The sequence below is a fragment of the Euwallacea similis genome, chromosome 3 (assembly GCF_039881205.1).
Source record: "Euwallacea similis isolate ESF13 chromosome 3, ESF131.1, whole genome shotgun sequence".
In the NCBI taxonomy this organism is placed as follows: domain Eukaryota; kingdom Metazoa; phylum Arthropoda; class Insecta; order Coleoptera; family Curculionidae; genus Euwallacea; species Euwallacea similis.
Genome location: NC_089611.1, coordinates 120,360 through 264,538, shown reverse-complemented (window position 1 = coordinate 264,538; position 144,179 = coordinate 120,360). Strand labels below are relative to the sequence as shown.

Here is a 144,179-nt window from a genome sequence, read left to right as displayed (position 1 = left end):
AAATTGTTTCTCATTTTTGCCTAGATATTCAAGTCGCTGATCCTCGAATTAATTATACAGTGTGTCTCAGCCAAATAGTTCGTATTTTATGCTTTCAGTACAATTTTTTTATGAAGATTTCCATCATGACCAACGAAACAAAAACTAATAGTGAAAATAGTTTAATAATTTTTTAATATAAATATCGAATTTAACTAAATTGCTGGAACTTCGAAAAGAAAAATTAAATTTAAATGATTTTTATACATGTGGCATCACTGTTTTTCTAAAAACGTTGAAGTATAAAACGGCAATCGTTATCTTATAGTCATTATTGTCATATTCCTAATAACATCGTAAAAAAACTGACGTATGAGAAAGTTTACATGGGTACCTTCTGATTAACTTCAAATCATTGAACAAGTTACTTCAAGATTTTGAAAAAGTCACCCTACGAAAAACATCGAACAATTTGATGTATTCATAACTGATGCAAAGTTCAAAACTCGAACTTTTGAAAATTCTGTATTATTCTTTAATCAACAAAAAAATTTTGGGGGAGAGGGGGTCTGAGACAAGATCACCGACATCTTCCACATTGGTATAATGGTGTGAGCTGCTGCCTGTCATGCGGAAGGAGCTAAATCGCGATAAATACCGATTTTTGTATTTCCATAGAACAATTACAAATCATAAAAGTATCCATCGTAATTTAAAAAAAAAATCAATTTCAACACGTTTCATGCCCTCATCACAAATACTTATGTGAGCGAGATTAGAAATATTGCTCAAAGTGCTTATTGAACTAAAGTGATGAAAAATAGTCTATATTCTTAATGACACGATATTTCTATTTAATCAAATATTATCATTTTCTATTGTGTAGTCCTCCATAAAAAATATGACCTTGCAATTGTTGGTATCCACGTTAACAAATAAATAATATATCGACTCTATCCAAGTAGCTGGTTGAAGGAAAAATGGGAAAATTGGACGAAGTATTTGCAAAAATGATATCGGAAATCACGTGCAAGATATCATTTTTGATTGTTCACTTCAGTAATCAAAATAATTATACAATTTACAGCTTTATAAGGTTTTTATTTTGACACTAGATAAATATAAATTTTTTAACTCTTTCATAAACTTAATTAACTACAATAATAGTCGTAATCACAACAATATTACTTGCCATATAACATATAACTTTAAATGGACACATGATACCAGGGGTTCCAAAAATATATGACGCAAATTTATGGGGATATCCTTTGATTTTTAAACATTACTTTTATTAGTTTTTTTACGTATATTAAGTTTCTTCAGAAGCGTGCAAGAGTTCGGATTTTAATTTTTATCTCGATAACGAAATGAGATACAAAAACATATCAAGGGACCAGAGAGTTGCATTTTTAGTTACTCTATTCAAAATAATTAGGAAATAGGCGTTACTATTTTTGAGTAAAATTCTGATACACCAGTCTCGTAAGCAAGCCACTGAAACTCTTGGAAACACCGTGCATAAAATAATATATTTTAAATATGTATTTAAAAATTTCAACATTTAAAACAAATAATACAATTTATAATAATAAACTTAACAAAATGTAAACTAACTTAGGAATTCCCTATTTTCATGGGGGACCCAAAATTGATGCCTTCATCTATCATTTGTCCGACAGTCGTGGCGAATTTTCCGCAGATTTCGTCTTGGGTGCAGCCAACATCAATAAATGTATAATAGTTGATTTTCAACCGTAGCATTAAAGGATTGGATTGAAAATTATTAAGTTGATGGTGCCAGCCTTGCTTTTTGATTAATCCCAATAATTCTTCCCAGGTCGAAACAATTGATTTCTCAAATTATTATTGCCATTAATATAAAAGTTACTGTGGAATAAAATTCTTAAAACTAGATTCAAATAAGTCCCACACAATTAAACGAATTTTGCTTTTTCTTTACATATTCAACTTAGGAATGTATTACTGTATGCCTCTAAATGCTGGACTTACGATAAAATATAATTCATATATAGGGTGTTGAAAATTTATAGAGTTTTTGCGACGATATGTTGAATTATTGCTGAACGATATGAAAAATATCCAATATAATCCGTTCATAATCCACAAAGGGCAAAATGTCAAAAATCCATGGACAAGATTGATCCAAAAATAGCATGTTTATTATCTTATTAATAAATAGACCAAAAAAAGAATCAAATTTTCTAAAGAATTCGGATATTTGTCGAATTTACTTGATAACTTAAATTAATGGAATTTTTTTAATTTCAAAGACGTCAATTTATTAAAATCCAATTTACGGAACTTAGCCTTAAATTAATTGACTAAGGAAAGTCTTAGCAAATAACAAAGTTGAAATGATTAACTTAAAATCAGCCACCCTGTATATTGCCTTAAGAAGGTAGAATATACTTACAGATTTGCCTGAGCACTTGCTATTGCTATTGCCAATATTATTATTATTGTTTTTATCAGAATCTGGTATAGGCATATTGCTCATCATCTGGGAATACTTGTCGACTACTTCCTCAAAGTTTGGTACATTTACATACTGAATTGATTTAATTGGTAGGGTAGCGTTAGATAAACTCACGTTTTTCACTCTAAAATTTTACGCAGGTATAAACTTAAGTCTAACCTTATATTGTTAGGTAAAACTAGATAGATAACAAGAATTTATACTTGCAAAAAATGGAGTAAAGCACTCCCCCAACCACTACCACAAAATTAATTGGAATTAAGTAACTGAAATTTAAATAAGAGTGTATGCAATTGAAGGACATACAGAGTATGCCAGGTGAGAACACCAAGTGGAGCCATCTGTTAACTTTTTTGCTCCAGTTTACTCGAAATTGACCCTAACTTTAGATTTTTAAGTAGAGTATCCTACATTTTTTCCATTCAATACTTACAACTGCATCATTTGCCTAGCAGCGTCCTGTTTGGCCTCTTTTTTCGTTTGGCCCTTGCCTTCAGTCTTGTATTCTTGAAATCTACATTCAATAATAAAGTATGGGCTCATAACAGTGTGGCCATCTGAATAAGTAGGATGGGCATATTTGCCTGCACAAAATTCATTAAGTTTCCCTATGAAGTTAATTTTAGGGCTCATGTTTATGTTGGAAGTAATTGTTGGTAGGAGGCAAATAGTGGAGGTCTGAAATCAAGGAGGCAAGCTTTAGAACCCAATTTATTTACAGTGAAAAAACATAAAGACAGATAATTTCTTCCAGATTCAATAACATTACTATTTTTTAATATTATACTGTGTTGTTACGATTAAAGTTTAATAATAAAATATCAAATAAGTTGTAAAAAACAAAAGTATGTGTCAATTAGGGGTAGGAAGGATGTAATGCAAAAAAGGACTTTACAAAGCAAAAAAATAAAGCTAAACCATTGATTTTTTAATTTTTTCTGTAAATAATAAAAATGCTTAGGTCCCTAAGAACTTGGAGAAGAATAAATTACTAATGTTATAATTGTGTTAAAATTAAGACTATTACAAACTTGGCACAAAAAATTGGAATAGGGCAACCCATAGCTACGTAAATTTGAAACCAAAGAATTCTAAAAGATATTCTCATTTTTTAATCTTGAAACCATATTAGGTTGGGCTAATTATATTATTCTTTTTAAAACAAAATATCTTTCCAGTTTTAAGTTTCATAGTTTTCTCAAACAATTTTAAGAAAAAATGAACAAGTAATGTCCATAATTTTCACCCCTTCCTTAAGTCACCATTTTGAAAACAAGAATTATTTCAGTCATTTTCAGATCATTTGGAACTGATACCTGTGTTGAAAAGAAACACAAGAAGGGAACTACAAGTTTCCAAATTTTTCCAAAAACAATAATAGAGACATCATTTAAAAATGAGCAAGCTGGTTTGTACCTTAGAGATGGTGTATGATATAGATTGTGATAATAGGAAACAAAAAAAATACTACATAGAATTCAGAAGAGAAGTAATTACTGCACACTGAATGATCTACAATTTATTGACACTGCCAGAAAAAAGGAACAGAATTCTTTAGCAATCAATTCAATGTTGACAGCAATGTAATAATAATGATACATATATATAGATTTAAATGAAAATTAAAGATAATTTTACTCTGTGAATAGAAATGTGGCCTATTTGCCATTTTTATTTTCATTTTGGAACAAACCTAAAGGCTTATATTATCTTGCACTACTAGTTGCCAACATACCTTTCTGCTGTATACCTACTTCTGGAGAAATTCAGGTTTTCAATTATTGATTATAAAATTTTTCAAAAATTTTACCTCAATATTGCTTGGGCCGGCAATCATTATAATATTAAAATTCTCTAAAATTTTAGAAGCAGCATTATGCTTGGCCTCTTTCTTGGTAGACCCAATTGCACTAGCCATATTATCGCCAACAGCCACACTACATTGAAATGTGGGAATATTGGAAAATTCTCCTTCCAATACCTGATAATGGTAATATGGAAATGGCAGGTTTTTTTTTACTGTATATTCTTGTAACACTGAGACTGGGCTTTTTAACATGTTGTACTTCAAAGTTTTAACACTGAAAAAAAAAACACATTCTGATATAGTATCAATTTGCGGGGTTAAGCAATAAATAAAAAATTGATTACAGAGATTATTTATTTACCTATTTGTAAAGAGTTGAAGTCGTGGCAAATATTGACAAAAGCTCTGAAAAGCTTAAAAAAGTTAGAGGCCAAATAGAATTGAGGGATCTGTGGGAATCGCCAAGTTACCTAAATTACTCTACGGGTCAATGAACATAGGAGAACGGAGCAGTGGGACACAGTTACCATCTATATAGTATATTTCACGATACTAGTGAGATGAAGGAATGTATACTTCCACGCATCTCAATTTACGGTACACAAAAAACGAAGTAAACATGGTGGAGATAAGTTGTTGTACAGCATGAGCTCTACCACGTTGCCGGCTTGCTTTTAAACAACCAAGTTGCTGGAATTGTTATTTAAAATTTGCTATAAAAATTATATCAAATAATCTTTAGAGTTATATTTATTTTCTTATTTAATTTTGAAAAGAAAAATTATTTGGAATAATTTTGATAGCAAACTTTAAATAACAGTCAAGCAATCTGGTTTTGCCGCAATCAAAACACGCCGGCAATATTGCGAAGTTCATGCAATGCGACAACTGATCTCTATTATGTTTACTTTGTTTTTTGTATATTATAAATGGAGATGCGCGAAAGCATACACTTCCTCATATTGCTAGTATCGTGAAATATACTATATAAATAGCAACTGCGTCCCACTGCTCCCTTCTCTTATGTTCATTGACCTGTAAAGTAATTTGCTACTCTCGTGAAATATAATGTGTGAGATTAGCAAGGGCGATAACAGACACGTTACCCGTTACTTGATGTGTTGTTAAGCTGTTCTGAATTATCTGTTACTGGCATTTGGACAATTCATAGAAACCTGTTACCTCAAATTGGGATGTTTTTTTCTGATTCCATTCCAATAGCTTCATCTTCCACTGAGCTATGAATATCGCTGCAGTAATCAATTTGCTATTCTTTCGTGTTATAAATTAAGGGTTATTAACTAACAGCGAAATGTTTGATTTTCACAATTCATGAGATGTATTTCAGGAAGTAAATAAAGTTCCATTAAAACGATGGTGTAAGGTACACGACAGGATTAAAATAGACGTGTAAGAAGCTTTTGAAGAAATGCTCACAAATGAACGTGAAAGTATAGCTGTGGCGAAGGTAATTTATGTGCTTCCTAAATCTTTTACTGCAGTAATATATATCATTTCATTCACGATTACTCATTGTTATACGAAAGCGCTTTAGGTGAAATATCCCCTATATCAAACATCAAAATCATCTATCGGCAACTGTCACTGTCAGTCTGCAAAACCGGGAAGCTTTTGTTTTCATTTTTAATCCTACACGAATGTTAATTTTAATTTATTACCTTTTATTTACAATAAAAACGTATAAGGAACTTCTCCACATCTTAAATTGAAACGATCTTCATATATTTATCTTTATACATAGTATAAATCTTTCACAATGGGCGTAAGTTTAATTCATTTCCAACAAAAAATCGACATGCACACTTCCCTTTATACAAATTGCCTTAATTTGCAGCGAAAAACTGCCGCTAGCACCGCAAAAAGCAAGGAAAAGAGATTGCTACGTAAAGAGGAACAACAACGAATACGTGATGCCATGGCTGTTGTTGCCGAGGCCAATAAAATAGAAAACCCATTAATTGAATTTCCAGTATTCCAAAAATTTAACAAAAATGGAGTTGTTGCAGATCTTATTTATCGGACGAGCACAGGGTTGAGTGAAATGGAGAAAAAGTGGGCCTTTGCTTTATTGAAAAAGAATATGCAACTTAAGTAAGTTTTATTTTAAATTTCCTGCAAGGTCCTTTAAGTGCCATGCTTACTATCTAGTTATAAGGAACATCTACTTTGCACATAAAATAGGTCCCCATAGCAAAGAGCCACTATAGACAAATAATTATTATACCTTATAAAATACTTACCCTTTTCTACTGGCTGAAGGGACATACAACATTGATTACGATAAGTTTGTAATTTAGTAAATTTAGTAATTTAGTTAAATTTAGTTTATTTGTGTTTGTATACTACTTTGGATTTTGTTGATTGGAATTATTGAAGCTGTATTATAGTGTCCTCAAACAAGTGCCACATTTTTGTAATCAGTATAATTTACTTATTAATATTAGGTATGAGCAGAGCTCTTGGGGCTGGAGTGAAAACAAGAAGCGGGACGAGTTATTTGATGAAGCTGCTAAGTTTTTAATTGCTAAAAGTGCCCATGATGGTGCTTACTTAGGATATTCTCATTTTCGCTTTGATGTTGATGAAGGGATTGAGGTGCTGTATTGGTTAGTACGGTAAATATAATTGTTATAAAATTCATTTCGTAATATTTAATACTTTTAGCTATGAACTGCAGCTTGATAACCACCTTCAAAGAAAGGGTTTAGGGAAGTTCATGATGCAAATATTAGAGCTTATGGCTTGGAAGAATAACATGAAAAAAGTTGTATTGACAGTCTTGAAAAATAATAGTAACTCTAAATTTTTTAAAGCTATTGGGTAAGTGGGTGTTACAAATTTCAGTTATTAGTATGTATGTTTCTCTCTATTAGTATTGTCTTAATTTTACTTTATATTCACATGGAGTAAATTCCATAATGTTACAAATTGCCATCTTTTCCTATTAAAGTAGTTTCAGATATTTTCCAAAAATAAATATTAAAATAGGAAATATATGTATATTTATATACAGGGTGTCTCAGAATTATGGTGACAAATCAATAGAGGTAACAGATTATCAAAAAATAAATATAGTTTACTTAATAAAAGATTGTCTTAAGACCCGTCATTTCTGAGATACAGGGTATTAAAATTCTACTTTTTTTTCTTTTTTTTAAATTTATTGTAAAACTACTGGAACTATTGAAATTAAAATTGGTGTATCTTTGTTTTATAATCCGATAAATTTGATGGGCATAATTAAAATTTTGTACATAATAGAGGGCGCTAGTTACACGTATATCATTACATATTTTCATCCAAAACTTTTTTAAATTTTGATTTATCGGTAAAAGAGTTCAAGAATATTAAAGAACAGTCAATTCTGCATAAAAAAGTCACTCTTAGTAAAATACTCTAACCTGAACGTTTGTCCAGAAAAATGACAATTATTGTCATATCGATTTTAAACGCTTTTTTTTTAAGGAAAGTCTGAGGTTTTTCTATCATTGCTTTTAATACTATTTAATTACAATGAAATAAACACTAATATTACAATAAATGTTCAAAGTGATGACCGCGTTGATCAATACATAAATTGCACCGTCGTAACAAGTTTTGTTGTACCCTTTGGAAAATTCCTGGAGTATTCCGAATCACATCAAAAGCGTTGAAAATTCTTTCAGTTAATTCTTCAACATTTATTACTGGTGTTGTGTACACTAAACCATTCACATGACCCCAAAGAAAATAAATTCATGACATGATTATAAACTGTTAATTCACTGACAGTTAACTTACTAATGGTTTGCAATACGCATAAAATTTATTGTGTAATAATAGAGTTGAATATCAGTTTTGAAAAAGTCAAATTCAATTTAAATGTCTTAAGACAATATTTTATTAAGTAAACTATATTTATTTTTCGATAATCTGTTACCTCTATCGATTTGTCCCCATAATTCTGAAACACCCTGTATATATATATATATATATATATATATATAAAAGTACTTTTATTACAGCTACGAATTGGATGAATCATCCCCTGTCGACGACGAGGACGAAAGTTTTCCTTATGAAATTTTGAGCAAAGTAAATAAGAGATTCGCTGCGATGTTGCCAAGCAGCGCTACTAACAAAAATCATGTCCACTCTCACAACAGTCATAGTCATAATCATGCACATACTCACTGCTGTCCTGGCCACCACCATTAAATAAGCTAATGTTTGTTAAATTTGGTTCCCTTTCCTTATATGTTTTTCAGGAAATTTCTAATTGTAATTTATAGTTTGAATCGGGAATGTGTCATGTCTTAGATTTTTCATTATCACACATTCTGTTGGTGTATGTTCTATAGAATATAAGTAAATTGCCGACTTAAATATTTAAGAAAAACTAAGGAATTCGTAAGTAAATGAAGTCAATATTTATGAAATATTCAATTTATGAGTATGCGTTCATTTTTTAAATATATTAAATACCTATCATGAAATAGAATATTTTTCCTACTACTGGCTTTAAGACACCATTATTAATTATATTGAATGACTGTAAAGTATGCTTTCTCATCTTTTTTTTTTTAAACGATAGCTTAACAGGTTAGTTTGGGTTACTATGACAACGAATATCAAATGAAACGTTACCGTTGATATTATGGAAGTTATTTTTTTGTGTTTTAAATTTAATTTAGAAAAGTCCGTTTGAATTTAGTCTTATTAAATATAGCAGTAAAAAAATCGTATATACACTGCCGTTGTGAAGTCCATACACAAGACCCTCACATTTTAAGATTCCTCAGCGCTACGCGTTTCAAAGATTATTAACTTAACATTTGGCTTATAATGATATACTTTCCCACCTTGCTTTATAATATATTATTATATACATATGATCATTAATAGGTAAGTAATAGCAAATAAGTTGATTACTGTACAAAAGTAGGATGCATGAAAGACTGATAATATGCGTTAGAAGAGATAAAATTGAAAAATCATATTAGACTCCATTTCAAAATTTCTGTAGAAATTAGCCTGCAGTTAAATTAACAGAAATTAATATTCTGTTGTTGCGTTTTCACAATCAAAAACATCAAAAATGATTTTAGAAAGGAATTTTCCTTAAACAATTTTGAAACTTGTAAAAAAATACCCAAATGGCCCAAATTTTAAAATCTGCATATGGAAAAATAAAAAAAGGTTCGGCGTGGTCCACGTTCTAATATCCGGTATTATACTATCACAGTATTCTGATCAGATTTTAGCAATGTAAAAGAAACATATGTCAATTTTGATTTTTTATTTATAAAAAGTATATATTCTTGTTGGAAACGAGACTTAACACCTATTCGAGGAATCAATGGAACAAAGAACACTTTTGAATTGATAATAAAACTTTCCCTTGCAACTCTTGAGTAACTGGTAACCATATATTATGAGTTTGCATTAAAATAATACGAATTATTATACTGATATCCTGAGAAGCAAGAAAACTGTTGCAGATGAAAAAAACAAGTATTAATATCTATTTAATATAACTAAATAACAAGGAAACTTCAAAATAACACATATTCATTAATAAAAACACGGGCTAGAGAACGAGGTAGGTAATGGCTATCTTGAATATGTCGATAATATCCCTGTTCGAGTTTTTAAAAGATTTCATTAATTTTTCAAAAAAAGCAGTAAAGTAATATCAGGATTTCAAAGCAAATTTTCAACGAATTTGCATGAAGGAAAGTATTAATATATTCCACTAAATGATAGCGGAGTTGGCTTAATGCTGACTCCATTCTGCTGATTTGGCTTGTTACGTATACAATTACTTTTGATAACTTTATATTTATACAAACTTCTCAAAAATTATCGACAATTTTCGAACCACCTATTATGTTATCCCTGATTTTACTTCCAATTAAGTTCATGAATAAAATTGGTTTGCTCCACGTATAAGCATTTCCATAATTCTCCATAATTATTCCATCAGTTAGGATATAACCTTTGAATAGAATGGCCCGAGATAAATAAAAAAAATTATATCCTATAAGGAAAATCCCACATAGGAGTCGTAGCAGGATATCATACGGAAGTTAGTTGAAATACTTTTCCTTGCAACTCATAACCTAATTGGTATAATTCGGCAATTTCAAAAAAATGAATAAAACTTGTAGGTACAGTGAGAAACAAGTTCGCTGCCGGAATTAACAAAACCACTTATTAAATATTTAAATACTAATAAACTAATGTAAAACTTATTAAACACTAATAAAAACGGAAATGGGACAATGATCTGAACCAAATACGTCATTTTTGATAATACTATCACACACTTTCGGCATAAGCCTTTGCGATACGATGAAATAATCCAACCGCCATCCGATGTTCTTTGAGCGCGCCTGACTCATGTACGACCAAAATGTATAAGCATCAGTAACATCTGGATACAGCTCCCTAAAGGTATCGGTGAAACCATTTCGTAAAAAGTCGGTCATACCATCCCGTTCTTCTTGTGTGAAACCTGCATTCTTTTTATTCGTCTTGGGATTTTTTAAATCAATTTCATTATGGGCTACATTCATGTCTCCACATAAAATCACAGGTTTTTTTTTATCCAATTTTGTGATGAAATCTTTAAAGCTCTTGTTCCAGTCTAACCTCTTCGGCAAAGTTACCAAACCACGACCAGCGTTGGGAACGTAAACGTTTACTACGTAGAAGCTGTCATATTCCAAAGTTATACAACGACCCTCACTATTATGCTCTTGAGAGTCAATGCCGTAGACCACATCTATCGGCTCTATCTTGGAGTAGACTCCAACACCTGCATATCCCTCCTTTTGACTGCTGCACCAATAGTCTTTATACCCTTCAATATCAACCACTTCTGGTGGAAGTTTTTGTGTACTGCACTTCGATTCTTGAAGACAAAAGATGTCTGGTTTATCATATTTCAAAATTGAAAGACCGCCTTTTTTCAACCACGCCCTAATCCCATCTACATTCCATGATGTTATTTTGAGGTTGTAATGTTTTCCTTGGGAGCTTTTTTTTAAGCAGTCAAAATTAATAGTATCCCACTTCGATTCGGCTGTATTTAATAATGGAGCAGCTTTAGATTTCGTTGTAGCTTCCTGAGCACCATTTGCTTCTTTTACTTTATTTCCAGGCTTTTTAACTTTATCTGCTTTCGCGGCTTTTTTTGAGGTGGCCTTTGATGTAATAGGTTCTTCTTGTTCCTCAGGTGATGGTTCAACAGCAGTCGTTTTTGCAGCGCTTTCCAATTTCTCTCTGGGTGCAGTTTCTTTTTTTTCATTTTTAGGTTTGGCTTCAGTTTTCTTTTTATTTACTGTGGAAGGTTCACCTGCATTATCTTTGGCTTTTTTCTCTTTTTTTTTAGGAGCACTTTTTTCGTTTACTAACTGTTCCACTTCTGACTCAACTTTTTTTGTGACTCTTTTAGTAGATGTTGATGTTGTTAGTGAAGGTTCTCCAGTTTCTTCTACTGTTTTTGACGCCTTCTTTGGACCTCGCTTCGCTTTTTTCACTGGTAATTCTTCAGTTTCGATTATCTGCAACAAAATAAGAACAATTGAAAATATATTCAGGTTCAGATTCACACGTCTAATTTGACATATTATACGACAAATTTCTAGTTTTACGCCAAGTATAACATCTGAGTTTGGCTACAATAGTTTGTCAAAGTATCTGAGATTTTATGCAATTTATCTAATATCACATCACAAGTCCCACTCTGAATTTAAAAAATTGTAAAAGATTTATTCCCTGAAAGCTAAATGGACAAATAGTAGAAGGTTTAAAAATATAATATGCATTTTAATATATATTATATTTATATTTTTATATAACAATTTAGGATGTTCTTTAGGTTGTATAGCACAAGTCAATTCAAAATATGTAAATAGTTTTTCACCATCATAACTGTATTCTTGACTGAGAGAAAACCCAAATAGGGTTGAATTCTGGAATATTCAAAATGAACTGTGTGTTGCTAAAAAAAATGAGTTAAAGTTACAGCTTTTTAAAATATCTCCATAATTATTTAGTAATGAAAGTTAGATTCAACATAATGCTTCAGGAAAATATGGTCTCCTCTTTGACTCCATACAGAGGTGAATGGACCTACAATATACAGTTTTTTCCAAAAGTTACTCGGATTCACTTGATCAAAATTGATTTCTTGAATCTTAAATTACTCCTAATTTAAAGTATATGTATGTAGTTGAGTAACCTGAAGGTACTAACATGAGCACCATTCATATTATCAGTCATGTTAGTCTGGTCACAATCAGATTAAATATTGCTCAGAAAAAATTCTAGCCAAGTGAATTAATTAGATTCTTCTTTGAACAGGCACTTCTAAAGAATGAGACTTCTTTTGAGGAACAGTGACTTCAGTCTGTACAGTTCAGCTTGAAATCAATAGATTTAAATGAAAAGTATTTTATATATACTTGACTAGTTTATGACCTATCCTGATAAAATCAATCATCCTTTACTGGGGTAAATAATCTGAGGAACATTTTCAAAAAGCCTGTTAATATAGTGCACTTACTGGTTCAGCTTTAGCAGTTGCTTTTCGCTTAGGAGCCATTATGCAAAGTAACGGAAGAAATTTTCTTCTCTGAAAGCTTTTGAGGTTTAGGAGATGCTTGGCTTCAGATGGAAATCTGGAAAGCCAAAAGCGAGTTGTAAGGCGAGTATTTATATTCGTCAAGGCACATGAATTACTTTAAATACTTACGCAGTTATAAATCGTGGCCAGAGAGTATTTGATGCTGGTGAACATGCAGATTTAATAATCACAGATACAATATTACAGAACTTAGAAAATACTGGAAATTTCATAAAATATTTCAGAAAACAATAACTTTAAACAGTTCAAACAACAATACAACTCCCAACCGCCAACAACAGATCAGAGATCGAATCAGAATAGGCAGAACTGTGTTTACTGTGCGGAAAAAATCGATTTACAGAAAAAAGAGAAAAGGCTTTTACTTTGAGAGTAAGATAAATTTCGATCATTAATAGAAACACGAAGGACATTCGGATTTCACTGAAATATCGATACTTCGTTTTCGGCACTATCGATATTTCTCATCGATACTTGGTTAGCGACATTTTTGTAGTATCGATATTTTCAACGTAATATTTAATTTTTTACCTAGATTGCGATGGACTTTTGTCACAAAGATAACGGTTAGCGACGTTTATATAAAAACTTATCGTCTTATTATGAATTCCTCCTTTTTTCGATGTGTTTATTAAGATAGTCTTCTCTGATTGCTTTAAATAATTATCAAAAGTTTCTTCTCCCTTGTTGCTTTTTCAGATTTAAAATTTAAGACTATTTTTCTTTATGTAACTGATCAAAATGCTGCTGATTTGCTTACCTGTAATGTAGCTAATCTCTAGTTGCTATGTAATATAAAATGGATGTTAGTTTTGGAGTTAGTTGGGGAGGTATCTCAATGCATTATGACATGATTAATCTCATCTACCTATCTACATTTACACAGTTCACTGTATTTGATGCCTATTTAGCGAGGTGTTTGAAAGTTAAACAACACTAATAATTCAAGAATCACGGTTAGACGAAACTTAATGAGGATTTTTGGCATTACTTATTGGCATTGTATTTAAATCCATTTGTCTCAAGTCAAAAAATACCCTGCATATTTACACATGCGTTTGCTTTTGAGAAAGAAATTCGGTCTTTATTTGGTGGAATCAGTTTAACATTATTGTTAGAAAATTAGAGGACATAGGTAAGGTGTACTTTTCATAATAAGTAACTAATAGACATTTGGTAGGTGTAAAAAATATAATTTTATTAAATTTTAGTCACTAATGACAGTACTTCATCAAATTTTGAAGTTCAAGGTACTCAATTTAGGGACAAATGAGACTTCGAAATTCCATGCCACCAGTAGCTATAATAATTATTACTGTAGTTAGCAGAAATTTCTATCATAAAAATGAAGTCAAATTACTACTAAGTGAAACAGACGAATGTTAGAATAATATTACACAGAATAAATGTTTGCCCTTTTCCGCAGCAAAGCCATTTCATTTCATTTGAATGAGGAACGTGGATTTTTTCGAGTTCTCGATGTTTACATGTCAGTAAGAAAATTAAAAAAAAATGAGCAAATCTTTAAAAACTAAATTAACTAATGAGTAATATAAGGTGCGTCTTTTCGTTGTACATATTCTTATGCGCCTCTTTTCTGTCAGGTTTACATTAACTGAACGTGACCTTTATCTTTAAGCCCTATAATTTAAGCCAGAAAGGTTTGTCAACTGAAAACTGTAAATGGAATTCATGAGCAATACATTCTGTATCTTAAAAGTAACTTAAAAATAGTACGGCCACAAATTCCAGATTTAAAAGCAAATATGTAACTTTAAAATAAGTTTAATTCACTACAACATAAAGACTGAACACACCCTAAACATATATCAACATCAATTGCATATTGGTTCTATAATATGAGTATGTAAAATTTGCAATAAATTGACTATATCATATGATTAGGTCTTCATAGAATATAGTCATTCTCATAAAAGAGAATATACTCGTCCTTATAGAAGCAATAACAAGGTTCTTCTATTGTTGAAGTTCATATTGGAAATATTTGGAATCCAATGGACAATAAATACGATATTTTAAGAGTTTGAAAACTGTCAAATATTCCGGAAACGGATTAAAAAATGATCATAATCATTTAGTTTTCCTAAATTTCTATATTTTTTTTTAAATTAGCAATTTTTAAAAATTGTACGCAGCACCTAATCTAGCCATTATAGAACAGTGTGCAAAAAACCTTTCTTTGCGCTTTTTGGACTCCTTAACCTTAAACAGTAAAAACAACACATTACGACAACCTTAGTTGCAAGAAACTAATATTAATATACAATCATTTTTTCCGTTTGGCACCATAATAAATCTTTAAAAATTTATTTATATAAGTTCCTTGCAACATACAACTGAAAAAAGTTGTATTTGCATGATATAAACATTATCACTCGATTTCTATAGAAACAGGGAATATGTAGGAACAACCTACATTTCATCACATGCTGAGTAAAGCATAAATTCCAATACTCGGTTATTATAGTGCTTGAAAAAAAAATCTAAGATATGTCTAAAAGCTAGTAAGCGTAATTTAAAGTTTCAATATTTTTCTTGGTTGTACTTTAACAATGCCTTTAGGTAAGTATGTCTAAACGTATAAACTAGATCTATTTAAATTACATAAGTACGAAGGCAATTCTTAAGATCTAATTTTCTAATAGTATAAACAGATCGGTAATATGTTTGTATAAATGTAATTTTAACCTTCAATTTCAAGCAATGTAATTTAAAGGATGACGGATGTTAATACGTTTGTTAGTAATAGAAATATTACTTTCTTGCTACATGTTCGAAAATATGGAAACCCGTATTATGTACTGGGTGGAAAAACAAATAACAAAACATTGTAAATCATTGCTGCTGACAATTAAGATATCAAAATAGATTGACAGCAACTAAACCTGATTCAGCATTGCAAAGCTTCCCATCATATTTCCACATATATTTTCCAATTATTTGATGTTCTTTAGCAATGGAGATTTTCTATTTTTCCAGGTTTAGTAAAGTTTTTACACACACTCATTTTTAAAAAATGTGTGTTAAACAGGTGTATAGTTTTCAACTATGTCTGTTACAGTGTTTACAACCTTGTTTTTCAATCTTTTTAATCTAAGTAATATTAGTCTGAATTTGTGATATTTCTAAATTATCATCAGCGAGCTTTCTACTTCTACATCGTTCTTTATTTACTCTGTAACTGCCCGTAAATTTTTGTGATTTCAAAGTTACTTTTAAAATTATAATTTGGAAGTAATCGAGCCGAGTAAAATCCATTGATGTCAATGTGTCAATTATTGTTTAAATTACAGTGCTCGAACGTTAAGATAAAAATATATATTTGACGAACTTTCTGACGAAAAGTTTCATTTGATTTTAGTACATATCTATTACATTGCATAATATTATTTTTAAGGAAACAAAAGGTAATAATTTTCGTAGGTACTAAAAACAATTAGAACCGTAGTAAAAATAGTTACGATGAATGAAAAATTATGAAATGCAATTAAAATTGATTTTGCTTTTATATTGTCGTCATCTCGATTAAATTAGGATTATTTATTAACAGCCAATTGTCCAACGGTCGGTTACAATTTTCTTACATTTCTTAAAGGTTTTTTTCCTTAAATAGGGCTACTTTACTATTGACTTTAGAAACAGGTAAAGCTTATGGTACGTATAAACATTGACCATCTCGGTGCACTGCAAAATTTATAAGTAAAACTTTTTATATACATATTTAAATTAATCAAATAAAGTAACAATGAATAATTTCATTTCAGTTAACTGTATTATGTGCCAATTCACCATGAATTTTTCTGCCAAAAATAGGTACTACGAAAAGTAACTACTGTTGAAGACTTTTTTTTGCAATTAACGATAATTTCAATAAAATTAAAATATTCTATAACTATATCTTTAAACGTAATAATAGAAAGAACTACGATAAATTTTCCAAATCGGCTTCAATCACAATTATCATATATCACAATCAATGAAACTAATTGTAAGTACTTAAAATGGACTGCTCTAAAAGGTTCTCACACTTTCTCGTCTTTTTAAAATTCGATGGCGCTTCTTTCCTAAATGATATCTGTCAAATTAATAAATAATTATGAAATAAAATATAAGCCTCATCAATAATAGTTGAGATTCAAAAATAAGTTTTTTCTTTAATTATAACCAATTCTCTTTCTTATCTGATTAATATGAATTCACAAAATATTAGTATGTATTTCCTTTTATTTTCAGTAATCGCAATTGTTTCCATTGGTTTTTTATTGAAAGAATTACAATATATTATATAACTGATTAAAAAGTGAGGCACGATCACAACATGGTTCTTTTTTGCACTTAAAAAATGACGAAATAGGTTATGACATTTGTAGCAAATATGTGCCACTTTGTCTCAAAATAGTTTTTGTCGCTATACTATCCAAAAAAAAGTTTATCAAAATCGGACGATAAATACAAATTGATGACCCCATATAATATAAGCTGTTAGCTAATTGCTTGCGACACTCTCGATTTCTGTATTGCATTCAAAACGGATTAACGGATTTCTTTAACGAAATTCGAGTAGACCCATCCTTAAATTAGCTTACAGAGGTTTGTAGAGTACGATAACCAATGAAGGTGAAAAAAAAAAAAATACTTTTCACAAAAACTGGATGTAATTATTCTTTTCATTTTATTTTGTAGCTGTTTATGCTCAATTTTGTTCTTTATCTATTGGTAATAATAAATTGCAAGAAACCGATTTCCTTGTAGTTTTCAATTTTGTAATTTTAATACTTACTTCATGATTATTGTACCTACTTATTCTTAAACGCTAAAAATTACAAACTTAAACTATTTTTTGCTGAAAATAAATCTTCTTTTCAATGCGCAACTTATTTTAAATCTGATAAACAGAAGGTTATTATTAAAAATGGTATTGATCTTAGCTTAAAATTGGTAATACATCCGGCGATGAAATTCTTAACTCTCTTTGTTCATTCGACACGATGGAATGCTAATAAATAAAAAAACATTGCGTATTCACAATAGTGATTAATAACTTGATCTCATTCGACATCGGTGTAGGAGTTTGAACAAAATGGAACATAATCAGGAAAACAATCTAATAATCGAGATAAGATGACCAGTCACTCATAGATGTTAGGAATCACTTGTATCTCAAGACTACTCTGGACCTTGCCAATCAAATGGTTAATCGAAATAAATTAATAGAACATTAACTAGATTCAAACAATAGAGAAGCCATATCCAAAATATTGAAAAATCAAAATAATAGTAATAGGAAAATAACAAATTAAAAAAAAAATCCGATAAAGTATTCCAATTTATAAATACAACTCAATGTGGAAAAATAAATTATATGAGTAAATACATGTTCACACGGCAAATAACGAAATCTTCCAGAATTCGCATCATTCCAATAGGTTTGTTTTAGAGTTGCGCTATCTCAAACTTGGTTCACAAAATAAAGTATTGCAAAGCAATTAGCTATCACTTTTAGTATAAAAATAGACTATCTCTAGTACGTTACTAAAAGAAAATAAAATACAAGAGAAAAGATTACTCACCACAGCATCAATCATTATGGACAATGTTTTCTTCTTGTCTTGCTAATCGTAAAAACGTTCTCCATTAACCACTTGTGAACCAAAAACGTGCCGTCTTCAGTTTGACACCGTTTGTCAACTTGTCGATCTTGCGAGGCGTCAAAGTCTTTTTGAATACTCTCTGGGTCTTGATAGTGAATAGTGATAAGTTGCCTAAAGAGGCAATAGTTGCGTTTTAGGTCGTGGAATGTGAAGCGAGCGTTATGCGTGAGGTTAAGTGCGATTTTCTTTGCGCATATCCCTGAAAATATCAATTTAATAAACAACTTAACAAATATAGGTTTACGTTTCAGTAGTGCTAATGTGACAAAAAAGTATGACATATTCTTTGAATACTTTTAAGAACAATCTACAAGTAATTTGATGTCGGTGTGTTGTATATTAAAGAAAATGTTGAGGAAAGTTACAAAAAAACACAAAAACGAAAAGTAGGAGATGCTATTTTTTTGCTCGCATCTGTATATATATATATATATATATACCAATATAATATATCAAGCTAATAGATTCCAGAATATAACGATTATAGTTATAGTATTCATAAATTTTAACTAATCTAAAAAACTAATATAATTAGCAAAAAAATCTAGTGCTCAAATTGTGGTAAAAGTAGCATTATAAATATGTATACCATACGACAAGCTCATCGATACTAAAATGAAGAGAGAAGCACATCATTTCCAGTGATTAGATAAATGTATTCATCAATACTGCCATATTACTCTCTGATCAAATTTAATGAGAAGTTAAAATATTTTATCCCTATCACATCAGCCTTTGATTGTCACAAATAATATGATAGAATAGGATTGCATGTTATTTGCAACGGTGATTACGTCGAAAAATAGTTTCATATATATGTGAAATACCCTGTTTTTTTTTTTTTTAATAAAACACAGTTTAATTTTTAAAAATATGGAAACCTTATTTTCTGGAAGTCCCTCGCACATGAAACGTACCTGTTAAATATACATCTTCAAGGTGGAAAATTGGCGTTGTCAGAGCTGCTTGAAGTAGCTTATGTGTCACATCTCCAGACATACAGTAAGTGGTTCCTGAGATGTAACTGGGGTATACGTCAAATGGAAATAAATAGCTCGGACCTGCGTACCTAAACAAAAACACATTTTTAATATTTTGTTACAATTTTTCTTGCGGTAAGAACTGAGATGATTGAAGGTTAAAATTTAAGGTCAAATTTAAAACTAGATTAGATAGAGTTTGTAGGAATATATGGCTTGCAATTGAAAGATAAAAGGATAATTTGAAACAAAATGATTTCATAGTGTCATACTGTACATATAATGATTTCATTTTATTAATTTATTCAATTGTAATATGCTTATGATTTAAATAAAATATAAAGAGCGAAGGTTAGTTGTTGACTATTCTGCAAATGAGTATCTGATTTAGATATTAGCAATGTCAATGTCATTTTGTAAAATAATACTTTCAAATTTATAATATAATATGCCAAAAAAGGTAAATATCTATCATTTAAAATAATGAAGAAGCTATATTTCTTGTTTCATAAATGCTATTGTCAATACTATCAAAATACCTTAAGTCATGTATTTTACATATTAATTTGTCTTTACAGGGATAAATAACTAAATTAAGAATAAGATTATAGAAACAAAATTCTATAGAATACAGTTCTAACCAACGATGTAGTTAATCAATAATAATAAAGTTAACTTCAAAACACTAGTTGTTGAATCCAAATTATGAACTTTTGATCTGTGATTCATTCGAAGAAACGCATCGCTCAGCCGTTGTTGTTTCACAAACTCTTGCTATCTTAATATGCTATCAACATACCATTTATCGCCGTATGTCCGTATAGGCCTCGATCTACAAATGACGGAGCCCATCAATAAATTTTCAGTCTGATTTCTCATCAAGAGATCATCCACAAGTTTCGGCAGATTCAAGTATATGTCGTCGTCTATTTTTAATAAATAATTCACCTTACTTTGACATCTAAGCGTAAACAGTTTCAACATCATTGCGGATTTTAACGTTAAATTATTGTAACTATCATAGAAATTCTCTTGCACTATGTCTTTGTTCTCAAAAGATTCTTTAGTTATATTTTTCTAAAAAAAAAATAAATAATAATATTACCCTAACAGTTCATTATGGAATAAGTATATAATGTAACGTAACATCATGCCGGGTCCGGGATTTGCAACTATATATTAAGTTTTTGAAAAAATTTTAAATTCGACTCAAGACAAGAAGGGAAAAGCATTGAAAGCTATTAAAATTGTAGCAAATAATGTAAATTTAATGCTGTAATTTGCAAAATTGTTTTATTTATGTTCATTAGCAGGAATTATTTCAAACTGACAAAAAGAGAGATACTGACTCATAAATCGTATTTGTGTTTTTCATTATGCTTTCATTACACTTCCTATATGGGAAACAGGGGTTACTAAACAACAGTTTTTCTCAAGAATGGGAACGAAGCGAGCTTTTGATTGTAGAAAGTATGGAGAAATTTTTGTCAGTCTTTGTTGTTGAACCGTTCTATTTGACGAATATTTTAGACGAACGAAATCAAATTTAGTTTCTTACCTGTACATCTAAATCAGTCGTTTGCCCTAGTAAAAAATAGAGGGACACACTGTGACTCATGATCCTCTTATCTCGGCCCCATGTATTTCTAATCACGCGCCGGGCCTTAAACCCCGCAGGACTTGAAATGCAAATTATCAGTAAAAACGACGGCTTATCACAGAAATCTTTAGGCATTATTGTTGCAGTCTCCTTATCCTTATGAATGTAATCGTTAAGGTCGCGGCTAACATTGAACTCCCAGCCAGAAACTTCAGCTGCAAAAAATACGAAATTTACGACTACGATTTACATAATTCATAAATTTCAATTACCAACTTAAGGCCTGATTGTACAGCCAACGTTTAAATGCGACCTGAAGCTTAAATGCTCCAAATATGATGTAAATCTCATTGATTATCTGTCATAAACTTAAGATTAATTGAAGTTTAAACTAAAGGTGTACAACCGAGCCTTAATTCTCTTAAATAAACGCACAAATCTTTGATGCCACGTAACGGCATCTTTCCCAATGGCATAATTCTTAAATTCAAAATAATTAATGAAAATAAATATATTATTTTATTTAAAAAAATATCTTTTTTAATGTTTTGACAATCATAGGTAACAATTTAATTTTGCAGTAGAACTGCAAATGAAAACAAATTGTAAAGATGTAACTTGTATATTTAAACAGGCATTTGTTTGTTTTTTCCAAAACTCTCAATAAATTAATTCTTTTCTGTTATATCCAATATTCTTATCTAGTTTTTGATAATAAACAATATTTCGTAAATAATGATTAATTATTTTGTATAAATAAGTTAAGTTGTATTGAGATATTCTTTATAACTTTGTATTTATCTACATTATTATTTATTTTGTGATGTATAGTTATAGGGAACTCTAGGTCCCTATTAATGAAACATCTTTGTTTTGTGGACAATGACAGGATTTGTTGGGGACATCAAAAAATAGGTTACAATTTTTTTCAACTCTAAATAAAATTGATCCTGTGATAAATAAGTATAATACACAAATAAAAAAATAACACAATTTCAGTACTTTCTAGAAAGTGAGGATTTTTAAGCAAGTTTTTACAGCTGGCTATCTATTAAGCTTTGCCCTCAGATGACTTTTCAGACTGTGAAAGATGGGGACTATATGTTTTATAAAAAGTTTAAAATTGCTTAAATTTTAATGGTGATTTTCAGTATCCTTAAGTTTTTCTTTCTACGTATTTTGCAGCAGTGCCACTTTAGTTATTTCTTTTTCCCGAAGGCAGGATTTCTTTCCTAATAGCCCACCACCTAGATTCCTCATTTAAAAACCATCAATATATCATTCTTTATATTTGAATGACATATCTAAATAGCTATAAATACTTATCTTTCAAATATGAAAGATAGGGACTGTAGACATAAATAGATAAGTATAGCAGGGTATTTAAAAAATACTGCATTTGAATGAATGTAATAAAACTGAAATCGCAGGGCCTCAAGTTTGAAAATGAAAAAGTATCTTTCAAATGGGAAAATAAACTTACCCTCTTCAAAAGTTAACATTTTAAAAAATAATATTACTAAGAACAGAATAACACACATCAAGTAAAACATTTTGGGTAGTGTCCTTCCTTTCATAACTGAGTTGGCAAATTTAGACTTCGATCAGTTAAACCTTAGAGTTGCACTTTCGATTAAAAATAGTTCATAGAAAATTTGGCTTAATAGGTTATTTATGTTCTAAAATTAACAATTCATTGCAAAAATAACTTCAAACGAAAATCTCAACGAAACGCTTACTTCTAAATCCGAAAACCTCATAACCTTATATTTCATTTGACAGATTGAACAACCCGGAGCATTTTCTGCTCGCAAGTAGTTTTGATTTGTGCGCACCAGTGCGCATTCGATGCAGTTATAGGGCCAATTTTTTCATCTAACTTTGTTTTATAGTTAGATTTATTTGTAACATCATTTTGGGTAATCTGAAAACTCCGATTATACATCCCGATATATATTATCAAATATCGTACTTTACCGTATCGATATAGTAATTTACCGTATCGACACCTGTACAGACACCAGAATTCAAAAGTCACACTAATCAAATTTTGCGCGGGCTTCTGAATTTGAGGTTAAAGCGTTGTATATTCCAGTTCTATTTAAATTCAAATCAAGTTTCTATTTTATTTAAATATGATGTGAATATTACTCATTACGTTATTTTATGTTTAAAGCTTATAGAGAACGTATCAATTCATATTTCCGGCTTGTTCTGTTTACAGTATTGAGTATAGTGATGGTAAGTATCAGTAATTTAAGATAGTCGAAACTAAAAGTATTTCATCGTTCCTTTGATTTTAAATATGTATATCCATATATCAATGTCCTGGTAAGTTATCAAAGAAAATAATTTTTATGGAAGTGGCTAATGCTCAATATGAAAAAAAGGTCTCTTGAATATTTTTCATAGCGTTAATCGTTTTCATGAAAACAAAATTTGAAAACATTATTTTTTAACTAGTATTAAAACTATGAAACTGAATTAGTTACATTATGCTACTTATAAAAAAACAATTAAATAAAGTGTTGAATATGTTCTCTACCTGCTAGAATGCAGTTCTTGGCGCTTTTTTGTATATTATCATGAACTCTTTAAAAAATCCCTGGTGTATTTTTTATTGTGTTAAATGAATGAATTATGCGATTTCGCAGTTGCAGATTATTGCGTTTTGCTTTTTTCCATGAAAATAATTACGTTACAAAAATATTCAAAAGACTTTTTTACATAAATATGAAGCATTCATAAAAAATATTTTTATTTAAAAACATTGGCATATTATATTTTTCATTTAAAATGTTTAGAATCACATCAATGGGGTCGTCACTGGTGAAATTAAAAATATTGTTTTCCCCTTAAAAGATGTGTCTTTACACCTATTTTACACTTCTCAATTTTTATAAAAATATTTAATTCCAAAATGGACTTATTAGGACAAAAAAAACGCCCATGTCCATACGCACTTTTTTGTAAATCATTCATAAATTCATCCCTTGAATTTTTTACATACTATCATGAAACACCTTGTAGGGTGTAGTGATGGGATAATCGGTTTGTTTCAAGAATTTAATCCCTTGATCTTGAACATTCAATAATCGAATAATTATTTGAATGCAAAATAAAGCAATTGGTTATTTAATTATTATTAGGTAATATACAATTCGTCTGTTAGCACTGAATAGTTGTATCCAAAAGTGTGTAAGTATTTGAATTCTAGCATTAAATAGCTTGAATTCGAATGTCGAATTTTAGTTTGAATCTCATTGTTAAAGACACATTGTTTTTTTAAATAAATGTTTCTACAAATTCATGATCCATCTATGCGTGTAATGACTGATTCTGATTTCAGTAAGTATTTTTAATAATATCCTAATTGTTACTAAATTGGAATATTACTTTAAATATTTTATTGTTATTGTTAACTATACTATATGTTACATATCGTGTTCAGTGCTGGTGTGATATAACTAAAAGATTCTTTAAAGAGATTCAATTAGACTGACATCAATTAACGGAGAAAGTTTTGTCTTCTTCTATTTTTGGCTTCTGAGCAGTAGCTTAAGTCGTGGCTAAAAAACTGGACTGGCACCGATAGGTACTTAATACCTAATATATCAGTCCATAGGTGTTGAAGCGGTTATCTCAAGCATTACTATTTTCTTTATCCAAAAAAGGAGAATAGATCTGATACGTATCGTCTAAAATTGTTACCGTGTTTCACTGACGTGGCTGAATCTTGAGTACTCCATTTGTGTCAAGTACTTTGGGATCTATTTTGCCACTTAATTTTACTGAATTCGACGTGGCAAAATAAAAGTAACTTTATCGTACTTAGTGCGACATACATGTAGAATATTTTTGTCTATTTTTTTAACACTGAAGCAAAGAAAGAGACCAATGCCGTACGAAAATAAACGGTTTAAGAGGTTCCTATAAACTGCATTCTACCCCTGCAACGTACCAAACTTGAAAGACCAATGATAGATGCTTAGCAAGGCACCTAGTCATTAATTTACCTTATGAAGTTGAAAGGTCCTCTTTAATTTTACTGTTTACGTCCCTTCTTAATGAGAATTGCGAAACGAATGACCGGTAAATAAAACACCTCCAAAGGGTCGACAATAAAAAAAAGGAATTTAATTAAAATTCCCGCTCGCCGGGATCGTATTTTAAAGCAAAAATAAAACAAAAGAATGCCTAATGCTGCGATACAATTTCTTTAAGCTGGATACTTTAATCAAATAGGCCTGAAATGAATTAGAGTAAATTGCTTTCTTTTAGGTGTTTTTTGAGACAAGCGACGCATACAAATTAGTTCGATTGTCACCAGTCACGTTTCAGTAATTTAATTAAACGCAAAGTTAATCGTTTGTTTATGACGTACTCCGCTTTGTCTCTTTTTGTATTGGAATAATTCTATTCAATTGTATAGCAATAACTTTATAGGCGCATTTTTATTAAATATTTTTTCTATTGTGATTGAATAACTGTAGTGTAAAATTCTTAGTAGTGTTAGGATTATGAAAAGTTACATTAATCACACTACAAATAATTCATTTTCTTGTAGCTCAAAGAGCCACTTTTTTCAATGGGGACCTAGTATTTTTATTACATTTTTGGTAAGCACTTTTGGCTCTCAAAATTCAATTTACATATAATTTTTTAGTTGTCCACCTAGTTCTTTCGCTTGAAATTTTTTTTGAGAGCTAGGAGAACTATGAAAGAGCTAACTTCTAAAACAACTAAAAAATACTGATAATAATATTGATATAATGATAATTACAAAAAAAAAACCGCATATAATATATTGATCTTTCAGAATCAATATATCAGAATCTTTCTGAAAAGCTGTAGAAATATTGTAGAAAGGAAGAAACTAACAGAAAATACAGCGTGTTAGGGAAATAATTTTCGTAAATTTAACCAATGATTAAGAACATCATTTTTGAACAAAAATATTTTTTACAATAGGGGTCGTAAATACAACTATTTCTTCGGAAAATAAAAATACATTTTTTAAGAATTGGTAACAACGCGTCATATTTATTTCATTTCGATACCTATCTAAATACTCACAAAAACCAGGTGCATTCATACACGGATCTTTTGGATCTGATAATTTTTCAGTACATCATTAACAAAATGCACTAAATTTATAAAATTTAAACGTGTAATTTTTATTTTATTATTTTGAAAAACCATTTACCTTTAAATTGTTGCTGTCATCTCTAATTAATATAATATGTTACGTTACATATTTTACACCACTCATATCACAATCAAAAACACAATTTTATTATTGTTTTTGCTTCGTTAAATGCCCGATTCAATTAACGATTAAATGTCGAATTCTAAATGTCTACCATTTGAGTCCATGCATGTTCTACCTCGGGCATTCCTTGTTGAATCCTCTTTAATAAGGTTTAAAATTTGTTCTTAAACTTCAGGATTGACTTTTCGTTGTCGATCTCGTCCTTGATATGTAGGAATTACGTTATCTGTATCCAGAAGCTTTTGAGAAAGTTGTACAAATGTTTCTCGAGAGATACACTAATGGACAAAACTAAGGAAACTTTTCAAATATATAAAAATAAATTTAATTTCACCCTGTACATCATTTCTGTGTATCTTATTTACTTCTGAGGAAATATTTATTTAATACGTACCATATACATTTTTTTAATTCTCAGTGATAAGAATAATTTTTCATTATTTGTTTATTTATTGGGACAAATCTAAAGAAACTTTTTGGCAAAACGCATTATCAGTTGAATTCTATTTTGCAAAATATATTCATATTCACCACAGTGTTTGAGTGCTACAGTGTTTGCTATAATATTTCGAGAATGCCTGCTGGAAGGTATTTATATCAAGATTTACAATAAAAAATTATTGAAGCTTTTCAAAATGGAACAAAGCAAATTGATATTGCAAAACATTTTTCTATTCATAAATCTGTGCTATCCAAAGTTTTAAGTAGATACAAGACTCGAGGAAACGTGGTTATTTGTAGACGTGGTGGTGGTAGGCCAAGAAAAACCAACAAAAATCTAGACAGACGGATAAAACGTATAGCCATGAAACAACCGAATTTGTCTGCAAGAGGAATTTTAAACGAATTGGGTGTAGACAATCTAAGTTATAAGACTGTACAAAGGCGATGTAATGAAGTTGGCATAGTAAGCAGACGACCAGCTAAAACCCCCTTTATTTCTTCAAAAAACAGAAAGGCCCGACTTGCATTTGCACAGAAGTATTTACATTGTGATCAGACATTTTGGAAAAAAGTTTTATTTAGCGATGAGACAAAAGTCAATTTATTTGGATCCGATGGGATTTCATGGATAAGGCGACCAGTCGGCAAAAGATATGACCCAAAGTATACACTACCTACCATAAAACATGGTGGAGGTTCAGTTCTTCTCTGGGGATGTTTTTCGGGTTTTAAAATGGGTCCAATTTATTTTATTGATGAAAGAATGGACAGATTTCTTTATCTAAACATTCTTAAAAATACAATGGAACCATTTTGTGACGAAAATCTGCCCGTTTCTTGGATATTCCAGCATGACAACGACCCGAAACATAAAGCGGCAATAGCTACTTCCTGGCTTAAAGAAGCAAAGATTGCTGCTTTGGACTGGCCAGCGCAAAATCCGGATCTGAATCCAATTGAAAATTTATGGAGTCAATTAAAAGTTCAGGTTCGGAAAAAAAATATCTCAAATAAAGCAGATTTAAAGCAAGCCATTCAAGAAGCATGGAGGGACATGGATATGTTGAAAATCAACACCCTTCTTGAATCAATGCCAAAAAGATGCGCAGAAGTCATTGCAAATAAGGGACATTCTACCCATTATTAATTTATTTTGTTTTTTTATTGTGATATGTTCAAATATTTGTTGTTTTGAAATAGTTTCTTTAGTTTTGTCCAACCTATTTTCGCTTTTTTTTTGTTCCTTTCTTCTTGGAGATATTCAACACATTATTATGTTAAAAACTTTTGTTATTTGCTAATTAAATACTTTTATAAAAATATATGATTTGTTTCAAAGGTACTAAAAATATATGTGCATATTGAAAAGTTTCCTTAGTTTTGTCCATTAGTGTATATTTTCTTTTTGGATAAAGATTAGCGTAAATGCGCTTAACTTTTTCGGAATTGTGTAACCATTGTTGTGTCTCCATAAATCAAAAGCATGTCATGATATTTGCGTAAAAAATATATTTTTACATAGGTACTGTAAATTAATTGGAATAACTTCACGTACTAATAAAAGATCAGATTTTATCAGTTATCAGGTATAAAGGAATTGCAAAAAATCATTACCAAAATGAACTTTTTTTCTCGGTCACGTTCAGTGCGGCATTGCCGTTTAATTTTTCCTGATATTAGTTATTAAATGAATTTTAAAATGCTTTTAGCAACATTATTGTTGAGTAATTTTAACTTTTTTTGTTACACATCAAACAATTAACATCTGTCAAGTATGTTTTTCAATATTCTATTAAAATTTAAAACTTATAGCTTTTCGGTTACCAATTTTGACATTTTTTTTTTTTTTCGGAAAAAGCTATTAGATTTTCGACCCTTGTTATAAGGAACTTTTTTGTTCAAAATGATATTCTTAATCATTGGTTAAATTTACAAAAATTATTTATCTAACACCCTGCATATTAAATTTTTTTGATCAGATCGAGAGTTTTTGAAACCTTTTCAATTGAAAGTTTTGACCAATTTAAAATTTTTCGAAAAATCTTAGAAACCAAACGGCAGATTAAAATACTCAAATGTGGTAAACTCTACTATTTACTACATTGTCATAGATAAAAACTTGTAATAGATAGAAAGCGCAAGAAGAGTATCGTGTACATTGTGTGAACTATTTACAGTTTTAATGGAACAAATCCCACACCAAATGACTAACTTACATTTCATTCATGGCTCATCGACTTAAAAATGAGAATGTTTCTTACTCTGACATTGTTCACGGAGCGAAATCACAAATTTAATCAAGTAAGGTTTTTGACATTAAAGTGAATACTTAACATCAGTTTGTTATCCACGTCTGGAAACCAGGAACGTCATTCTTAATTATTTATTTTTATAGTTTCAGTTGGAAAATAATAGGAGTATGTTTTTATATTTCTCCGAGTGCTCTTAGGGAATAATACTAGGTGGATATTGTTGAATCAAAATTTTGATATTATTTATGGGTTTAAAATTTGTCAGAGTTAGTTTATTTTTCGAAAGCCTCTCTGATGGGCCTTAAAGTATTTTCCTTAAAAGTTTAAGTAAGTTAATAAATTATTTATTTATGCGGATACTTGATGCTTCATCTCGCGCAACCGCCTATTTGGAAATAAACATGGGTGAAATGTTATTAAAAGTGTTTTCGCGAAGGGGATTCATTTGAGATCCTGCAACTCAGTGACCTTGTAAATCTCGAGTATTGGAGATTACTCTCACGATAGTGAAGAGAGGTGAGTAATAGGTAAGTAAGGGATCTTAGATCTCCCCTTAGATTGTATGCATTAGTTTTAAATGAAAGTTTAATGATGTGTACATGTTTAATGTTTAATAAGCTGAGGCCAGGGAATACCTTAAATTGCTGGCAGGACAAACTGGGGCTAAAGTAGGTACAGATTATATATTTGCAGACAGAAAGACACTTCTTAAAAGTAAGGTAACAAGACTGCGCTAACTGGGAAGATGTTAAGGGAAGAGATAACATGTGGAGATGAAAACAGTCATAGTTGAAGTCAACAATTGGGGTGCTGAAGACTGAAGATACACAAAGCATTTAAATTCGTTTTTAACCGCGACATGCCTAAAATGGATATTACAACTTGTAATATACATATAATCAAACGTTTTAGTATAGCAACTTTAAAAACACGGACTTGTAACTACCTGAATTTATTCTTAGTTATTTCCAAATCAAACTGGATATAATTTTAATGTGAAATTATAATTAAGATTATGTATATCGTATATAGATTATGAGGTCTTTGACTATTTGTACACAAATGTGGAAAATTATACTTATCACACATTACTTTCCAAATTCTTTTAATGCATTAGTTTAGTGGTGTTAGTGCATTTTACGATATGCTCTAGAAGGACTGAGTGTTGCACGTTGAGCTGGACAATTGCAGCTATTTCACTAAAATAGATTCTATTTTTTAAACGGAGGTTGCCATGCATTAGCACCCTTATAACTTATTTTATCGCCAGAGATATGTCAGGAACCGGTGCAATTGACGCATAAGATGTTATGATAACTTCTTTCAATTGTACAGCTATATTGTCCAATTTACCAAAAAGGGCAGAAAAAACTTTAAAAAAATTGCTACATCCTTTTTTCCTATATTATTGAAAACAACACATTGTTTTGTGGAATTAGCGACAAATTGCAAATCGCTTTGAAGTGTTCTTGTTACAGATTTTTTGAAGAATGAAGTTTTTTGTCATTTTTGACTAGTCTGATGTTCAAAAAACGTTGCAATAAGTAAACTACATATTTAGTTTAGCTTGATATGATTAAAAATATTTCATATCAAACGTTCTTCACGACCATCTACATATCTGGCTGAATTGGGAACGTGCCATCCCATGGGATTTTGCAACTATATTGTTTGTGTATATTTTATTCTTGAGTTACAGTTTATTTTATCTGTATATGTGTGAGCTGAGGTCCGTTTACCAACTCTCAGTTCTCCCGTAATTATTGCTCGTTCTTTAGTGACTCTCAAGACGTAGTGATGAACTAAGCAATATTAGTCTCCAAGGGGTTTTTCGTTATGGGTTGGCACATGAGGAGTAAACTTCTATAAAAATCTTCGAGTACGATGGTCGGTTAACTGTATGACTTCTCTTAACAGTATCACGTTCCAGAGGCGGTATGCAATGAGGAGAAATGCGTCATAGCACCGTTCTTGTTGTCGAAAATATAGCTTTTCCTCTTGAACAAAAAATCTTTTGGTTACTCGGGCGGCAATTTCCAGTTGGCGCTTGCTCAAGGGGCTCTATATGAAATCCAGCAGTTCTAAAGACTCCGGGGAAGGTTGATATTCTCCACTTCTCCCATTAATCTTCCTTTTGAAGATATAAATAGGGTAGGACCTTTCAAACCAGTTCAGCAGGAGTATCCTACGTTGCCGTCGAGCATTGGTCCTCCAGATTCCCTTTCAATGACTAAAAGCATATAATAAAGTTCGTGAATTCAATATTGCCACCATAAAAAAGGATATCCCTTGGAAGAAATTCACATTTAGTTTATTCAATGCTATTGCTTAGATGGATCTCGATCCAAGAATGAAGTATATTCTGAAATATTACAGTGGGCGTAGATAAGTTAAAATTCTAGCAAAGGTTTATTCAATCATTCGTATAAATCTCTTATGTCAAACCAAACATGGTAGATACTAACTTTAATTCACCAGTACCATACATCATTTGGAGGCAATTAGTTGATTTGCACACAGTTCTAAACAAATGTGGCTACAATCTATCAAATTAATCATAAAAATCGCCTGTTCAAATTCTCATAACGCCCACGTGGTTTATTACATCACATTACTAAAAACAAAAGGAAATTAAATGGATAAACGCCATACGCGCTCAATAACCCAGCCCCGATATCAAACAAAATAAATCATATGTACCGAAACCCATACCACCTCATAATCGCCCATAAAACACTCGTCGATTATGATCCTATTTAACCATTGCGATCCCTTTTTATCTCCGTCTCATCCTCCGTCTCATACACATTTAATTCCCGATTTCCCCTTAAAATCGACATCGGGACCCCACTATCATCCGATTATCATCGGAGGGGCTCATCCCCACTACCTTAGTACCTCCTTGATAACGCCTGAATTACCAAAGAAGGGGATATGCCCCGCCTATTAAAGGGAGGGGCTTTCGACCAATCAGTGCAACGACGTGTGTGGTCGTAGTAAAGGATCTTTATTATTCCACGTTGCCAATTTAGAGATTTGAAACGCCGCCGAGTCGTTGAGAAGCTCAGCAGGAGCTAATCGAAGAGTTGCGATGGGAATGCGGGGGTTGGAAGGAGATAGAAATGAGCAAGAAGCGAGGTAGATATATTGGATTGTGTGCTGATGGGATTAATAAGTCAGAGATGGAATTGTGGTTTTGTGTTTTGGGTTTTTATCGGAATGAGGATTTTGATACGTAGTTTCTATGCCTATGCTTCATGAGGAATTCACTTTAAGAGCAAGATCTATACCCATGTTCCAGGAGATATCGTTTAAATTTAAATCTTCTACAAGATCACCAAATTGTTTTGTGGAAGTACAAGTGTATTTGAACCAAGTCAATAAGAGTGATGAAGTTAATAAGTTAATTAACAACACATCAACACCTAGTTAACTCCTAACAAAACAGACCATATTCTCTTCGTAATCGGTTAGGTAGGTATTAAAAGAGAAAAAAACGGCATTTTTGCATCAAACGTTACGCCAAGTAAATCAGAATCTAGAGAGTCTCCATTGAATGATATTGTTTACCTTGTTTTTATTGCTTTTAAGTAAGTTAAGGTGTGATAAAGCAAAAGTAACTGACATTAGAATGCTATTAAGATTTGGAGCGGCAATAATAAACTGAACGATTAGTTATTAAGTAATAGTTTAAACTATTTTACCGTTAACTAATATTTTTGTACTGGTCACGATACCTTTAATAAACTTTTGGTCACTCAAATGCGAGTTAATATTCCTGCTTCACACATTGATAAAAAGTATTATTTGAGTAAAATGAAAATGACATTTTTTATTTATATCTTTATATGTGCGAAATGATTAAAATTTTCTAAACAAATATGTATCTCATATCACTGCAACCATTTTCAGATAGTACATTAAATTAAAGGTATACGGTGTTATATTAAATGGTTTTGAAATGTGTAGGTTAAGTACCTATCGGTATACAAAAATACATGTTTACGTAATACGTATATGTTCTTCCAGGAAATTTAAAAATTGTCTTGAATCAATATTAGTCTCTATAACAAATACAAATTTATTTAAGACAAAGACGCCATTTTATTCTCGCAAGGGTACGTTTAATTATTTTAATATTACAAATGCCATGGGACAGGAATCTTCACTCTTGCAGGAATATCGGTGTCTGTTGACTTGAGATCTACTATTCCTACTATTCACTCTAGAACGCACTAGGGACTTAAGGCAACTCCTTTAGTTTTTTAACCGAAACTAAAATATTTCAAAATAAAGCCCTGTAATTTTTTTTGAAGATCTGATTCTATATAAAATTCTCAATATATTTCATATATGATATTATATATTTAACCTTAATACCTTTAAAAATATTTGTCGATTTTGATGTCTTCTTCGAGTACGAAATACTGGAGAATGTCTCGATTATATCGAATTTTACTTCAATTCTTTGATAGGTAATGTTTTAATTAATGTTTTTTAACAACACATGTTCCTTAATTTTCATGGCGTACTTTTGCATGTATTTTTAATATAAAGTTAAAACATTGCACATTTTTGGTTTTCTGAATATTCAATAATGTCTGATAATTGTCTGTTATCTAATTAGGCAGCTGGCAGTGCTAAATTAAGTTTATTTAACCTCGTTGATCGTTCTTGGGGAAGAACCTGGAACAGTAGCGTTTTTGTTCGAATTAAATTTGCGCTTCAACAAAAGCTCCACTGGTGTAATGAGCCAATCAGAATTCGAAGATTTACATCAAACATAAATTTCTTGTTTCAATAGAATATCCCTTCAAAAGAACTAGAAATTTCTCTCAATAGAATATTTTTTAGTTAAAAGTAAAGAATTCTCTCAAAAATCAATTTATTTGAAGGAAAGAAAAAGTCGCCATAAAAATTTATTTCAATATGAGAACTGTACCATTTTTATCGGTGAAGTGGATACGTTCTCAAATTACATTTCATTCTGACCGGATAGATCATGCGGCCTTAAGCAGAGTTCTATGTATGGGTTCATTACTCATAAACAAGAGATTTCCGGGAGAAATATTAATAGCAAAATATTCGAATTGTCGGATCGAGGATTAATTTCTCTATGTGAAAGTATTTCGAACTGAGGAATAAGTATATATAACACGTGTTGTATTGTTTTACGTCTTAGATTTTCTATGAACAGTTAGGTTACAAAAAAAATAGAATTCATAGTTTTGCTCATTATTTAAAGAATAATTTATCCTTCCAAATTATTCGTATATTCCAATGTTCCATTCTATGTTCCAACCAAAATTGAATTTTTTACGTAAAATTTAGGCAAATTGAACCCTCCAGTGACGTTGTCCATGTTTCTGTTTGACTGTCATAGGTATTTTAATTACATCGCACTATAAATTTACAAATTCCTCTCCATATTACCGGTTCAATGCTCAGCGTTAAATAAAAACACTCGACAAGCCCATCGAGCTATTCCACCTTATTAGAAACTTCCCGGCCGTACCTTTACAATAGCGATGATAATGCAAATCAAAATAAATCAAAAACCGACTAATTAGTCAGTTTGATTAAGTATTTAATTAACAAAGGAGCGCAGAACAAAGCCGCCGCGTAACAGCCGCTAATTAAATTAACGATTTTATTAATTTTATTGTGAATCGGGGAGCGGGTTCAGTCATGACGTGAGAAATGCACATATTCTGTAAACACGGTAATGAGATTGTAATTGCGAGTTCCCTTTCACTATTATTATTATGATCTTGATCATTGAAGTGATCATCGGTGATAATGCTTGAGATAGTAATGCCATTGTCGGCGGAAACGGGATATCAATTAGATGTGGTATTACTCAGTGTAATAAACTCCTCGTCAATTAATTATGTATTAACGAAGAAACTGAATAGCGGTCAACGGTAGGTAGCTGTTATTGGATGTAGTTACCTAACAGCCAACATTATGTAAATGTAGTTTTAATTATTTGATTGGTTCTAATTGAATGTTCAACTTTATGCTTTCATAATATACAGGGTGTCTCCGAAATTAAGCGGCCAAACTTAAAACAGCGAAATTTTCAAGCAGAAATAATTCTAATTAACTGTAAACACTGTTTTCCAAAAATTGTTAGTGAAATACGAAATGTTTAAATTTCAGATTTAAAAAATTTTTGTTTCACAACTCCTTCAGTTTTTGAGGTATCAAGTTGAAATTTAGACGCACTCTGCTCGTTACACTCTACACGACTACGGTTAACAATTTGTTGTCATAGTTTATAGCGTGGTACTTTTTCGTGAGATTAGGATCCCTTTTACCACCTCAAACTTTTCTGTCGCACGCCATTAACTATTTATTTAAAAAAATTTGAATTCTCTATATAATTTAGAGAGTTTTTCAACCTCTTACATTGTTTCCATGTCTGTGACTATACTCCATTTATTTGTACAAGTATCTAAGAATGCACGTTATTTTCCTATAAGAAGTGTATATGCTCCATGTGTTTCCATTTGAATTTTCACACAATGTAAATTATGGCAAAAATAAGGTTAATGATCTGATGGAATTAGAACAACCACCATATTTCTACCAAAATATAGTATTTATCTAGAAATTTAAATGGGAACACACATGAAACATGTGTACTTTTTAAGGGAAAATCATATGCATTCGTAGATATTTCTGTAAATTTCTGGGAAACAGTGAGAAATATGGAAATAATAAAAGAGGGCAAAAAGCTTTTTAGGTTGAGATAAAAATCATTTTTCAATAAATAGACGATCAGTGGCTTGCGATAAACAAAATTTTTGGGTGATTAATGAGAACTTTTTTAACCACTCAAAAGTTCCCCCTCTTGAACCAACGAAAAAGTACCACTCTATAGATTTTAACAAGGAAAGATAAGGGCACGTACAAAATTTCAACTGAACATTTCAAATACTGAAAAAGCAGCGAAATAAAAGAGCAAACCACTATTATTACTTTTTCATTATATAGCTGTTTAACTTTGACCTCCTAATTTCGGGACACCCGGTATAATTCGCATGTATGGACAGTTTAAAGAACTTAATACGGACAACACAGGTGTGAACTAGGTAGCACACGATATGCTTAATGTATACATACATATAATTATAAGTAAGTAGATCTTCAATGGTATTGTTATTTAGAAAATGCATGAAGTTTTATATGTTCAGTTAGGCCAGATTATTATTTATTATTGAATATTATATTATTATGGAACAGAAACACTGCAACATTGCCCTTTCAACGACGCCAATGAAGCAGAAAGAAATAGCGAACGTGTTCCAGAGTAGGAATTATCTACAGCCTATCAGCAAGAATTTATTGAAACGCTGGACATTTCTTTGAGTAAGTGCATATCTCATTCTGCTGGATGAGTTATAGTTCATTAGCTGAAATATAAAGGAGGTTTTTTTTTTTGTTATTTAAAAGGTTCGATTAGGTTATCTTTAATTGTTTCGAGCCTGGAAAATTATGAGCTTTCTATCTTCCGTTCTGAGGCCATCACTCCTAGAGGCGATTTGGAAATTCATGATGAGTAACTGGATCAAGCCAGGAAGGTACTGCACTTATCAAATTCATTTGCTCTATTTTAATAAATATGAAATTTTGGTTGGACTCTATCTTCTCCTGGTTAGAATTGGGTATAACCGTACCATCAGCAGGGGTTACATCCGTCGGTCTTTTAAATTCAACTCTTCATCAGCAATGACCTTATTCATCGCCATTTCAATTAGATACGTGTATTTTCACCTCTTCTCTCTACAGCAATAAGCGTGTTCTTGATGACTGAACACACTATATCATTTTATATTCTATCTGTGTCTGTCTTCAAGTTATATTGTGCTTTGAGGTTCAGGTTCTTGGTTAAGGAATTTTAACTAGTCGTAGTTTCCAATTCTGTATTCGGAAAATTGGAGGGGTAAAAGTTTCTTACCAACGCGATATAAATTATTTTAGCCATTTTTCTTTTTGATAATGCGGTTATATATTTAAACATCCACATTGGTAAATCGATTGAGGTAAACTCATTTACGTTGATCGAATAGGAAAGGGAGGAAAGTGCTATTTTTACTCCCTCGAAGCATTAATTTTCGAGGGAATAGAAGGCATTTTTCTCTAAAGGTGTACATCTAATTTTTTTTCTACGACCAATGTTTTGTTTTATAAAAAAGAGGCAGGTGTTATGTTTTGATGATGCATAGGGAGGCAAATAATTTGCTCAAAGTGTAACTATTTCCCTCTCTAGGAAGCAAAAGTGCTGTTTTACACCTAAATGATAGAGAATAGTTCTATTTTCTACGCAGGTTATAGAAAAATATGTTGAATAAAACAACTCCAATGACAATTAGATTTGAAGTTATTATACTTAAAATAAGTTTTTGATTACTGCGTTAAAACAACTCAGTTCGGTTATTTATTTCGGTAGATTTAAAGCGGTTGTTGTTTGATTATTTTTCGGTGAAATGATTATTAAGCAAAACGGCATCACAAGCCAGTTCGGCTCCAGCAATCATCCGAATAAGCACAACATAACGGGAATAATCCTTTTTTGCAATAGTAATACGTTTTGTAATAAAATCATTATCACTGTGTTCATCATTATCCTTTTTTTTGGCAACAAAATATGTTAATAAGAATATATCAATACATTTCACTAATAATTTACGGATACAGTGATCGCTTTCCCGTCCTCCCCCAAATTCTACCCTACTGAGTAGTGCTCTGCATGTTTCACCTGGTAGGTTCGTCTGCATAGTTGATCTTAGTGAGATGAGAACTTTAATTCATATGGTCTCTTTATGGAAATCGGTCATTGGTCTATCGTATTTTAATATTTTTATGGCGATGGGAAGATGGAATGTGGATATAAGTAGATATATCGCTGGGGTCGCAACAAAATGTCACTACTTAGTTTGATAGATTTCCTCTGATACTGAATCTTTTCAATGTTATGTAACAGATCTTGAAGCATGCACAGTATCTTCCAAGGCGCAGTGAAAATTAAATAGGTTATGTTTTGGTTTCTGGTCATACTTTATTATGAATATTCCTAATATTGCGCATATCAACGCCCTCATCGGCTCAAATGGAAATCGGTTCTCCAACACCTAATTAATGGTTCACGTGTCTTGTAATTATTTACAAAGGCTTTTAAAACTCAGTTGGGATACCATCAGTGGTGGTGAATATTAATATGTTACGGTGGATACTCGCAATGGAAGCAATCAAATTTGTACCGTGGACAGACTCGTTAATGCTAAGTGCGGTTTCACAGAACTATAAAGTGATAAAAATTCGCGTTCTCGTCTAAATCGTTTAGCGGAATTATCTGCACTGGTTCACAGTATTTTAATTAATGAAAACGGTCGGTTGCGTTCGCAAATTGCCACAGAAAATGCGGATGATTGCTTTCCGTGAAGAACAACTTTTAGCCGAGTGAGTTTTAGTTCGAGTATTTATGTATGTGCAAAGCTGTTTAGAGCGAATGTTCTTCTTTTGGTATTCTTAGGTATGATGTAGTGGTACAATCAAGGTTTCGTGGCTAATAATTCACCTTCTTTGTTTGGTTGAGTATTTTGATTAAAAAGTATTTTTCTGTTTTGTTCTCAGTTATTTTGCATTTTTTCCATTACAACAAAAAAAATCATAGTAATATGTATCTATCCAGATCTTTGCCTGGGTATTGAGTGGATGCATCTACAATAGGCAAGTTACACCCGTCAGGCAACCATCTATAGTACGTGCTATTCTACTTATGTCTCTGCAATGACTAATATTCTTTACTTGATTGTGGTATTATGGGATGCTACAAGGATACCCAGGCAATGCTAACACTTGACATTTTCTACAAATGTCTCCAACGAAATTGAAAGTTGTCTTGATTAATATTCCAACTAGACGTATTCTTTAGTGTGGAATTGAGAGATTTACCTACCCTTTGGTGTTCAATTTATAGAAGGATGAGTTATCTAAATAAAAACATAGGTACACGGGTTGGGTGAAGGACTAGAAGAGCAACGTTGTGGGGCAATGTTTCAATACCTTCCGACACGCTAAGGTGTTGACTATAATATGGAAGAGCAGTAGAAGCCTGCAAAAATGCATTCCTTATCCTACCGATTGTTAAAAAGATTATTTTGTATGATTAATATTTTTTTATCATGAAATTAATATATTAAAGATATATTTGATTTCACTTTTTAGGAGAGCTAGTAATTGCTCCTACCACTAACTATCAACAAGTCACCATGCGATCAATTTATTTATGTTTTTTGCCATCTCAATAATCTGGTTGTTATGAATAAAAAATGCTCAAAATCATTCTGAAAAGTAATTTAGTTAACAGGATAAACTGCCGTTATTGAATATCAGTATCTTAAATGCAGAGAAGTAATTCTCCATTCTCCGGTTGTCAGCCTCAAATTGACTTCGTCTTTATCACGGCCAGCAATGAACACTTAAACCGTCCGATCTGAGCTCCTACACCCATCACGGACAATCAATTTCAACGAGAGCGCATTCCACAAACAAGACATCACGTCAAAAAATCCACACGGGCATAAACAATCCAACATCGTAATACGTTTAAATACGCCATGTAGAATATCTTCAAACCGCTTTTAAAATCTGGACGGGCAACTTTTTGCTCTCCCCCTATCTATAAATAACAAAAAACCGTCGAGCAAGACAAGCGAACACCGAATCCTCCCACTTGATTCGTTTATTTTTCACGCCCCTCCCATTTAAGTCCGCCCGGAGAGCTTTGCCCCGCCCTAATACGTTCGGGAGACCGTCAGATGTTTATTGTAACTTGCTCGGTAAAGATCGATCGATGGCTTGATCTGGTGCTCCAGATCGCGGTAGCTTTGGTTGATTTCAGTTTTTGACAAGTGCAGTCAGTGCGAAAAATGACATTATGGCCGCTTTAGCCGGTAACGTTGCTATGATCCCGCACCATCTTGTGTTTAGACCGCGATTAGTGACCCCTACAGACTCTATGGATTCAAGCAGCGATCATTTCGAACGTGATCAGAATAGCTGTTGCAGCGATGACACAGTGTTGTCGGTGGGTAACGAGAACGAAAACCGGCCTACGAACGCTCCAGAGATTGCTCCTACGGAAGAAGAAGGCTCAACTCTTAGTTTCAAAAATATAGAGAATCACCTCAATGCGTTGTCTCAAATCGCAAATATGCGCCATGAGAGTATAGACTCTGCAAGAGTGTCTGGTAGTCCTTTGTCTTCCACAGTCAACCATAGACTTAGTCCGTCAAACAGCAGTAGTAGGTCTTTTGGAGGCGATTGTCCATCGCCTCCGGGAAACCTCTTGTTTAAAAGTGAACATACGGGGTTTAAAAGTGAACATTTGGGCTGTTTTGGGTTTCGGAGTGAACAGTTAAATTTTAGGACAGGCGAAACTAGTTCGAGTTTGTGTTCGCCGAGATCGGCAAGGAGCGATGGAGGCGAAAGTCCAGGTAGTCCTGGGTCAAGGTAAGTTTAGTGAATATATAAGTAAGAAACTAAATTACATTTTAGAAGAGACTGGCCCATGACGGACCCTCGTCTATGATGGCCCTAAATTTTTTAAATACTTAACGTAGTTCTGCTTTCTGGATGTTAAAGCACGAAGCGTACATACGATAGGAAAAACTAACATCCTATCCCTTTCCAGTTAGAAATAATGAGGGAAAAAGAGTTCTGTTTTTAAATATTCTCGTGATGTCCCTTAAACATTTGTCGTATTAAGGACGAAAGACTTTTAGGTACATGTGCTTATTATCATCAAATTTATTGAACTGAGAGAAAAGTGTTGAAAGGGCCGTTAAAAGCAGAAATCAAAATCAAATGATAAGATTAAGATATTCTTAAAGGTTTTGAGATTGCTTAAGATAAAGACGTAATGTGCTTATTTATACCGAATTTTTAAATACATAAATTATGATTTTGTTGGCAAAATTAATGAACCACTTTTTATAAAAATCTTCTTACGCAGCTTTGATATCGTAACATTTTTACAGAATTGGTCCCCTTGGCATTTTTCTCTAAAAATTCATAAATAAAAAAAAACAATTTTATTTAAGAAAATATCACATTGCATAAAACTGCTTGAACTAATGAACTAAGGAAACGTTTGAGTATAAGAGTGACATAAACGATTAAAGAAATAATGACACGATGAAGGATTAAAGTTAAGGGGGTCTTCACAGGCAAGTGTCCCCTACATAACTTAATAGGTGCAGAGAAGTTTAACTTGGCTTTTGATGAACATATTCAATTGTATGAATGTTTTTGGGATATCGACGTAACGGACTTTGAAAAACAAGAATGTATTAGGAAATTGGAGATCACAAGATCGTGCGTATTATTCTACACGTTCCTAAAAGAGCGTTTTGGTATTCTCAATTCCCTTTGTTTAGTTCCCCAATAAAGTATCAGCACTGTTTAATTGTAATAATTCAAAAAGTACACCACTTGTTGGTATAAGATTGATATTTCTTCAATAATTAATTTTGTTTATTGCAGTTATTCCAAGACCATTGAATTTTATGGTTAAACTATAAATACGAGAAAATAAATTGGGGAGATTTTTCCTTCATATTGTTATTCATATTTTACTGCCTCCAGGCATAAGTTGTTTCTCAATCTCCGCTATGTTCGTGAATTTAGTAATTAAAATCAAAAGTTACTCGAGGCACCCCAGCTGTGAACGTTTTAGATTTTCTCTATTTTAGACAATAATTAGAAAAAAAGAGAGGAGTAGACTAACGAGAAATGTATTTACCACAACTATGTACTAACAAAATACGAATTACAAAATAATCAATCGCGTTTTTTTTCGAAATTACAATATATCTATTATTGAAACTGTAAATTTTACTCAAAAAGGTCCATTTGTTGTGTCGAATATAAACATTTCAGTTGGACTAGGTTTAGTTTACCTAAGCAGCTTAACGGCGATTTCGCAGCTCAAGTTTCATGGACTTTTTCTATGCCTTTAATCACAGTCCGCTATGCCATTAAAAATTCACATATATTAGTTTATTTTATCTTGAGCTTCGCATATGTTCTGTCGTTTACAGCCATACTTGCGACGACATTGGTGACGATTAGAGTAATTAAGCTGATTAGCAACCGTTTTCGCCATTTAATTACATGACCTAAAAACGGAAGTCTATCAGCTACCTTACATGTCAAGTCAAATGTAACATAACAGCATCAAAATGAACTCTTTTGAAGTATTATAAGCCTATGTGGTAAATGAGGTAATATGCCCTTTCTAGGTATTTGTATGTGTATACCCGGTGCTAGTCCTGTGTTATTTATACGATATGTATGCATATCTATATTTTCTTAGCTATATAGGGTGTGTTTGTCATAATTTTAGAAACGTCTAATGATGAATCTAATCTAAAAAATAAAATGATGAGTCTAATGAAGGTATACTCTAAACTTCATCGTAACCGAGCTACGAGCATTTTAGTTTTTTAAATGATTTTATTTAGTTTTAGTTACTTTCTTGTTGCTTATTTTTTAGTTATTGCTTTTGTTGACAATATAAAAATGGATTTCCAGAAATATATCCTCAACTTAAGTTCCCATCTGAATCTAATTCGTGTCATCTGAAGTGATTAATTTTATGTCCGGACTAAAGTCGTGTTTCAGAAATGTGCCAAGAGTTTTTGTGGCAAAATTAATGTATTATTCAGGAACAGAAATAACGTTTTCCTATATAAAAACAAGTCCAACCATTAATCTCAACTATCTTAAATTTAGTTAAACTGTACACTTTATGTCTTAGTTATAACTAAAAAAAAACGTTAAAAAATTACACCATGTTTGAATATTGTTGCAATATAAATAATGAAAACAAAAATATTTAAGTGCAAAAATAGTAGAACAAAATATATTATTAAAATGACACCTACATACGTACGTGCTGTCCGATTCCTGATGTCCTCTTCAATTTAGATGTGCCATTTTATCCTCACTGGTTTGCTGCTTAGGGGGTTCAATGGATACAACTCGCTCTAAATTTATGTGGATTGTATTGTTGTAAAAACAATTTTACTACTAGTACATGAATATTACATTAATGAATAAAATAAGAAATATGCATTAAAAAGACTTAGTATTTGACGGCGTCAAGTTAAGGAAAGAGAAAGCTTTGCGAATGTCTTCGTTTCTCGACCCTCCAATTTTTGAACGACAATGAGCAAAAAAAATCGCAACACTACTTAGAATCAGTATATGTGTTCATTATTGTATAACGCTTTATCATGAAGTTCGACACATCCATAGGTACTATTAGTTTTCGTTTAAATTATGTGTCAATTCTTAATGTTATTTCGTTAAATTAATAAAATTAATTTGAATCAATAATTAAATTCATCACAAAGTAGCCACAAAGTAAGACAAGGTTAGGAATATTTTAACCAAAGTGAATGATAACGAAATGTAACTGTTTAATTAACTTTTTCAATAAATACATAGAAAGAATAGATATTAAAAAAATAATAATTCCATTTTTTTATTACTCTTAAGAGAATGATATTTCAAATTCAAGTTTATCGGCATTATTATTTTGACGAAAATTAATTTAAAAAAAAAATAAAAAACTACCAAAGTCAGTTTAAAATCATATTAAGCCGTTTTAAATCTTTTGTAGTTAAAAATATTTAAACCCTACCGTTCCTAACTATGAATTCTTCAATCTTGTGATTTAAATTTATTGAATAAATGTTGACTTGAAAAGAAAGTTTTGTTAAGTTCAGCAAATATACGAATTTAATTATTTACTCAAAATCCCATTTTTGTTGGAAAAACTGGTTTTAATTAAATATTCTGTTTAGTGTTTTCTAGGTTATACTTAATTTAAACTTTAAGGAAGAGCCAACTGTAACTTTTATCCTTGATTCATACTTTTAATCTTTAATTGTTTTGTTGTCTTTGATCACTGGATATTAATTTAGTTTAGTCCAATTTTCTTCCCTCTAAACTTACCTGCGACAACAACGAATTTAGAAGCTAATAGCACCAAACATATATTTATCATAGAAAGTTCGCTTAGCTAAACACTCGAATATGTTATTGATAACTCGATTGCCCTTACCTTTTGTTTTGCGTATTCGTTTGAAGCAGCCAAAGCAGCAACTTTATTTACTTTAGAGCGTTATTAAACCAAAATAAGCAACAGAATTATCAATAGACCCGGCCTCTTTGGGTTTTATAGGAGTACTGCTATCAATAAAATAAAAAAACTGAGTTTAAAAATGGATATGTACACTGGCTTGCAATTGTCTTCGTACATTTCTACCAAACATATATTTTCATATGTTAGCTACCCTTTCGTGTTTTTTTACATCGAAAAAAACTAAATAAATAAACATACACTAAAGTCTACCAAGACTTTTACGAGGTTTTATTTTGTCCGCTGGCAGAATATTGAATTTCTTTATTCATGCCGATAATAATTATATTTTTAATATGATATCTTATTTAATACGGAAGAAGTGTATGAATTGATAAGTAGAGTGTAAATAAAAGTTTCATTTGTTTTTGGAAACAAAATAAGTAAAAATATACGTTTGTTAAAAGGCTACTAAGATTATTGTGAGCCAGTGTAGTTACATATAAAAGCTATAGAATATTAATTAATAGAGGGAAAATTCCATATAATTTGCTACTATATTGATTGATAGTGAATGATACATGTATTTATAATCTCTTGAAATTATTGTGTTATTTGAAATATGAATGAGCTTGTTGTTGATTATGAATTATTATTTATGAAGCTATATAAAAGCTTAAAGTTACATAACGTTAATAATCCTAAACTTAGAGTTCTTCCTAAGAGCGTTCAATTGCTTTTCAAACACCTAAGTTGATTATAAGGAAATACCTAGATGTGTTTATGTCTATATCCCAGAAACTGCAAAATGTTAGAGTTTTAAGCACAAATTCATCAAACTTAAATTGTTTTATGTGTTTATTTAATGTCATACTGAATGTTATAAACCTTTTACTCACTCATCATGAGAAAAGTACTAAAAATACTCTAAAAGTTTATATTAAATAAATACCATTTAATTCTTAATTTCAGATACCAGTCAACAAGCCCGTTCTACCATAGTACCCATTCCTCGCACACGACCACCTCAGCTCACCCTCCGAGCCCACAAAATAGCGACAACAACAATTCTAACGAATCAGCAGCTTCTATTAATCACGGAAGTCTCAAATTCTCCATAGACAACATTCTGAAAGCCGATTTCGGAAGAAGCAAAATCCTAGACCCCATCACAATACGAAAGAGCAAACCTCCTCCATGTCGAAGACCCTCCAGCGAAAAAGCTGGAACAGCATTGGGCGTTAGTGAGAAGCTATCCAGTTTCCCTGGAGAGTATAGATTGCAAGAGAAAGCGTGTAATTTGAGTTCCGTGGCTTTGCGGAGAGAAAGTGGTGGGGATGGGGATAAAGGACCGGTGGACTTAAGTCCGAAAGGCGATGGGGGGAGTGAGAGTAAGACGGAAAAAGGGAAAGATGGACAGCCTTTGTTGTGGCCTGCTTGGGTTTATTGTACGAGGTACTCGGATCGGCCAAGTTCAGGTAAGAGAAACCAGAATTTTCTACCATTGGATTAACTTATATCCTAATAAGATCATTGAGGTAATGATTATCTCGAAAATCTAATAATATCTATTTTTTTTATCACCTCCTAATAATTTTTTGATGTTTGTTGTTTGTTAATATTAACTTAAATTAAGAAATGATAAAATGATAATTTAAAAGTTCTGAAGTGCGTGTAAAAGACGTCACAACATTCGTGTAAATTACCCTCATATTTATATTTATGGGGTTATATGTTCTGTGATTCCGATTCTAAGAAAATGGAGAATGGATTTCCGAGTATTTACTTAATGACAAGAATTAAATACTACAATAATTAATACTGCCCACCTGCAGTGGGTGTCTAATTCAGTATAATATTCACAATTATAATTTGAGTATTAATCTTCATTGCAATTATTGCAAAGCTGCAAATTCCGCATGTGCGAGTTTAGTATTAAATGGGAAACTTGCTCCAAGAATTCTATAATTGTTTGGGTTTCTAGGGATTGAGAAATTAATTAACATTTTTAATTCAGGTACGTTAAGAGTCTTTAAAAAGAATCAGAATAGATATTTTAAGTTAAATTTGATTATGAAGAAGAAAAGCTTCCGGTTTAAAAGTTACGGGAATTTCATAATTACAATAATTTATAATTAATCAACTGGAAAGAAATAAACCAGCTATAGGGCATACAAAACATATTTATATCTAAAGCAAGTAAAAATTATCCTGGAAGCAGAAAACGTGATTTAGACGGAAGCTAAAGTCAAATGTATCAAATTTGAGAAAAATATTGACGGAATTTTATTGCAATTTAAGAAAAATTGTTAGCACTATTTAGGGTATAAATTATTAATGTTAACTTCAACAGCAAGCTAACTTCCACAGAAACATTGAATTAAGGCCTGAGTAAAAAAGGCCTAGGTAGTTACAATTATGGTTTCTTTGGAGATTAGCTTGAAGATAAGCATGAAACCACATTAATATGTTATCCCTTATTTAATTCGAATAAACTAAAAAGGAATACTGACTTTAGTTAGTAGGGACCTCTTAATGAACGACCATGGGAAGACGAACATCTTATTAGTACCAACAGCAAAGTGTAATTGATAAAGGAGTATATGGAGTACGATTTATTCAAAATAAAACACCTGGCGCGTATTGAAGGTTATTTTAGTTCTTATGGGTAGCTGTAATTATATCAAGATTAATGAACTGAAGAGAAATTCAGTTTTGTGTTACAAATGTCGATCTTTGACATATTTAATGGTAATATCTACATATGAGGTTCAGTTTTAATAAGTGAGTTTTAAGATATAGAGTGGATCAAAATAGGTCAAAAAAATTTTTTCCCCATCTAAATTAAGCCAAGTACGAAACCTTAGAAATTGTTCTAAAAAAAACAATATTTATTTCCTAGACACAAACAGAGAGAAAGGGAAAACCAAGAGAATTGAATGAGATTCTAATTTCGAGTAAGAGTAAAACTGCGGAGAATTTTCAAGGGAACTGACAAGATACGTTACATATATTATGAAGATTCTCTTGGGATGTTTATTGTTATGGTGTTGTTCGACAGCAAATCGGTCCACGGCGATATAATGATTTCCATGACTTCTATTGTTTAATGAGAAATTTAGCAACTCACCGAACTCACACAAATTCATTGAATATTATCTGAGAAAACTGAAGTGATGCAAACTGGTTGTCCTATTTTTTCTAAGACGTGTTGAGGTTCATGAAAGAAAAAACGAGTAATAACATAAGAAAAACGAAAGAAAACGCTAAGTTAGCTAGTAAGGCTCCAGAAGTGAATGATCAGCAGGTATGGAAATATGTGCATTAACGATCGAGGAGTATGTGGGATCACGACTTATTTGTCTTAAAACACATGAACCTGAAGGTTACCCTGGTTTTACTTACCAGCAATTGCGCAGACTGATGAATTGAGGAGTGTACAGTATGATGGAAATTGGTATAATTAACATGTAAATATCTAGAAAATGATTAGTCGGAGCAACATCTGTGATATATAACTTTCTTACGTAGAAAGGTTGTTAAAATCAATTTTATTACTCAGAATGACTAGGCAATGTTGAACAACTTTATAAGCTCTTAAAACTAAGTAAAGTGCCGTCCACAGCGCCTTGTTGACCCTGCATTCATATTTTTGAAATATTTGAACTCATCATCCGGAAAAAGTTTTTTGTAAAAAATCCATTATTTTAACTAATTATATTAAAAAGTGTAAAAATATCTTTAAACTTTGACATCCCATATTTTGGATACGTTAACTTTTGGATATAGGTAAATTAAGTTAAATTTTAATATTTTTACATAAGAAATCCGTGATTTAGTTACTTACCATTGATGATGGGACACTCTGTAGGTATAAATTGAATTAAACGATAGCAAAATATTGTTTAACAACTTTTAGAATACTCACCGTAACCAATAATTAGCAATTTCTCATTAACTAGATAATTATAACGTTGGCACAAATTGAGATGTTGATGGTATCTTACTGCGTGTGGGTTTATGCAAACGATTAACAATAAATCTAGCTCACGGGCGTTATTTAAACAAATAACCAGCGTGAGCTCGAAATAGCGGATATTAATAACTTTTAATTTATTAAATCGTGAAATTATTGCATCAAGTTAAAGTCGACCCGGAGGTAATGAAGCCCGAACGTTCATAAAGCTTTTGCATGTCTTGCATAATGTATCGGCACTCAACTTTCGCAGCTATAAACTTTTTTGTGACTACCTGTTCAATTGTAATAGAAGAGTTTGCGAGCCAACTGACTGATCTCTTTGATTTGGGGTAAAAATACATTACAGGTGTACGTTAAAGAACGAAAACTGCATAATCAAACTGATAGAAACCTACGATCTGTCATGAAGATGATGACACTCTACTGAAACGGAAAAGTTTGACTAATTGGCCTAATCGGATAACGTGATTCGGAAAACATGTTGTGACAAAAATAGCAAAATAAAGCTCGAACGTGTATTGCACAATGCTCTTGGCAACCGGATAGTGTTTTTAGCAAACTACAAGAGCCCATTGAAACATTTATATTGGAGATTAGGCCCACCCACATGGGAGCAGGCTCAGCGATGATGGCTTAACACCTTCGTATCGATGCCACACACATTCTCTTGCCGAGGAGCGGTCCGTGTTATCGATGTCGCGACGCATTATCGACTTTATGTTCGATAAACTTTTTTCTCGCCAGTGCGTTAATTGCTCGTTGCCTACGTCATCCACATCAAATCATGCCTTTAGTTATTTAGCGAGAAATGGCTGGTTCCTCGACCGCCCATCAATAGTATCATTATGCAAAAGCGCAGCTTGATTGATTTACTCTCGGCCCACATTAAGATTCTCCTATGTCTTCCCAACCCATTTAGCATTTAGAATTTTACGGGGTTCACGTCCACACAGTTTTCAGACAGGTGTGCTATATGTAATGTTAACGATATTATAATGGGATTCAGTTCCATGGTAATGAGTCTTAATAAACCACCACTTTAACAACGGTCCTTCAGAAAACAGTGTAGGTACCTACGGTTATGGGAATGGTTCTTCTATGGAGACGTCTTTAAGGTCGGTATTTCTAAGAGCTGTATGTGATGTTTGATGTTATTTAAAGTGGTGAAATGCAGAAGACGCTGGTATACTTGGGAAACCATAAATTGTCTAGAATTGGTAAAATGACTATCAATTTTAAACATTACCTGGACTTAAAGATTGGTTATGATAACACAGAAGATGAGTCATTTTTTGAATGAGTACTTCATTATTAATATCATCTTCGGCGGTGAATTATATTTAAATCTCCAACAGATCGTAAGAGGAATGAGAGTTGTTCGTGTCCAGGATAAGTTAATCAAGTTCTCAAAGGCGGTAAATTGATTTTTTAAAGGTTTTCCTTAATATGAATTTGTTGCATGCAGTCCTCTTCTATAAATTTTATTCTATGGTCACTGAATATCATTTCCTCCGAATTTTAGTAGTTGTCTTTTGATCTTTCGTCATTGTGTATATTTCGCGGCATCGATCCTTAGCTGGTTTAAAAGGTATCTCGAAATTTATCCAATCTATGTTATGTATCGTTTATTAATTCAATTACAGGATTTTTATGGTCGCAAAAGTCTGGTCTTCTCCCTTCATCTGTACCATGCTGAACGTGGATATGTGGGTGATAGAGATTTGTATAATCTTCGTCAGTACTTTATGAAGTAAATAACTCTCCATATTCGACATTTCGTCCACCTTTAAGTTTTTCATAGTTACTTGATATCATTCAAGTGGATTTCCCAAATGATAACGGTTGTGTCAGACACGCTTCATATCCCATTCCTAGTTTTGATTGCTGTGACCATCAACAAGGTTAGCATCCTACTTCGGAACATTGAGGTCCACCTCGTTTGAAATAATCTTGCTTTGCATTTTACTCTACTTATGCTTATCTTGCGATTCTCTGTGTTATTCGTATAAAAAAATTTGCTTTATTTATACACTTTTCAGGAAAAATATTTGGATAAGGATACACTACAACTGATTCACTATATTAACAAGGTTTTGCAATGTTTTTATGTTTAAAAATTGATCTAAAAGTCTTAAGGCCATATAAAAGTGATGTGGATGTGCTACAAATGTGAGACCATGTTATGTGATGGTACTGAAGAAAATGTATTTAATTATTCCAAGTTTCAGTTCTATTCTCTTCTACAATTACTTTGTTTAGTATGTTTTTTTAGTGCCTATCTAATATGGTTTGTCAGGGTCCCATGCCTTCCACGCTACACCCGCATGTACATATGTATGTGTATCTTTGGATTGGTCATTTGCTTAGTACCTACCTGTACTGTTCAATTTTAATCATAGGTAGGTGATAGATATCCTGTCGTTGATTAACTAGAAGATTTATTTTCTGCAAGAAATAGTTTAAATTTCGCATTTTTTGCATTTCCGCAAAAGTAGATACAATGAATATGAAGTAAGTAATAAAATTACAGAAAATTTGCGAGCAAATCTGTCTTGAGGTTATTCCATTGATTGCAATTAATTATTGCAGATAGATAGAGGTTGATATTGGACAAGTAGAATGAAAAATTGCCGATTGGCACTAAGTAATCTATTCTCAAAAATAAGGTCAACAGCTATAATAAATACGGTCAGCAAACGCTGCGTTTTCGAGATACAAGATGTCAACACTATGTTTTTTTTATATCTTCCAGAATTTATAAGATGTGCACCTCAAATTTCGAATATAGTTACCTTTTTAGGGTGTATTTTGTTAGATACGATAACTGAGAATCTACTGGATGATCTTTTTTCTTGTATAACTACTTCAGTGTTGAAGTGAGTCGATAGAAATTTAGGTTAAAGCCTAATACTGTACTTCATATTATAATTTCAAAGAGAATTTGTGTCGAATGTCCCAAAGAGAAATATAATAACAATTCCTCATTTGTTAAGACACTCTAAAAAGCTCTCGCTTCGGAGAATTTTTGTTAAAATGGAAAGTTAAGGTCTCAATTGTTTTTAATTTGTGTTTATTTTTTTATTTTTTGCGTCAGGTGATGTGAAACTTTTTGAGGTCTTTACTTTGAGTTTTAACACAAATTACTCTGAAAACTTGATGATCTATACTTATTATTTGTATAGTCAACCAAACCCCTTATTTTTTCGAATTTTGGAAAGTTTTTAAAGAATTTGCAACATTTTGTCTGCTTTTCTGAACGTATTTTTTGTCTATGAGGTAAAAACCATAAAAAAATGAAAACTGTTAAGTTTCTTATATTTTTTAGCTGTCACTACTCCCAAAAGGAATTTAACTATATAAATATGTTGAATACATAAGAAAGGATAAATTTAACATGTTCATGTAACATACCAAAATTAGTGTATACTCGAGTACTAAATCGTATTATCGCATTGTATTAATTACCATTGTCATCAATAAGTCATATTTCGATATTAAATTGATGGGTGGTCCCCATAAATTCGATCCATTTCGTTTTCGTACTGCATACTTGACGTTGTAACTTGAGATTTCTCGAATAAGCGAATGTCTTATTAAAATTATTATTATTGCCTGTATTGCGATTGCCCACATCTGACATGGGGGACATATGCGGTTACCCAGTATGTAAATGTAGAAAGTATAGCTTATATGCTGCGGTACTAAAATTAAATCGCTTTTTAATGGCTATTAACATTAAGTTGAAATAAGAAAAAATTGGGCATTAATTTATGCATAAACTCTTATTTTCTGTAGAGTTGTCCATCATCATCGCGAAGCCGTAATAAAATAGTAAAAAAACCGTTTAATGACATAATTTAAATAACAAAAACAAACGGGTTCTAAGACCGAATAATGATCGTTTTTATGACAAAATGACGATGACATCATTTGGAGATTCGTTTTGTTTCGAATTTCATAACAAAATTATTACATATTCATGTATGCGGTTCGTTTATTTAAATAATGTAGATTTTGACAAGTTAATTAACGAGCGGTTTCATGCTTCTTGAGTAAAATCGACAAAGATTGTTTGTTTTTTTCTCCAGAATGTAACATTTTCAAGTATACATAACATACAGTGACAATAAGAACCTTTATTATGGTCATTTAATTGCTTTATTGGTGTCGTTTAGATGTTGATTAAAACTTTGAAGCAACTGAAAAACTATTGCACATTACAATAACAAATAAGTCCGTTTTTTTTCGTTTACGTAAACTGGTCTACGTAAATTAAACGTAGAAAGTAAATTTGAATAAATACTAAATAACCAAATTGTTGCGAATTTTTAAAAACAACTTTTTCAATGTTTTGCTCTATTTCGTAAGTAAAAACCTAACATTTTTTAAGTATAAAGAGTAGTTTTGCCATGAAAATAACGTTTTCATTACAGTTCTCATAAAGGAAATGATTTAATGCTCATCTTGGTAATGAACTTCTTTTATTTTCCTCAGGAATCTTTAGAAACTCGATAATGATGTCATTAAATGTTTTTGTGACATTCTAATTAATTCGATCTTAGGTTCCAATCATGATGCGTGAAGTACAAGTAAAAGACGATTTATATTCAAATACTCCTGGGTTCGACGATAAGTGAGACTACTTGGCAAACTTTATGGGGCTAGTATTATATTAAATAGCGAAAACAATAATACATAACACGCGAATTACTTAAACAAGAGTGAACTACTTCGAACACTTTCAGCATCTAATATCAAACTACTACTCCTAAACTACACCATCCTCTTATATTTACAAACATACATACATACATCCGCTGCAACTGCGAGATAGTTCCAGAAAGATGTCGAATACGTTAACTATTTTTGAATTCCCGGGAATATTTTCGTAAGCTTGTACTAGGGCGTCTCCATAAAGACTGCCTATATGCAACATACCAAACATTATATGGTATATGGGATTATGTGGAAATCTCCGTTATTTGAAAGCTTAGAAAGTTAATACTTTGTATTAAGGGAGCGAGTTTTAGATACCCCTAGTGAATTGTTCTCAAATTGTACAAGTTAATAGAATTAGATTCTTTCTTTAGATTTAGGGAAATTGTATATGCTTGCCATTAGTTTTTCCTTAGATTTCGGGCATTTCAAATTGACAATTTTCCTTTGTAGCAACATTATCGGTTAGATCACGATCTACGCAGGGTTAAGATAAATAATAATTATTTGACCAGAGCTTGACGTGCGTCCTAATGTGATTAAACAATCCAAAATTTATGTTATAATACTTTATCGGACCGATAATTTAAATTATGCTTTAAAATTCCTATTAACATATCTGCCGAGTATACGCAAGATTTTTTTAACATAATCTAAGCCGTTGTATATGAGCAAATCAGCTATTATTTGTATATAAAGGTGCTTTACGTGGCTTCATCGAATTATGGTACATAAATCTCACTTCTGAGATCAAAATAAAGTTAATATAACATCTTAATATTCCACCACTCGCAATGAAAACCTCCGGATTTTCGCCACCTATTTAATTTCAAAAATACCTGTGCTGATACCCACTTATCTTCACAAACTTGATAATACCGAAGACAAATAATTGTTTTAATTGAACTTCTATTATGATGACAATAAAACTGACCATCAAGTCCACTCATACGTCACCGTCTGCTCGTCCGGGGTGGGCCCCATATACCTTAATTGATGGGTATGGAATGCTTTAATTAGTTCTAGTTACTTAATTAACGAACGCCATTAAGCCAAAGAAGTATTTTAACCAGGAGGCCATATTTGTTTCTTAATAATCGTTAAATGATAGATTCGTATTTTACTTTTTGCATGCGAATGGAGTTATGGTAAGTATGGATTTATATTACAGAGATAGAAAATAAAAATTTATAAATGTATTTGTGAATTTATGGTTGCATTAAAAGCTTAATTTTTGTCTAATTAGTTCAGGTTGAAGGTAACACTTGTCAACTACTTGGGGTTGCTCGAGTTACCTAATGCAATATTACACTTATAATAAAGTAATAATCTTAGAATTTAAGCAAACTGTGATTACACATGATTAGATGAATCGCATCCCATATTATCGCCCTTCACTGGTCTTGTACTTCTATGCATGTTTCAATAACTTTATTTATTACAATATTCTTTTAATTAACACATTTTTATATAGTACACTGTAAATGTATTCATCCATATTGCTACCTGTGTTAATCTGTATTTCCACGGGAAACTAAAACGAAAACTTATTTGAAGTGATAAAACCATTAGACATCTTTTTCTTAATCGTTAACTAATTAAATTAACATTAAACATCAATTAATTCTGCTTTAATTACATAAATCGCACAATCATACGAGTGTTTTGCATTTCTAATGGTATAAAAATTTATTACAGCACAGATGTGTATAAATAATGGTATAATTAAAACTTACACAATGCATAATTTTCTCCTTATTGCTATATTATTAAATGTGTTTTTTCAAAGCTTCAACTAAATATTATTAATTCCATGGTATTATCTGATTTAATGCTGAAGGTAAGTGATACAGTAAAAAATTATTTGGATTCGCTATTGAATTTGATCATCTTAGCATGTTCTAACTACGACGTTGGTTTGGCCCTTAATTTTTTGATGAGAACTGTAGAATTGCTTCGTAACGTTTCATAAGTAAAATAAAATTTATATAAAAGTATAATAAATAATTATGTAAATTAAAATAAAATAAAATAAAATAAAATAAAAATTAAAGACCAGAGGAGTAGCTACCAATGTGATTTTTTCAGCCTGTTGACTATGACTACACACACAGTGCAAATGTGGCGGACATTATTAAACTCTTAGAAGTAACCATCGGAATGATCATCTGCGTCATTCGGCGTTGACTGAAGTAGCAACTGAAGGATTCGTTATATTTATTCATAACTCCCCTGGTAGTGGGAGGCAGGGTATCGGGGCATATGAAATTGGAGTTTCCTAGCATCCGGTATCTACTTATATTCGCATTTAAAGTATAATATTTTGATAACAAAGAAAAATATTTGTATTTATTTTTTAGTAGTTTTAAGTGTTTTCGGTTTCAACATGTACTGAATTAAAAATTTTAATGACAAGATGTTTTCACAGTTTTCTTCAAAATTGTGCCGTGTTCGATTTAAAAAAGTCGTTTTAGTTAGAATACTTGCGAAAATGTCTAAGCGAGGGAGGAATCACTACTCTTAATTTGGATGGGAAGTATGGGTTCCGTTGTGCATTATCTTCACCAGTTCATATTTCTCCACCATCAGAATAGGACTGAATAAATAAGCTGGACTCATCAGTTGCCGTTTTAGTCAGTGTTGGGAGACATAGTACAATATTTTGTGTCTTATTAATTTTGCTAAAGTTTATCGCAGTTGTCGACGAAACTCAGTCAAAAAGCAATTTCATTGCACGCCGGCGTAGATTCTCAGAAAATATTTACAGCTGTAAACAATTATTTCTTATTGGTTAAAAATCTTTCTGTTATTATATGTATTAAGCAGTTGGAGACTAATGATATGCTTAATAAGCTGTTATAAAAGATAAGTAGTACGTTTTCTATTAATTCAATAAGCACGCCAATTAAATCTTATCTGATTTGCATACGCTAATTATCGGTCGGCCAATAATGTCTTTATGTTTCAATGACATACAGCCGCTAATTGGAAAATTATGCAAATTGAAGCCTATAAAATTTTTCATATGCGGCTTTATTTTATTTGGCTTTTATTTCAGTTCTGCCAATATTGATTATCATTTATACATTTAATCCTTCTATTTACTTCACAAGTATAGCATAACTCTTGAAAATGTACGCCAGAGGACGCACTCGTACATCTAATAAAAACCATGGAAATCTCGACATTTGATGATGCGCATCTCGAATGGTACTATTACAGAGTGTTCTACTGAAAATGAAATCGACATTTTCTGGGATTCTCCTGGAGTATTAATATGTATAACTTTCCAATATAGTCATTTTGCTAAATTCACGTTAGTCCAAAACTACCTTACTTTCAATTTCTAAGTAGAATTTAAATTTAAATGTGGGAATAAGCAGGGACAACCAACGCACCAGAAGACAAATAAAATAGAGTAACGTTTCGAATTATTTGATTTTATTGCCTCCTCATCATTATTGCTTCTGCATCAAGATCGACTTCCATTTCATTGGAAGTATACATAAACAACCAAAAAGACTTCACATTAGCAGAAAAAGTCAACACGTCACTTTTATTTTTAGGCAATTTTAGATGCATTTTAACTATTAAGTATTTAAATTTATATATATCAAATTTTTTTATGACAACCAATAATCCAGGATATTTGGAAAATCGTGTAATCATGAAATTGATTTTAAAAAAGTTTTAAGCGTGAACATAGTATCGAATTATGAATGCTTTTGTCAAGATTTATTTGAAATTCACCTGCAAGTTCCATATAAAACAAATAGAATTATATTATTATTGTACATATCTCAATAAATTGTGTAAGTTTTTTTTTTCGTGAAGACGTTGCATTGATTGAAATTTGATATATATTTTCTCCTCATCACCAGAAGTACAACAATAGCAAATCGATGTCAACATCTAGACTACAGACCGTCTAGTCGCTAAATATGTCGGAGTACTCAGAATCTCATTAACAGCAGTCTTTATGATTACAGTTCACTTACTAAATCTAGAGCAGACGTCATTTTAACTTCAGGAGAGTCTTATAAATAGCAAATAAAATTCACAAATTCATGAATTTTAGCTATAGTCGAATTAATACTTTCATGAAGTAAATTCCTTATATCAATAAATGAAAATTATAATGTTGATTATTATACGCGTACAAACCAAAAATTATGAGATAGAGAATGCAGTAAGTATCAAAATGATCAACAACATACTGCGAGAATCTAAGAGCTGTACTTTCTAAGAGGAGCTCATTGTTGAATAATAATATTAACCTCAATATTCTGCTATCAATTCATGAAGGTTGGATCCCTGGTTCCAGATTTAAACCTCAAAGTACTTAATGCAAATATCTGGCTACAACGCGATGGAGCCTCGTGTCACCTTACACAGCCTGTTCATATTATTTTAATTAGACATAACTAAAAATCCAGTATGGTTGAAGAAGAGTGCCGGTACAATAGTCAGAGGTGTGAGATCTCCAGATCTCGTACCTTTAGATTTTTTGTAGGGTTATGTTAAAAGCAAAGTTGATAAGAATACGCTGAAAAATACTAAAGATTTAAAGAAGCAGATTAGATGCGAATCTGAATTAAAAACGTCAGGCGGTTAGGTGGAGAGAGCAAAAAGTTGTTCTCACAATGTTCTTACAGATTTTAAGAATAAATATTTTTAATTTGGACATTTAGGTTGGACTTTTTCGAAAATGCAGATTTTTGTTTTTTTTTTGAAAATAACATAACTTAATAAGAAAAAACTTTAAATCGTTTTTGAAACAGTGTAGAATTAGCTATTAGATTTCCTTGAACTTTTCCTATGTATCAGTTTTTCTACCTCTTAGAGTTTTCACCATGCTTATGCATGTAGGCTCGATTGGGGCTGCATTGTATATGCACAGCCTTACGTTGAAATAGATCAATTTCCAGGGACAACAATGTCTATTTCAAAAATTATCGACCGGATGTATCCAAGTACCCATCTCTATTACATCGCCTGCAAGAACATGGAGATATGCTAATGCCAACAGATGTACTGGTCTACTAGACGTTTTCATTTGATCGTTTTATGATTTTGCTGCCTGGATTATCTTGTACCCTGTTTTATTTTGACGTAAATGGGTTTTATTACAGTCATTAGACTTTTTTTACTTGTCGTGAAGATAGGATAAGTGTAATTTATTCCGGTATAATTTACAGTTAATTGTTATTACTCCGTGTTATTAAAAGTAAATTACTCGTCATAACGACCGTCAGGCCGCATTACTTGATGAAAAATTGTCAAATTAGTTCTGAGTCATTTAAACACTGCTGCTGTTTCTTTCAAGGCGAATTATTTGCTCTTCCCTATTACATATATAGTACGCAATGAGGGGAAAAACAATCAGTAATTAAAAATTTTAAACGAAGGAAATCTAACACGCCTTAATAGTCCCCCTTTAATAAATCAAGAGACCGCAGATCAATCACCTAAGTAAATAAACGGTCTTAATTTGACCGGAGCACCCGGGGGGTCAGCGGAGCCCCACGGCAACATCGACTAGCGGTCGCGTATACTGGGGGACCACCCAAGTGGAGTCCGACCTATGAATGATCCGTCTCAGCTGATCTTTAGCCGGCTTCGCTTTGCGTATGTGGAATTCTTGTAATGCCATCGACGTTAAGACTGAGAGTCGCTGACGAGGAAAGTGACATAATGTTATAAGTTGCTTTAGTTTATTGTGTTTAGTTTTTATCCGAGTCTTGTCACATTAAGGATAATTATTATTTACTTCAAAAACGTAAGTCATCTGCTGAGTGAAAAAATAGACATTTCCTGAAACCAAAAAAAAAAAATTCAGATTATCTAATCCAATTTATTAACCAACTGTTAGTTATGTTAAACGTTAGCTTTGTTCTATGTATGGAATCCGCCATGAATGAGTTGAATTTGTTTATGGAAGATTTTCGTTATTAACACTGATTCAGTTCTAACCATCTGAGAATGTAACAGCTCTGAAATATTTTTATTGAAAGAATAGAAAGTTTGCAATGCACACCACTCCAACGGTCCCACCTTTTGATATTGTACGAAAATCGTTTCTTAATCGGTTATGGGAGTTATTGGAGTGAATGATGTAGCGGATGTTCCTGAATAACTGGACACTTACTCATGGTGTGCGACACGTATGACTATTTATGGATATGGCCGAGAATCTCTACTGCAGGGAATTCCTTGAAAGCGACAAAACATCGGCGTACCTAGGAACTGACGGGATGTTCAGCTTTACGCATATCCAAAAGAAAAGACAAGTCATAGTGCCTAGCAAAATGAAAGGATCATACCCCAAGAGAGGTTGTTTGAGACTTTCTTCGTGATGTTGAATTTATCATCTTAGGCAAAAGCACAGCTCTATTATTCGTAAGTATTCCTAATCGAGGAACCAACCAAGAGTCAACTGAATCTTGTTTCGAATAAAAAAATTCACTCAATTCAATAGTTTTTATCATATACATCTTAGGCTCGTGTCTCTTCATTAACCTCATGTCTGTTCCTTAACTAAATATTAACTGAACATAAGAGTTAAAGAAAACATTCACACCTTGAGTAAATTTCTCTGCCTATTTACCAGATGTTTTGAAATCTTTGTCAGATGGGTACCTACATAAACAACTTTTACCATTAGACCTTTGCCAAATAAATCAAAATCAATCAATATTACTGTATAACGAGCCTCATGATTAGCACCAACAATAGAATATAAAGACACAACACCTTGTTAAATCCGTCTTACTAACTTGATGATTGACTGCGTCTAAATAAAGCTTTATTACCACTCCATTCGACGTTCACGTTCTCAATAAGGACAACAAATATCGCAATTCCGACATTTTGAAATAATATTTTTCAGCTGGTTGCATAAATCACCGGTTGATTTATTAATTCGCGATATGCAGCAAGTCGATCTGACACGCATAGAAATCAAGTAATCAATAATAGATTCGTTTTAATTGAAATCTTGCTGATTTATTTGCTTTTTCAAGTCGGCTTGAGAAATATCGCCGTTTGTCTGAGCAGTCAGCATTGCTATGCATTTTAATGCAGTTTCTATTTTTATCCGTAAGCCTTAATTGCGTGTAATGACAGAAAAGAGCTTTGTGAAGAAAATTTGTGTACGTACATGTCTTTGATTGAGATTTTTTTCTATCTCGATGTAGACAACAGAATTTACGATTCAGGAGCTTCAGAAGTTTTGCTTTTAGAAGTCAAATAAAGAAAGTCGTATGTGTCATAATAAATCAAACCTCCCTTGTGCTTTAGTTAACTTTCATAAGTTAAGCCAACAATAATATATTTAAAATAACTTCAAAAACGAGATATTTTTCGTTTGGAAAAGAATTCCAGGTGCAAATGCAACTAGGCCAAACCATTCAGAAGCTCATAAAGGGGGTAATTAAGGTCTAATAATCAAAAAATTCCTTTACGCCAGTTAGAAGCTAGATGCCCGTTTAGTGACATTATCTACCATAGACAATTGGGGTTAATGTGGAACTCAAGAATGTCCACATTTTTATTTTTTTATTTATATACGTTAATTGGTGTAATTATTGTCATAAAAGATCCTATTTTACTCTAATAGGTTGCAGTTCATGGAAAATAACGTTAGAGGTTTCAATGACTGAGTGAATTAGTAGAAGCTACTATTGGCTTCTAATAAAACATAATTGGAGCTTGTGTGTTATTTTATCGCTGATTAATTTATTTAATTTTTATTATATGATATATACCAAATATCATTAGAAATTGGTTTGGGTGCTTATAGGTAGAAAAATAAAGCGATTGAACTAAAAATACCTTATACAGAGTAGCAAAATTGGTATGTAGAATACAAATAAGTCATTTTTGTATAAGGCATGTTTAGCTCAATCGCAATATGTTTTACCACAAAAAATATATCAATGTTTCTAAGACACTCTATGTAATAGGTTTTCTTCATCTTAAACAACAAAATTTTAAATAAGTTTTTGTATCCCCCTTGAATTGCAAATTTAGTAGTAAATTAACATCCTCAGCTTAAATTTTAGTAGAAAACACAAGTGATGTATTAGTTTGATTCACCCAGTTTTTTATTACTTTCACTTAATAGCGGAATATGGCCCTGATGAAAGTAGTATTTGGGTTTATAGTTCTCAATGGGTATCTATTGGAAAATAACTGCCTCCATTCCATGAAATATTCTATACTCATCGGTAACTACAATATCAGTCCATCTATCTACTGAAAGTTAGGCACCCTTTAAGTTTCTGAACAATTGCTTCTTAATAGAACTTACTTCTATGTATTTTCAAGAGGTTCGTGTAAAACAATAAAATAGTTTTGGATCATAAAAAGGGACGTAGGCAAAGAAATGTCTTCTTTTTGCGCTAGAAATTTGAATTTGGAAACTCCCAATTTGCTCAAAAACAGATATTTTGGACGTCTAAAAAATTTTCAATTCATTCTCAAATTGTGACTAAGAATATAAAATCTAGAATTTAAAAAACCGCTTTTAGGTTGGTAGTTAAACACAACGAGAAGTCCTGTTTTACGACTAGCCGAAAAGAATTCTTTTTGCTAACCTGAACGTAAGATTTTGGTGTCTTTATAAATGTTTTAGAACTCAAATACTAGCTTATGACAGCGTTTCAATGAAAATTCTTTGTTTTATTCGTATATGCAAAAATATGCGGAACTTTCTATTTAAAATAATGATGATATCACTTCCTCTTGTATCAGAAGGCGTCTTGAAGTCGTAATGGGCTGTAAGATGTGTAAAAAATTGAACATTTGGAGGATCCACCTTTCGGAAAAACTCTGTAATATGGTAAACATAATACATCAAAATATTTCTTTGGAAAAACCAAGTTTAAATCTTATTTCTTTCTTTACTAGTTTAGTTTATTTCCCGTTAGATTCCGATTCCTACACTTTTCTATGATCCAAATGGAATATTAAATGATGAGTCTAAAGTCGATTACACAAAGGTCACAGATCTCACTCATGATTGGAGGTTCGTTAGACTAAAGAAAAGCGAAACTAACTTAAACTAACCTAAGCTTGAGTCGCCGACCATATGGTGTAGGAAGCGGATTTTTTTAATATCTGATGAGCCTTTAAGAGTTTAGAACAAAACATTTTTAAAGTTTTCTACGTTTCTATTTGATGTAGAGAATTCCATTGGCACGGTATGTATCTATGTAAGATTTCTAACTAGCTATAGAACAAATATAATTTAAAGTCTTGTTTCCACCTTGACAACTAATGTGTAACTTATTTCAATTTCGACTACTTCTGTTATTCCTCTTCAAATGTTTCACCCATCGAACTTTTTGTTGATTTATACCTCATTTGTTAATATTTTCTTATCACTATAGCTCCACTTCTAATATAGTTCCAGTGAAAATTGCAAATAAGTCTCATGCTGGTGTAATCTTCAAGGAAAAAATTAATCTCCAAGAAATCTTGTCTCTCACGACCTACATAAGAGACAGCCGCATGTTTATGAGACCCAATAAACAATTATACTTCTCAAGTCATTTTCTCAACAGTTAAATGCCAACGATAAATACGGCATTGACATCGCCTGACACAAATTCATCTCCTCTATAAAGTGCAAATAAATCTATTAACGAGTTATTAATAAAATAGGAGCTTGAAAACAATCGGACAGCTTGTTATTTCTCCAAGCAATACCAAACAACTCTGCGGCTTTCTCTAAAGCTTTGACGCACGTTGTTACAGGATTTATTTATTGTTGCTCATTGTTCGATTTATTGTTTCTAATAGTGTTTTTGAATGGTAAAACTAGCATTGCACCAGGATAAAATTTGTGTTCTAATGGCAGTTCTTATGCAGAATCTTATTTTCTGTTGGTATACTATAGTAAAATCAAATAATTAACTGATGTCATTTTTCTGCACATGGTTGAAGAGCTGAAGTCAGTGTGTTTGAGAAAAGGTTCTTTTTAGATCTCTTGATACATAATTATATTATTTAAAAAAAAAAGCGAAAAAAGTGATTCTTAATCACGATAAAATGCGAATTTTAGGTGCCACATTGTATATGTAATAGCAAACGTTGTACTTGATTTGATACATACGGTTTCTCTTTAGTGTCGGGAACTTTAATAAATTATAATAATCTGAAAGAAAAATTCTCAAATGTATTACAATCTGCCGTTGTTAAAATTAGAGTATGAGGCATAATGGGACCTCACAGCAATCCTCCTGAAACCCGAGACATTCCGGCAACTCCAGACTGCGTTCAGTAGTGCAGTGAGTGTTCGCCTTGGCTCATCGCGTGCCCATACAGGACCACACACGAAGAAAGTTGTTAAATAAAACATAAAGCACGTTAACAGTTGTGTGTCCTTTATTTTCGCCCGCTGCTGAACTGCTTTTTGTCTGCCGGAAAATTTACCGCATAACTTCATATGTGGGACCGCCCGAGTCGCCATATGAACGTAGCTCTGAGAACAATATTAATTACTCATTAACTCGTTACTCAGTATGCGACTTAGAGGCTTTCTAGAGCAATTATCGTGCTTTAACAAATGACTTCGCTGGTTATGGTTAGTAGTGCGTTTAACTTCGATTTGTCTCAATTATGGGGCCAACTAATGTGTTCTATGTTATGGTTTTCTTAACAATGAGTAAAAAGAGGAATTTTCGGAGTTCTATATTTTGGTTAGCAGACAATTTATACTTAGTTGAACTAAAAGTATTTCTAATGCAATATCAGAGAATAAGAGATTGGAGATACAACTTCACATTCCTCCTTGAACATTTCGAACGTTAGGGATAAATATTAATAATATCAAGCCGCTAGAACCACACAAGTTAATTCTAGTAGAACATATTAATATATACCAAATAATTATTGAAGAATATATCTGGATTCCTTCTTATGTCTGTCCTAATTTTATGAAATCTTAGTATTTTTCATAGGTGGTAGGAAATGCATTTACTAGTGGAACAGTTGTAGTGTTGTCTTTGCTGATTAGAGCATTGGAAGTTTTAAGTGTTACAGTACTCAACAAATGAAAATTATCGGAACCAACTTCAGTCGTCATCATTAAAATCATCATTCTGGCTACATCAATGTTTTTCAAAACAGACTCCACGGTGCATTTCAAAAAATCTGAATAATGTAGCACGGCAACCTGAGTAAAACAAAAATCGTCGTTAAGAAACAAATAGTCGAACCATTAAACACTGCGCGACATTTAAAGCAGAGCCATTATTACCTTACGGAGTGGTTCAAAGGTAAGTCTGAGACGAAACGCTATCTAACCAAACGTTTTGGAACACTTTTTCCTTAATTAGTGATCCTCGTCAAAGAACAATACGTACAGAGCCTAAGGTGTCAATAAAGATTGCCTGCATTTTGCTCGAAACTACTACACACTTCAGCAGTTGCTTTCTCGCTCTCGCTCACAGATATCAGCAACATTACTCTTTCACTTTATCTCTCACTCCTTACTCCATATTAATTGAATAACATCTTCACCTCTTCAATGAGCAATCCTCGCTTCTCTCTCTCATCATACAAACTTCCGTGTCACCGAAACAGGAGTACTATGAGAGCATTCATTCACCTGTTCATATATGGCACCACAAAAATCAGCTTTGTATCTCGCTACGATTCAAAAGAAGTCGGAGGGCAAAGAAGTAGTTTCATCACATAAGCGGCTCTTTATTTTTGTATCAAAGGCGTGAAACTCAATGTTTACGCTGGCTGCTGACAGTTGAGAGGCAAGAAAGATGAAGGCGTAAAAGTGGTTTTGTACGTTCTAGTTTGGACGCGTAAAATTTTATTTTGCAAATGAAAGTATAAAATACAATTTCTTGGCTAGGGAGACTATCAGAGGCTGTAAGCATATTTAACATAGATTTTGATGTATTTTCCCATTTTCTGAACCTTGTGTTTCCATATTTCAACAAAATGGGAAACACGAAAACATCTAAAATGGAATTTTATAAAAAACTTGAGATGCGTGAATTTTAAATACAGAACTCCTAAATATTACAACTGTACATTGCACCTTTACTCTATGCTTATTGATGGTGCAGTCCAAAGGATTATGGCATAATCTTTGTCTTTAATATTGGAATATAAAATATTATTTGAAAACATATTCCAATAATTGGCCTATAGAGGGAATATGATTTATTTACTATTTACAAAAAGTAACGTTATAGGTTTATTTGTTACATGCTACATGTTACTATAATACTTTGATTATAAACTTTTGCTGCTAAATCGTGTAAAAGATTGACCATCAACTGTTTTTTTCTTCCAGGTAAGAAACTCATCGATCATATGTCATCGATGTTAGTAGTTCACAACAGTAGTAAATTTTCTCTCCAATGAGGTAAGAATTTCATATTGCTAGGTTGCGCTACTAAACCTACAACCGCAGACAAGTTTTCCTCATAATTAACTATAAATTAGCACTTGTTATAAATAGGAGCAGGAATCTAGGATATCTAATAAATACGAGTATGACTAATTCATAAACAAGTCGTACCAGATTTAGCCAACGAATAGGCTTAATTTGCTAATGTTCGCGGCCAATCAATTACCGCGAATGCGAAACGGACTGTTTCATTGTTGCACCACAATAATTGCCCATAATAAAATCAAAACCGATTTCCGTTGTTTCAAATAAAAAGGACAAATGGCTATTATTGGTCACAATTATCGCACCTGGGGTCACATTTGCCAATTAAGTGGAGAAATTGTGATTGACCAACCGCGCCAAAAGCGAACTCCTGGAAATAATTTGATTAGAACCACGCGTTAACACATTCAATTCGATTATCTGCGGTGATTTTGTTTATTCGGTTATAGCGTGAAAGGTATAGACGTTAAAATGTTTAAATTTTGTTCGTGCTATAAAAATTGTACAGAAATTTTTTAGCTGTTATGAAAATGACTGAATTTATTGGTAATGCCTCTAAAAGCACAAACCTTGCTCTCTAGCGAGAGGATTTTTTTCCACCTCTTTTTATTTTACGCTTCTTCTGTGCCTTCTGTGAAAAAGCCGCTGCTGATATCATAGTATGATAAACAGAGTTTGGAGTTTAACGTCATCAGGTTATCTGAAGAATCTATCAGAAACGGAAAAAGGGCATTTAAGGGCTTCTTCTAAATCATACCTATTTTCAACAACTCTTGAAATCTCGAGATCTAAGTCAGGTAGGCATTGTGGAGTTCATTCACGGCTTCTATCACTGTCACCACAAAGTGACTTCGTCAGTTTTATAAATAAACACCTATGCGCACCATTAAAGCACAATGGATCCATTTAATCCCATTATAACCCGTAATAAATATAAAAGTATCTTTTTCTCTGGTTTCTGACAAATGCCCATCCATTTACCCTCGGCCGGTCTCCTATTTATAAACGACAATAGTCGAATCTCTTCAACTGTCAAAATTGGGCTTTAAATAATGACCGCAGTCAAAACATCCGTTTGTGAGTATCTGTTTCCACAGCCACTGGGTGATTATTGGGCCTTTGGCCGGACTTGATGGTCTGTTTGAACTGTTAGAGGTTATGGATTAAGTGGGATATACTGCTTAACACAATACACCAGAAAGTATTACCATGCATTTTCTAAATAAATTAAAATTGTAAAATAAAAATAAACCTCCTTCCAGATTTTTCCCCGATTTAAACAATTTCTTTCCGTTTATGAATTTCTAATTCTAGACGTGATAATTTTGCACGCACTGTATAAAAGTCTGCAATTTCTAAAAACGGTACACATGGGGTATATCATCTAACTTTAGAGATTTTATCATATTTCTCTAAGTGCTGCCCGACATTCGATGTTTCTAATATAGCTGAGTCACATTCCCACGTACCAGCCATGTTAAATAAAAACTAGAATATTGGGATGAGAACCGTAATATGTTTAAAACAAATTGAATATTAAATACAACACGTCATTTTCGAAAAAAATCTTGTGTTGAAATTATGAAAACACTTGACTAATACAAAATCAAAACCAGAAAGTTTCGGATATTTGCGGCAGATGTGTAAAGTTAATGTTTCTGATTACCAGTCAGCGTTGCAGAAACAAACTTAATCTTGAAATATCACTTTTAATCATAAGAATTGTAGTTTTTGAAATATTGGTACACAAACCAAATTTTTTTGAATTGTCATTGCATCATCAACCTATCTCCTAATATAACTGTATTATGTGCGTATAAATTATATTGCGAACTTTTCGATTTCTATATACCTTTACCTATACGTTTCTCACAAACAGCTATTGAAACTTTTTAATCTTAATTTGGTCTACATTGTCTCACTTTTCCCATCTTCCCAATTATTTTTTAATGCTGAAAGGTAAAGGAAGTGTCAAATTTACATAATTTATAGTTTCGTTACTTATTAAATAATTATTTTGAGCAGTGTACTTAACAACAGAATAAAGATGAACTAAGGTGCGAGACCGCACACAGTGTTTGGTGACAAAGTGGACAGATGACTGCAATGGTAATGGCATTGCATTATTCAAAATTATTTTTCGGTGTCTGCTCAAGTGTGACCCCCTCCGACCCTTTTACATGGTTTCGCGTTGGTGGGTCTCTTTTAAGCGCCATTCACCCCATGTTATTCATCTTCCCAGTCTAAGTTGGCAAAACCACTTTTCTGTCAAAACATTCGGAAAGCCCATTCTGTGCTAAAACGCTCCGACGTTATGATTCTGACACGAAACAGGAGTCTCAAAGAACAACGGGGCGTAATAAGTTATTAAGGCAGGAAAAATCTGGACAAGAACATTTCGTAGGCGTTTCCTTTTTCCATAAGTGGTTGTTAAAACTTTTTGATATTTAAATGAATCGTTTTCCGGCTTGGCGTGTCAATTATTCAAGATCCGAGGCGAATAGATTCGAGAAAACACTTGTTATTTTCTTTTTGGGACAAATTGGCGCTTTCATTATTTAAACGGTTTTTATGGTTGTGTTGGGTTTATGGTAATTTTGTGAATAGTGGTGTTGTAATGAGACACGCGAGAAGGCATCTTTATTAATATTAAAGCATTTTGTGATTACATAGAAAAAATTTTATATAAATACTGACTAATTGAATCGTTTGGAAGAGGTCGTGATTTTTATATTTTATTATAAGTATCTTAATATATTTATTCTACAGCAATGAATAGAACTTGAGGGTATGAATTTTCTAAGTTGGAATGAGAGTATTCCGTACTCGAAGAACGTTAAAATGGAGAAATTTCATAGCTTTAGACTTGAAGAATTTCACAAATGAATTTATCTCCACGTCTTCTTCGGGAAAAATATATGTCAAGGTGAATTCAAAGTCTTGAACAAATGATAAGGCTTGAAAAAGTTTCATCGTTTGTTCAAAAGAGCATTTTTATTTCGTAAATCCGGAAGATTACGTTAACGACGTTCTAAGCATTCGATAATTTATAGCTTTCTCTACCAAACATGAGCACCTTAATGGGACAAAGGAAAGTTACAGGCATCAACTTGGCAGAGGATTGATAGTTGCCATCAAAGTTTTGAACAAACTTGGACGAAGCAGTTATATTTAAGAAGTCATATCAAATTACATGTGTTATGTCAATGGCGTTTTAAGCATTCGATGGCTTAAAAAACTTGTGCGCGTATTGAAAAATTTATCTTGGCAGAAAAAGTCCTATGGAAGGACTAGGCAGTGGAGAGTTGGTTCTGTTTGAATCGTCTTAATAACCCAAAGGAAATTGTTATATTTCAAAAATTGTAATTCAAAATGAAATTTAGGAATTGATTAGGTAGCGAAATGGTGATAAATTCAAGAGAAAGTAAAAATATAAATTACGAATAAATTCTGAAAAATATCCGAGTTCCAGAACTAATGTTCGGAAATCGAAGAATATGTTGGGAATTCCGTAAATTTCACGTAAGTTTGTCTAGGAAGCTGGGTGGAAAAAAATCCGTCGAATGCTTTTCCGTAATTTTCTAACAAGATTTGTGAAACATTGGATAGGAAAAAAAAACTTCTTTGTAATTGAGCATTTCAATAATTTAGAGAATTCTCTATAAATCATAAGAAATTCAGCTTGATGAGAAATTTGACATTGAGTGATTTAGCAGTGACAAATATTACATTAGATTCTTTATCCAAATTGTGATAAACTGAGTATTATTGGACGACGATCCCAATAAGGTAATGGGCATTCATTGTTGTGGAGTACAAATTTAACAACATAAATCATCAATATGAAAAACAATCTCCAGCCTTGTCAACAGCGTTTTGTAAATCATTAACAGAAACGAAACAATTTATACTCATCAGCTACAAAACAACCACTACAACCACTTCCAACAATACCCAATTTAAACCCGAGGAAGACTTTAATAATACACAATTCACCTCTAACTAAACCCTTTATCGATCTTTCATCCAACAATATCCATTCCGCAACCATCAAAGGAAACTTATCTTTTACTTGCAGCCAACCTATATCAAAGATGCCTTTTAATGAGCATGGCACATAATCACCGCCAGCATTATAATACTAATTTACAACATTCAGGTCTTTAGTATCCGTTTTATCGTATGAGCTATCGCTGTCTCACTCCAGCACAAACTTCCCACTATTTGCCATCTTTATCTGACGTGACGTCACAACTGGTTGCCTGATGAAGACATCTTTGCTTGGCATCGACGTGTGTGGCATTTTTGTATATTAGACGTTCGTTAAGACCTCGTCATGCTGTTCACCTGTTTTTGTTATACAAAAATTGAATTCCTCAAAGAGGGAAAGAGAGCGAAGGGAGGTGTAAATCGTTCAGATCAGAGAGACGTATGAAAATCTGTTAACAAAACCTTTCAAATGATGATAAGAGGAGTGTCATAGAGTAATTACACGCATTTTAGAGAACAGTAAATTTGCCAAAGGGAGTCCAGATTTGGTGATCTCTTAGGCTTATTGACTTCAAGCATCTGGAAGGTAATATGAATCAAAAATATTATTGAGTCTTTTCGGAATGTGCGCGATAATACCACGAGAAGTTCCTTTAATAAAAACACCATTTAATCATGTATATCATTATCATTAATATTTCTAATTCGGTAGGACCACCCGGTACCAAAAAACACTTAATATCTTGATTAGTGAGCCAGTAGATGGGTTGTCCCGATCAAAAAACTCTTTCAAATGAGTTGACGAACCTCTAATGAATGCCTGCTGGCAGAGCTGAAGCAAAAGGAAAATACCATATTCTTGTCAATCTTACATAAAAGCAAACCAAGAGATTGTGTTTCTGTTATGAAACTTTAAATTATTAACTATATTACACTTTATATAATATTCTACAATAGGAAATTTCGAACACTTCTAAACATAAAACGAATTCCTTCTTACGTATTTTGATTTGGGTTAAACTTTGCCATAATTGAATTAGGTGGTCTTGGCCCACTGTGAAATATCTGGCTAAATAATTTTGGGGAATAGGCAGAATGTGGGGGGTCTGCATTATAATTATCGAGATATTATAAAAGCAAAATGAAGAAAAAAAATGCCGTTAGCATGATATAATTTAGGTTCGTTTGCATAACAACTATTTAAGGTATTTTCGGGGGGCAATTATGAATTTAATTTTGGGATTCGCGTGTGATGTGAGCTTAGATTGGGAGTGGATGGAAATTAGGTTTTTGAGTGGGGGGAGTAGCTTTGTGTTTAAATTTTATTGTGTTATGGCTGTAAACTACTCTTTTTTTCCTAGGATAAAATTTACAGCGATGCTTGCATTTTTTTTTAAATGGAAGGAGTTAAATTTTTTATGGAAATAGTTTAGAAATACCCAAGCAATATTACTATGAAAGTATACATTTTTTTCAAATAATCCCTGATTTGATTTTTGATGATTTCTAGTCTTGGGAAATCCCCAGTCGCCTCTAGACCATTAAAAATCAAAACTATTTACATACAATTATAACATCTTTCACTCCTAAGTGTACATTCCTTCTAATTCCTCATTGAGAACCTGGGGACGGCTAAGTAATTTTTGTTTGTGTAGTATACATATATCTGAAAATCTACTTTTCCAAATCGCATAAAGTTTATTTATTTTCGGTTAAATTTGAAGCGTTCCTCTTTATACGTCCAAACCATTTTTGCATCCTTTGACTTTCTCCAAGACATCTGTGATCTGTGATTCGCTTCTTCCTCATAATTACTTCCTTTTCATCTTATTACATCACTATAGTGCTTTGAAGGTTTCCTTATACGCTGTTACTTTTGATTGCTTAATCTTTTTGCGTTATACACATGATAAAAAGTTAAGAATATCTAAAATCAACATTCAAATTTAAACAATCATAACTTTTTTCCGCTAGATATTATCTCCATGTATCTTCTAGTTTGAAAGGTCTTTATCGGATAACGATAACAAATTCATTTTGTTGATGAAAATTTTACTATTATAGAGCTCTTCAAAAATGAATAATTTATCATTATTTCTTTCTAAAATGTCTCAATTTTTAAGCCGCTCTCTACAATAATAATGCTTCTATGAGTCGTATTAGTCCTTTAATAAATAATTTATGTTTGATTAAAAAACACATGGTTGAAGATCAATTTAAAAAAATATAGGTTTTTTCGAACAGCCTAGAACTTTGTTTTCAACTTAAGATACAATAGATTTTGTATTAATAGGCCTTAAGACAGCCTGAGTTTATTACAGAAACCAAACATTTTATTAAATTTCATCACTTTCCAGAAAACGGAGAGATTTTATTTCTTTAGGTTTTTGTAGATCTTTTTGAGTCACCTTGTAGGGAATACTCTATCGATCTTAATCAACTTTTTATGGTTACTCGTCAAAAACTATAAGATGATCTTTAACTCTATGAAAGATAAATAAATATATCTTTTGCCATAAATGTTATTTAAATTTGAAGGAAAAGAGACCTCAAATTTTTATTCATAAAATTTTTGTATTATGGTGAGTTATGTTGTTATATTATAAGAAAAAATGAAGGGAATTCGCGGGAAATTTATTATTGAAAAGAGGTTCTGGTGAAAAAAAGCCAATAAAATTTTTGCACTATTTATATGGAAAGTAGAAGATGTGAATAATTTAAATTGAACGTTCAAGACGAAGCAGTCGTTTCTGAAACACTATTTAATTTAAGATTGTGTTAGATCAAGAACTAGCAGCCAATTTCATGTCTCAAATTTTTATTTAAACGGTAGGAAATATGGGATATTAATTTAAAAAATGTACGAGAATTATTGTTATTATTACCCCAAGATGATTTTGATATAAATTGACTCATGTTAAGATATGAGATAATTCCGTTCTCAAAATTTTTATATGGAAAGTACAATATATAAATAATTTAAACTGGGAATTTAAGGTAAAATTGATTTTTCGAAACGAAATCTGATTTAAAATCGACTTACGCGAACATCTAAAGCAAAATTTCCTATTATTGATTTTTATTAATGAAATTTAAGAAAGTTTTCATTTAGAAGTTGTCATATATGATGAATTAATTTGAAATCGTCTTTGACGTCTCGTCTGAATTGAATTAACATAACATAGTATGTAAGACTAAGGTTAGATTAACATTATAGGCACTTAATTGATTGAATACATACATTTCGGACCAATAGATCAAAGTACTGGCCATTTTATCTGGGAGAAAATTTGCTTATAAAAATTGAAAAATTATTCATTGCTCTGCTCCTATTTATGTTAGCTGAATTTTGGTTTTTCAGAATTTAAGCAAGCTCATCAACAAGTTACATTTTCGTGCACTTGTCGCCATATTTATTTAATATCGACCTGGACTACAACCCCCACTTAAACTTTTTTCTTCTAATTGGATTCATTTGATGTCAGTTGTAATGTCTATCAATCAGTTGTCCACGCTAATATAAAACTGCGTAAATCTGAGATAGGTTTATTATTAACTGATAGGTCTTCCTTGTTACTGGCTAGTTACATAAGGAAAACATGCACCAACTACATAATTTATTGATATAATGCCAGTTCGCATCGCTTTCAATTACACGCAATACGTTTTAGGGACTCTTGCTTTCCAGGCTAGACACAAGACCATTTTAATTCGCCGCTTCAAATAATTTTACCATATAGACTGGAGCTGTCAATCATTCCTGCTCAGAATTACATGCCATTTTAGATAATCACATGCCGCTTTATGGCAATTTAATAACCACTAAATTATATACTCTACTTCTAGCCGAGACATTATTTTAACTCATTCCGTCCGAAGATTTTGCAGCATTAAGTCCGCCCCTAACTAATCTTTTTCCTCGCAGGCAAAAAGGACTATATTCTGCATTTATTGTCCCATAACCCTTGCCTCACCATATGGGTCATATAAGAAGCCTTCTCGTTGTACCATGAGTCACGAATGCCGCACACATAGCGGAGACCCATTAGTTATTTTTATGGGTCGGCCACCGGGTGTCTTGGCCCCAAATGATGGCTTAATCCGTGCCCATCGTTTGATGACCTGGGGCCTTCAAAAATATCCGTATATTGTTAGAGAATTGTTGTGTGTTGTTAACCATTGAAAAGCATATGTTTGGCGAAGAGAAAAAAGTCATTTAGTCATAAAAGCATCACTGATTCCGAGTAATTAATGCGAGCGTTAAAATCCTTTAAAGTTTTGAACTGACACATGAAATGTAGAAAATTCCATACGATCCGATACAAAAATAACAATGGCTTATTTTCGGCGGGTCGAGCATTTTTAGAACAAATCGCGTACATCATAACAATTTAATTTCTGTTTACAATTTCCTTTATGTTACAAATCGGTTCTTTTATTCTATTTTACAAACACATCCCAATTGTTAAAATGTTGTAATAGAGTCGTGTCACTCCAGACAGATTTGATTGATCTATTTCTTGAAGAATGGAGCCAAGATTGCCTCACTATTTATTAAAAACTACGGGAACTTTTTGTGTTTGGAGATATAGGAATTTTATATGAAATATGAATATCATCAGTCATGGCGATGTTTATGAACTAGGAAAAATGGTTATTGTCAGTTGGTTTATGTCTAGGTGGGCTTTTAAAAAAATACTGTGTATACACGTAAGATGTCTGAAGTTGTCCTCATTTGAAAAAATTCTGAAACCATTTCTCAATAAGTTCCAGCATAAGGAAAAACGGACGGACTGTTAGCAAATCGGTATAGTACGTTCAATGTTGAAACAGACGTGTTTCTTGTCCACACTGCATATTTTCTAATTATTTTGGATTTGTACTTGATTAGGGCCTATTTAGTCACCTAATCTTTTGCTTATCTATTTTTAATTTCGAGAAATTTTAACTGAATTGAGAGATTGGTTGCGCTAGAAAGTGATCAGCTAATTTTCTATCAAAGAGCATGATTAGTTCGGAGTGTTTAGAAATCAAATGGAGTGTAAATAAAATTCACTACTTTTTAAATTTAAATGTTATTTATTTACTGTTTTTTTGTATTAATTTTCCATTTTAGATTTTTAAGCGGTAAACTGTAACCAATCAACCGTATCATAAATAAAACACGAGGTCGTGTCGAGGATTCGAGGAAGCCAAAAAAATTTGTCAATGGTGAGTTCTCATGCCGTACGTTAATTGGATTTTAAAAGACCGTTCGGCAAAGAACTGATCAAGAAAAGTAACGCTACAATCTGCCAATAGCAGTCAATGTTGATTTTTTGTATGCTATAGAATATTTTGAATATACGTACTAATGATTTTCTTACATTCATTAGTTTCGACCAATTTAAAGCTTCATGAAGTCAATGTTTTAAAATGTTCAAAGAACTTTCTTATTTATTTGGCACGCCCAAACGGTACTTCTCGATATACGAGTAGAATACTTAGTATATATTTTATTAAATTTCTTAAAGGTTTCAATAAAGTTAAATTATCGATAGATATCTCTATATCTATATCTTTTCGCTTACGAATGATTAATTGAGAGAAGGTTGAAAATGCGTTTTAAATGATTTTAAACAAGATTTTCTCCAAGTTAAAGCTATTTGTAGTTTTTGTCGTGGAAAGACATTTGAATTTTTTGCCATGGAATATCTGACACATTGAATATTTTGAACATACTGATCATAGGGAATATTTCCTTAACGTATATACTTTTCTATATTTACCATGTTCATCAGTTTACATAAATTAATTGTTCACTACATCAGAGAAATCCGTTGCTTCCATGGACCACTACTTTTTTTTTATAAAACATCATATTGGATGTAAAAAAAAATCAGATATAAACTTTTGGAGGAATGTAATTTTTACTCCGTCGTACGGTTGATGTTCTCTTTTTCTAGTTGGAGACCAAATTATGCGAGGGAGTAGAAGCAGTACTAATCTCCTTTTTTATATTAATGACAATTATTCAGTCTGTATATAAGTTTCTATCATCACCATATTCAATTTGTGATATTGATGTTTATCGAGAATATGTGTTATAATTTCTATTAAGTGCATGGCCTGAGTTCTATACTCTTTATTATCTAAAACGAGGAAGTTTCCCTCAGAGAAATATTGTGAAACTGAATTCTAGGGTAATTCGTTCTAAACATCTCTCCATTACTCCAGCACTACTTAACCGAAAAAAATGGCCCTTGATAATGCCATTGAAAAAATGTTTTATTCATAGATATAGGGCATAATAAAAATCGCTTTCCTAGTCAAAACCTGAAGTTCTCCCTAAAGAATCGAATGGCGAAAAGCACGCATGTATATCGAGCAACTAATTACGTCAAAGTCACGACATGTTACGTGATTTCGAGGTCTATATGAAGTCATTAGACGGCGCGGTGAATTCTCGTTAGAACCATAAACCGTGCCGATTTTTCTATGAGATTTATTAGTGTTTTATTAAAACATATTATGCTCAGCCTTCCAACCTTTTAGATGGCACGTAGCAATATTGTTTTTTAGAATCCAGAACCACTCTAGTTTTAGAAGAGCATGTCAAAGCTCTGCGTGCACCTTTAAAAAGCTTTAAATTTAATCATTAACACCAAACGTTTCTAGTATTTCCGATTTTCGAAGTTCGTAATGCCACCAACGCCGCTTTCATGTTTATCCACCTTTCTTTCTAAAACTATCAAATTTCTTGCTCAAACAAGAACGACTGAAAGCAAATTAGAGTTTAAAAGTGGCGTTTAAAACATTAAAACATTTTAAACCTGTTTGACGGATCAATTAGCGCTTTTAAAGGTGGAAAAAATTTTCAAAGGACGAAGCTAAGGATAATAGGAAAAGTTGACAATGTGGTAACACCTACTAATGGAGGTCTAGCGTTTATACAGAATTACTGTTCATTTGCTTACGTGATGACATGGCAATATGACTCAATCAGACAGGTTTAGGTAATGAATAAACGGGTGAACTGATGATATGTTCACATGAATTTAATGAGATTATATTTTAAGACTAATTAGAACATTACTTAACTCAATTCATAAAACATACACCTGAATCACTTCCTTGCTGGACTACGTCAAGAACATGTGCCATGGTTCTGGGAATTAATTTATTATTTTTTATGGATATTGCGTGATTGCTGCTTTTTAAATAATATAATAATAGTAATTAGAGCCATTAAAAACTAAATCAAGGTAATGCTAAACATCAAGCCTAATGACTAAATAATAAGGCTTATTTTGGATATGTATAGCATGGGCTAAATTTCCGGCTGCTTTAAATGTGCCTTAAAATGTATTTTGTCAATGTCGAATTTATTTTTTATTAACAAATGCAAGTAATCCTGTTTAAATGTAAATAGTCAACCATTAGGCAATACTGAGGTCAACTTAAAAGTTGACACAGTGGCTTAGGACAGGAATCGTTGGAAAAACATAACAGGGCTTATGTACCATATAGCCCAAAATATTAAAAGATGAAAAAATTTTATTTGATTAAACATATATTTCATGAGTCATAAATCACGGATTTGCCTAAAAAAAGAGTATCTAAAACTGTTTGTTTAATTATATAAGTTTGGAGAAAAATTTATTTAAAAGATTTAATTCACCTGACTCCGAATTCCTTGTCTATCAATCAACCTATTGTAGAGTGCCTTTCAATCATTCTACATTTGAGTACCCATCAATCATTCTGTAGTCATTACTTTCCTCTTCAGAATTTTTTCATTCCTGGACTCTAATCTGTTTCGGTTCCCCTTGTAGATCATTCAAATCTTTTTGTTGATCTGATTACCTAAGAATTGATATACATAAGAGTTATACTTAAGTTGCAGTCATGATGAAGTTACCATGGTGAAGTTTTTTTGTTTGACGAGTAGTGTATCATTTAATAAAAATCTAACAGTTGTACAACAGTCTACCAAGTGATTTAAACAATTTGAGGGCAGGATTCTTCATTGATTAGAATTCATTCTATAGAGATTGCACTTGTTAGGTTCTACGAGACAGCTGCTAATGAGAGAAACTTACTGATGGAGTCCCTCAGAGTTTTACCTTTTAAAATATATCTACATACTTAACGCCATTTATACCCAAATGCCATTATTCTAAAGATGTTTGGAAACCCTCGTTTGATCTTCTATGGAATGATTATTGATATGCACACGTCAAAAGTATACGAGCATCATGTCATCGTCATCTGCCCCCAATTGCATATTTATACAAACGAGCTGAATTAAAACAATCAAGCCTGTCAAGTTAGTACAAACATCAGCTGTCCAATTTTTTTGTCGTTTATTACTCTCGACATATCTCGGCTAATCTCTCGGTCCTTCTCGTTTTGCTTTTGTTTTCTATCTTGGTGGGTGGCGCGAAGTAATATAGACGTACAGCCCGTCAACTTAAGTGATTTAATTTTGTTTTTTGAACGTTTACCAACAGTAGCGTAGACCTCATTCCCACGAGGTAGTTATCCAATCAAGTCAAATGATATTTTCCCGTTATTGAGAACATATTGGTCAAGGTTCGCTCACATGTCCTCCGGAGCTTTAACGGAAATTAAGACAGTTGCAGTAAAAGCTTAAACAACACCTCATGAATCATTTTCGGTCAATCTAAAAATTTTTGCGTAATAGTGTTGAGTTAGAATGCACGCCACTGAGTAACATTTCATGTCCTAGACAAGTTATGCAGGAAAAGAGCCTAAATATAGCCGCTCAATCTGAATTTCATATGTAAATATAGTAATTAGGAGGATTCTATTTTAATTTGATGGTAGAGCTAATGAGATCCTGTGTTTTGATTATACCTATATTTAATTAGGTGTCTATTACCGAACGCTTTCCTGCTTTTAAACAGGATTTCATTGATGATTTATTGAAAGGTATTTGTTTGGGAAACCTGTCCGAATACAATGTCTAGATTTGCGCAATTGGAGAGCATTGCCTTAGGTAATGGACTAAATGCTGTCTTTATTGATGGTGGGAACGTAAAATGCGATATCAATGACGCCTATATTTCACGGTCCAGTGAGACATGTACAAAGGTATGAGTTCCGTGAAACGAGAACACATCCTGGCAATAAAAAGACTAATTCGCAAAACGGTAGGCCACAAAACTATAAACATACTTGAATATACGTATGTGGGACCACCCAGGGAGCTGTGAAATAAAGACTGCTTTGAAGTTGCAAAATTTATAGGGTTTTTGAAAGATGAATTTACAAGAACATAAATTTCAATTAATCAAGGACATAAATTTCAGTCATTGAAGGATCATCAAATTCGACACACTTTAATTGTATGGTAATTACGTGTATAATGTTCGTTTTAGTTCTGTTAATTTTCGTTTTTCTAGTGAAGATGAATATGAGAAATTCATACATAGAAGAAATATCTTCTAAGTCCTTATTCTTGTATATTTTCCTTACTCTTATAAATTACAGAAACCATTTCTCAATAAATAGGCAGGAACATTATCGTAAATAGAATGGGAATTGAACTCTCGATTTTCCTTCCTAATTTCTTTTAAGTACTAAATGCTAGATGACTCAAATCCTAAAATTGATGTTTTTTCAGGTTAGAGAAAGATATTAAGCGGTTCATATGAAACATGGTACAGGTCAAATATCGCCAAATGTAACGTATACAAAGCTTTTCTTCAAAGAAGAATTTGGAGACATAAATCATAGAATTCACAATATTTCACAATGGAGCAAGGCACCTAGAACCCGTTTCTTTGCATTTTTAACTTCACTCCTTTCCACGAGTTGCAGTTTTAAACGCAAATTCTGTAACTTTGCAAAAGAAAAATGCTTCGAGCTCATTCATAAGTACGATAATTGACGAAGCTATTTTTGATACAAGTATTGAAAGGCCAACTTACCTACATAATGTATTCATTCGCCCCTGAGCGTTTTCAAGAACTAGTTAGCTGCCCCAATGTGTAAAGTTTATGCTTCACAGAAACTTACACTTATTAGAGTTCTATTAGTGTAGTCTCGTAAGTATTATTTGCCACGACTCTAATAGAGCCAAAAGACTATTGCTTTGGCATATATTTCGCGTAAGAAACGTGGGCTTGAAAAACTTAAGAAATCACTTGACAATGATGCTGTTATAGAGTTACACGAGCATTTTTGAGTAGATAATGATAAAAATCATTATACTATTGGTCTTCCATTTTACATCACCATCAGACACCTTCTCAATAACATTTTTTTTATTTCCACGCTACTCTAACCTCCTGTATTTGATCAAACATTCACTCTAAAAGGTCATTTGCATAGACAAACTGAACTACTGTAAAAGCCTATCTAAACCTCTCCAAAAACACACATTACCAGAATAAAACCAATTCGAGCCCACATAAAAAAATACCACCGAATCTAGCGGGTCATCCGTCTCAGTCCGGCCGTGGTCATTAAATGCTCATGTTTAAACAAAAAGGTCCCATTAGCCCGCGTTTATCTAATATTTGTCCACGGTTACCTTTTAAACCCACCGGCGAAATGAGTATGAGTGAAACAAAGGTAGAATTAGTCAAGGGAGGAAAGAAGAGGGAAGGAGTGACCACACAGCAGGATTGCCGACCACCAATTAAAGATGTAAAGCACATTAATTTGGCCGAGGTGGACCTCCAGGTGCCTTAAGACGTTTCACATCAGCTCTAGCTATCTCACTTTAAGTTAAGGAGCAAATAAGGACTGAAAAGAGATGGATCTAAAAGGGTTTGTAAAGAAGGCAGGAAATAAATAGAGGAATGCAAAGAAAAAGATACGGAAAAGAACTTTCAACGACGTGATTCTCTTTTTGCGGAGATGTCCATTCGAATTCGTTTTCGGCTCATTTAATTTGGCAAATTTAAATAAGGGAATGGCAGATTGCATATTTAATTAAACGGGCACAAGTTTAAAAAAAAGCTTGCCTTATACAGGAAAATGTGAAAAGGTTCTGCTATTTATCTTTATTTCAAGGTGCTAATAAACGGTTATGGTACTGGTAACGAGTCTCTGAGATTATAATACATCAGATACATTATTGTATCACACAAAGAGTCATTATATTAGTCATAAAAACACTTTTAACACAGTCATAAATAGGCGATAGTGGAATTAGCCAGTCATTTTAAGTATTGCCTCAATCATCCGTAGTCTCAATTTTATTATCAGCTAATAACATTATATCAAATATGGTTAGGTACTTACTCTTTATGATGTAATTGAGCAGCCAAATTGTTTTTTCGCTCGTGAACTTTGTATGAACAAGGAAGAGTAATAATTTTATACAAAATTTATTAAATGCGATAGAAAAATAAATCTGAGAATTATTTTTCTCTCTTCTCTGAAGAAGAGTCTAGTGAAAGGTCCTCCGCGGTCTTAAGAAGACGAACAAATAAGGTAATACAGGCAACTATCTTTAAAAAAATTCATTCACTGGAAGACATGAAAATGCTACTACGAAATGTATTATTTTCCAAAGTATTTCAGACTGAGCAAATGATAAACTTTGAAAAAGGCGCAACCTGTTGCTTACGAGGGTAAGCAACAGGGGTTGGCCCTCTTAACTATGCCTTGATACTATATGTATGTAGATACAGAGTGGTTATCCATAAGGGCAGAAAATTCCGGAGTATGCCATAAATGTTACAAACAGAACTTTGGGCTTCTGTTTCGATGTGTGTCCAGCAGAAGTGAAATGACGTGAAATGAATTTCGAGCTATGAAAGGAGCCTGAATACGGCAAACTTAAAAGATTTGAAACGATGTATGAATTGCCGATGTGAGAGAGATAATTCGGAATCTGTCACTCAACTCTGATTCTAAAATTGATCTTCTTAATGGACTTGATTTCCCATGAATAAGTAAGTAATTTTTTGGTTAAATGTTACCATTTCGTCAGGTAGGTTTTGGATACTGACACTGGTTGCAGGGTTAGACCATCTGATTTTGTATTCATTTATGGGGTACTAATAGGACCGTTTCTATTCATCATCAGTATCAGAATTTTGTAAAAACTTACTTCTTTTTACCGTGCCTTGAATTTTTTTCCATTGATGCAAAAAATAAGGCGAATTCGCTAAAAGTTCAGATTGTCATAAATTCAATGATATGCAGAGAACCCACATCGCAAAGACAGCAATGGCGATTTATCTGCCATCAGCCTTTGGTAGGATAATTAAAAGTCATATTAAACAAGAATTATCGCGCTTCTCGATGTTCGCAACAACATTTGGCAACTTTTTAAGAGGTCTTTGATTGTTCCTATTATTTGCCTTTAAAATGTTCTTTCTCGACTTTTAGGTATTTTAATGGCAAACGCTCTGTGTCACAGTCTTGCTCTCAGGTTAATTCGAACAACAAGAATGCGTGGCATTTGCCCCTTGAAAAGCACCGAGATTAATTGATTCCAATTAAATTAAAACATGACCCGGCCCTTAACTGTTCTCGTCACACTAGTTAGCGTTATTGCACCTAATCCCTACAGGGTAGACGGATCTATAAATTTTTCGATTTAACCCTCTCGTGTCGGTTCCAACACGATTCTTCGCTTTTCTGTCATTTAGCGGTTTAATTAAATGCAGTCGGCTATGGGGGTGTCGCATGCCGTCCTCTTTTGGTAATTATCATCCCCAATGAAATGTTTATTTCGTTCCTTTTCTCTCCCATTTAAAATCATTTTGCGACTTTAATGAACGTAGAGTTAATGTTTATATGGTCTGCCAGTACCACTTTATAATTAAATCAGCTGTTTATAAACATGTCAACCCTCGTTAAGGAATTGGCCGATGTTTACATAGCCCAAGTCGAAGGAATTTGATATTTTCTGAAGTTCAGGTGAGAAATTATTTTATAATTACGCTTAGGTGTCTCAATCAATTAAGCTTTCGATTGATTAATTTGTGGGCAACTCAGTATCGAGTAAAGTTATTAATGCATTGTTGAGTCTGCTTGTATTTTTATTGTAGAGTGATCTGAGACAATTATAGTAGGAGAAAGGATTTAGCCTTCAATTTCTGTGCTGCAAAATGCATCATAACATTTCTGTTACTGAATGAAACCTTGGCATGGACTTGCCCACCCCTTAATCCTTCAGGATAAATAACCCATCCAGGGGATTCACATATCAAAGAAAACAAATTTACCTCATTCGGGCACCCTCCTTCGAATCAATTTACACCCTCGCGAAAACAAATACAAAAAGAGGCCATGTCTCACGTTGCGTTCCCGGATTCCTAATATAAATTCAGCGCGCGTTTCGGCCCGTTATCTCCACCCCGCAGTAACCCCGTAACGACCCGAAAACGGGGCAATCTAATCGGGCGGCTGCCCCGCAAAACGCTCCCTTATCGGCCCTGTTTTTGGGTTTTGTTCGCAGGCGGTCCCTTTCATTGCCCTTTATCGTGCTTTTTTCTTACAGGGTTGAATTCCACAAATTTTACACATAATGTTATTTACCAAAAATTTGAAATTTCAAGCAAGGAGCTATAGAACTAGAACAACTATGAACTGAAAAAAACAAGGAAATTCTCTCTCGCCAGTCACTATCTTCTTTCTAATGAAGATTGCAATATCGTAGTTCGTGCAATTTTAATTAGGAAGTAGATTTTTGTAAAGTTCCAATACTGCATAAATTAATACACCTAAATGAGTCTCTATTGCACTCTTTTCTCTTTTTCAGTAAAATAGCTCATATGAGAACTGAAACAGCATTTCTATAGGGAACAGAAAACGTGACGCAGAGCGAACTCATGGGCGTTTATTACCTACGATTCTGTTTGTTTCCCATCACAAAACTAAAGTATTTCTGTCTCTTTTCTTGAATGCTTTTCAGGTCAGATAGTACTATAAGTAGGTCGGAACTATTGCAAATATCAGAAGTTTAATGATCTTGTGTATTTTAACTATTCAACAAGAATTTCTGGATCCAGTCCTGTCTTTTCTGAAGAGTTTACTGAAGGGTTGTTCCCGAGAATAAGCGTGGCCAATATTGCAAGTGTCGTCAGTGCATTAATTCCGACATCGTGTTTATTTTATTTGAGGGTATCATCCCTGAGGTCCCCCACAGGCTCCAACAAGTGTAAGGAGATAAGGGGGATTAATAATGCTTGTAAGTGGTTGCTGTAGTTTGCATTGAATAATTTTGTCGTTTATTCTTGGTCTAAAAGATTTATTAGGTAATAAACATTAGTGAATTACGTCAGTTTTCAGGATCTCTAAGATCATGTTTAATTTTATTCCCAATCGGAAGAATGTGACACTTGATGAACGGATTTGATTGAACCAAGTCAGAAAAGTTTAGAATTTCTCTCTTTTATGAGAGGACAATTCCTAAAAAATATAAAATAATTATTAAAAGAGGACTGGAATTCTAACTTTGAAATAATGCTAATACAGACGAGTTTAGTTGAATCAATCACATGGATAAGAACAACAGATTTAGAAATCTGTTGCATTTCTTAGTTATTAAATAGGTAGTAGAAAAAACACTTTTGTGACTGATTTTTAAAATAATCGAACATTCTGAATGATTTTTAGATTCATTATTTTAAATAAACAAAAAAGGAGAAATGTTGTATCAGTGTTGGGATATCTACAAGCTCATAATGTTCTTTTGCGCATATCATAATAATTCTAACATTGTCAGCAATATCAGCATCCACAATTTTCCAATTTTCAATCCAATATTAATAACTTTTACAACCATGATATTCTCCTCCTCTTCGGGTACGTCTACTTTATTATAAAATTATGAAATAGTGAAAAGGTAAAGGGGATTCTCGCCTGCGAAGATTTTATGTCATGTGATGACATGATTAACAATTTGGAATTGTAGAAGCGGAAATTAGTCACTATGACATTTGGTAAGATTAACTAATTTTACTGTTTGTTTTTGAGAATTAATTCTATTATATAAAAATATATGTTCTTAGTAAATGCCGGACGGATCTTTCAGAAAATGTTTTTTAGAAAAATTTAAGTATCTGGTTACGCCACTGGCACTTTTGCTACTTTGGTGGGTATTTTATGTGACATTGCACAAATTCCGATCAATTTACAAACTGCAATATTGGGAATTCAAACTCGACAAAATCCAATAAAAATTATTTCGTCCCATAAACCAAGCCGAAGTGTGATTCGGTGTGAAATTGTTGCTGGAAAGGAAGGGGGGGAACGACCATAAGGCGAATTCGTTCCCGATGTAGACTTTAAAATTCCACTTATAGGTCATTTAACACCAAGTGGACCGTGTTATGCGATAGCGGTCGCTTTATAACGCCTCTTATTGAAAAATATAATAAAAATGCCACTGTGTACCCGTAGTTTATTCACGATTTAAACCCAATGAGGTGGAAAATTGGCAGTCACGTGATTGCAAGCAAATCGGAACTTGCTATCGTTACATTAAAACTATTTTATTTTCAGTGTGTATTTGTTTGTTTTGATGTAGTTTTTACTTTAGTTACTAATTTGTTCTTTTCTTTTTGTTCTAGGAAGAAGTAAGTAGCCAATGACCCCAACCCTACAACTAGTAACGTCAAAATAACAGAGTGAGCTTATTTTATTTTATAATTTCGTTTCACTGTCCTGATTTAAATTACTAATGAGTATGTATTTTAAATCCAAGATTTACGCCACTTCACCGCAAAAAGTGATCGATTACTCCGAAAAAAGAATTCTAATTACTATCTTGTATTCAACTAGAGCACCTGAAGTAATGCAGCATTTCTCGTAATAACGGATAATTAAGCAGTAGACAGACGGCCATCAATCTTGGAAATAAAACGCTTCACTACGTGACGAATTACTAATTGAAACGGAGAACAAAGTACGAAATGAGGGTTAAAAAAAGAGCAAACACATCGAGAAAAAGGACGTCCGAGTCGGTTCTGGGAGATGGAGGATTGACTTTGCGAGATGCCAACATGGCATCTCGTAGTTGATTTTTCCTTAACATGGGTTTGTTTAAAGGTATTCTTCCCATAGTATTTTAAAACTTTTTAAAGATTTTTCAGTATGAAACGGTTCTTTTGTACAGATAACTACATTGTGGTATTTTACGTGGATTCTACTACAGATTCTCGTTTCTTCAAATACTTTCTTGTAGCGATGTTAAGGTATTTATGTTACGGTAATAGTTTACTTTCCAATCAATTATTACAATTCTTCTAAATCAACCTGATCCATTCATATCAACTTGTATTATTTAATTTACGGTAGTTTAGGATAGTGTCGAAATTTTGGTTACTTAGGGGTATTTTGAGGCCCTGTTGATTTACAAAAAAAAACCCATCTTTCTAATCTCCATTATTTTGTCTTTTCTATCATCATCATCTTTCTCTCGTTGTTTTTCGCTGTTCCTTTAACCAGCTTACAAATTGTTAATTCTACATTAAAGGCAAATTTACCTTATTTTGCAACATAATGTTTAAAATGTGAAAGTTTATCCACTAAAATTTAGCTATCTCAAAATTGCTTACAGGCAGTGTTAAACGGATCTGCTTGTTCACAATTTTTCAAATCAGCTTATCCGCTTTCATTTGCGTTTTGGTTTTAAGTATTTACGCTTTAAGCGTTATATGTCTTCAGAAAACCTCAATTGCCAATAGACAGATATGTATATTTTTCAAATATACTTACATGTTCTCTGAATTTCACATTTTTGATCTAATTTTTTATTACTGATTTGATTGTGTCACTACGTATCTTGTAACTCAAGAGCTCTAATATAAAAACTGAAAAGTATCAAGGTGTTATATCAAAACATACATGGAAGCTAGATATAAGAAAGTTAATACAACTTTAAATTATGAAAATTAAAAAAAAACTATTATAACTCTTTTTATTTTAAGTTTTTCTGATTTTCTTTGATTGGTATAAAGTACCCTCAAATATCACACTGATTTAGATGAATGTTTGTTTTTTGAAATGTTTATTCTCAGATAAAATATCAATTACCTCTCATTTAATAAAACTTATAGAAAAATTATAAATTGTTAGGGAATTTGTGATTGTTTTTCATGACTCCGAGGTTTTCAACAATGAAAACATATTTCTTCGAAAGTTTGAGACACATTTGATAAATACAAAAGACCTCCAAAATTCCAAAAAGTTCCAGTGATTACGATTGAAAAGAAAAAAGCTACAATAGAAAATAAACAAAAAAAAACTTCATATTCTTATCTTACCGGCACTCATATTAACTGTGAGTATTTACTATTTACCTAAAGACTAAAAACTGTTTTAAAAAAGCAATAAAAAAAGTTCCAAAATAAAGATTATTTTGTTCTAAGATAACAGGTGGGCAGTGAACATATTTTATCCAGTAAATTGCTTTTATCATTGTTTCTCTTTTGTTTTCTATAATTCTTTTTCTTCTAAAGGTATTTTGTGTTAATCCAGGATGCCGTTGAAGTAACTTACCTGGACCATTGTACCAATACCTCTGTTCTCTTTTATTCCAAATCCAAAAACCTCTAAGTTTTTTCTAACCAAATTAACTAATGTCTCTTGTACTTTTATAATTATTCTTCTTCTGTATTCTATAATTCTTCTTATTATGACAGTTTCTTAATTTAGATTGGATGCTTAACTTTATAAGAAAGTCAACAAACTTGAACTAACTTTAAACAACGAAATCTGTGAATTTTACTGAGATGGTTAGATAGGGAAAATAGGAAACCCAGATTTAACTACAATATTATGATTAAACATTTCTTCGTAACAAACATAATGAGGATGTGATATGTATAAGCTTTTAGTTTGCCTCAAGACCAATAAGTCAAAGACTTGGCAATTTTACCTATTCCTTTACCAATAATCGTATAGTATATACATATTATAAATTCAAGAAACTAACCAATGATCTGCCTTTATTTCATTATTTCTACGGCTAAGGTAGTTTTCTTTGATATGTGGCATAGGAATGTTTATATCTGTTGACTGTAATAGGTATTTAAAAAAGTGGAATTTTATTCAAAGATGAGTGATGAGTCTTTTGTTAGTTGCCTTAAAGATGGCACAACTATACAAATCCTCAGATTCAGTAGATGCATTTAATTTTTCTCTTCAAAACTTATAATTATTATATAAGTAGATTAAAATCATTGTTTAGTAACATCACTGGATCTATTGTTTAGTATATTTATGTATCTCATTGGCGAAGTGTTAGGAGTCTCATCTCAAATAATAAAATAAGGCATGAGTTACACACAAAGGAACTTAAGAGTGACAAGATGTAATCTGTTTATCGATTTGTTTGAATTATCTGGAAATGTTGATCATAAATTAATATGGAGCAGATAACTTTTTCAAATACTTACCCAATACTAAAAAGTTCGAGATTGTATTTGTTACATATAACATATACTAGTTGGCCTTTCTTATTCTTAAGATGGGCTTATGGACTTATTTGCTATTTCTGCAGAAATTTATAACATTTGACGATACTTGAGTATTCATTTTGATTACTGGTAAATATTTTCGATGCACTGGACATTCTTACCAACGCAAATCTCCAGATAGCCGCTACTTCCTCATAAACCTCTCCATCAACTTCGTCCAAAAAATAATTTCTGTTTGTACCGTCATCATATTTAAAGTGGTTCCAAATTTTCCTTTACCTTGGTTTCTTCATATAAGGGACTTGGTTGTCCAAACAGAAAATTAACACGAGGTTTGTTGGTTTTCTAGGAGGAGTGAGAATTTTTTTTTTTTTTTGGCTGTCACTAGTGGGTGTATTCAAGTTAAAAAATTCTCTAAAACTGAAACAATAACTCCTTTTAAATATATTTTTAAAAAACTGTAAAAAATGCATGGTAATTTGTGAAATTCTCAGCTTTTTCTATGCTATTCTCTAATTGCAGCATTCTCACTTGAGATAAAAGGATTTACCTTATCATAGCTTGCCATACATCATTCTCGATTCAACTCACTGATTTGAAAATTAGTATATTATATCTGAAAACCTTCAATGATTGACCTTACTAAAAATAAAGAACTGAAAATTATCAAGGAGCATGACGAGACAGTTTGTCATCGTAAAGCACAACTTTCTCATAAGTATTCCTCTTTCTCATTTTTGAAATGGGAACCGTCCTAATATAACATCCTTTCCCTCTCGTAAATCTTTTCCGAGTCATCTTCTTAATAAAAACTTCTGCCTACCGTAAGAAAAAAAAGGAACGTGCATTAGGTCGGTTTTTACGCATAATTCCCAAGATGGAGAACAATTAATCTCTTCCAAGACTCGCGAAACACTGAAATGCAAATGCCGAAAGCGCTCGTCCTTCGGTCGTTAAGCACCAAATTACCTTTATTAATTTGGCAGTAATTATACAAATACATTTGAGGAGGAATGTGGAATTATTATTATTATTAGTCTATGGGGTTGGGAAAAGGATGTTTGCAATGAAATCCGGGTGATAATTCTTCTTGTTCGGTTTAGTTATAAAGGAGAATTTAAGCATGAAACTTATATGATTTAACACTATACTTTCCTTATAGAATGAGATATAATTGCCTTACCCAAACAACCCAAACTGAAATTTACATATACATACGTCTGTTCAAAAATGCTATGCCACCATAAAAAGCTACAACATCATCTCATATTTTGAACTCTTAAGTGAGCACTGTCATGGGGCCTTATACTCACTTACTTTTAATGGGCAATTCTCTTCAAAGCCATCAAATTTTGTTATCCTCTTAACCATATATCATACAATAATGTTGTTTTTATGCCTCGACGAATAACTCTTTTACCGTAGTTTATGTTTTCCCTTTTGGTTATTGGAAGTACAATTTTCAGAAAACGATACTTTGTGGTTTTACGTCTTTTATGCTTTGAAGCCGAGTCATGAATTTCTAGAAATTGGCCGATTTAGCGCCTTACCAATTTCATAGTTGGGCAAAATAAGACTCCACAGACTGTTAAGCCATCATTAAAACGTCATGTTAACGGCAAACACAATTCCAGTCCTGGATGCCCGAGTAATTTAAGACGCCACCGAAATACTTCGCGAAAGACGTTTTCTGGTTAGTCTAGTAGAAGTTCGTAATTCGTTAACTTCCCGACAAGGAGGAAATGAGAAATTTTCTCCGGAAGGCGATAATTATCGTGAGGAGCTCTTTTCCCACCTGACAGTCGAAAGCTCTAATTGCGAAGCTGTCAGAGTTCGCGGGACTCCTCGTTCCAATATAACTGTCACTAGTCACATCTTAGTAATTACAATAGTAAGTTTGCACACTTCTTGGGAGTTGAGTTGTTTGGCCAATTTCAGATTCTCGGCTTTTACTTAGGTCGCGTTAAATAAAAATTAGTCTTTTCAATTTCATGTGAATTTGTAAATACCTAATGCAGACTCCAAGGGATTCATTGGAGAAACTGAGTTAACTCAGGTAAAATAGATGAATTTTTATTCCCCTTTTCATTGCGAGGACAGCGTTTCATCTTCAAAATTCCGTCTTCAAACGTTTTAACCATATTTTCTTTTTGTTAAAAGATTTTCATTCAACATCAGTTCTTGTATCGTTAAAGTTTAAAAGAGGATGCGATTCTTCGTGCTCCTCGAATCTCGGAATGAGGAGGGTTTTTTTCAAGTATCATTTATGGTCTACCGATATTGCGAATTTTCCCGGAGCACTTCATCTTCAAAGTTCCATTTTCAAGTGTTTTAACTATATCTCCTTTTGGCAGAAGGATCCTCATCCATTTCATTTCAATTCTTGCATCGTCGAAATTCAAACAAAATGTGAATCTTTATTTCTGTCGAATCTTGAAATGAGGAGTTTCTCTTCCAATAACTACTAATGGTCTACCGATACTGTACATATTTTTCAAAGTATCGTCTTCATGTGTTTAACCTTAGTTTATTCGCTTGAACGATTTTCATCCATTTTATATCAATTTTTGTATCGTTCAATTTCATCAACGTTTGTGAGAATATGATTTCTCATGCTCGCCAAATCTTGGATAAATTTCTTTGTAGGGTATGCATATAAATTACCAAAACATTAGGCAAATTTTTGCTATCCTTTTTTATTGTTTATGTTCATTAATCTCCATTTAATTTCCATCAATTCAATTCTTCTATCAAGGTAGGTGCACTACTCATCCAATCAAACCTTTTCAATTAATTTTAAAAGATAGTTTAGTGCTGATTTCAAGAATAAGAAAATTCTAAAAACTTATTTGCACATGCAAGTTTCCTAGAGACTCTCGATAGCATAGCTTGCGCTGAGAAAGATATTAATGGCTAACCTGTGATACAGGATGTTGCATTAACAATAGGAAATCCTGTCGATTTTTTAAATTTTGATTAGTGAATATCAGTGGTGTATCACAAAACATTTCGCAGTGCTAAAAGGTGGCTTGATCCCTAACAAAATGGCACCTTATAGGTGTTTGAACTGGCTTTAGAAAGCACTTAACGTGGACTCCTATGAAAAATATGCATCTTAACCTTGAACTATAGGTCTCAAAAATTTGAGGAGTTACAGAGAAATATTGAAATAAAATCTGAAATTTTTACACACTGTATCCGTTTCTCGAATAATTTTTATTTATAAAGTCATCTTGTCTTGCGTTTTGCGTTACGGTATCCCATTAACAAAAAAACAAATTTATATAGCCATTCCGTATATATATAGGGCCCATAATTCAAAATATTAAAAAAATACATTTTGACACCTTTTTGCAATTAATAGCAAGTATCCGTTACTATACGCCAATGGTTGACTCTGTATATCAGTCCTTGATTAAGACGTTTTAAACAAGAAGGAATAAATCCCTGCATTAGCATACTGCAAAAGCAATTGGTGACGGTAGTTGAATATAGTCAATTAATTATAATATAGAATCCCTCTATTTTATCTAAACTGCTCTGTGATGGGACCCGGTATGCTGCTCGACTGATTAATAAGAAATAACGCACTATGTAGAGAATGGCTTAGTAAAAAATACAACAGGCTATTTTATCAAGACATGTGTTCTATTAACTTTTCATTAAAATATGTAAAAACTCAAAATGTATATTTGTTCTCATTCAAATACAATCACTATACAGCGGAAAAGACAGATTTAGATTGTACAGGTATAAAAATTTAGAATTTGGTTCTAATATGACTAAACTACTACCGATATAATTTGTAGAGAAAATTTCATTGTTTTTACTGATAAGGGTAGTTTTTATAGTTTGATAAGCAGGAAGTTTCGCAACTCCCCCTGCTCTCATAAAAATAGAGAGTTGTATTTTTTCTGACCTCTGCTCTCAAAGTAATTATGCTCACAAAGTTGTAAATATTTTCCCATTATACAGAGTGTGAAATAAGTATGTTAATTTTAACTGGTGGTAGAACTCTTCAAGGGCAACAACTTTCCCTAATACTTTTTTTCGATCACTTCATTATCAAGATGAAATAAAAAAATAATTTTGCACAAATTTCACTACTCGGCACTGACCTCGTCAACTGAGCGATAAACATATTTCAAAAACAACCGCAAAAAAATTGGCAAGTTTTTGTACCTACGCGGAATTCTTAACGTTTGAAATGTTTACGATTATTGGTGATTCATTTTTCTAAATTATAAAACAAGATTTATTTATAAAGTAACTTCATATTGTCAAGTAGAGTTTCACGTTAATAAAAAAGGACACATTAAGCAAATACACAAAATTTTCGATTTACTTTATTCATAAAAGGTACTCAAAATAACCACCATTATTTTCAGAGCAACACTGCAACCGCATACGCGTATCAGCAGGTCAATCTCCGATCCTTTTTTCTGAAAAATAATATTAACTCGACAACAAACATCATTGGCTTGTCATGAATTTTAAGGATGGAAATATAAGAGTGAAAAAGTGGTTTTCGAGGAAAATGGTACATAGAAAAAATTTTGCCCTGAACGAGATCTACCACCAATTAAAATTAACGTACTTATTTCTGATACACTCTGTATTGAAGAAATATATTTGTTTTTTCAAAATCTAGTAATCGATTACGTACTTGGTATGAGGCGATATTTCATTTATAAACCCCAAAGCAACTTTTTAGACATCTCTTCTTTTATCCAGGTCCCAGAACTCGCCGAATAAAGAAACCTGGCACCAAACCTGCAATTCCAGAGGAAAAACGGCCTCGCACCGCCTTCTCAGGAGCCCAACTAGCCAGATTGAAAAACGAGTTTGCCGAAAATCGATACTTGACAGAAAGGAGACGTCAACAACTCAGCGCTGAGTTGGGCCTCAATGAGGCCCAAATTAAAATTTGGTTTCAAAACAAAAGAGCTAAAATCAAAAAAGCTTCAGGTCAAAAGAATCCTTTAGCATTGCAGCTGATGGCGCAGGGCCTGTATAATCATAGCACAATTCCTTTGAGCAAGGAAGAAGAAGAGCTGGAGAAAATGCAGGGAAAACTTTCGTAGGGTCTATAGGGTCTATTGTTTTGTGATATTTTCATTGGATTTGAAAAGCAAAAAGTTGTATGTGTACATACGTTTCTATAAATACAAATGCTTCTATTGAAAAATCCATCAAATCTATATGACCTCTGATAATTTGTCAAATCTTAAAAGAGAAAATTATAAAAATTTATTATACGAGAATCGCCACACACCAAGCGATTGTGTTTAAATGAAGTTGGATATTCGCATTAATTTGGTTTTTATATTTGATCGTCAGTCTTTTGGCTCTTTGAGAATCAAGGAATTAAGAAACAATGTTAAGGGAGAATGGCAAAAACTTGTCTAGTGACTATCTGCATTTCCCATGTATAGGAGTTTCAACTGCAATACTAAAGCAGTCTAAAATGACTTTATTTTTCTCACAATAATTCCTCTTTATTGGTTTCTTTTGGTTTTAAATTATCAAAAGTATGTAGTAGATTTCGAAATAACGGTTTTTTAAACTCGTGTTTGATACCTAAAGGGAAAATTAGCAATTTAGACTTGTACGAGTATTCACTAGTATGTAAAGTATTGTAAATAATATCTGATTATATTTTATTGTTACAAAGATATACTTATTGCAGTAGATAACTATAATGTACTATTTCGTCTGTGACTTAGTTAGGTACGTATTGGATGTAAACTAAATTAATAAATAATTCAGAAAATCTCGGTATTTATAGATTTATGTCTTATAAGAATGTCTATTGTGGGAGCAAATTTGATATAACTTTGCTCATTCTGATTTCCTGTTTCCTTCATTAAACTCATGTTTAACTTTTTCCGTTGTAAGCACAAAAAGAGTTATTTTCACTGCGAATTTACACATTTGTATAGCTTTGGTTCTAATAAAAATAATTGCTATGTAAAAAATATTTATTAAAAGATGTCGTAATAATGTCAGAATTGTGTTTTTTTGTTAAACTTATACCGAATTCGTCACCGAAAAGCTGTAAATTAACGTAAGTATGCCTTATTTTCACTTTATGTTCAACCATAAATTGTGGCCACAGGGACTAGAAATATATTGTCAAAGTTGTGGGATAAAGATGTACTCTTTCTTCTCCTGAGAGATTTTTTCTCTTTTCCAAATTTCTTTATTTTAATATTGATTACGTAGGTATTCCCGAAAGTTAGTATTGCTATGTTTCTTTCAAATTCACCAACAAAAAAAAGGATAATCTACATAGATGTCTAGAAAATGTTTTAAAGGCGATACTATAAAATTAACTTAATCATGCACACCTACAACAGAAGCTCAATAAAATGCAACTAAAAAGTTATAAGCACCATTTAGCAAAGTCGAAAGTTGTGAAACAGTTTCGATTTCTACTGAATAACACACTACTTTTCATTCAATTCGCTAAAAACATACATTCCAAATTTCAAGTTGTAGATTTTCAGCACACTCCTCAACATGTGTTTTGCGGTTTTTTCTTTCTCCAGCGTTAACGGTGCCTTCTATGATATTAATTCAGTATGTTTCGAAGATCACTCCTGGCTTTAGGTGCAGATCAAACTTCTTTACCAGGTTTTTCAGCAAAAATGATTTCAAGTTCATGACCACTACTAAATTTTCCACCTCTAGTAATTTTACCATAGAAAGTAATATTTAATTTAGTAATTATGTAGTCAAAGCAAGAACAGGGAGAATTTCTTAATTTCTAAGGAAAATATATTCTTGCTAAATTCCCCAGTCTTTGATTGTATATTAGACTTATTAACCTATGGACCGGGTTTTAAAAGTTCTGAAGCCTCTGATCCCCTCTTTTTTGCTCAAGTTTTCAGTTAAGTATGTGCCTTTTTTTTAATAGTAATCAATTACTACCAGTAAAATGATCATAAAACAGATTTGTTTGCAAATTTTCAGTTTATAATTTTGTTAATTATCTGTTCTTCGAGTATCACATCAGCTTCTGCGTTTAAAATACCTAATATATTATATTGTCGGTCTAACATTAATGAATATATCGAACACGAGATCACAAACCTATGATTCAAACTGGACGGTTCGGATAAAACGTGCCAGTTCGAGATCTTGTCTTATACTTCATTAACTAGTAAAAAATTGATAAGTTATTGTAATTTCGACTATTGTGATGTCATCCAGACCTGAAATGCTACATATAATCAACTTCACTCTTGGAATTATTTGAAAATTGATAGATAATTGCTCTCCATAATTTATTTATCATATCATATGATATCGTTTGGAGGAACTTTATTCTAAAACTGGACTGAAAGCTGTCCGTTTATTTTGCCCTGAACCAGTGGATTAGCTTAGCAAGGGTTGTTTTGTTTTCAACCCAAAGTGCTTAGAATCCCCTTACACCTAGTTCCTGCTAAAGGTGGGAATTCAGTCCTCTGGGAGTTCATGATTTCTTCCAGTTCGCATTTCAAGTTGAAATAAAGACGATTATGTATGGTGATCATTAAAAAAAACATAATTTGGCGTTGAAATATCAGATTCACATCTTGGATATATTTATCAATTAATATGAATTTGTCAGATGATAAATACACCTTAATTTACGGTTAATTACTAAAAAAAGTTTAATTTCTTACTGCATTGTAGAGAAAATGGATATATTATAATAAATTGTTCAATGTCTGGCGATGCTTAAAAACCTTTTTTTGTACTAAGAAAAGTAAAATTAATGAGGCTGAAGGGTAAAGCAAACTTTTCTACGCTGTGCCATCAAGCCTCACCGGTAATAGTGAGGTGTTCTTGTTGCACCACAACATTGATTTGATAGTATATTATAGTAATGAGTGCTATGTTGTATTGAGAACCCACACATCTAAAGCGAGATCTGAGACCTAGCGGTAGTACTCACTCATTTTTCATTTTTGGATTCAAAACTAAACTATGGGATCAAAATTCTAGGGATTATTCGGTGCAGCGATAGAAGACATTTGATTATATGAACCCATATCGGAAAGATCTCCCTAAACCGCAACGGTTTTATGTTGCTTTAAGACAGTTATGTGCAAAATAAACTATTATAAAATTTTTTGCCAAGCTCTCAGAAAGCATATATATCGTTTAAAGAGGTGCATTCAAGTTCAAAGACAACATTTTAAACAATTATTGTTATATTATTTTATACAAGTAAATTAAAATTAAACGTATTAAAACTCGACAAAACACATTTTTGCACATAACCGTCTTAAAACATCGGACACCCGTAACGCCTTAGGGACACTTCCAGACATGGATTCTTATACGCAAATATCTTCTATTGTTGCACTGAATAATCCCTAAAAGTTTGATCCCATAGTTTTGAATCACCCTGTATAGTTAATGTCTCACAGGATCTCGGCAGCTCAAAAACTCTCACAACCACCAATAAAAGCGTACAAAGCGAGTAGCTGGGACATCAACTCTGAAGACGATAGGACGTAAACCGTTAGTTACCATATGAATCCACGAATTTTGTTGTGTCTAGGTATGCTAAAACTTAAGAATACAGTGTTGTTGCATTTAGGATAATGTCCTGCTACTTGGAATTAGTTTTGTAAAGCGGAACAGGTAGCATTTTTATCTTTAAGTTGAGAATGTCAGAAATATATATGTTATGGCAAAAATAATGTGTATGCTGCGTCGATTTCTGAATTCAGAAATTCTTCCTGATGGAGAACCCATTTTCTAAAAGCAGCTGGTTAAGTTTGCTTTTTATGATGCAAGAAGCAGTGAAGAAAATATTCGTTTTGAAATAAGAGAAACGATGATCGAGGAAACGTTCTCTCCTTTTTCACTATTTTGAAGTTTTCAAAACATAGTAAGAGTTTTCATAGAATGCGCATATGTATATGCTCTCATTTATGGTCAATTCAGTTTTTTTTTATACAACTTCCGAGATTCTCATGTTCTTAAAGGAATTCAGAGTGATCAATTCTCATCATACTGGACACACCCTTACTTTTTTTTCATGTCAAAATCTTCTGCATATAGCAACAAAAAAGTATTGTTTGAACGTTGTTAGCTTTTTCTTCACAATACTATATATTATCACAGTTCCTATTTTGGTAGTTAAGAAAATTCGTGGTTACATTGGTTCCAATATATGCGATTGTCTGTACTTGCAGCGATCAACCAATAAATTATGTAAATGTGAATCTGACTTCGGAATGAGTCGGCGCTATTTTTTAATTGTGTTAATTTGGGCCCTCGATTTATTACCCACATAATGACTCGGATGGTGTGTGGCATCGCTTGTCAAATCATTGATACAATTCACAGTGTTGCCGTTAATCATGTCCTCCTCTGAAACTATGATACTCTTTGAATATTGATCTCAGCCCTATAAAAACATTTGCAATTTATCCCTAAACGTGATTTAAAAATTACAACAAATTTCTCTAAAATTCCAAGAATCCAATCACAGAAACCACTCACTGTGATGTGGCAACTGGGCTAGAACACATTCAATTTTGTCCTATTTGTCGTAATTGATTTATACACTTAACCGAAACCGTATGTCATCCACTGATTGAAGCTGATTCGATCTGGTTAGAATTGAATTATTCAAATTCAATATTGTTCCTAGGTCGCTGTATAGATCTATTGTTTTCCGTTGAATACAACCTGAAAATAATGAATTGAGCCGGAGTAGACTCCAAAACGATCGAAGTGCGTTCCAGCATGTTATTCAGTTAGCTTCGAAAACTCATCAGTCTTAGCAGAAGAGGTCATAGCAATTAAAGTAATTTCCTTTTATGCCTGTGAAATTAAAGGTCACGGTGGTAATTAAACGTGTTACGCTGCAAATAAAAAGAAGCACTGACATAAGAAAATTTCCTTGTTCGGTAGTGTTTTATTATGCTTTGTTATTTTGGGGTTTTACTTCATAGATGTTGAATCTGAAGAGATTAGATGAGAAACACTGAGTGACCAATTTGACTCATATTAGCTGTACAGACACCGTAGGTACTTAGCTGTCGTGTGTATATGAAAAAAAACTCAACATTTTAAGAATACTCAGATACATTATATAAAAAGAAACTAGTTCGTTATTAAACTTTAAATATTGTTCATAAAAATCTAAAACGCGATGTTTATAAACTTTTTTTTATTTCTCTTTTTCAGTGAAAAACACCTTATAGCTCTGTTACTTGCATATTTTATTAGTTGATTTTCATTTATAATCTATACTTTATCAACTCACATACTTTCAACTGCAAAAATTCTAATGCAATTCAATAAATTTCTATTTTTTGGAGCTGCTTTTCCATCGTCATTTAATATATCCAGAATCATCCTTATGTCAGTGACATTAATAGGCGAGTAGGCGAGAAACTTTTATATTTATAAATTAAGAAAAAAGTAACAAAATTATCTAAACACATACCAAAAAATTTTCTCCCTCTTACCAAATTTTATAGAATAGAATAGAATTATTGGACCAAAATCCGATTGGATTGTGATACGTAGCAAAAACCATTAACAAAAATGTACACATGGCTGGTAATTTTGCGGAGCTAGTGCTTGCACTTTTTAAAGGTGGTAATGATACAAAAGCTGCTCGTGAAGTACCTACCACAGTGTTTGGTGAGCAGCATTTATTTGATTCGCTATAGTACTAAAACCTATGAAAGATGAAATATAGTATTTCTTAGACGTTTGGGATACATTTCCTTACATTAATTATTGCTTATGATTGGTGTAGCTAAGCATATAATGCTTAAAAAAATCAAAGCTTTCATGAACTTAATAAATCTACTTATTTCATGAATTGAGTATATTCAAGAATTGATTTTCTTCTCGCAGTGTTTCAAATTCAATTACCGATAAAGTTGCTTGCGTTCCCATCTGACTATCCCATTCTAAAATTAACCCTCCCAGAATAAAACATCCCATTTTAGAGGGTTGTTGAGCAATGCAATTTCCTCGGCTGGAAAATTTAATCAAACTATCAACCGATTGAAACTTTGGAATTTAAATAACTTTCAAGAATAAAGTTGACGTCATTGGGACGTGGAGGCGAGATTGCCGATTTGTTACGCATTCCGTACAACTTTTAAATTGAACGTTTGACATTTGACACCCCTGACGATTTCCATGCTCCATTGAGGGGGTTTTTGCAATCGTTTCAGGGAGGGCGCTTTTTAACTGTTTTATTGAGCTCAAGAAGGTTCAATTATCTCCGAATTGAACTCTGTGTTGAACTTTCACTGAGCCTCCGGCTCTTAAAGAGATTTATTTTCTGGGCAACTTTAACCGCAACTGACTCGTAGCACGAGCTTGATGTAATGTACCAAATGGACGTCAATGAATAATAAATACGGGCCATCGCTGGACATAAATTTCAATCCTGTTCACGGCAATACCCAATCCAAATCAATTAGAGTAAGGCAACCAGAAGGATATAAATCAATTATGGTTAATAAGTAATTGAACTGGGGAAAGGCGATGGCGAAGAATTATGGCCAATGGAGAGCGGTCCGCGCCCAATTCCTTATATTTTCCGAAATTAATTGTTCGTTAGAAGAACGGGTGTTGCGCTGGACACGATATACCAATAAATCAATTATAACTTATGGATGGCTTGAATCGGTTAGCCCTTTAACCTCCTTGTTATTGAACTGATTTTGTAAATGGCTTTTAATTTATTTAGACTGACGAACTTCAATTCGGTTATAGTGGGTGAATCATGAAAATGTGGATCGCATTAAGGATTTTGAGATTGGAGAAACGAAATCATTTGGGGTATTAGCAATGTTAAGTGTATTTATCTGATCTGCGAGTTATTTACAATGAAGTTTAGGAAAATAAAAAATTATTGTATATAGTATGTATACATAATAATCGTAAGTAACTTAATCAATGACTTTCGTTTTTGATTCCAATAAGCTATCTCCGTCAACTTCGCCAACTGCGAAGTTTTATTTTTAATAAGGACAAAATGTAACCAAATATAAACTAAGTGTTCAGCTTAAATGGAAAGTTTTCCAGTAAATACAGTGAAGATCACGGCACTAGGTAGATGGAAAAATCGAGAATTGACTTAGTAAAAAATATATTAAAATATAATGTCAGATGGAGCGAGTCTATTTTTAAAACTATATTTAAAAAAAAGCACCTTGGGGATTCTGTTTAAGGTTTTTCATTGGAAAGCCCTATTGTTCTTATGTTTTCACTTTTAAAAAGCACATTTCACATTCATTTTAGAAAGTGAAGTTAATGTCATTTTGATCGCGACGTTTTTCTGATGATTACATATTAACATGGACGCCTGCTAATTCCCCTTGATTTGTCTATCCACCTAGAGCCGTAATGTTGTCTGCACAATACTATATACGTTATGTAAGCAGCTCTATCGACATAAAATTTTAATAGAATCATTTCACTCAAGTAATGGCTACCTCCACTGAAAGCTCATATTGAAAGAAGGCCTTAACTCCACGAAGTAATAATCACCAAGTGAAATTCGTTCACATAACGAGAACAGCACGAAAGCCAAAGTAGGCCGAAATTATAGGGTGTTACTTCAGTAACGCACCATTAAGCCATAACTTATCAGTTGATTTATGCACCCACATTGACGTTGGAAAGTGTTGATAAAAAGCAGTTTATTGCACCTTGCACGAGCCTCTCCCCCGAATCACGAGGTGTTAGACATTGCGTGATGTCTAGTATAACCCTGGATGCATTACGAGTTTCAATAATCCAAACAAAAGAATAAAAACCAAAGGGAAATCCAAATCCAAAATATTTGTGGGTATGGAGATAAATAAATGTAGCGACGTTCTTTCAGTTTCTTTACATTACTAGTAGTAATATTTTATCCTGGACGAATTTATCTCTGTTAGCATCAGTGTTGCTGGGTTACCGGAAGCCTACTCAATAATACATAGAATCCAGGAAAAAGTAAATCTAATCAAGGTAAATGATTACTTCAAACAAACAGAAGTTTGCTAGGCTACCTAGTTCTCTGAGTTGAAATATGTCTCGAGATACCATATTCGTTTAGGGCAAAATTACTAAAGTATTTGCAACTTTTCCAGGCATATAAGAGCGAGGGCATTCATGGAATTTACTGAAAATTATCGGTCTCAGATTATTCAACACTAACAGCTCACAATGCACATTTAACCTGAGATATTTCAGAATCTTACGAACTTATGACATTTACTTGTGTATGTTGGTGTAGTGGGAATACCATCGTAAGACACGCGCCCTAGGAACCCGTACACTACCAGGCACAGAAACTTATTATCTTTGTAACTTGTCATTTTTTTGTTTTATTTCGATACTTGAGGTTTCATTTTCTAGCAATGACAACATTTTTTAAGACAAAAATCAGACTTATATATCACATTGGAAGTGAAAATTAAAATAATCATGTATGAATTTTTTAGTGTACGTTACTAGCAAATATTTAAACGAGATGGGATCGGCTGACCATGGCGCAAGTAAATTTTTTTAAGCCCAATATTTCAATTAATTCTTAAGGAAAGAAAGCGGTCTTTTTCAGGCGCCGTAGAGAACCATTTCCTGTGTTTTCAGGGAATTATGATACCATTCGTACATACAAATACAGACAATACTGAATGAATAAATGTATAGTTAACGTAGACTTTCAAGTTGATTAAACAGATAGATCTAGAATTCCTTGCATGACCTCCGGTCATGTACCGCTCCCAATTGTAAATCAATGATCGATACGAAGTTGATAGTAATTTCACCGATATTTCATCAATCATGTGTATGCTCAATTAATCTTACCAGTAGCAACATTACACAGTAATTTATTGAATATATCACTTTTTGTAGGTATTTTTGTTGTTCCTTTGGCAAATTAAATACATAGCCTTTCAGATATCTATAAAACAACTAATATTTATTTCATCCTTTTTCATATAGTGGTATAATATAAATAGCCGTATATGGACGAATCTAGATAATTTGGTATTCAATGGCTGCCATTATGAATGTAATTACTGCTAAGTAGTTGAAATGTTTTTTTTTGTTAAATTGTTGCCTTCAATTGATTTGAAATAATTGCTGGTCAGATTGAGTAAATATCAATAATGAATAATTAACAATATTGAATAATACGCATGTATTTAAATTTACTCGCTTAAAAAGTTTTCGCCAGTAGGTAGGAATGCACAAAGCGTCGTCGAGTTGCCCAATATCTTCTTTCCATTTCTATTTGAACGCCTATTCCTTTTGTGAGGTTTTCGTTAATTTTTTCTATGTCAATATCAATTTTATTTTCTTTCTCATAGTTCCTATAGCTTATGAGATATTAATTTGAAATTTGGAGTATCCTTCTCACGGGAAATTCATACGCGTTTCTAAATACTTTCACAAAGAAATAGCAGGTGACTGATTCGGAAGAAACGCAAGATATAAAAAAGCTTTCCTATTGAACAAGGAATTACAATATTGAATAAATGGCCATTGATGTAACATGAAAAAATTAGCAGCAAATTCTCAAAATTTTGATATATTATCTCAAAAACTGTACGAGCTATGAGGAAAAAAGTGCTAATCGCTGTTTTTATTTACTCAACCAACTACATTGGGCCCATTGGAAAATGCATTATAATGAAATAATGACTGAATTACGTTCAACTATTTCCATAAACTGTACAGAACGGTTTATTCATTTTATTTAAAATTTTTAACATGCACTGAAAACGCAATCCCTCTTACTGATGCCCTGTCGCTGTATTGGTTTTTAGAGCCTTATTATTATCAAGCTTTCACCCAAGACACAAATCGAATCAACTAATCCTCTTTTAAAAATAAGAACTCACGGTTGAAAGAGGCATTTTAAATCCATCAACAAATTTGCTCTACATAATTCATCACGTTTAATGCACAAGCCCATCTAGCTGAGCCGAAACCTAGCTTGAAGATAATTTATTACCCTCGAAGTGTTGCAGGCAATTAAACTTTGCTGGTACCAGCAAGAGCTCAGAAGAAAATATATATGTAGTTTATCTATAAGCTGTCGTTTAAGTAATTTTTGTTTTTTATCTGCACTTCAATAGTGACTTTCAACGGTCATGTCCAACTCTCAAGGGCCCTAGAATTTTGATAGCAACCCCCAAAAAAACATGCATACTATACATTCAGCTACATTTAATTAATTTTAATGTCAAACCATTATGATCAGTGCCATATAGAACATTCCTATCAATAACCCAGCTACTGGCTTAATACCCAAGAGAATATAAACAAGTCCATTGTTAACTTCTTGAGCAGAAATCGTCCGGTGAGTGTTTGGTAAATACAGTAGGAACCAGCATTGTCAGTACAATGGACACATCAAATATGCAGATGACATCTCAATATCACATCTACAATTGTCAAGGGAATACTGTGTAATGCTAGCTTTTGAGATCAATTTTTCAAGTCATCTTTGTGGCTCGGATTAGGAAACCAATTTCGAAAATTTGGAAGCAGTGAATGATGTTATTAATGGTGTGGTAGTGTTATAATTGATGGAAGTTTAAACTTTGGTATTGTAGTTGATAACGGTCAGAATTGCTAAGGAAATACCTAGATAAGTCTCAAGTGAGTGATACATTTTCAGTAATTGTGTTTCCGACACATGATTCTGCATGCTAACCTAAATTTTGCTAAATACATACATATATCACGATGATGCAGTTCAGGGAATATGATGCAAAGATGTCTGTGAGCAGTACATTCCACATCCCCTCTTAAGAACGATGTATCCCATTGGAAAGAATATCCCATTCGAACTTGACTGTTCATTCCAGGAAGAGAATTTTCCTCAAATAGCTTCAGATAGTGACTCTAGATCTGGATTGAACTATATCTTAAGAGAAGACAAGTATTGATATTAGTTCGAAAGCGTCTCACTGCCTTGCTCAAAGCATAACTATCAAACTGCTATTGAACAGATCCTCATCAAACTCGGCAAAAAATGAAAATAAGAGAATGTCAACTTTGCTCAGAGCAATCGTGTGGGTGAAAAACGCGTGCGATTAAAGGGAACTAGCGTTAACGGCAGAATCAACAGGAAAGCTCTAGAAGGGCTGAACCATTGATCAGCTTAGGCTGCCACTATTACCAGGAGCTATACTGAACGCTATAGAAAATCTACCAAAAGACGAACCACAGATTAAGATACCAGGAAGATAAGGGACGCCAATAGAGGAAAAGTCCCTAGAAAAGGTTTTGTGGGAAGGTCGAAAGTCTACCCACAAAGGCCAGAATCCATACAATATTTCCAGAGAGCAAAATGATTGCAACTACTTACGTGGAAACAAGGTCCAACTTAGGGTGGCGGAAGATTTTCGGCTAAGGGAGCTCTTTTTTCATTCTGTCTCTTCACCTGTGGTCACTGTTTGCAAGCGACTTGTTGGTGTGGTCCACTAAGGAGTTGCGAAACGTAGTGTGCTAATGGAGCAATAATAAACTTTTTAAGATGTTTTTTAAAGATTTTCCTCTTCTATTTTTATTTGAAATCGGAAAAGAGACATTGTACACACTTTTTGAAAAGTATGTAAACGCCACACACGCAGCGATAAGGTCAGATAAACATCTGTAAACGGACCCCGTCATGTTAATAAACAACTGTCACTGGTCAATAAAGTAATTAACAGTGACTTAATTGCTTTCTATCTTAATAATCTCTTTCTGTCGGCCTTTCCTAACGAACCCACTTTTAAACCAGTTATTTTGATAAAGCCGTTGATATTACTTCTTCAGTTACTTAACCAAAACATATGCATATTTATGTTATTCTTTTGCTTGTACGAGATGCCTCTTCAATTTGTTAATGTCAACCAGATTAGATTTGTGGTAATTTGAGCTGTTACTAGTTAGAATTTCTGATAAAACTGAAACTTAATATTATGATGAAATATAGGCAGCTTTCTCAATTACAGTTACCGTCAACTAAGATATTTCTAGGGACAACCATTAAAATGCCAATATTTTCAAGAATTCATTCACATTGCACAAAAAAAGCTGAAAATTCAATCAAGAACTTCATCTTCACTTCTTCTCGACACAAAACCTTGGATATTCTCATTAATAAATAAATTACATGTAGGACAAAACATATTCTTATTTAATAAGCGTCATTCGTCTCGCTATAAAGGGAAAAACCTGCAAATTCTAGTGAACAATTACTTTGCTAAAAATAAATTGCTGTATCTATTAATTTCGCATTAAACAAGGCGAACCGTATAGTGGACGTACGTTGATCAAGACTCACGCCAACGTGTGTGGTCCGAGACTATCACAACTTGAAAGCGCTCTTTACATACCGCGAAATTGCAATAGCGACAGGGGACGTGGTCCATTCGTCCGTTTATTGCGAATTTCTTCTGAAATTGAGGTCTAGATTAGTCAATTACGTGAAAACGGTAAAATTGAAAGGATGGAAATACAATCATTATCAACTGGAGAATAATATTCATAACAGCAAAATGAGATACAGATGTTAATATATTTATAACTTTATGTATTAAATGCGATTCTGCATTATCTAAAAATTTAGGAAACGCACTTTTTAGGGATTCATTCGCTTTTCCCTCTTTCCTTACAGCTGCTTCATTTGTTACCAAATTAAATAGATTAGTCAAGATTTGCAATTCGGATATATCCTCCTTCATTCCTCTAGTAACCAAAGAAACTAAGCTTATATCATTTGTAATGTCAAGCTTGATTCCGAGTTATTTTATATCCGGCGTGTGTGTATCGGATTTCCTAGAAGCAAACCTCTAGTAACTTTTTTATATAATTTAAAAATAGAATTGATACTTCGGTGTTTGCCAAATGTAATTTGATCGAAATGAAACTTGGTATAGTCTGTGTGATTTCTTGACAGTCAGAATGGCGTAATATGCGTAACGTTTGGGAATGTCTAACCTATGTATGCTTTGCTCTTGAGTGAATTCGATCTTAACATACTTCCAACCACTTGTCGTGTGGTGAATCAACGTATTCATATTTTTTTTAAAGTCATTAGTGAATTCGGCATCCTCCACTATTAGAGCTGTATGGCATGTGTGCGTTTTAGAAAAGAAATTGCCAAGGTGTATTTTGAAGGTAGTTGAAATTAAGTAGTTTTCCAGATCAGAATCCAAATAAATTCTTCTGAACTGTCTAGAAAAAAGTCTTTTGAAAACACATGCAGACTAGAAGTTTGCAGATATAGTTCCTCTAAAAATGTCTCTTTACAAATATATTATAAAAGGTTGGTTAACACATTGTTATCTCGTTTATGTTTAATTGAAGTTTTATTCTTACTAATAACTTTAATGGAAAAATCATGCCATGGATGAGCTTCGCGTCACGCAATCACTAAAAGTATGCTTTTGATCTGCCATACATTCCAGATGTATTGGAAAGTAATTTGCTAAATGCATTTTCTACGTTCCTTGTAAATCTGAAAAACGCATTATATGAAAATTTAAGGAATATCAAACAGTTTCTATTATTATTCATATTATATACTATGTACTTCTATTATAATTCACATACATTCATTATACATATTACATAATCAAAAAGCGACATACGTAGCCTAATTAAAACGGATAATAATAATTCACTTCTTAAACGGACTGTGGCACATTACTTGCCCCGCCACATGGCCCTTATGACCCCCATATCGCCATTTCAGCGGCCAAAAATAGTCCTAACTAAGGGCTTTAAAATAAACTGTTCCGCTATATATTCAAAACCCGAATGCCCCCTAATGTCACCGAGGAGCTCCTAACTGCTTCAACAATTGCTCTAATTAGGGACAAATGTTTCCCGAAGGATGAAGTGGGACGACTCCCCTGTCAAAGGAATGTTTGATGTTTGCAGATAATATTATCCGGACAATGAGGTAAGGGCAAGGGAGTTGCGGTATAATGGCTCTGTAACTGCGATAATGGGGCTTATGATCTGGATGGAACTTGGGCTTGTAGAGATTGATTAAGTATCTAATACATAAAGGAGATCTTAATACGTTTTAAAGGAAAATACACAATTATATAAAATTAAAGAAGAAAGTTCGAGAATATGTAACAATTTTTCTTTTTGAGTATGAGTATATTTACCAACCTACAGTAAATATAAAGTCTACAGAACCAAAACTAAACTGGGACATATACCAACTTAGAGAGACTGGCAATACAATTGGAAACGTGGCGGCACTATCGGCCATGCCAGAGGAAGAGGTTCAACGGTATTACTCAAACCATAAGTAAAGCTAGGCAAAGCGAATCCTCTTTTCTTGAATAATCCTTTGAATCACTGTCTGAATAACTAAATCCATGATTTCTTAGCACAAATACATACATCCATTCTCCAATATGAAACAAAATATAATGACCAAGGCATGTCTCTAAAGATACACGACTGGAGACCTAAACTTTTAACAGAAACAAAACAGTGCAACTAAATAGACTTTTGCAAAGCTCGGACTTTACTTAAAAAACATACATCTCGAACATTTCTGATGTCCGAAAATTCAAGCTCCACACCGGACGTCTTTGCATTTCAAGACAAAAAAGACAATGCCGGTTTCTTTTCCCTTCAACCACTCTATTGCAGCTTTTCCAAATGTATCTATTTTTCTTTTCTTTACATTTTATGAATGATTATTTATGTATCTACTCGAATACTAGAAATTTTCCTAATTGGACCTAGATTTCATTTAGTTTCGATTTCAGTTACCTTATTTTTTTTTCATTTTTAACTATTTCTACCACGAAATAGAATTTCTACTTTTCAAGAGCCTCCAGCCTGTGAATCGGAAATAAATTTTGCGTTTCCAATGGACTTGGTGGACTTGTTATGAATTTTCAAAAAGACAAATCAAAGCATTATGCAAAGTTCAATTTCCCATTACAATTTTTTTACCGCCATTGATAGTTGTTACTTCAGTGTGTTTAAGTAAGATCAATGTTTGTGTCCATTATTACCTACTTTATTTACATTGATGATATCGGCAAATTCCCGAATGCACATAAATCGTTCCAAATCAACCAAACAGCTTTCCTTACAATTCCAAAAAATCCAGAAATACGACTTTTTCGAAGTAATCGCCGCCTTCATTAGCGGTTTCAAACGCGACCACACCGCGTCGCTCTATTAGAGCCCGACAGGGCGACATTTGTTTAATTGGGGCCCCTTTGCTGTATGATTTATTCACTTTTAATTCGGCTCACTTGGACTGCATTCTCAGACTCGTTCCTCGTTATTTATTTTCGGCGCTTTGATTGCGTTAATTTTAAGCTACTTTACTTTCATCTTGGAGGTCCCCAGATAGGGCGTGCACTTGTAAATTACTTTTGTAAATTGACGGGTAGTAAACCGTAACTTTCGAAAGTGCCGAAATGTTTGTTTAGGAACTTCACACGTGAATGAACCTAAAACGTTATAGTAGTGTATGGGCATTGTTGACTTTATAAGAAAGGGTAAACAACTGAGCTTGAATTTATACCTACACGTTCAGCTGAAGCCAGGGGCATCTATACTACCATTAGCGTCATTATACTCGTATAACGCAGGGGCCCAGTACCATCGATCTTTCCGTAACTAGATTACATAATTTTCCCTAATAACCTTCTAAGATTTGCATAACAAAACCAGTAGCAGCCGCAGTGGGCAAAAAAGAAAAATTCGGCGGTTCATTAGGAGCGCGTTCCAGAACCGGGCGCGCCCTTTGGGTGTCGCATGTCGTAAATCACAATGGTCGGACCACCCGGACGAGGCGCGCCAAAAATGTTAACAAGACGTGTGACAAGTGCCGCGCGTTGACCCATCGGAATACCAACAGTTTTCGGACCTTCGATAGGTGGCCGGGTGCTCTTATCGGCAAAGGAGCATGCTTATTACGTGTCGGGACTGTAATTTATTGATTTTGGTGCACACGTATAAAATAAAAATTAATAGTAATAACTGACGGGTAATCTTTCGGCGGCGTCCAAGCAGAAACTAAAGAAATAAATGGACAATTTAAAAGTGAAAGTTTGAATTTTGCAAAAACCACGGGAAATCAAAGTCGCTTAACAATTACTGTAATTACAATCCTTTTTTTCTTTTACTATTGCCAGAGTAATAAAAAGTTGCAATAAAGCCCAAGGAAATTAACAGCAGAAGACGTTCTATCCTTTATTTGTTCCCCCTATATTCAAACTTGGAGAACTTCGCTCGCGGTTTGCAATCCCAATAACTGTTAGTTGAGGCTAGTCGTGTTCCCACGTACTTTCGATAATCTGTTAAAATTTGACTGATGTTCTTACATTTATGCGTCACAAAAGCCGAAACAATGGATGTTATGTAGGAACAATTGTGGCAATAATTTCAAGGTGTGTTAGCACCACTGTAGTTACAGCTTCTGGGATTGTTCTATATTGGCATCTTGCGTAGCTAACAATGCTTGACTTAATTCATGCGTTGTTGGCGTATCCAAGGAAATAATCGGATAAACCAGAAAAGCAATTGTCAAACCATTAGAAAGATCTACATTTAAAGACTCGCCACACCGCAGCAACATTTAGTGTCGATTAGGTGAACTATGTTTTTTTTTAAGTAAATATGAATGTCGTAGAAGCGAGGAATTTGGCACCAACAAAATCTAAACTTTTTTTAAAACATTTCTAGTTCGGGGAAACGTGTTATTAGTTTTGGTAATACCGTATTTAGGTGGAGGAATTTCAGTAAATTTTGTGGGGACAGCTCTTTAAGATGACCTAAAGTTGATTATTAGATAATTGCTTTAAGATGTGAAGGGTTGCTTGATTGCATTTAAAGCAAATTACATGTTTGTGTAAAGAAAATTCAGACTCGCAGCTTTGTTTTTTGTTTTGTCACATATACATACAAAGGTAAGTCTTGCGTCTATACAACCATGCTTCATCCTGTTCATGTAGGTTTAATGATATTGACTTGTTTATCTCTGTACCTCAGTGTTTAGTTATATTGTTTTTACTTACAGAAGAATACAAAATATATACATATTGTATATATATCAAAACAATTATCCTAGTAATTTTGTAGATAAATGTTTTCAAAACTTCGAACAACATATGCTGAGGCAAAATAAAATTATAAAAAAATGAATTGAATATTAAAACCATTTTTAGAACAGAAAGCAGACGTTGTTAAAAATTAGCGAAGATGAAACCACAAAACGAAAATTAATGTACAAAAACTGTCATTTGTTAAAATATACAGATATTTAATAATGTCATATAATTGTTAAAATGTGATATACATATATGTATGTCAGAAATGTCATATACATATATAAAATTCCTTGCGAATGTGAGAAATTTTATATTGGCGAAATGTCTAAACTTTTAAAAAGAGAATTAAAGAACAGCAACGTTACATTAGAAATAGAGAATTTCATGGGTCAAATATATATTAGCACGCCTTTGCTAATGGGCACAATAAAAGTAACGATACTTCTATCGTTATTAAAGAATCATTATCAAAGAGCGTAAAATCAAAGAAAGTCCATATGTTTTATTTAATAAAAACCGATGGGAGGTCTTTTGTTCAGTAGGCGTAGATAACATTTGGTTACCTATGTTTGAGCAAGGAGTCAACCTCGAACACATTAAAGAAACTAAACACTAACAAATACCAATTATACTGATCACCAACATAAATAATAAACTTTTAAACCAGACAAGTTAAATTAGGTACAATGATCTAACATCAATTACTTATCTTTTATAAATCTTTTGAAATGATGACATGACTCAGGGATTCAGTCGATGAATTTTCAGGGTGTTTCAAATACTGTTTGTAATAATTTTTTTCGCTGTTTTGAAAACGATGACCGATTTAGACAAATCGGTCTCCGAAGCGTTAACAAAGATTTTTTCCTAAGTCTTTAGTAAAGGGTGAAGATTATTCTCAGTTAATTTTAACTAAGAATAAGGCGCAATTTTATCGTTCCAGTGACCCCTTTTTTGTGAGACATTATTCTGAAATAAAATGAAAGTAAAAATGGACATTCCGCCTCAAATGTATAGAACATGTTTAGATAAGAATATTCAATAGGCCCACCGAACCTATGTCCGAATATCAAATTGATGGCAATAAGTTGTCCTATCTTCTTATTGTACTCTTTTTTTTGGCTTATTGTACATAGTCGCGGTATCGAAGGAATTTTAAACATCGCCAAAAAAAAGGAAGGAATAAACTAAATTTTGGAAACCAAGAACTTTGTATTAAAGTACTAAAATAGTAAAGGTGATGTGAAACAAAATGTGGAGAATTCAAGGAATGGTGATGAAAATTGTTACGTAGATTGAAATGAAACTTCTAGTCTATATAAAGGAAGAACAAAACTGTATTTCAGATCTATCCAATAACGGAATCTATATACAAAAACATTGCACTATAAGGATATTAAATAAATTCAGTCTACTATATGTACATCATTATAATAGAACGTATCTATTTGTATATTAAACACCCTTTTCCTGCTACAAATTGCTTGTTAACAATTGCGTTTTACATTATCATTCTCATTGTTAAAAAAAGTTCCAGGAAAATTTCAATGGGCCCGAAAATATACAAATACATATTGGATAATATTTATAACACCGTAAAGCTTCTAATTCAGACATGGGTTTTTAGTAATAATTACATAACAGCATTTGGCAATATACATTATAAAGTTAATCCGTATTATGTACAGAAGTATTAAATATTTTGTAATACCAGAGATGAATACTGAATTAATTCCAAACGACAATTTACAAAACCGCCATATATTGGTTATATACTTAAGAGGTATATAAAAAGGGGATAAATTTGCTTTTAGATTACTTATTTACACACAACAATTTAGTATTAATAGTATATGTACGAAGTAATGCTTCCAAATGCCCATTATTGAGTGTTAGATTGCAAGTTAGTACCATTTACAGACATAAAGAGCTAAAATCAAAATTCTCTTCTTAAAAATAAATTATTATATGAGATCACAAGGTTCTAAAATCAGGATTCTAATGTCGGACTAGGCATCTATACTCATCTCTTTGTAAATTCCAACATTAAACATCTTTGCTTCAAATATTTCGAACTTAAAGTAACATCATCCTGTTTACCCACATAAAGGCATGTCATCCTCATCACAAGGGACTGTACTATGATTGTACAGACCTTGCGCCATGAGCTGCAAAGCCAGAGGGTTTTTCTGCCCTGTGGATTTCTTAATCTTGGCCCTTTTATTTTGAAACCAAATTTTAATTTGGGCTTCATTGAGCCCCAACTCAGCGCTCAGCTTCTGACGTCTGCTTTCAGTCAAGTAGCGATTTTCCGTAAATTCAGCTTTCAGCTTCGCCAATTGGGCACTAGAAAATGCAGTTCGCGGTCTTTTGTCTTCGGCTTTATTAGCAGATTGAGGTTTCTTCATCCTTCTAGATCTGGGACCTGAAACAATAAGAGAATTGTTTATTAACAAAAGCAATACTCGACAATATTGCGAGTGATTACACTTAAATTTTAATGCCACTTAAACCATCAAGGCTCTCTCTCTCTCCAGATCTAACCCTATCGGAGACAAGCACGCATAAATCATGTCTCAGGCGTTTTAGGCCGGGTGCTAAATTGGTTCTACTTATAAGAAATCGGACAGATGGCGTGATAGCTATATGAGTTTCGATGACGTGAGCTGCCAATAGCCTTCTTTTTCTGCTCGAGGGTGTTGCGAGGATGGATTTACTGTTTATAATATGGATTTGAGTGATTTATTTTAAGAGCCCGTCAGTAAACGTTGTCTTTGTTATTTGTTTTGCTTGTTGTTTTGATAAGTGGTAACTCAATGGTGGAAGTGAGTGGATGTGGTGAATTTTCAATGGTTTTCTAGAATAATTCTGGAACTAACCTGCTTTAATTAAAAGTGAAAAATTTTAAGTCAAATGGGGAGGGAAGATTTTCAATGCAAATAGAGTCAAACTCGTTTGAAATATTTAAGATTAAAGAAATTGCCATGGCTGATTACACCCATGGAAATTTAGAAAAAATCAAGGACCAGACGTTCAAGTTCACGCAATGTAGCAACTGTGAAAATGATGAATGTTCTAGAGGAGGAATTAGGAAAATAAGTCAGATTTTGTATCAAACAACTCAAATGGTATTACAAAGGATTTACTGCTAATATCAGCTTTAAAAGGGAATCATAAACAATGGATGAGATTATCTAAGGATTGAAGTAAAATAATCATACAGTTAAATGTGGTTGATTTTTAGGTGGTTAATTTTCCAGAGAAAAATTAGGTCAGGTCCTGATGGAAAAACTCAAACTGCATTAAACAAGAATTGCTACTTAAATTGGGTTTCGCAAAAACTTAAGAGAGTGGTTAAGATTATGATCGTTGGAAAATTGGAGCAAGTAACATAAAAATAAAACGGGTTAACCTTCCAAGGGGGATAATATCAGATCTTGGAATATTTAAGTGATTAAATTTACAAGAAATTGAAGGTGATTAATATTCAACAATAAAATTATAATAGAAAGGAAAATTATGATTAAAGATGCTGAATTTATTGAAACTTTCGCATAAAGTAAAAGATTAGATTGAGCCCGAGAAATTATGTCCGATACTGGAGTAACTCATAAGGTTAAAAAATAATAAATTACAGCATTCGTTGGTTATATCAGGAGAACTGAGATGCTTGATATGCGTCAAAGATTTTTAACAGAGCTATAAGCAGAAGGATTGTCTCATGAAAGAAATGAAAAACAGAAAATCATATCGCATCCTGAAACAACCAATTGAACGTTAATCAAGAAGAGTTCTAGCTTATAACGTAAAAAAGGTGGATGTTATTACTAATTAACCTGAACTAACCTAAACAATTGAACAGAAGTAACCCTTTACTGAATAGGCTACATTTTTCAGAAAAAAACTGAAAATCTGCAACAACCAGCTGAAACTTTAATAAAGCAGAATCCAGAAATTTCATTTAAACCGGCTAGAGAGAAGAGATTTAAGAGAAATGTTTAGATTGGATACAAGAACTTTCTGTAGGTGGAAACTATTGCTCAAAATTTACATCCTTCTAACAGAAAACTTAAAATATTTCTTCAGGATAAACAATGCGAAACCCTGAAATCAGCCCACTGAAACATTAAAGATGACGTTTAAATAGAGTTTAATGATGAGTGAATTCAGTCCATGTATGGACATCGGATCCTGATGAAATAATTCCGGCAGTGCTTCAGGAGGAATTGAATACTCTATGCTCTCATTGTTAAACAAGGTGTTACAAGTAGCGTAGGACTGGGATATGTCCCTCAACTCTGAATATTAGCGAAAGTGCTCTTCATTTTGAAAGTGGAAAGACGCGACTAGAATCGCTCAAACCTTCATATTAATAAGTTTGACATCATCTCAGATTGAAATATTGGAATAATTTGTCAATAGGTAGAAAGTGATTATTTAAAAAAAACACCTCAAGCAGACGCTGAAATATCAGAGGAATGTCTTGGATAAAATTGTTTATTACCTATTGTTACTCCAATGGTAAATAGCAAACCACTTAATCGGTGTCCTATGTTAACGGTTCATCGCTCAATGTATGGTTTTTTTAGTAATCACCCGGTATATAAGAAAGGAAGTACCGGGGCGACAGTCTGTTAGAAAAAGTCAACAAGATAATTAAACAGAAAAGATGAGTAGTGCCCAAAATGCCATTTTATAATTAAAATTTCTAACTATTACAATGATTTAACTGATGACACGAATTACAAGTCTACATAGTCTCAATCGAAGGATATCAAGTTAAATCGTTATAATTTAAATACGTCCGTAGAAGTTGAATATGCTTCATTACATCTGGAAAGTGAGGAGGTGGGACTTAGTTTAGTGCTAGATTTCACTACAACATATGACTATTTCAACAAAAATTACTTATTTTGCAATTGTAAAAATAAATTTTAAATGTAAATAAGTGGCGGCTTCATATCTATGTAACTCTAAATAGATTGTAAGCGTGCTTAAGAATGAAGAAACTGGGAAGCTTGGCATCTCCTTTAATAATATTGGGATAGTCCAAGGTATCATACTGGAATCTATTCTATTCATGGTGTTTGTCAAAACCTATCACTGTTAATAAATTTAATGTACAATATTAAATATTAAGTATGCATGTGCCACTAATTTATTGAGTGGGGATTAAAAAAATTGAAAACCTGTTGGATACAGCGAAAGAAACATTACGATCAATGGATAGGTCGTTTTCTGGGAATAGACTAATGATAAACAACCATAAAACAAACTTAGTTACTTTCAAGAACTCCAAAATCAAAAAACCGCAAAATTTCAAATTAGTTAATATACAAAAAGAGTTCTACAAAACTCTTACGAATTTGTATACATGAACACTTAAATGGGACGTCCCATTTAGATAATTTGGTAGTAGTAGGGTAATGTAAATTTTACAATGTAAAATGAAATTAAAGAATCTGTGTCCTCAAGAACCAACCCCTTGTGGAAACGGACCGGATTTTGTGATTTTAAAAGGAGGTAGGCAAGTCTTAGGCACCTAGTTTTCAGAACCTGCTTTCTCCTCTGAAATAAATTTCTGACTGATAAATAGGATAGGATTTTCTCTTCCACAAAGAGTATGTTCTGTGGAGAGGAAATGGTTAACATGGAGTGAAAAGAAGTTTATTGATATTGCGGTTACAACTATAAAGCAGCTGAAAAACTTTAATTTTTCACTCAATAATTTTATCGTTGAAATTAACGCACTGAATTTTTGAAAAAGAAATGAAGCTGTCAATAAAGTTGGAAATAAAAGAAGCATTCCAGCTAGTATCTGATAAGTCTCAATTCAATTCAATGGCTTTAAGAGTCGGTTGCATTAAGGATGACGCACAAGGACAACTTTACCCTATTCCGTAACTCTATAAGTAAGTTTTCAAAACATGTTTATTTTGGATACGTTATGGTCATCATCGTGGAAAAATTGATCAATATAACTAATCAGAATGCCAAGAACTGTTGGTTGGTAAAAAATGTTTTTATTCAACTAGTCTAGTCTAAACTAACTAGTAACGAATACAACAACAATACTGCCAAGTTCATTCTGACTGGGTATGTTTACTTAATCCATCCTTATTCACGATTTTGGCGACCCCCCAGAAAACAACGTGTGCGACAAGCAACCTTTTTTTTATCAAAAATCAATCTTTTTGGCCGATCAAAGACATCCGTCAACGAGGTACCACTTTCCTGGTGTTATTCGTTATGTTAATGACTCGAGATCAATCAGAGCCATTGTTCTACCTTTTAGGAACCGTCGATAATTAGGTAGCTACTGTATTATTCGGGTTCCATCTCGATAAGACACTAGACCAGAAATTAAAATGACCTTAATTTGAAAGAGGTATTAATTCTGTTTGATAAAACAGACTAAGACAGAATTGTTAGCGTCGATGAAATAACTTTTAGAACAGTAGGAATGCGTCTATTTATGGCCTAGGGAAGTGAAATTTAATAGTACAACTGGAGATTAAGTATCTACTTTACAATGTACTTACGTATCGGAAGAGCTTCTAATTAACTCTTTCCGAAACGAGAACCACGTCAAAAAAAGCTCGTATAATACAGATTATTATTTAAATCAATCAAACAAAACTCTTAACTGAGTCTTAAACCGCAAGAAAGTATCGTATTACCGGCTGCCCACAGCGTTCGACTTGTGTGGTCCCCCGTTTCAACCAGATTCAGATTCGTTTCATTTCCACATTGCGAAAGCGCGTTTACTCGAAGCTGCCGCTCGTTTAAATCGGGTTTAAAATTGAATTGTAACGCCATCTATTCGATGTCGTGGGAAAATGACAAAATTGCCCTCCGCGTTTGTTGGATATGGTGATTGCGAGGTCGTACCTAATTGCTTTTCGAAGATGTAATTTGCAACTGGTTTTCTGACTACTTCTGCTTCATCTTGTATTTAATGTGATACTAATTTGCGACCTGTATATAAATATGTGCATCATTAAAATTTAAGAAGTTGACTTAAATAATTTAATTATAACAAACAAGTAGTACGTGGAAATACAATTTGAAAAGTACTCCCGGATCTCTTGACTCTCTTGTAGACATTCTGGATTTGGGTTTGAACTAAGGCTCCTCATTTTCTTTCTTGGAAAAAATAGGCCAGGGAACGAGCTTGGAATATTTCTAAACTGGTAATTCACAACTAATTTTCTAGTTACTACTGCTTCATCTCGTATAATGTAATGTGATGGTAATATTTGATCTTCCTATAGCTGTGTGTTACTAAAAAAATACGTCTCGGTGATTTAATGATAATTGAATGATAAATTAATAAATCGGAAAGTACGTGAGAATACGACTTGACTATGATCTGAAATGAATTTTATGCCTAGGATTGAACAGTGTGCCTAGGAACCCAACTGGGAGGATTTTAAACTGCGGGCAGTCTACTAGTGGTTTTTTGACTACCACTGCCTACGTGGATCATTAAGATACCAATATGTCGAATATTCAGTGTTAAAGTTTTAAATCCAAGGATTAAACGAGAGAAAATTAACAACAATCACCAAACAATATGAAAGATTAAAAATACCTATGTGGGAATATGACTTGAAAATTAGCAGCCTCGTATCTAGTTTGAAGACATTTGAGAATAGGGCTTGATCTGAAGTTTGTTTTGAATGTTCAGTTAAACCACCGGATGGTACGTGGGAACACGACGTAGGAGGATGTTAACCGGGCTTAATTTGCATAGTTTTTTAAATAAAGTTACTGAGTGGAACCCCTAAAGATATCATTTCTAAATCTATAAAATTTATTATCTAATAACTGTACTTTAACTGCATTTAACCCCCCCCCCCCCCCCCCCGAGCAAGTTCATATTTTACTTTTACAAATGTTTCCGGTAGATTGCAAAAGGAGGAACTCAAATCCATGTAGAGAAAGATAAGTAGAAAGACATTCGAATGAACAGAGAGACTCAAATTAGTTAGGATATTTTAGAAATTATTTATATTGGAATTTTTATAGTGAAGCCAACCACAAATTGACATATATGAATATATGATAGCCAAAAGAGATATTTTCTTTAGAATATTCATGTTCTTAAACATATGGAGAGGCTCACCCTAATTCATAACCTGATGTTTAGCTTCTGAACGTTAAGTGTTAAACCCTCCTCGTTTCATACTTAACGCTCCTTCTCTCACTTATGTTTTGAGCCAATTTCTTCTAAGTACTCACTCGTCTATTTGTTAAAACAATAATAATCTAGAAAATTAGCTGCCAATCTACTGCTGCTCTGATTATATTACCGAGAAATTACAGGTAATTTACCCATTCATTGTGTAGCATTTATTTAAGTAGCACCAATTAATTTCAGCGAATGGGCTGGGCTCGCCTGATGTAGTTTGATTTTAATTGTGATAATTATTTATCGACCTCATCAAATCCATTAGCTGCAATTGAAAATGATATAGAACCATGGCTAATGGATTGATTAAGTTGGAAATGGTTAACGACGAATGCGGAAATCAAGGCAGATTGGACAGAAATGCATGGACATCACCGGTACTATTTAAAAGTAGGTGCATGCATATTTGCATTATGCAATATTGAAAACTGAAGGTATTTTTTTTGAGTATGTTGCAGAGGGCAAATAAACTATCTATTTGACAATAACGAACTCTTTTTCTGGTCAGATTTAGTGTTTTTAAATGAAATTCAGAGAAGAATCTACCGCTAAAAATGATAAAATATATAAATCAGATATCTGAAACAACTTTTTCTGGGTTTTTGAACACCTCATTTTTCTTCTTATTTTTGTTTTCTTAAAATTTGTGATGCAAATCATGTTTTATACTATAATATGTATGCTGTGTTAACTAAAGTCAACTAAAATTTACTTACTTAAAAATCCACCTTGCGTATCGAAATTTAAGTAAGATCTAATTTGCATTATCCAGAGAGGATGCAATAATTATCAATTAAAAATTAGGTTTAGGTGTTACCAGTTAAGGTATTTTTCGCTGTGAAGGTAAAGCTTATCTCAAAAATCATTTAAAGAAATTGCTGTTATCTGATACTTCGATGTGTTATTGTCAAATTTTCAAATAACAAAAATCAGTAACCAAATTTTCCAAGTCAAACCAACTACAACTAATGGATATTTCTTTAGATATTTAGTGTGATAATCTTTATTTTGATTGCGTAATGTGCAGTTTTAAAATTCCCTTAATCAAAAAGATTGGTATCGGGTATAGAACAATAGCAAAACCCTGTGTTCGAAAGAATAACATTTCAGTAGCTATTTCAGTTTTTATTAAAGCCTTTTTCCATCGAAAAACAGGTACGTTAAGTCAAACACAATGCAAGCATCCGAAACCCACTGTATTGTGTTTTGAATTTGCTACACTCTGTTCGAAGTGTAAGAAGGATGGTAAGACGCCGGACGAAATTGCAGGTAAAATCCTTAATTTCTCCTTAAAAGAAATAGGGATTTATTCTCTACCGGAAGCTGTATCCCCCCGTTAATTGAATCAGGATGTTTCCTTGCAGTTATGCAACTTTTTTAATATTTATATTCATAATAGACGTAGATTGAATACTACAATAGTTTTTGATATAGTGAGGGACGAGGATTAGAATTTTGTGTAATTATTACTGCAGAAAAAACTACCTCAGTCTATATCCTATTCAAAAAAGGAATTTTTATGTACATACTTGAAAAGAGCTTTTTTACCTCGCAAAATATGCCGAAAATGCTTTGTGGACGAAATACAAGGTATTCAACTTTAATTGATACACCACTAATCTTTCACAAAGAGTAAAACTTTTTAAAAGTATTTCTTCAATTTGGTATCAAAGCACTATGTTCAATTTTTCCTTGCCTGCATCGCTTTTGAATATATTTGCAATATACATTGATTTAAAAAATATCGACAAAAACTCTGATTAACACTTGACTTGAATCTGAATATTACCATAGCAGTCTTGAGCAGTTCTAGCTCCATTCAAGTTACATATGTATTCAATTAATCAACATGGTAACCGAGGTAAAAGAGATTTGCAGTAAGGAGTGATTTCAAATTTTTCGCTAGTAAGGCGAGTGGGGAGGAGCAGTTATCAATAATTTTAGACTTTTCAGTTTTTTAAGAGACCGATATTTGGAGATTTCATGTTTTTACAATTTTTAGACACGTGTAACCTAGAAAACAATACAAATCTCCGTAGCATAGAAACATTGCGAATTCTTGCTTTGACATTGAAATACTAAATTTCGAACATTAACATAATTGAATATTATCATTGATAACTAACCAGAGACTTACCATTAATTTATTATTATAAATCTATATAATAGGAGCTTACCTCCTCATTTCAAACGCTATAGAACACGTGCTATTTTTTCATTTATTCAGCAAATGAACTACAATTATTGTGACATTTATTACATGCGGCTGATAAAGTTCAGAATTGAAAACGCACAAAAGGATAAAAATGAAAAAGTTTTGTAAACAACGAGGTGAGACAAAAATAAGACAAAACGTTTAATCCGCTTATTTCCAGTTTGCCCCTAAGCAATACATTACTAAATCAACCGAAACATTTTTTATGGGTTAAAAACATTATTTTGTTTACTGACATTTTTTGCTAATAACCATATTAACCAGTAATACCCAAGTAACAATTTGCAAATCGAATCAATTTAGCACTGTTTTCAACCTACGACATTGTTACTGAATGAAGGTTTGTGAACCATTAACCACCGTAATATTATGTAAATTTCACTGCTTAAATATACATATAACTGCTAACTTACCAGAACTGGGTCTGTCAGAGTATCTGGTGCAGTAAACCCATGCGGGCCACATCTTCGGCACATTACCCTCATCCTTCTTCACCTCATCATTGGTGAGCAGGCCAGGACTCTTCACTGGAGAACTCCGACCTCCTCTGGACATTAAACTGCCTCCACTGCTTGTACTGCCCGAAGGGGACAGCAAGCTGGAACTCGTAGATCCAATTTGGGAAACTGTCTGGCACAGCGACCCCAAAGGGGCCACTCCGAACAGCTTTTTGCTGTTCTGTGGCTGATCACTGGACACCACCTCATAGGGCCTGAAGCTGATTCTCGGGGAGGTCTTTGTTTTAGTTACAGCATTCTTGCCAAAATCTGGCTGTAGGATGTTTCTTATCGAGTATTTTAAAGTGTGGATCACCGGTTCGTTGCTGGGTGGAGGTGAGACACTTGATGCCACGCTGTCTATAGGGGAGGGAGTGCGGTAGCTCACTGGAGAGTCCCTATCACATTCTCGCTTGGGGCTCGGTAGGGCAAAAGAAGTTATCCTGAAGAAGGACCTCTCTGGGTGTTCCATTTTAGGGACTAGCAATTTGGGCGAAGTCGGCTCTGATCTAAGACTGTACAATCGACAGTCCTGACTATTTGAAATGGTCATGCAAGTAAAGGGCGACGTTCTGGAACTTTCGGGAGAATTGGGTGTGTTAAAGTTACCTCCACACTCGCTGGTGCAAGGACTGGTTGCAGTATTCGGGCTCGACCTGTCTTCAAAAGCCATATTCAGCTCCAGCACTAAAGTTACAATCACGCACGAGAGTATAAAAAGATTCACTAAATCCCCTCAACTGTACATGGCACTCTTGAGTGACACTTGACTCTGGGCAACGCGAGTGAGTGTTTACCAGCAAAACGGATCTGTCAAACTGAAGTGAGATTTCAAAATAGTCATCTTTATTACTGGGACACTCTGTGATCGGCACGCCCCGCCTACCAAGGCATGCGCTCAGCTTCGGACTCTCTGTATATCGGGCGGCTCACTCGGTTGCACTCAGCCTGTGCGGGGGGCGGTGCGCGTCCCACCTAGCTCGCTCTCTCTTGTTGGGCGGACGCATCCCGTCCTTGTTCCCTTGGCAGGTTGATGCAGTATGGCTGTGTTTGTTTTGCTGAGTTCTGTTAATTTGATGGTTTTTTGGACGCTGAGGATGTAACTTGTGCTAATGAAGGTGTTCGGTTGATTGTTTTGAATTTTTGCATTGGGAGGTTGTAACGAAAAAAGGATTTTGGAGTTTTTGGATGAAGTTTAATTTGCCTGGCCAGGTTTACACCATTTGTTACCACCCGAGATTGGGAAACGAGATTAGTCTAATTGAGATAAGAGAGAATGACCAGCTTTGAATAAATTAGTATATAAATCAAGAGCTTCTTATGAATTAAAATTTAATGAGAATTGAAATTACTGAGCTAACGAGAGACTGAGAAACTCGTTTCGATTTCCTTGTTCCTATGTTCCCATCTATTTAATTTCTAGGAATATATACCTATTTGTTCTAATCCACTTTATTTGAGATGGAAAGTGCATAATTGTAGATAAACTTACATAAGAAAATTCTTATCCTCCTTCAATTCTAGCAGATAAGAATCCACTATTACCTTTCTATTCCAAGTTTGAAATACATTTTTGGTGGATTACCAAGAAGATGCAGGATAGGAAAACATTATAACTTTTTTTAGATAATTTTGACTGTTATGTTACTTGCTTGTTATGTTGTTGATCGGAAATGACCCTAACTATTGATTTTTAAATGTATTTTGCATCATTTTGGACCTTGAAGATCACTGTACTTGCGATAAGACTATTTTGTAAAATTTTAAGGCAATTAAATGGTTTATTTAATTAAAGAATTATATGATTTTGGACTGTGTTGCATTTATTTTTTACCGCCTTTTAAATCTTTTGATGTCAAGATGTATATAAATGTAAAGATTTTCGATGAGTCAATAAGATCTATTTTACTTGCGTCTAATTCTATTGTGTAATTTGGGTTGAAGTAATGATTGGAAAACAAAAAAAATATTCAGATTTAGTATTTTTCTTATAATTAAAACTCAAAAAAGCAATTTTCAAAAATAATTATCTCGTAATTCTCTATTTTTAATTTAAATAAAATATATTTTATTCCTTTAAAAATACACAAAATAGGTCTAGCATAGATAAAATGAATTGCTGACTCCAAAAATGTAAAAAAAGTGCCCTGTTTAAATATTAGAAGCTAGAGTCACCCCAGTCAAACCAAAGATAATGGAACATTCTGTCATCTCGATCTCTCATTAAGCCCATCTAGCAAATCGGGTATTAATGGTGGTTTAAGAACTGATGTGATTTGTACCTCACTTAAATAACGACTTCGTTCCATCTATAATAGATTACAGACAGACCACGTATGATCTGTCAAGACATTAGTTCATAGCGTAATAACCAGCAATAAGTAAAAAGATATTATGATGAGTCTGAATGCAATAAATTATGAAGTTACGCTGAGAACTAAGATTAGTAATATGTCCTTATACTTCGAAAAGACATGCCTTGACAGCAAAATTCTGATATTTTTTTTAAATGATAAAAATAATTAGGGAAAGAACGTAAAATAGAAAGCACCGATGTAAATTCGAACGTTAATCTCCATTACAATTTTTCTATTTGCATATTTCTGGTAAGAAATAGAAAATTGTAGATTTTCTATTCTATAGACCATAATAAAACGGGTCGACTAACCCGGGTAGGATAAGTGAAGTGAAATTTAATGTGAAAAAGTCTGGCTCGAATGTAGAAACAAAAAATCGAAAAAAAATCAAATTAAGATGTTTCGGTCTCTGACCAAAATTTAGAGTTAACAAGCCTCTAAAAGGTTCCCAAGAGAAAAATAATCCGTATTTCTAAATGGAGAGCTCAATTCGAGCAGCCTCTGGAGCATAAATAACCTACCTTAATGATTTAATCATTCAAATTGACTTGGACTTTTTTTAAGGACATGAAGTGTTTATGCGGGACGTTGAAGACCGTGTTCCCACGTGTTTCCGACCATTTACTTTAGGATTTCGAGTTTGGGCCCTACACCCGTCAAGTTATACTTTTTCTTCGATCTTAATGTTTTTTGAGTATACAGGGTGTCCAGAAACAATTTCCACAAAATGAAATAGGTGATCTTACATACAAAATTATGAAAAAAAATTCCTATTAGCTTGTGCCCGGAAATGCTTTTTAAAGAAGCTACCGCTCTTTAAAGATGGCGGCCTAAAAACGAATTTTTTATTAATTACTCTAAAACTAATTTAGATCTACACTTCAAATTTGGTACATGAATTAAGAATGATATTTACTATTTTTATAGATTAAGTGCATATCTGCATATTCGTTATTAGTAAATGAAACCATTTTATAAACAAACATAAACTAATAAATGGTGAATTAATCCGGTGACCCACAATTTTAATAATAAACTTAAATCTTACTTTCAATTTAATTAAATCGGAACCAATGGCACATAGAGAACCACCAAAGACATACAATGACATATTTGTCAATAGTTATTAATCGTATTAACATTATATCATATTGTCTTTTGTTTAAAGAGCATCTAATCCGCAATTTTTAGGCTGCCATCTTTAAAGAGCGGTAGCTTCTTTAAAAAGCATTTCCGGGAACAAGCTGAAAGGAACTTTTTTTCATAATTTTGTACGTAAAATCACCCCTTTCATTTTGTAGAAGTTGTTCCTGGACACCCTGCATAGTCTGTTTTAATCCTTAGTTGCATTTTTCGGATGATTGCCTCTAATGGTGACTAGGGGTTTTAAGTAGATGTATGAGTAAGTAGATGGTCAACGACCATTTTATTACAAGTTAATTTCACAAATGTCACAAACTTTAAAATTCTGTTTCTGGTATTGTGATAATTCTATATTGTTGCATGCATCTCACGGATAAATAAATTGTCGAGAAATAAATATCAGTTTAGCAATAAATAGTCAGAAATGGAAGTGCCTAGTTGATAACAAGATAATATTGGTACATTTTATCTCATGCCTTATGGAGACACACATGAACATTTTGTTGTATTGGAAAAATGCGGTTTTGTACAGATATGTTTATCAGATTATAAAAAATGTAATATTCAAAACAGGTACTTGAAAACGTTTTTCCACCCCAAACTGTCCTGTAAAACGAATAACAGCATATATTCTGCTTAACCTCGTGCCTTCCACTTTTTTTTAGAACTAATACTAATGATGTGGTTCCGATATAAGCACTACCTATTTCACGTAAAAATTATGGATTGATTATTTTTAAAAATGAAAGAATTCTGTGGCCGTTAATCTCCGAGAGACTTTTAATCCTTCTTTTAATTTCCTTTACACAACTGAATTACTGAACTATTTATTTCAAACTAAACCTTTTTCATACTGACAGCTGCCTTATTTAGTATGCATCGATAATAATTTTAAACAAAATCTAGCATGAAATATTAACAAGGCTTTGAAAATCTCCAAAAAGGAAAACATTTAAGCTTAGAAAATTCGTTACACCCTTCTTAAGCAAACCATGAAATTGAAATTGTATAAGTCCCTACCAAGGAATGATCTCATCATTTCTTCGTTCTGTGTTTTCTTTCTGTATGACTTTATGACAGGGTCTATTTGTATTTTGTGAGATCATCTTTTCAAAGATCCTACTATTTGTGTCAAACTTTTAATAAGCCACTTGAATCTTTATAATGTCCCACGATGATTTTATGTGCTGTTATTTAAAGGGCTTTAAGTGTCACTTGAATCTTTATACATTCTTTGTTGATATGGTTTATTAGTATTATTATGGCATTATTAGCCTGTTGTGATTTCTTATAATCAACAATAAATGAAATTTGTAGTCAGAACTACTTTTATCTGAATTCAGGTAGAAGGTATTATTTTGATTAGTACGCCCCAGGTTCGTAGGAAAATTATAACTAGAGGGAACAGTGAAAGGAAACTGCAACTATAGGTGAAGGTTTTCCTAGGTATTTCTGGAAAAGTATTATTGAAAAGTGATAGACTATCTAACTGAAAGGTAGCAGACTAAAGACTGTAAAGGAATGGGATCTTAACTAACTATACATATATCTGAAAAGAAGCCGACGATACATTGCAACTATATCTATTGTAAAAGTGAGAGATTGAAAAGGATATTATAAAGCAAAAATTGTGTTGTCGGTTGAGAACGATGAAACATCTTTGATGGACTCAGAACCCTCGGGTTTTCAAAATGTGCTTACCACTTAAAAACCTGCATATAGGTTGTCTTTAAAATGGCTCTCAAGCTGTTCAGTTCGTTGAATGGGATCATTCTATGAACTCTAGAGAAAATAATAAAAAAACTTAATTCGACTGTTTTTTCCCCTATAGAGGGCCCAAGCTGAAAATACAATTTTTTTATCAATCAGTGGATAAGTCGTTTTATCATTCGCAGTCACCAACTGGTATGTTAACATTATAATATTCCAGAAATAAATTTATTTGGAATACTATGTCTTATATCAATAAAATGAATTAGACAATGATGATAAAATTAAAAGGGAGCAAGGTAATTTATAGAAAAAAAATGTTAAAGATCATCATACTGAACAGCTCAGGAACTATTTTAAATACATCCTGTACAATAATTTTTGTATGTCGTCTCAGTGGCAAAATTTCAGCAGTGAGATTATCAAAAAATTTTCTCTGTTAAAACCTTTAAGTCTATCATGTTTCTCTCTCTTTTTTACACATCTTACATTATTTGCTATTTTCGCATCTATTCGTATTTTAATAATGTAGCGTTTTATAATGACATTTTTTATTTAAAATATAGCAATAATTATCTGACATTGGTAAATTTGAATTGTATTTATTACTTACATATCTTTAAAAAAAACATTATCCTTAAAAGAAAGGAAAATTCGTTTAAGACCCCACGACTGCCACAAAATTTTACCATACAATAATTTTTGAGAATGTCAAGTGTGAAAATAATTGCTTTTATAGATTTTAAATAGTCAATCATTGAATAATAGTATCCACATATCTCCTATAAATATTAGACATGAGATAACAATTTTAAGTAATAATTGAATCTATGGCCCATTTTTCCATTTTTTCGAATTGATATTAAACTTTTAACACAACCTGTAACACATTCGGATATTATGAGCAAAGTGATTACTTTATTTTTAACTACACTAATGAAATTGCATAGGTATTATGGCACATAAAGAAAAAAATGATTACTAATAAATATCATGGTTACTGGAATGGTCAAAAATCGCAACTCGAAATTCATAGTCATAGAACATTACTAAGAATTCTCACATTAAAGCTGTCCATTCCTATACTTTTATAGAAGCATTAACCAACGGTACCGCCATTATACTTGATAGAGATTCCAAGAAAAAGTATATTTTAGGGATTCGAGTTATTTCCAAAAATGAAATATTGCCTTTGCCTCCAGCTTGTTTCAGTTCTATCCATTACCTTTTAGAGTCACTGTAAAATGGTACTACTATTTTGTGTCCATGACAACAAAACAATAATTGGTATACTTTCCAAGCGCACAAAAAAAACACGTGTCGTGATAATTAAATTTGTATTTGTATTGTTATAACTGTCCGTTTATACCAGTTATTTCTTGTTAAAACTATCTTCCTAAGTTAAGGAAATGGTACTGTACTAAATACTAAGTCGCTTGCTATACATTTTTAAAGTATTAGGAACACGGATGTGTCATGACTAATATTAGATCTACCATATGCATTGTTGATACACTGATTAGCTAAAATTGTTCAATATATGAATTGCATTTTGCTTAGCATCAGTTAGGTTCATTATTTTTCAATCTTTTTAAGTCGAATTAAAAATAAGTAGTGCGCAGACTCATAATAAAATAAACTATTCTAATGTCGGAGTACTCTTAAATACTTACAAAATGATCCACTTGATATACAGAGTACAGTAGTAAAAGAAATATTTTAATGACTCTTAAAGTTCGTTCAGTTAGACCTTTGAAAAAGATTGAAGATTTTATTTAAAAAAAGAAAAAAATGAGGCAACAAGTAGATAGCAGAAAAGAACCGATTAGTAGCTTAAATGAATATCATTCTGACACACTTCAAATCCATACAACCCAACAACACGAGTTAAGCTACTGGATATCTCTCTGAACCTATTTATCATATTAATTCAATAATTGCAGCGTACCGTGTCGGATGTACTGCTTGCGCCGATAGCATCTGTACAAAACTGGTACTAGAGTACTACCCATATAATAATATAAGTATGGGTTTTCTGAATTACCGACGTGCGAAGATAAAATCTTTCCCGTATTAACAATTCAATTAACGTGCCAATAAAGGGAGACAGACAATTAATTGCTTTTATAAGCGTGAATTATCATAAGTATATTATTAAGTGTAATAAATTGGTATTAAAGAGGTACTTGTCCATCATTTTTGTTTATTATTGAACGAGTTGATCAACATTTTATTGGGTATAGTTAAATGTAATTATTACAGGTCAATAATCATAGAGCATAATTTTGAATAACAATTTCATAACTTTCCTTTTTGGGATCGGTACCACCTTTAAGCAACTTAAATTTGAAAAATTTTAAACTACCGAATAATTTTTACCTCTTATTTGCAAGTAACAGTCAGGAATTCGTAATTTGTTCTAAAGGGCACCAGGCACCAATTACATTTACTGGAAGCCGCCACAGCGTCAATACCATCATTAATCTATAATAGTTAGTCCTACACCATTTAATTATAAAACCCGATAATTAGGTGTGTTTGTATGTTGTGAGCGTGCGATCGAAAAAAGCTCAAGAGCGATACCAGGTACCGCCCATGCAGATACATTCAATTACCAGTCCAGTTGAGATTAAATCGCGTCCATTAACGATTCAATAGCGGAGTTGTAAACAGTCAGAAAACTGTCAATTAGACTCACAGATTGATAAAACCATTATGCGGGTCGCTCTGAACCCCCTCATTATGCGATACGCGGACGATACCTACTTATGTTATCATATTGAATTACAGCGTTGCCACGCCCTCGCACCGTGCAAAACACACAACACGTCTTCATTCTCGACAGATGTCCCCTACTCTCATCTCGGGGTTTAGCCAATGAGGACAGCAGGGCATTGACGTCAACGCCTTGCGACGTGTGAGGTAGACGAGGACAGAAATTGAATGAGGAGATAAGAGTTAAGCAGTTACGTTTACGTCGACAACATTAAATCGCCTCCCTTGTGTTAAGGTAAATTTTTAGGTTTAAAGATGGAAATGAATAGTGTTAAGAATTAGCACGTAGCAGACACATTTAATATATGATACATTGACCTTTTTACTTTTTACTCCATTCAGGACATTATATTCGTATTTAAATTTCCACAACTCAGGCGTATTCTTTGTTATTTACCTTTTATCTATTTTTATATTTCGTATTATATTTATTCAAAAAATAAGTAAATTTAACACATTCACTGCAGCCAACCCAATTTTACAGGATAAAACCACTAGGCCACCTAAAAGAGCAGATCACCAATATCTATATTAAAACATGGAATTTAAACATGGATTTTTAGTCGCATCACACCAAAACTGACACATATTATATATTTTTTCACCCTACAGCGATCATATTAAGTAGACACCCTTGAGTTTGTTTCGAATTCGCCGTGATTGGCATTATTTTCAAAGCGTATGGAGAGTGCAATTTTATCTCTTAGTTTAGCTTGCGCGTTGTCGTGAAAGCTGAAATTCAACAGTGACCAAATGATGATGTTTTAGGACCACAAATTGTTAGTAGATCATTTTCAAAAAGGAGGTTCCATCTAGTTGTACTAGCCTCGATAAAAGTTATAGCAACCAAAAATCGTACAGGATTATCAAAACGATAAATAACTTCATATATAAGAAACCGCTCTTGTCAAGTTCGAAACCAAAAGTTGTTTATGTAGAGAGACTAAGTGGATCTAGAGGAATTGATCTATCATCGAGGAATCTTCAAAAAGATTCTATTCAGATGAATGTCTTACGAAAAAGGGGGGCAGTATTACAAAGCTCATATAGTCAGTTCGGAATTTCTCCTTAAATATGATGTAATCCCAGTGGTACACATGTAATTTCGAGAAAAGCTACACAACGTGACAACGTTGCACTGAGGAGAGTCCTTAAGTAACCCACTTCCCTTCCTCCAATATGAAGTTTCAAGCTTCAAGCCCTTCACACAACGAAAATGTTTGAAGTTAATATTTTGCATGTTGAATGTACGTATATGGGAGCGAGTCTATTTGATTATGGAGAGATTCAGATATAAGATTAGAGGAACATTTTTGAAAATTTACAGATGAGTAACGTCTAAAGTATGACTTAAGTCATTTGCGTATTAATTATTGTTGCATTTGTTATTAAATAAAGTTTGTTGAGTCTTATAAAATTTGAGAAGTATATCACTTATTGTGTAACCCACAAGATCCTAGACGCGACTCGACGAGATTTAAAATCTACTAGAATGACTTGATGGGAGAACCTCTACCAAATTCTGCCAAAGATCTTCTTTTTTTTATCTTTTCATTTTTCCCATGTCTGCATCAACAAAGTAATTTTTTTATTTTTATTTTTTTAAAGTTCTATAAATCTACTACAAAAGAGCCTGGAAGAGAGACTAAAAGCCCTGAAAACCATTTTCATCATTAGTTTCTTCTTCACTAGTTCTTCTTATTTTTACCGTGAAATTGGCTACAAAATATCCTATGCCAGAAATAGTACATCTCGAAGGAAGATTTATTTTAGATTCTCAGTGAAATATTAACTTTTTAAGTTTAAAATATATCCAAAAATCTGTAGAAGGAAAAGCTTAAGCAATATCGCATGATTATTTTCTTCTTTATGTTAATGGGTGTACGAAGAAAAAGATGTTGAAGTTTTTACTTTTTCACATCGAAATCTACTTGGGATATATGGTTTTCTCCTATTAGCAAAACATTATTCCCAGGTCGTCAATAAGTATGACAGATTTCTATATTTTTAGTTTGAAACTTAGATGACAGAAGTTTAGGAAAAGTGGCAGAAGCACCTTTTAACTGCTTTCTTAATTATACTTATATTCTCACTTTCCTGTTACTATCATCTTCACTTAGATATTTTATTCCAAGACCTCAGTTACATCGAATTTACACCTTTTCTTAAGCGAAAATATATCATAAAACGACTGTATCGTTTGTTTTAAATGGCAAGTCCGTCTTTTGGAAATTGGTTACTTACAGAATGAGCAGCAGAATCGTTTTATTAACACAAAAGAGTACATTTTTTGGTTACCGTATTCAAGGAGACAAAAAAAATGCAAAAATGTAACTAATTTTATCTGCATTAAAAACAAATTTTTCAAACTATTTTCTATTTTATGACAGATTGTGTCTTTAAGTAGTGTCTCGAGACGTGTTTGACAGCAAAAAGAAATACAAGGATTTTTCGAAAAGTGGTACATTTTGATAAAAAACTTGAAATATCAACGTTCAACTACTTGTTCAACCAAAATCTGACTTTTATCATAGAACTTGTGTATTATGCAACTGTACCACAATTGGAATGAATCTATTTTACAAAAATTCTATAACTTTCTATAATATATATTCTAAATTAAAATGCCACATTTTAAACGCATCTCTTGATAATATGAAAGAACCAGAACGGTGGTCAATTGAAAACCCATAAAACACATTCGAGATTCTGATGGTCTAAAAAAATGACTTCTTGCAACTCAAACCAAAAAGCAAATCGAGCAAATTTCAAGAAACGTTCCCACACCCTACTACTTTCAAATTGATTTTTAACGCAAGTCACTATGTTTAGACAAAGCGTTGACATGTTTCTTATATGCTTTTGTATCAGAAACCACAACCTGGCACAAACAATACTTAAAGCCGTTTGAAAAGCTTTTAAAACGACTTAGTTTCAGTGGATTTATGTTCAATTTAGTAGAGCTCATACATTCCAGTATTGTGTCAAGGTAAATAGCCCAAGGTGAGACCCAATGGTCTTTATTTAGAACTGATTTGACTCGCAGTAGTTGGCTAATAGGGAACGACAGAAATGTTGCTCTGTTTCCAGAATAATGGTCTAATTGAGTTTACTTTTTTAGCTAAAATTCTCAATTATTTCATTTTTTTTAAATAAATAAATCCGGCTTATTTGCAAAGTAAATACAGTTTAACCTGTTAGGAATATTTGTAACATAAAATGAGTTAAGGCTTACAAACTTTATTATTTACATATTTTATAAAAGCATATTTTAATCTTCGAAATTTACAATATTCCTTCAATCTTATACGACATAAGACATAATAAATCTCCGACCCCTTTCCTTCAGTGATTGATTTCCTTCCTACTGGGTTCCTTTCACCTAAATGCCTGGTTATTTTGCCTTCTCACCTTGAAGGTTATCTTTGTTTTTAAACGTAAATGATCTGAAACGGGGACGATTTAAAAGGACCCAGACCCTTTTAAGCCCTTAATACCGTTGTTTCCATTGTGCTTGACAGTTGCGGTTTTGAACACAACGCTGCATTCATAAACACGTCAAGTTGCTTTAAACAGAGACGCGTTAAAAATCAATTTACAGGTGACAAAATGGTGCCAACATGATTTTCGATTTATTTCAGTTTACAGAATATTTTTTTTAGTTCTTGGAAAGTTTAATTTGTGGAACGCTCCCAATGACGTCTTGATAGACAACTTTAAATAATGTTCTTGAGATTTTATGATTTACACTTTCAGTAAATTTTCCACGGGCGCAATGATGTATTTAAATTAAAACTACAAAAAATATCTGATCTATTTGGAATTACGACTCTTTTGAAAATGTATGTCATTCGGAAAGGCAAAAATCTTTTTCTTTCGTGAGCATTTACTCTCACCTTGGACTTATAACCATCGTCCAAGCTAACGAGCAGCACATGTTTAAAGATCAATTGCACGAAGGAAGTATAAGAATCCATAATCAGGAGATCATGTTTTAGTACCACGATAATTTGTAATATTCTTATATTAATGCTAATAACAATTATAACAACAGCGGCAACTATACCGGCAGGGTTTAATTATGGAAGTCACTAATTGGTCGATTTCCTTGCAATTTACCGTAACTTCATTGAGCTTAAATATCAATATCCGATGAGTTTCAGTTTTTGCCGCATATCTATCGGAGAATATGTTAATTCTTGTACTTTTTGCTGTTCGTTAGTATCAAAAGTCCGGAAAATAGTTGCCACCTCTTATTTTAATGTCATAAAATGGTAAAGAGTGTAAATACTTTGTTGGTGATCATTAAGCACAATCAAGGCAATCGCGGTGGTGCAGATAAGATTTCACCATGTCATATAATTTATACAATTTTTAAATTTAATTGTTTTTTTTTACATTTTAGAGGAATAGTAAAAAAATACCTAAAACACTATATTTATTAGATTTTTCGGAAAGTTATTCGGGTTATCTTTATTCACATGTGAACATTAAGATTTTGGTTTATGTTACGCCGAGACGTAAAATCTATCTGATTTGCGTAACCTGTGGTTATATTAGCAGTTACTAGAGTAAGTTCTATGCGAAAATGGCAAAAATGCACATAACATCATACATTTATTATTTAATGAAATAAAACCTCATAGAGAAACGATACTTACTCTAAGCATTATTAAGGCCGTCTTTTTATTTATTTGCGCTTTTTAACTAGTTTTTGAGAATAATCAAACACAGTAACATTCTATGCGAGTTTTTCCGTTTCAAGTTTTAAAGTAATTATGTATTTACAGTAGAATCCTAAAAACATTTTTAAAACGAGGAACGTTTACATATATTTTTTTAAATAATCTAATACGCTATAGTCGTTCGCCATTATCACGAAATGTTCCCTCTTAACTTTATAATGGAAAAACCTTTTTCCTACTCGCGTGCGGCAAGGTGTGGGAGGACCTACCTTTCCGCACTGACCACGGCAAAGTTACTTTATCGCACCCATTAAAAAAAAGAAAATGTTCATTGGGGTCAAAAAAAATTTTCATTGTTGTAGAGGAGGGTATCGAAGAAAAAACAATTCTAACTACAATTTTCGTATACCATTTCAATTTTGGGCCGTAACCTTTCTCGCTCAGAATTCAATCTCTCGAGAGAATCAGCGACGAACTTAGGAGAAAATTAAGTTTTAGCTACTAGTAACCTTTTTTTATTAGTCTCAGCCTGGTTTGATCCCTATTAACAACATTTAGATATCAGGCTAAATTCTGGTAGCCATCGCCCCTCCATGTTGATGCACAATGACAAGCCGATTACAAAGAATGGGTCCGCTTTCCTATCTGTTCAGAGATACCAATTGACCAAAATACATCTATATATCTCGCTGTAGCTTCCAAAAAGTCCACTTATTAGGTATGGTAGATCAGACAGCTTTTCTCAGAGGTTTCAGAAAGAAATTTAGTATCTAGTGTCTCACTATGTTATTATTACTATGTCATATATGTAGATAAATCCATACCTACATTCCTTCTTGTTCTCGAATAAGTATCGAAACCCTATTAATATTACGATTTAGGCATATTCCTGAAGTGGTTATGTTAATCTAATGGTTTTTTCTGAAATAGGAAGTCGAAGGGCATAGCAGTTATGGTATTTAATAATTAACATAGTTAAACTATATTCGTAACACCAAAAACTTAAAAGGTTTAAACCACCCTTTTGCCTCTACAGTCTTTAATCCTTTCTATGTATATTTTATATACATATGTCCTTGTGTGGTTAAAAGATGTTGATGATCGCGAATGTTGTAAGGAACTCTTTTATTTTAATCTTGACAACTACTTAAATAAACTAATTTGACAAAAAGTAACTATTCACAAAATACTCTAAAAAATAATAATAATTGGTGGTTTGCCAGACCTACCTATGACAACAACCAGATTATAATACACCTATAAATAAACTAATTATTAATAACGTAAAACAGGTACTAACAATTAGCACCTGAACTAAATTACGTGCACCACAATACTCCCCCCCCAATAACGGAGGTATAATGTTAAGGGTATTAATCGTTACAATATAAAAATATAATTTAATTATGATTAATAATTTATACATTAGCAAAACGTACGGTTTTATCTTTCTTCTTTGTATGGTGATGGATGATTGGTTGGTTGATAAGAGAATCGAATTGATTATTAATTTTTGGATCTTGTGAGATTAAAAATGCAGGTTTTAACCTATCCATGGAAATATTCACTTCCTTATCTCTGACAACAATTGTAAAATATTTGTCTTCACGTTTTTTAACAAGAAAGGGACCTTCATACGGAGGTTGAAGAGATCTCTTTATGGTATCATTCCGAAGAAAAACATGTGTACAAGTGTTTAATTCAGGAGTTATAAAAATTTTTCTGTTAGAATGATGAGTAGTTGGAACTGGTTGAAGAGATTGCATTTTTTGTTTGAGGGTTTGTATAAAAGAAGAAGGATGGTCAACGATATTGCTGTCTTGAAAAAATTCACCTGGTAGTCTTAACGTTGTACCGTACAACATTTCAGCAGGAGAAACTCCTATCTCTTCTCGTAAGGTAGAACGTAATCCGAGTAAGATAGTAGGTAAGATTTCTGTCCAGCGTTCAGTTGCATAAGCTTTGATAGCTGCTTTTAATGTTCGATGCCATCTCTCTACTTTGCCATTTGTATTCGGATGGTAAGGAGAAGAACGGGCACGTTTACAGCCTAAAATTTGGGTTAAGGATTGGAAAAGAGAGCTTTCGAATTGACGACCTTGATCTGTAAAAATTTTAATAGGGGTGCCAAAACGACAAATCCAATTGCTATAAAAGCAATTGGCAACGGTTTCTGATGATATATTAGTCATGGGATAAGCCTCTGTCCAACAAGAAAATCTATCAATAATTGTGAGACAATAAGTGAAACCGTTTGAGGGAGGTAAAGGACCTATTATATCAATGTGAATATCATGGAATCTGGAATCCGGAATTTGAATTTGTTTGAATGGGGTAACAGTGTGTTTATGAATTTTGGCTTTTTGACAGTTAATACAACAACGAGTCCATTCTCGGATATTTTTATTCATTGAAGGCCAAACAAAACGGGATGAAATAAGTTTTGTTGTACCTTTAATACCTGGATGAGAAAGATTATGAAATTTATTAAATATAGCTTGTCGAAAATGTTTCGGTATGAATGGGCGAATTCTAGAGTTACTATCGTCGCAGTAAATCAAATTTTGTGTATTAGGAACTTGAAATTGTTTTAAGGTAAGTGATGTAAGTTGAGGATTTCTAAAAATGTGTTGAAATTCTGGGTCTGTTGTTTGAGCTTTTGCTATTTCATCGTAATCTATGGAATTCGGAAAAGAAATGGTTTGAATTCTAGATAGAGTATCTGCTACAATGTTGTTTTTGCCACTTATGTGAAGTATGTTGGTTGAGAATTGTGAAATGAAATCTAAATGTCTCATTTGTCTAGGAGATGCTTTATCAGATTTTTGAATGAATGCATAAATGAGTGGTTTGTGGTCTGTGTAAATTGTGAAAGGTCTTCCTTCAAGAAAATGACGAAAATATTTGATTGCTGAATACAGTGCAAGTAATTCGCGATCGTAAGTACTGTAATTACATTGAGTTTTTGAAAATTTCTTGGAGAAGAAGCTTAAGGGTTTCCATGAGGAATTTACCATTTGTTCTACAACTGCTCCCATAGCAAAATCTGATGCATCCACTGTTAAAGAAAGTGGAGCTGATGAACTGGGGTGATTTAATGTAGCAGCGTTTGCTAAGTCGTGTTTACATTCATTGAAAGCATTCACAGTTTCGTCAGTCCACTTGATTGGTGTTTTGTCATTTTTCTTACAGTTTTTGTGTAAGTCATGAAGAACACTTTGATGATGTGCAGCGTGAGGTAAGCATTTACGATAAAAATTGAGCATTCCTAGAAAACGTCTGAGATCTGAAATTGATTTAGGAAGAGGATAGTTTGAAATGGTGGATACCTTTTCGGGAAGAGGAGAAGAACCTTTTTCAGAAACTTGGTATCCGAGAAATTGAACTTGATGTTCGCCAAAAACACATTTGTTTAGGTTTATTGTCAACCCATATTGGTGGAGACGTTCGAAAATTGTTTTGAGATGCTCTTTGTGCTGAGCTTCGTTTGTTGATGCAATTAGGATATCATCTATATAAGAAAAACAAAAATCCAAATCTCCAAGTACTTCATTGATGAAGCGTTGGAATGATTGTGCTGCGTTTTTCAATCCAAATTGCATCCTTGTAAATTCGAACAATCCAAAAGGTGTGATTATGGCTGTTTTTGGAATGGATTCCTCTTCAACTGGGATTTGATGATAAGCTCTGATGAGGTCAATCGTGGAAAAAATTGTTTTTCCTTCGAGAAAATAAGAAAAGTCATGTAAATTGGGGACTGGGTATTTGTCTACCACAGTAATTGAATTGAGTCTGCGATAGTCTCCAACCGGTCGCCAATCGGAAGAGTTTTTCTTGGGAACCATATGTAGAGGGCTGGCCCAAGGACTATTTGAAGGACGACAAATACCTAAGTTAATGAGGTGTTGAATTTCTTGTTTTGCCAATTTAAGCTTTTCTGCTGAAAGGCGTCTAGGTTTGGAAGAAATAGGAAAACCTTCTGTGAGAATAGTGTGAGAGATGCTATGTTTTAGTGATGAGGGAGTAGATGAGAATTTTGTAATTTCTGGAAATTGAACCAAAATGTCAAAATATTTGCATGAAGAAGGAATTGCATGAACTGATGATGTAGAAAGACAAGAAATTTTACCATTGTTTGTCAGATTAGTTGTGCTGTCGATAATTCGTTTACTGCCCAAATCTAGTATTATGTTAAAATAGTGGAGAAAATCAATTCCAATAATCGCATGATTTGTTTGTGCCACAATAAAATTCCATGTAAACGTTCTTCGGAGACCTAAACTAACTGTAAGAGTCTTGGTCCCGAAGGTGGAAATACATGTGTTGTTGGCCGCAAATAAGGTGTATTGAGATTGATTTTGTTGTATTTGAAAAGATTTGGGTAACAACGAAACATCAGAACCAGTATCTATAAGGAAATGAATACCAGTTAAAGGGTCTTTGATAACTAACCTGTGACTAATTATATTAATGTTTTTTTGTCTATCTTCGTTGGTGTTCGTGGAGATCTTCACTTGGCAGTCCTTTGTACCCGCGCCGTCTGCTGCCCACGACGACGCGATCGTTAGTTTTCCTTCTTGTAGTCACAAGGAGACACACACTTGCGAGCTTTTTCTTGGTAATTTTGATGGTACCAGCACCATGAAGAATTTTGACGATCTCTGCTGGGTGAATTGCGTCGAAATTTAGAAGATCTTAATTTCGAATGGGATCTGATTTGCCTCTCTAATTTATCCAAACGTTTAGTGATGTGTTTGAATTCTTCTGAAGATGTATTTTTGTTGATTTCATTGGGACTGCTTGTGCATACCTCTGACTTGATTTGAGAAACTTGGGAAAACTCTACATCAGCAATTTTATCTGCTATATTCGCCACTTCTGATAATGGCAAGGAACATGCCGTTAAAATGGTCTGCATATTGTGAGGTAATCTCTGCATCCAAAGGGTTTTCAACATCTCTTCTTGAAGTGAAGAGCCTCCCAAACTGTTCATTTCGGATAGAAGTATGGAAGGTTTTTTGTCTCCAAGTTGAAGTTGCGAAAAAAGTTTCTTATACTTTTTTTCTTGTGATTCTACGAGGGCATCCAATACCTTTTGACGAAGGGTTTGGAACTTGTTGTTCATGGGAGGTTTAATAATTAGATCTCTAACACAAATCAAACTTTCTGTGTCCATAATTCCGATAGTAGTGTGGAATTTCAAGTCGTCTGAAGTCACTCCGTTGATAAAAAATTGTGATTCCAATTGAGAAAACCACAATTCTGGATCTGTTCTACTAAATGGTGGAGCTTTAATGAAGATTCTAGCTTCTTGATCCATAGAGGGCTCGATGACGTTAGCTTCTGGCTGGATGGTTCTAGAACGTGGCATGATTGGATGAGATAGCTTGTGTTCTAGAGGGTTGATGCGTTGAGTTCGGAATCGGGGTCACCAATTGTCTTTGTGTGGTTAAAAGATGTTGATGATCGCGAATGTTGTAAGGAACTCTTTTATTTTAATCTTGACAACTACTTAAATAAACTAATTTGACAAAAAGTAACTATTCACAAAATACTCTAAAAAATAATAATAATTGGTGGTTTGCCAGACCTACCTATGACAACAACCAGATTATAATACACCTATAAATAAACTAATTATTAATAACGTAAAACAGGTACTAACAATTAGCACCTGAACTAAATTACGTGCACCACACATAGTATAAAATATAAATATATATAGTATATAAATAGTATATTTTCATCCAGTCTTCATTGAGAAGAAGGCTAAATGATACACCACTTGTTTCTTTCAAATACACTAAGAATACTCACACTTGGGACCCTTTCAATTAACACCTATCAATCTAAGTATATTATATTATCCATGTATCAATTGCTATAGAAAATTCGGTGGTAGTGATAATCATAAACATGTTCTTCCCCTTTCTCTGAATTCTGTAAAATTCAATAAATAAAATAAATAATACTCCTTACATTGAAAATAGTTGGAAAACACATTTTTCACAGATTTTTTTCTTTCATCTTTTTTTTTTTTCTTTCTTTTTACCAATTCCTTCGTTTTCTACAAGGAAAAGAAGGGATATAAGTGCCTAACATTTTCTCCTAAGTCAGAGAGGAAGAGCTTATTTTCAAACAATTTCAATTTTGAAAAATCCTTTTAGTTCATTTCCAAAGAAAAAACTACGCACCTAATGGCCTCTCAGCCCGATACAACAAAATTAGCTCCATCAATTCTATTAAGTGGATTCCCACTTCGCACATCGGTTATTTTATCCCGATAGAGTTTTTGTCGTTCACCACTCCTTATATTATTAGGGTGAAAGCATCAGAGGCGTAGAGATTGTTAACTAAGGAAACAACCCCAACACCAAATTACTTCTTAATTCAAAAGAAAAATATATGTAAGTTCTAGTTAAAATAAATACAGTTTTAGCTCACATTTTAGGCTTTTCGTCATCTGCTCGTCTTTACAGCGTGCAGGAAACTAATTTTATTGATATTTTTTCATTCTACTTCTACGCCACTGACGAGCTTCTCCCTCAACGTTAATAATATTTAAGCCCCACTTACTTTGGAAATAATCAAGAATCCGTACAACCTTATATCGATTGATCGGGCAGCCCCTGGATAGGCCAAGGGGTGGAGGAGAGGGCGAAATCCGACACCTTGAGGGTGAGAAATTCAATTTTCTACATCAGTTGTAAATAAAATTGCGCACGAGTGATCGGGTCGAGCGAAAAATCGAACATCAATTTGGGGATCCGCTCCAGCAGCAACCACAATACAGGGGCTCATTGAAAAGATTCATGTGGTGTAGTATGCAAGGATAGCATGCAATATATGCAGTATATGCAGTTCTCAGGCCTGATGGGAGAGGCAATCACATGTAACGAGAACGTGGCGTAATTCATTGCAGATATTCAGGATCCTACTGAGAAGTTTAAATAGCCAAGCAAATAATCCGCCCATTAGCTGCCACATAAAAGGCTTCATATCTACATAACTATAAGATATACTAAAGAGTGAATTTATCCTTGTGCAGCGGCGAGATAAGCATCTTCGATGCTAATGGTGTTGCTTCGGGACTACGTTCAATTTACCACACACGAAGAACCAGCCGCGACCTTACCACGACGATTTGTCATTCCTCTTTAAATGGGCAAAAATGCTTGTATTCTGTCGCATTACCAGTCGCTATTTGCACAATAATTGAAATTTTACCACAGCGCAATTTACCATTTTATGGGGGTAGTAATTTTTCCCACAGACTTGTTCTTTCGCTCAGATGAACTTTCTTCAAACCTGTATGTTTTCAAAGATCCGCCGATCGTATTGATTTATTAATCCCTAAAAGTCAAAACACATTGGCAAAGCCTCTTCAAAATTTATTCTTCCGTTAATAAATCTTCTTCTTTTGTCGACTTAGGTGGCCTCTAGGTGCGATATTCAGTTGCTTGTACGTATTGTCATCGAAGGTGACTCCCCCGCAGCGGTCTTGGTCATTTTTTTCTTGTCATTGTGAATGACCGAAACGTTTCATGACCCTGTATGGTACAGGTTAAAGCAAGGTAGTACTGGCGTTTGGGAATTAAATTTATCGTACGATTGGTGCGAATTGGCGCATAGTAAATTGGATTATTCACTTGATTTTGTGGTGTTTTTTCATCCAATTTGTAGCATGTTAATCCTTGTTTCGAGAGCGTGTTTTGACAGATAGGATCGAGGCTGCTTCGTCATTAAGCGAACTATCAATCATTCAGAAAATGCATGCAGTAGGATAAGATAATTTCATGGTAGTTAATGCGTAAATGAATTTTTGTACTCGGCCTGCAGTTTTATAAAAATGGTCAAGTTTTTTCTAAAATTGTAATGTACTTTGATGCGTGACATGCCTGCCTAAGGAATAGTGTAAAGAGGTGCATGCACAAATAAATAAATATACCGAGGGTTATTCAATCAAATATTCTTAAACATATTACCTAATTTTACGTACTATCTTCCTTTCCAATAGAAAGTGATCTAAGCATTCCTGATGACAATGCTCAAGAAGTTATTATGGTGCATGATGAAGAACGATGATAGGGTTTTCGGTGAAAATCTTACAAAATATAGTTACATTATTCGTGCACTATTTCCAAACTTTTTTGATCAAACATTTCTTTCTTTTATTAGCAGAAATTGGGAGTGAAAGGAAGCGATTGGAGTGGGATTGCAATTCATCATTTAATAAGGCCAAGATTGAAAAATTATGAATAGCTAAAGACGAGAAAAAGTCTGCCGGGAAACTGACCGATGATGCAAATGATAATGGATGTTTCTAAGATTATTAGAATGAAAGCCAAGATTCACATTCATTTAAGTTGGAAAGAACCATCTTTTGGATAAATAGATCGTAGCCATCATAGAGATTAAACTTCCATAGAGTTCAGTCGACCTTAAAATGTAGGACTGTTACTATCAAAGTTTGTTCAAGAAAATCCAAATAAGAACTTTTGCGAAACATCCCTTTTAAATAAATTCCTTGCACGACTCTGAAATTATTTCACAATTTTTTTCTATTTTTGTCCTATTGATTTTGCCAAGGCATCTCATTGTTAACAAAAATCGAAAGTTAAATTCAACAAAAATCAGTGGCGCCCTGGTTTATGATCCAAAACATAAACATCATCAGAAGCATTAAAGAAGTTCGTATAAGAAATTTGAAGAATTATTCTTGAAAGAATTCCTTGCAGATCTCTGAAATTAGTTGAAATTGTGATTCTAAGCAATTCATAGTAATATGTGCAATTGTGAATAATTTCATTTACGGTTTGATGAGCTCTTTTTATGCCAAGACCTATTTTGTCATTTCATTAAAATATATTCATAAGATTGCTAACTTTGAGAACAGTTTTCCTGATTATAATCTAAGCCAAGTAATTGAAGGAAAGAATTGGCAACTAGACTGAAAAGAAATTACTAAATTTGACTGAATTCTGATCCGAAGTAAAATAACAAATTATAAACACCATAAATTAAAATAAAAACTTCATGAGATATTTTTTTTCTCAAGAAATCTCTATTATTAGAAGAAAATCGTTGCATGTCTCTTAAATAATTTCATATATTTAGCTTTTAATCCTAGAAAATTCGTAGATAAATTGAAAAGAAATTAGTGATAAAGTATTGGATTCTGACCTGAAATATAAACAACAAAAACTAATTTAAGAACTTTGCATGAGAGAGTTAAAGAAACAAAATCCTTGAAAAAAAATCATTGCACATTGCTTAATTTATGTGATCAATTAGTTTTAAGCTATCTTATTAAGAGGAAAAATGTGGAGTTAAATTGAAAACCAGAAATCAGTTGAGTGCTGGATTCTCATCTAAAACTTACTGAGTTTTTTACAAATTATTGAACGCCTCTGGAATTATGTAATATTTAATTTCAACGGCATTTAATTGAGAGTCAATAATAAGCGATTCAACAGAACTTAGTAGGATATTGAATGCTGATGCCAAATATATGCATCGAATACTGAATTGTGAAAGTTACAGGAGGGAGTTAAAAATTTGTTCTTTAAAGAAATTCATCGATATAATTCGCCTCAATTGCGTAATATTTTAGTTGTAAAACCATCTAAATGAGACGAAAAAATGTTGAACTTAAATTGAACAGAAATCAGGGGCGTGCCGAGTCCTAAACCAAAGTAGTTAATAAATTTCATGAATTAATAAGATAAGTAATGATTAACAGTTGTGAAATAATCGGTTTGTTATGAGCCAGGGTTTAATAAAAATTTAAACCAATATACAATCAATGAGAATTAAAGAATTTTTGCCTGAAGCAGACACACGCCAAGAATCGCTTGAACCCGACATATTAAGTATTCAAGAATATTTCACTGATGGCTTTAACACACAGCATCGTGATTTCTGATGTAACATTTTTAGGCTGGACAATTTAATTTTAAACTTAAGCAACTTATAGCTATTTCCAAGTAATTTTTGAGTATATTGTGTTGTTCAATATTTCCCGCGAATTACGTCAAAATGGGGTTTCTTCGGTGCCATTGCGGATAGTAGAATTGGTTTTGTAGGTCATTTGGACATCATTTCCGGAGAGCCTAGATTCGATAATCTAGCTCCAAACTTCTAAATGTTTTCTTAATATTCGTTATCCACTTATTAAGTGTATCTCGCTAACATTTGACATTTTCATGTTTATTCTATCCACCTCCCTTTTTTTTTGTTGGGAAAATGTGTTATAAATTTCAAATTGAAATTTTCAAACGTAACGAAATCCATTGAATATGGACAGTAATTGTTTTTTAGATTTGAAGCCAGTTGTCATCAGATTTTGGGTAACAAGTTTAGGCAATGTAATATACCTATTATATTCTACGTGCGTGCCGGAAAGTTGTTACCTTATTGGAAAGTTCAACTTTCCCTCAACCCATTTAATTAATCAACAATCTCTTATATTTCGCAAATCCCAACTACTTTTTCAGATAAGATCACCCCTCGTAAGCTATCCTCCTCTGTACAAATAATTGATATCTACAAGTTTTATTTCCTCCTGCAAAAGTAAAATTGCTTACACGCTAATATTCTAAGTGAACCAATTTACATCATTATTAAACAATTGGGCTCTGCATTATTAAAATTAAAGTTTTATTAATGATGATAAATTAATGGACATCACCTGATTATCTCATATCATGATATTATTATTAATAT

At 32.8% G+C, this 144,179-nt stretch overlaps 6 protein-coding genes across 12 annotated transcripts; 2 read left to right on the top strand and 4 right to left on the bottom strand.

Moving 5' to 3' along the window:
• Nucleotides 1-1,490: 1,490 nt before the first annotated feature.
• On the bottom strand, nucleotides 1,491-5,528 carry LOC136419670 (interferon-inducible double-stranded RNA-dependent protein kinase activator A-like). Of its 3 annotated transcripts, none has more exons than XM_066406187.1 (6): nucleotides 5,469-5,528; nucleotides 4,648-4,691; nucleotides 4,290-4,560; nucleotides 2,913-3,157; nucleotides 2,417-2,603; nucleotides 1,491-1,836 (listed from the first exon to the last, which is right to left on the bottom strand). In XM_066406187.1, the coding sequence occupies exons 1-6, from the start codon at nucleotides 5,511-5,513 to the stop codon at nucleotides 1,597-1,599; spliced, it is 1,032 nt and encodes a 343-aa protein (XP_066262284.1). In that variant the 5' UTR covers nucleotides 5,514-5,528; the 3' UTR covers nucleotides 1,491-1,596. The 3 variants fall into 3 exon arrangements, with proteins under 3 accessions (XP_066262284.1, XP_066262285.1, XP_066262286.1); XM_066406188.1 differs by lacking the exon at nucleotides 5,469-5,528 and adding an exon at nucleotides 4,757-4,866; XM_066406189.1 differs by lacking the exon at nucleotides 5,469-5,528 and adding an exon at nucleotides 4,757-4,834 and having other exon boundaries at nucleotides 4,648-4,699.
• A 364-nt stretch (nucleotides 5,529-5,892) lies between these two features.
• On the top strand, nucleotides 5,893-8,735 carry Naa40 (N-alpha-acetyltransferase 40). The gene is made up of 5 exons (XM_066406625.1): nucleotides 5,893-6,069; nucleotides 6,142-6,398; nucleotides 6,752-6,913; nucleotides 6,972-7,127; nucleotides 8,312-8,735. The coding sequence occupies exons 1-5, from the start codon at nucleotides 6,064-6,066 to the stop codon at nucleotides 8,502-8,504; spliced, it is 774 nt and encodes a 257-aa protein (XP_066262722.1). The 5' UTR covers nucleotides 5,893-6,063; the 3' UTR covers nucleotides 8,505-8,735.
• An 852-nt stretch (nucleotides 8,736-9,587) lies between these two features.
• Nucleotides 9,588-13,205, bottom strand: Rrp1 (Recombination repair protein 1). 2 transcript variants are annotated; one of them, XM_066406560.1, is made up of 3 exons: nucleotides 13,048-13,205; nucleotides 12,859-12,973; nucleotides 9,588-11,854 (listed from the first exon to the last, which is right to left on the bottom strand). In XM_066406560.1, the coding sequence occupies exons 1-3, from the start codon at nucleotides 13,149-13,151 to the stop codon at nucleotides 10,541-10,543; spliced, it is 1,533 nt and encodes a 510-aa protein (XP_066262657.1). In that variant the 5' UTR covers nucleotides 13,152-13,205; the 3' UTR covers nucleotides 9,588-10,540. The 2 variants fall into 2 exon arrangements, with proteins under 2 accessions (XP_066262657.1, XP_066262658.1); XM_066406561.1 differs by having other exon boundaries at nucleotides 13,035-13,082.
• A 915-nt stretch (nucleotides 13,206-14,120) lies between these two features.
• Nucleotides 14,121-22,939, bottom strand: LOC136419982 (beta-1,3-galactosyltransferase 5-like). 2 transcript variants are annotated; one of them, XM_066406596.1, is made up of 6 exons: nucleotides 22,675-22,939; nucleotides 21,150-21,406; nucleotides 20,391-20,668; nucleotides 19,529-19,680; nucleotides 18,531-18,810; nucleotides 14,121-17,035 (listed from the first exon to the last, which is right to left on the bottom strand). In XM_066406596.1, exons 1-5 carry the CDS (start codon nucleotides 22,766-22,768, stop codon nucleotides 18,545-18,547), a joined length of 1,047 nt encoding a protein of 348 aa, XP_066262693.1. In that variant the 5' UTR covers nucleotides 22,769-22,939; the 3' UTR covers nucleotides 14,121-17,035; nucleotides 18,531-18,544. The 2 variants fall into 2 exon arrangements, with proteins under 2 accessions (XP_066262693.1, XP_066262694.1); XM_066406597.1 differs by lacking the exon at nucleotides 14,121-17,035 and adding an exon at nucleotides 17,312-17,373 and having other exon boundaries at nucleotides 18,527-18,810.
• A 17,060-nt stretch (nucleotides 22,940-39,999) lies between these two features.
• LOC136419895 (homeobox protein invected-like) lies at nucleotides 40,000-93,812 on the top strand. Of its 2 annotated transcripts, XM_066406490.1 has the most exons (4): nucleotides 40,000-40,679; nucleotides 45,289-45,794; nucleotides 84,965-85,021; nucleotides 92,549-92,749. In XM_066406490.1, the coding sequence occupies exons 1-3, from the start codon at nucleotides 40,105-40,107 to the stop codon at nucleotides 84,976-84,978; spliced, it is 1,095 nt and encodes a 364-aa protein (XP_066262587.1). In that variant the 5' UTR covers nucleotides 40,000-40,104; the 3' UTR covers nucleotides 84,979-85,021; nucleotides 92,549-92,749. The 2 variants fall into 2 exon arrangements, with proteins under 2 accessions (XP_066262587.1, XP_066262586.1); XM_066406489.1 differs by lacking the exon at nucleotides 84,965-85,021 and having other exon boundaries at nucleotides 92,549-93,812.
• Nucleotides 93,813-111,207: 17,395 nt separating this feature from the next.
• LOC136419936 (homeobox protein engrailed-1-B-like) lies at nucleotides 111,208-121,602 on the bottom strand. 2 transcript variants are annotated; one of them, XM_066406546.1, is made up of 3 exons: nucleotides 121,394-121,602; nucleotides 120,701-121,320; nucleotides 111,208-112,303 (listed from the first exon to the last, which is right to left on the bottom strand). In XM_066406546.1, the coding sequence occupies exons 2-3, from the start codon at nucleotides 121,254-121,256 to the stop codon at nucleotides 111,975-111,977; spliced, it is 885 nt and encodes a 294-aa protein (XP_066262643.1). In that variant the 5' UTR covers nucleotides 121,257-121,320; nucleotides 121,394-121,602; the 3' UTR covers nucleotides 111,208-111,974. The 2 variants fall into 2 exon arrangements, with proteins under 2 accessions (XP_066262643.1, XP_066262642.1); XM_066406545.1 differs by having other exon boundaries at nucleotides 120,701-121,602.
• Nucleotides 121,603-144,179: the final 22,577 nt, after the last annotated feature.

Excerpts from the sequence above, each read along its gene's own strand:
- Rrp1 (XM_066406560.1), bottom strand. The coding sequence starts at position 13,151 with ATGAAATTTCCAGTATTTTCTAAGTTCTGTAATATTGTATCTGTGATT. Across the intron at positions 12,974-13,047 it reads TGGCCACGATTTATAACTGC|ATTTCCATCTGAAGCCAAGC; the intron begins GTAAGTATTTAA and ends TTGGCTTTCCAG. Across the intron at positions 11,855-12,858 it reads CAACTGCTAAAGCTGAACCA|ATAATCGAAACTGAAGAATT; the intron begins GTAAGTGCACTA and ends ATTTTGTTGCAG.
- Naa40 (XM_066406625.1), top strand. Across the intron at positions 6,399-6,751 it reads AAAAAGAATATGCAACTTAA|GTATGAGCAGAGCTCTTGGG; the intron begins GTAAGTTTTATT and ends TATTAATATTAG. Across the intron at positions 6,914-6,971 it reads GGGATTGAGGTGCTGTATTG|CTATGAACTGCAGCTTGATA; the intron begins GTTAGTACGGTA and ends TAATACTTTTAG.
- LOC136419670 (XM_066406187.1), bottom strand. The coding sequence starts at position 5,513 with ATGAAGCTATTGGAATGGAATCAGAAAAAAACATCCCAATTTGAG. Across the intron at positions 4,692-5,468 it reads AAAAAACATCCCAATTTGAG|AGCTTTTGTCAATATTTGCC; the intron begins GTAACAGGTTTC and ends TAAGCTTTTCAG. Across the intron at positions 4,561-4,647 it reads CTTCAACTCTTTACAAATAG|TGTTAAAACTTTGAAGTACA; the intron begins GTAAATAAATAA and ends TTTTTTTTTCAG.
- LOC136419982 (XM_066406596.1), bottom strand. The coding sequence starts at position 22,768 with ATGAAAGGAAGGACACTACCCAAAATGTTTTACTTGATGTGTGTTATT. Across the intron at positions 21,407-22,674 it reads AATGTTAACTTTTGAAGAGG|CTGAAGTTTCTGGCTGGGAG; the intron begins GTAAGTTTATTT and ends TATTTTTTGCAG. Across the intron at positions 19,681-20,390 it reads CGGACATACGGCGATAAATG|GTACGCAGGTCCGAGCTATT; the intron begins GTATGTTGATAG and ends GTTTTTGTTTAG.
- LOC136419895 (XM_066406489.1), top strand. The coding sequence starts at position 40,105 with ATGGCCGCTTTAGCCGGTAACGTTGCTATGATCCCGCACCATCTTGTG. Across the intron at positions 40,680-45,288 it reads CCAGGTAGTCCTGGGTCAAG|ATACCAGTCAACAAGCCCGT; the intron begins GTAAGTTTAGTG and ends TCTTAATTTCAG. Across the intron at positions 45,795-92,548 it reads CTCGGATCGGCCAAGTTCAG|GTCCCAGAACTCGCCGAATA; the intron begins GTAAGAGAAACC and ends TCTTTTATCCAG.
- LOC136419936 (XM_066406545.1), bottom strand. The coding sequence starts at position 121,457 with ATGGCTTTTGAAGACAGGTCGAGCCCGAATACTGCAACCAGTCCTTGC. Across the intron at positions 112,304-120,700 it reads CTCTGACAGACCCAGTTCTG|GTCCCAGATCTAGAAGGATG; the intron begins GTAAGTTAGCAG and ends TTATTGTTTCAG.